Source organism: Salvia miltiorrhiza, chromosome 4 (assembly GCF_028751815.1).
Source record: "Salvia miltiorrhiza cultivar Shanhuang (shh) chromosome 4, IMPLAD_Smil_shh, whole genome shotgun sequence".
In the NCBI taxonomy this organism is placed as follows: domain Eukaryota; kingdom Viridiplantae; phylum Streptophyta; class Magnoliopsida; order Lamiales; family Lamiaceae; genus Salvia; species Salvia miltiorrhiza.
Window position 1 is genome coordinate 41,523,750 of NC_080390.1, and position 141,944 is coordinate 41,665,693.

Below are 141,944 nucleotides of genomic sequence, written 5' to 3' on the forward strand. Positions count from 1 at the left end.
CCACGGATGAAATTCCAATTCGGCACCTATCGAGCATGATGCCCAAATCGACCAGCACAGAATCAATTATGCCATCTGTTGTGAAGCCATCGAAGGTAGACTTGAAAGAGGTAGGGTTTGGGTGTCATTTTGAAGATTCTGAAAAATTTGGGGTCAAATTGGACACTATGCTAAGTGTGGTGAAGTCAACTGCAATTCTGGAAATTGATGGAGGTTTTGACCTACTCTAAATTCCCCCCATCGTTTCCCTCTCAATTACACCTCATCCAAAACTCACTCCAGCCATCTCCACTCGCATATCTCCACCTGAAACACCACTGCCGCCGCAGCCACACACCTCCAGCCTCCATTTCCAACCTGCACTTGCCGCTGCTCTCCAATTCCACAATCCAACACCTCCATGTTCCCGCTATCATATCTTTTCATTTACATTTGGAAATTACCACCGTCAGCCTCCATTACCGCCCTCCATCTCCACTAGCATCTCTCCTCCTGAAACACCGCCGCCGCTGCGACCACCTCCAGAACCGCCGCCCTCCGCCTTCTGTCGGCATCTCCACAAGGCAGCGTGCACGGTGATGTCCTTCCCTTGTGTTTGATTTTTTTTTATCTCTTTGTCTTGTTTTTTGTCTTGAGTTTTTGTTAGTATTTTGTGTGCTTTCCTTTTTTATGCTTTTTTCTTGTTTGCTTGAGGGCAAGCAACGTCTAAGTGTGAGGAGGGGGATGTGTCTTTGCTTTTGTGTATCTATGTTGAGTCGTTGTCTTTCATGTTAGCCAAGTGAGTGTTAGTGTGTTGGTTTTGTGTACGCATGCTGCCAAGTTGTACTTTGTGATGAAGTAGATGACTTGATACTTTTTGGAATTGAAGAATTGTGATTTTTTTTTTATGAATCTTTATTATATGAAAATTGGGATGACGAAAAAAGGCAATAAGTGAGTAAAAATCACACATAAGTGAGATTTGAGCTTAATAGAGTAGAGCACTCTCTACTACATTTCTTTTTTTTGAGTGATTTGATGTTCATGAGGTCGTGATATTAAGTGTGTCATATGTGACAAATGATAGAAGGCACTAGGAAAGCCCATTTGGCCTGCGTTTCATTGCCTACCCATATATTAACCCCTAGTGAGCCATTTTTGAAGCCTTGACCATTTTTGTTCTTATTAGTCATTAAATAATTAGCCAATACCTGTTCAGGACTCTCTCTTTGGCCCAGTGATGCATGTCTAATTTTGAACTTCATTCCATTAATTACTAGAGAAAGTTAAGCTTTGGTTGCATATGCCGTTAGCCCAAACTGTTGTCTTGTGTTAGATGATAAGGGTCTGTGATCCGTTTGGCCAAACAGTGGCAGTGAATTCAGATGGGTTTGGGAGATGATTTGTGGGGATATTTTGTAGATGATGATTGCATGTTGATTGGGGATATAAAAGAAAAAAGAAAAAAGAAGGGTGTTGTTGAAAAAGAAAAAATAAATAAAAAGAAATAAAAAGAAAAATAAAATAAAAAAGATGTTGCACCAGTTTGAGTTGAGCATGTAGTATCATTGTTATTGTTGGAGTTTTTCTCCTAAGTTTAGTTGCTTTCTTTCTTTCTCTATGAACTTGAAATTGTGGATGATTGTTTGGATTAGATATGCACACTTTGATCTTCATTGCTTGAGCCTAGGAATCCTTTTAGATCATTCCAATCTTATGAATGGTCCCTAGCCCCATTACGCCAAATGAACAAAGTCCTTTTTGAGTCACTATTTGACCGCGACATATCATGACTGAGTGGATCTTTTCTTGTATGCGTGAATGTCCTTAATTGCAATTTGAGCGAATGAGTGAAGTCGTGAGTTGTACTTGCTATTGCCTGATTTTGACTAATTTGATGAGAGAGATGCGTTCTTGAGATTCTAATTTTTCATTTTGAAGGTTGAGAGTTATTTATAAATTACTTGGTTCATCTTGGCAGTATAAGTTACAAGCTAGCAGTTGGCATTTACTTGGCTGTTGTGTTTTCGTGTCTCACTTCTTATCTTCCATATTTCTTTTTCCTTTTTCGTGTGTTTGTATGATGAGTCGGGGGGAAGGTCGTGTCTAGATAATTGTTTCCACTATTGAGTCTTTTCTTTACTTCATACTTGAGGGCAAGTATGATTCAAGTGTGAGGAGATTTGATGTGTGTGATTTAGTTATCTATTTTCGTATTGTTTTTCCTTTATTTTGCTATGATATTACCTAAGTAGTTGGTATTTGGCGCAGGAATTAGATGGATTGGAGATGAATGCTAGTAAATGTCGAGAGATGGTGGAAGTCGAATTTTTGGATGAAGTTCGTGTGAATTTTGAAGATGTTTGGAGATTGAGCTTTGAATTAATTATTTAGAATTTATTTAAGCCCTTACACTCTTGTTTATGTTAAATTTGGACTTATTTTTTGGAAAGGGCCGACAAGCCCATTGTTTGGCGTAGGCGGCTGAAAGAGATTGAAGGAATTGATTTCCTTATAAATCTAATAGATGCAGCCGCCACAAAAAACAACACATTAGAATTACTTTAGTAATTATTTTAGCTTTTAGTTTTAAGGTGAAATTTTTGGAGACTTAGTGGATACTAATTTTGAGAATTGCTAAATTGGAGAATTGAAGTTGACTTTCACTTTAATCAAGTGCAGCAGACGTGATTCCTTTTCTTCAAAATTAGAGTTGGTTTGCTTTTTAATTCGATTATTTTCGTGATTACTTGTTATTTATTTTATGTTTGCTTCAATTTGTTTTATTATTTTTAGTTTAATTATGAGTAGCTAAATCTTTAATTCGACGAGAATAATGAAGTATTGATTTAATAATCGGTGAGACCTAATTGAGCCTATAATTGATTCCTGTTGATTTTGATTTATTCTTAGAGTTTAAAGATAATTCTGATTTTATTTAAGTCTGATCAATTTAGATTAAATTGGATTACAGTCAATTAGCACCTCCAATCCGTAATTGTTGGAATATGACTGATTAGTGATAAAGCTACCATGTTCGTAGTAGGAATAAATTGGTGGATTAATTATTACTAGCGTATCTAGGATAATTGGTTTAAATTGGGTTCCTTCATCTTAATGCTATTAGAATATTAAATCTAGGTCTGACGATCTTAATGCTATTAGAATATTAAATCTAGGTCTGGCGTCTCCAGCTAAGTTATATTTTAATAAGGGAATTAGGCAGGTCTGACGTCTCCAGCTGTCTATCGACACAGTAAGTAGGAATTGGGGTACGTCCGTTGCGTTCACGGTATCCTATAACTGGTTGGTTGATAGGGATTAATTTATCTTTGCGTCGATGAACAGAGACATTAAATTAATATGGATTTATTCGAGCTGAGTTACCTTTTCCTTGGTTTATTTTTAGTGTGATTTTCGTTGATTTATTTATTTTCTTAGTAAATTAATTTTTCTATCACTTTAAGGCGTGGTGGCTACACCAAAAATTAGATCTTTAGGAATTTGATTGCAATTATCCGTTCTCTGTGGTTCGACCCTGCTTGTTACTATACTCATTTAATTCTTGGTAAGATTGCAGAAATTATTTGGTGGAATACAACGTCCACCAGATTCATTTTAGAATTTTTTTTAATTTAAAAAAATTCTAAAAAGTTTAATTAATCTTTTTTTCAATATGAATTTGTAGATAAATAATTAGTATATCTTAAAAATAGAATTTCAATATGATTTACATGTATTCCATTTTTAGTATATTAAAAATAGAACTTTAAATATGATTTATATTTATTTTTTATTTTTCAATTTCTTCACTTCCATGTTAAATTTTTATATATAGTTGAAGTAATTATATGATACTCCATTCGTCCCTCCAATTCAGTCTCCTTCCACTTTTCACACATATTAAAAAATATATATTTAATCTTCTTTAAAAAAATTATTTATATATTTTTGTTCTATATATTATACCTTTATTAATTATTCCACACATAAAAATCTCTCTTCTTATTCTATTTCGTAACTCTCATTTTATCCTCAATTTTTGTGCATTTATCAATTTCATTTCTCATCATCTTCCCCTCTCCCTTGCAGTTTTCTCACGTAAACTAATAAATAGTGGAGGAGTAAGAGTAACAAGAGCAATAAATCAATGTCAACATAAAATTTCAATAGCAAGACAAGAAAATTAGAAAATTTTGGAGAAGATTTTTTTTCATTGTTTTTGAAATAGTATGCGAAATGAATTAATCTTTTTGTGGATGTATTTTTTTTTTTTTTTTGAGGAAAGCGAGGATATTTATTGATCACAAATACATGGAACGTGGAGATGACCCACCACAGAAGGAGGAGGTTCATTCCATACATGATTTGAGGACATATCCCTCGCAGCTTTAGCTAAACAGTGAGCTAAAATATTACGATCCCTCTTGACATGACGAAGCTTGAATCCCGGAAGCTCGGCAAGTTGAAGACGACAACAATCCGCAATGACGCCCATCTCAAGAATATTGTTGTTTCCAGAGTTAATGATATCACAAGCTCGCAGACAATCGGACTCCACAAAACCACTAAGCATGCCCAAGTCCTTAAGCCATGATAAGGCTTCTTTTATCCCCAACAATTCCCCTTCTTCAACACGAAAGCTCCCCAAAATTTTCATGGATTGCCCAACAACAAAGTTACCTGCATGATCACGAATACACATGCCAATTCCCATAGTGTGCTGCTCATTGAAGAAAGCGGCGTCGACACTGCAAATAAATGCGCCTTCTGCAATGGTATGCCACCCCACGCACCCCTCAGCAGGCGCAGCCATAGTTCGGGCCTGCGAGGAATGGGCTCGAACTGCCAGCCACTCCTCTCTACTACTCAACGCTCTAGCCAGGGCAGTCGAGGGCGTCGCGAAGACATGCTTCCACACAGCTGCGTTCCTCTCCTTCCAAAGTTGCCACAGCACCATACAAATATTAGCAGCAAGGTCACCATTCGCCAACCCAATAATCTGAAAAATGGCTTGTTGAAGAGACTCGCTGCCCTGGATAATAGGAGTGATAGTCGACCCCATGGTGCTCAGCCCCCAACACTCTTCCGCAAACTTGCATTGGAAGAAGCTGTGCCAGATAGTCTCATACCCTTCATTACAGATGGGACATTCGCCCCCCACCGAGATGCCGCGATGAAGAAGGTTCTCCTTAGTGGGGAGATTGTTTTTCACAGCGCGCCATAAGAAGTGGCGCACTTTAGGAGGAGCATTAACTTTCCAGATCCTGTTCCATTGCCCAACAATACCGTGGGTTTGATCCAAAGTGAGAGAACTCGCGAGCTTGTAGGCAGACTTAACCGAATAAATGCCATTATCCGAGAAATGCCAAACGAGCTTGTCAACTCCCCCATGAGGAGAGCGGGGGATATTCAGAATCTCACGCCTATCCTCCTCTCCAAATAAGACGTCCAGAAGGTCAAGATCCCACCGTCGGGAATCCGGGAGAAACAAGTCAACCACTTTGAGCCCTGAAAGGCCCGGAGGACAAGGAGAACTAACATGAAAAGAGTCATCCTTCCTCATCCAAGGGTCAGAGAAGACGCGAACTTTAGTACCATCTCCGATGCGCCAACGAACACCCCGCCTCACCAAATCTTGAGCCGACATGATACTACGCCACGAGAAGCTTGGGTTGTGGCCCACTTTAGCACTAAGAAAGTCCGAATTCGGAAAGTACTTTGCTTTGATCACCCTGCACACGAGAGCATCGGGCTCATGGATAAGTCTCCATCCCGTCTTCCCAAGTAGCGCCATGTTCATCAGTTGCATACTTCTAAACCCCAGTCCGCCAAGTTTTTTATCGACACACAAGTGGTCCCAACGAGTCCAGTTAATCCCGCGACCAGCCCCTCCCTTGTTTCCCCACCAAAAGGTGTTCATAAGACGTTCCACCTCGTCGGTTAAGCTCGTGGGTAAAGAGAAGACACCCATGCAGAAAGTGGGGATAGATTGGGCGACCCCCTTCAAGAGAATCTATTTGCCTGCTTTCGAGAGTTTCTTCCCATTCCACCCTTGTATCCGACTCCAAATTCTGTCACGGAGGTAACCGAAGATTTCTCGCTTATTCCGCCCCACCAGAGAGGGCAGACCAAGATAACGACCTGTATTAAGCGGAGAAGAGACTCCCAACACAGCAACAATATCATCCCGATCCCTCTCTCTGACGTTAGAGCTGAAGAAAATACCAGATTTGTTGTAATTAATAGCTTGGCCAGAAGCATGTTCGTAGTTTGCCAAGACACCCTTAAGGGTAGCACACTCCGAGGACGTTGATCGACAAAAGAAGATGCAATCGTCGGCGAACATAAGATGTGAGATCGAAGGACCGCCCCTGCCCATTTGAATACCATGGAGAGCTCCCCGATCCGTCTCATGGCGTATCATAGCAGAGAGACCCTCGGCACAGAGGATGAAAAGATAAGGAGATAGAGGATCCCCCTGTCGGAGGCCACGTCCCGGTATAATCGGCCCAACACCACTGCCGTTAATAAGCACGTCGTAAGTTACCGTACGAACGCATAGTTTCATCCAATCCCTCCATTTGTCGCAAAAACCGAGCCTGCACAAGATAACATCCAAGAACAGCCAATCAACCCGGTCATAAGCCTTACTGATATCGATCTTGAGCGCACAAATACCATGCTTTCATCTAGTTTTCTTTTTCATGGAATGTATAGCTTCAAAGGCGATGTGAATGTTATCTTGGATTAACCTCCCCTCGACGAAGGCGGACTGAGCGCGGTCGACCAGATGAGGAAGCACCGCTTTCAAACGATTGCAGAGAACCTTGGCAATGATCTTATAGATAACATTGCAGAGGGCTATGGGGCGGAGATCTCTCATGGTGGCGGGAGAAGAGACCTTCGGGATGAGTGAAATTAACGTGTGGTTGAAGTTAGGCGGAAAAGAGCCGCTGTCCAGCCAGCTCACACAACTGTTAAAGATATCTTTCCCAATAACTCCCCAGAATTTTTGAAAGAACTTTGGGTTGAAGCCGTCGGGGCCGGGAGATTTGTCGGGATGCATTTGGAAAAGAGCAACTTCAAACTCTTTAATATGGAAAGGCTTGATCAAGTCATTGTTCATGGCACCATTAAGATACGGCTGGAGGCGATCCAAGACGTGATGAAAATCGACCAAGGTATTAGAATCATCGAACAACTGGGAGAAATAAGACGCCGCAACATCCCGAACCTCACTCATGTTGGAGGTCCAACTACCATCATCCCGTCTAAGCTTAACCACAGAATTCACCTTTCGACGTGCCGAGGCCATGGAATGAAAGAACTTTGTATTATAATCCCCGTCCTTGAGCCAATGTTGCTTCGCCCGTTGACGCCAGTGAGTTTCTTCCCGGAGAATGGCAGCCGCAAGATCCTTTCTGGCTTGCCTCAGAAGAGAAATCGAATGAGAGTCCCCCTTTCCTTGAAGCATGATGATTTTATTGCGCAGATTGCATTTGAGTTTCTTTTCATCCCGCCTCAAATGTGACGCCCACGTGGATATGGACTCGGCAACAGCTGAAAGGCGATCGGTAATATTAATACCGTGCAAATTTGTCCAGCAATCACGGACAACATTGGGGAGATCCTTCTCCAAACACCATTTATTCTCAAATTTGAAGCGACGCTTTGAGTTGGCCGAGAGCGGTCCAGAGCACTTCACGAACAGAGGTACATGGTCTGACATCGGGGCAGTAAGGGGGTAAAGAGCGGCAGCAGGAAACCTATTCTTCCAGCTATCCGAAGCCATGCCTCGATCAAGCCGTTCTTCAACGAAGTTATTTGCACTTAGGCCTCGCGACCACGTGAATTGATGTCCGACCAGAGGGAGATCGGAGATGCCACAATCAAGCACAGCCGAACGAAAACCCGAGAAGAGCCAATTTGGGTGATCGACACGACCTTTCTTTTCTCCAGGATCCAAGAGGTCATTGAAGTCTCCTATAATGAGCCACGGTAAGGTATTAACACCTGCAAGATGCCTTAACAGGTTCCATGAGTCGCGTCGGCGGCTGCGTTCAGGATGACCATAGAAGCCAGTGAGCCTCCAGTCGCCATTCTCATCGAAAATATGCAAGTCGATGTGATTCCGGGAAAAGCCGATAAGGGTGCAAGAAGAGGAAGATTTCCAATACATGCAGAGACCACCACTCCGCCCTATACAGTCCACCGCTAGGCAGCCTTCAAAACCAAGGCAAACTCGTATCTCCTCCATACGATTACGTTGAGAAAGGGTTTCACATAAAAAGATGAACTCGGGCCTATGAGCTCGAACAAGCTCACATAACGCAGGAACTGCAAGGGGTTGGCCCATCCCCCTACAGTTCCAGCTGATGGTATTCATTGGGCCCGGCCGACTCCGACACCGGAGCCCGCCGATAAAGAGTGTGAGTCATCGCGGCCATCCTCGGTATATCCGGCAGGAAAAGCCTCCGATGAATAATTGGGAATAATTTCTGTTGACGTGGCGCCACGTCTCCTCTTCCGTTCCTCAATATTTGCTAATAAAGAGGCATCAATTTGCATGGAATCACGTCCATAATTATCGGGAGTGATATCTCCCATAACAGATCTGTGAGAATTATGGATAATAATTTCCTTTGAGAGATTCCCGGTGGTAACCGAAAGATTTGGATCCTGATTTTCCTGGAATTTCCTTTTCGGATCAACTGGTAACGGCTCATGCGAAGCCCTAGGAACAGCCGCCATCTCACTAGGGCTTGCGCCGTCACCCGCCCGGAGACATTTGTCACCGGAGAGGTTAACCACACGGCGGTCCGCCGCTTTTAGCCACACTCCCCATTCCCGCTCCGCTTCCTTTTTACCTGGGGTGAAGAGGAGTTCGCAGAAAGACTCCGAGTGACCCAATCTGCCGCAAAGAAAGCAAAAAACATTGAGACATTCATATTTGAAGTTAACAACAAAAGAGGATCCATCCTTCTTCTTTAACTTCTTGAAACGTTTGAGGGGTTCAGTGACACGGATGCCCACTCTCACCCGCATGTATTGACGCCACACTCCTGAGGAATTAGTTGAGTCATACTCCAGGAACGAGCCTAAGAAGTTACCAAGCAAACGTCCCATTCCTTCGGTTAGATAGCCAGCGGGTAGGTCATGGATCTGAACCCAGAAAGGTAGGTGATCCAAAGGAACAGCCAACGGAAATTCACCGAGTTTGAGTCGATGTAGTAAGAGCGGATAGTTTCCGAACGCCCAAGGGCCACCCTCGATGACACGGAGCAGATCGACCTCATGGAAGAACTGGAAGATGTATCTCCCTTGACCAATATCCTTCATGAAAACACCTTTACCTGGGCGCCACACACTTGCTAATCTGCTACGCATGAGGTTGAAGTTGATTGGTTGTTCCGTCAGGAAGCGGCCAACCAGACAGAGCTCCACCGGGATAGTAGAATCTTTGACGACGTCGTCATCGAGTACAAATTCATCATCTTCATTTGAGAGGGTAAGACCCGCCATGTGGTCCTCCATGGGAAGAGACAGGGAAACAGAGAGAGACGGAAGAAAAACAGACGTTCTCAACGAAGGAGAAAGGACGGAGGCTCTCAACGAAGGAGAGAAAAATGGGTATTAGCTAACATATTCATACATAAATAAATGGGTATTCTTTTGTGGATGTATTTAAGAGATGTATTTAATCATCTCACATTACCCTATGTTTGACTGTATTAGTTGAAACGTGAAAAATATAAATTACGAAATTCTATAAAATGAAATATCTTTTTGGAACATCAAAAAATAGAATAATTAGGGATTAATTTTATTGGACAGAGGGAGTACATAGTATATATACAGTATACTAACTATTTTACTAATAGTTATACATATAAAATAGACTATTTAGTAAAATAATATTTTTATATTATCTCAATTAAGAAAATGAACTATCTTTTTGGAACATCAAAAAATAGAATAAAGACTAATTTCGTGGGACAGAGGAAATATATACTAACTACTATTTTACTAATAGTTATATATAAAATAGATTATCTATAGGGATGATGAGTTATACTGAGAATGCTATCTTTCGTGAGAAATGAGAATGATTGCATAAGTCAGTATATAGTGTTGCATAAGTTGCAGTTTAATATTGCACAAAATTTTACATATGTTCGAATCCTGGAGAGAGAGAAAATTTTCTCTAATTAATTGAATTTTGTTATGTAGTCATCACAACAGCTTGTGCAACATATATGCTGACTTATACAATCATTCTCCATTCTCATCACATTTATCCATTCTCATTTGATCTTCTCCCTATATATATACTTGTTTGTAGGGCTGTCGATCGGTTCGAGTTCAGTTACCCGAACCCGAAATATATATGCCATATTTTACTAACCGTTCCCGAATCGTTTTAGGTGTTTGGTTATTTGGGTATCCGATTACCCATTTAAAAAATTAAAACTCACAATAATTTGCTAGTTAGAGGATTTGAATATGGTCTCCAGAAAATACACAGAGCAACTTATTCATTAAACTAAAACTTATTCTTGTACTTTAAATATAACATATTTTATTTTAGCTAAAAATCGATTTTTTTATTAATATATATATAATTAATTAAATAATTTTTGGTTATTCGGTTAACTCGAATCGGTTATCGGGTTAATCGATACCAGAATTTCTTTTAAAAGTGATCATTGAAACTGATTCAATAACCGAAATTTTTAATTATTGGATACTTGAATCCGGAAATTTTGATTCGATTAATGGTTTATCCAAAACCCGATAACCAATTAGATAGCCTTACTTGGCCGCCTCTTTTCTGCCACAAGACATATATATTTGATTCATCTGACTATTTCTTTATCAAGGAAATTCACAACTACCATTCAATGATGTATTATTAGGTCAACATTATTTTGTAAAATATGCACACATCTTCTTGCGAAGAAGATATTTGTGTATCCATCTTTTATAAAACATATAAATATATTCATTTAGGACATTTTTTTCCCTTATGCCGAGCATTATTGTATTTTACATTCATGCTCGACAATTAATGCTCGACTTGTAAACTATAAATGTCGAGCATTAGTGTATTTTTTAAAAGTGCTCGACTACAAATGCTTGATTGCTCGACTCGCAATGGTTGAGCATGTCGAGCATTGGAGTATTTATCACCATTGCTCGACTCGCAGAAGTCGAACATGTCGAGCATTAATATATTTATCACACATACGCAATGCTCAACGTGCTCGACTAATACATGTATGTCGAGCATTAGTGTATTTATCACCGATGCTCAACATGCTCGACGTGCATTAGTCGAGCATGTCGAGCAAAGTTCGCGATTTTAATATTTTTTATGAATTAAGTAATGATAGCTTTGTCCTTTCAAATTCAAAATGGGTAATTTTTATACTTTTCTTTTATAGTAGGTATTTTTTATTTTGTCTTTGAGAATTGGTCTAAAAAGAATCATTAACCCTTTTATTAATGTATAAAGTGCTTAAATTTTTTTGACTTAGAAGCTAACACCTTTAAATCCTCGAACAAATTCAACCATTTCTATCGACAATAATTGAATCTTCCGTTGATAACAGAAACAACAGTAGTTTATGTAGTAGAGTTGATTTATCATATAGAATGGAAAACATTATAGCTGTATGAATTACGTGTTTGGTCCACTATCAAAATTATTGTGTATACAAATATAAGGACATTTGATTAAAGGTGACACAATTGCTTGGTTGTCATTCTTTGGTGACACGGGACTTTAAACAGAATCATTTTTGTAGTGTGTGTTGTATCTTTGCCCAAATTAATACCTTCTGATCTGAGTAAATTAATTATTAAAGAGAGGAATATAATAATATATAATTATATTACAAAATGTGTCATTGCGATGTTAAATTTTAAGGAGGATATAATTGGAAGTGTCGTAATGGGTGTAACGAGAATAAAAATTAAAATTTTATCATATATTATTGAATTGAGAAATAATATATAATCGCCATGTTGAATATTAAGGAGGATATAACTAGAAGTGTCATAATGAGCGTATGAAACCAAATTCTAATGAGAAAAAAAAAATCCTTATCATATATTATTAAAGAGAGGAATATAATACTATATAAGAACAAAAAAGTTGAATTAGAAGTGTCCGAATGGGATCAGACCAAATTGTAACGAGGATATAATGTCGATCTGTTTGGTATGGGTATGGCTTATAAGGCCGCACTTTAGCTTGTTGTGTGTTGAGCAGAGCTCGGCCCATCACAACTATACTGTTCATGTTTAGGAAAGGTTATTGAACACTAATTCCTACTATTTCTTATAATTCCACATTTACCCTCTTTATGATCTTTGAAATTGAAATTGGCATGCAAACACACATCTTGACTCACTATCGAGAACAAGGCAACAAATAACAACTCAAACACCAAAGCAGCGCTGCTTCCGACGACAACGTGTGTTGCTGTTGTTGTTTGCCGGAAACTTCAGAGGTTATGAAGAAGACACAAAGATTGATATTTGGAAGACGCCAAAAATAAGAATTGAATTGATGGAATTTGTAAATGTTGGGCTGTTTTCTGCAAAGAATAAGAATTTGGAAGGATTCATTATATTAGCAAAAATTGATTTTTATTTATTCAGAACTGGAATTTGGAAGGATTGATGGAGTTTGGCGCTGCTGAAAAACAAAAAATGGAAAGAATTGATTTTGGGCTGTGGCTTTTGGTACAAGAATTGGAGTTCGGTGGTGGGGGAGGTCGGTCAGTACATGCAAATTTTCCTTCCTTTTTTTTAAAAAACTAACTAGTAAACTCGTTCGTGTGATGCACGGCGAATATAGCTTTGCATCAAAATTAAACGATGTAATGTGTGTATCGGCTAAGCGATTAGGGTTTAATGTCTAAAATCGAAAGTCGTGGGTTCGAGCCTCCTGTGGCACGACCTTTAAATTTCATTATTTAATCATGTTAATTTATATAAAAAAAATAAATGATGTATTAAATAAATAAAAAAATAAATATTAAATATAGTTAAAATATAAGTAAATGTAAATTATTTTTTCTTAAAAAATAAAATAATCTACATCAATTACTCAGTAAAGATCCTTAATTTTATTTTATAATTTTCAAAAGTATCATTTTTAATTTTCCACCTATTTGATGGAAAACTTTGTTTTCTTCCCTAAAATTATAGAACAAACACATCATTCAAATTAAAAGAGACGAATAAATAACAATAATAAAAAAAAAGTATTCACATCACAATATATATATATTTTTAAAACATGAGCCAATCATGCATAAATTTTTTTTTTTTTAAAGTTAGCTCATTACCTATGTCATCTTATTATCAAAGCTTCAATTGATCAGTAGGAAAATAAATTATATTATTATAATTTTTAGAATACTAATAAAAGAATTGAATAATTATTTGATGCCAAAAAACAAAGCCCAATAAAAATGAAATATATCATTTTGCTTTAGCTTTCTCCTTCAAACATACTTATTGGGTTAAGTACCAAATTTTCACTATCGATGGCGTCCCTATCGCGTACAGGACCCTATAGTCAAGGTAAGCGTTGTTTACTACCTCAACGTGGCAAAATTGAACCAATTTTCGTTAAAACGCCGTTAGAAAAAATATTTTTTGTATTTTTAATCGTAAAGGACCCTATAGTCAAGGCCCCTATCGTTGTGTTTTCCGGCAACAATTCACATTCTGCGGTGAAGAAGGCCGCCGTGCAACCAGCCGTCGCCTCATCTCTCAATTTCGGCGAGCAGCAACGAAGGCTGTAGCCACCTCTCGCCCTGGTCTTCCTCTCCTTTCGTTCGGTTGGACAGTAGCTCCGAGCTACCGCCAACCGCCGTGTCCTAGCGCCTACTTCCCTATCACACACTGCATTCTCTCTCATCTGCGTTCTTGACCCGGCAGTACCGCACCCTCCCTTTCTTTCTCTCTCTCTCTCTCTCTCTCTTTCTCTCTCCTCCCATGTGGCTTCGACGGACAGCAGCAGCTAGGCGCCGTCGTCGCTGCTATGCACTAACCACTGCTTCGAATAGAGAGATAGATGGGACTTTGGGCGGTGGCTGACTCCGCTGGCCACTGCAGTCGCCGGAATGAGAGAGGGAGGCGACGGCGTCTTGCGTCGCCAAGGAAAGAGATATCACAGGGTTCACGCAGCGTCTGGGGAGAAGAGAATGACCGGTAGAAAATGCCCCTCTGCTGGAATTGAGAGAGAGAAGAAGATATGTGGCTCATCTTAATTAAAAATTTTAAAAAATAAATTTTCTAACTGCGTTTTAACACCGTTAAAACGCGGGGGAAAATTGGTTCAATTTTGCCACGTTGAGGTAGTAAACAACGCTTACCCTGATTATAGGGTCCTGTACGGGATAGGGACGCAATCGATAGGGGTGGATTTGGTACTGATCCCTTAAGATGATTTAGGGACTAGGTATCAATGAATTAGCAATTAGACTTCAAGTTAGCTCAATATTAGTCTTGACATTCCTATTTATCTAGATTGATCTCCCAACTAGTTTTAGCCCCTTCCCGGACGACTAAAACGGTAGATTACGGGTCATAGTTGCCGTCCCCCGGTCAACTTCTAACCTATAACTCCCAAAAGCACAAAGGATCGATAAACTCTCACCCAACTCTCAACCTCCCAATTTATTGCGTCGATATGTTTCAAACTCCAAATCTATTGTAATTATCCTCTCCCGATTCAAATCACAAATGAGAAATGTACAAAGAGTGGCCAATAATTCATATAAGGCATAAAACTAGGGCTTGAAAAGATAATAATTAAATGAACAATCAAGACATATATTGAGCAAAACAATCAATCTATTACATCATCCTTCTAGCCTAATCCCCAAATCAAAGGGGGATTTAGCCTATCATACTTACAATCAAAATACCTAAATCAAAGAAATACATAAATGAAAGAGAGAGTAAGAGGTGACAAATCCTATTAATGGACTTTCTTCAATCTTCTTCATTCTCTCCCCTTCAATGCTCTTCAAAATGGGTTGTTGGTGTAGTAATGGATGCTAGGGTTTTAGATGGAGTATTGGGGAAGATGGAATTGGTGAATGATGTGAAAAATGAAGGTTGAAATGGGTTTTAGAAGTGAAAATCCTGTCTAGGCCCACCAAAATCATCAATCAGTGTTTCTCTCACGGTCACGACCGTGACCACGGCGTAGGAATGTGGGGAAGCTATTGGAGAGGCCCGCGGCCATGGCACAGACCGCAGGTGTGTTCGTGCGTTCTAGATGATTTTGGAGCAGAGGCCCGCGGCCCGGGGCCACGGGGGTCCTGAGCTTTATGTGCAGTTCGCTCGTTCGGCTCCGTTATCCCTCATCCGAACTCCGATTTGGTCACCGTTTGCGCTCACGAATTCTTCTCGAAATGTACTTCAACATCATATTTTCACCATTCTTAATTTTATCTTTGATTTTTCCTGAGATCACACCAAAACTACATCCAAGAATCAAATTTTCATAAAACTCAATATTAGGGTACAAACAAGCATTCACAAGCAAAATATGAAGGGAAAGAACAACAAATGATACTAAATGGAGGTACGAAAACCATATTTGTTAGTATTCTGCGTGTGTGAAAGAAAGTGAGATGGAGCGCCAGAGGCAAGAGATGAGGGGTATGCCGGGGTGGTCCAAGGCGGCGCTATCGCTGGAGATGAACGAGAAAGTGGCATCAATCTGTGTGTATGTGTTTCGTCAACATAGAGAATGAGACGAGAAGGGTATAGACGGTGATACTCCCTCCGTTCATTAAAAATAGTCATTGAAGCGGACGTCACGAATTTTAATAAAATAGTTGAATGTATAATAACTGGAGAATGAGTCTTACTTAAAAAGTAGTGTTAATAATGATAATTAATTGTATTATGAGCTATGTTGCACATGTGCGAGGGGGCGGGGGTGGGAGCGATACAATTCGGGTGCGGGGATACGGATTTTCAAAAATTATAGGGTGCGATTCGTGAAGGATACGTCTGTTATATTTATATATATTTTATTATATGTGACCAAAATTGAAAAAAGAAAAGAACATTTATAAATTAAATATTGCATTGCAAATATAAGTCAAAGTAAAAGTTTCAATAATGAAGTTCTTCAAAAATTGCAAAAGAGCTCAAAAATAATGAAAAAAAAAATTGCATTGCAAATATAAGTCAAAGTAAAAATTTCAATGAATTGCATATAAAAGTTTCAAATTGCATGCAAATATAACTCAAAAATTACAAAAGAGCCCAAAAATAATTGAGAAAATTGCAAAAGAGCCCAAAATGCACCCTAAACGCATCCTATTCATTGGTGCGCGCACCCGATTCGCGAATCCTTCTTTTTTTTTTTTTTTTTTTGGAGGATTCGCCACCTGGCGAATCCCACGCGAATCGCACCCGCACCCTGCGCTTATACGATACTGTATTGTGCTATTTTCTGAAGAATCCGTGCATCATAGATTATGAGTGAAGAAAATGGCCACCACGTGATATAAAATTTTTAAAAATAGAAAAGAATTAATTTATGTGAATGTTTTAAAAGGACAAAAATAAACTTTTTATGGACGTGGAAATATCACTTATCAAGCTCTATTTAATTTCAAATGTTGGGCTTGTTTTTATTTAATAGAACTTGGGTTATGTTTTAAATTGGATTTGTGCTAGTATTTTTACTAAGACAGGCTTGTTCGATTTATCTGTTAAGTGGGCCACATATTTCATTTTTAAAATAGGCTCTTATTAATTGATTAAAATTGTTGGTTAAGAATACGCTCTAGAGCATTCCCAACAGATCACCTAAATGCATCACTAACTCTAAATTTAGGCTAAAACAATTGAAAATGGGATAAAAAATGCATCCAGCAGATTCCTACATTGGATGAGGCCCACGAAATTTTTTACATCTACCTAAATTCAATCTTAAATTTACACCCACCCTAAATTTATTTTAAGCTTATAATTAATAGGGTCCGCACATAATTATTGTTTTTATGTAGAAAATAGGAGATCTGGTGTATGCATTTATAAAATCGAGATCCTAAAATTAAATAGGGAAGCTTTAGAGAGGAATATAGGAGCATAATTTTGAGATTTCTGCTGGGAGTGCTCTTACTAGTTTGGCCTTAAGTATTTTTAATTGTCAAATTAATTAATTATACTCTAATTAAGTTTACTTAATTAATTTAGTAAATGATTGCATATTAATATTATTATGTGCATATACTATGCGTTGTTACTTGTTATAAAGCATGAACAAAAATGCATTATATTTATATTGCTAATAAAAGTATTTTAAATAAATTGATTTTCAAATAAATTCTGATGAGGAGTAATATGTGCAGAGCAGAGGAACGGACTTCGCCAGAGGAACGGATGTCATCAGAGGAATGGCTCTTGCCAGAGGAATGGCCCTCGCCAGAGAAGCCACCATATAACAGAAGGGTGATCTACCCGTGCGCCAGAGCAGAGGAATCGTCCGCTTGCGAGTAAATTTACTATTATGCCCTCGATCACGCGGGAAGCATGTTCTTTGAGGCGAAATTACTATTTTGCCCTCAGCATGTAATCTATACATACTCATGCACACGCACTCTGTAATCTACGCTATCTTTACTTTCAATACTATTGCAATCTACTCTCGTGTTCTTAGCAATCCAATTACTCTCTCTTACTTTTCCAATCAAATACTAGGTATAATTCACGATTCAACAACAATTCACCGATTATTTCTATACTTGTTCATTTATAATTCACCAAATTCAATTTTAAAAGAAGGGGCGAGTAAGGATGTTCGTTGGCGTCATCATCTAAAAATTTTGATTTTTAAATTTTATATTTAACTATTGAAAACTTGGATGTATTTTACTTCGACTTGAGGCTAGTATTACGAGAGGTGTCGGAGTCCGTGGAGAGGGCCAAAGAGGCAAAAATGATGCAGTAGCCTATATATATTATGCCCTCTGTTCCCAAAAAGTTTGCCCCAATTTCTTGTTTAAAGTGTCTCCAAAAAATTTGTCTCAATTTCCTTACTTTTTATTTTTAGATATGGCCCCATCATCAACTTTACAACTTTACAATTATAGCATTTTAAACACTGTTTTTGTATATGATCCCACCATTAAATAACTTTTTATCAAATTTTATTAAAATCCGTGTCACTCCCCTTTGAGGCAAATTTTTGAGGGAAGGATGGAGTATTACTTTGTATGCAATCTCTAAATTGCACTCTACATATGGCCTAATATTTAGCAATATAAATAAGTATATGTAGCTTTTTCAAGGACCTAATCATATAAATTTGAAAACACTTATGCATAAGGAAGGTGGTCAATAATATAGATTAAACAAAACAAAAACAAAAATTGCTTCTCTCGATTCCAGAATGTCTTTTTCTCTATTTTATATGGACAACTAAAATTTGATAGGGCAGACGTAAATCCAGTCAAAATTTGTTAAAAGCTTTATTGTCAAAGATGATAAGAAATTATCTGTACATCCTGTAGTGGAAAAACAATCTCTCGCTTCACTAAAATCATGATCATATTCATGCATGAACCTATAAAAAGGAAATAATTAACTAAATGGTACAGAGAAGAATCTAGGAGTATTATATTTCCCCGATTGAAGCAAAATTAATTAAAATAAAAAATTCATGACCTAATAAAGAAAATACTCAAGTCGGGTTCGTTATTTCCGACACCTTCGGGGCTCAACATGTAGAGCGTCTCGGAATCCTTGGATCCCACCACCCTATCGAACTGCCACCGCATGAACGACATCTCTCCGTCGCCCTCTGCCTCCGTCCGCGGCGGCAGCACCCCCGCTCCCATCGACATCCCCTTCAGCAACTCCATCACGTAGAGATCCTCCTCCGTCGCCTCCCTTCTCAGGCCGTAACTGCAGCATCATCAATATGTAAATTTATTTCAACAATGAATGAATTAAATAATTAGATATAGAAGAGATACCCAACCCACCCGTTGTTGATCCCATTGGCGTACATGGTCCAGCGCGGCTCGTGGAGGAGATTGGTCTTCTTTTCCTTGTCCCGCTTCTCGCACTCGAGCGCGATCCGCAGCATGCCTTGGCTCAACTCCTTCTGCAGCGCCTGCGTTTGCATGCCCAGCTCCACCACCAGCATCGGCACCGTCTTCGGGTTCGCCTGCACCGCCAGGCTCACGTGCCCTTTGCGGCACCCGAAGAGCGTGCCCGTCACGCGCGCCCCGCCCCCCGATTTCCCGCCGCCGGGGATCTTCACCACGGGGGTTATGATGGGAAGCGATCGGAACGCGTTGCGCACCGCGCGTATCACTTTCGGCTTGTGTTTCTTCCTCGACGAGGATGCCTGGACAAGGGTCACCGGCGGCGGCGGAGGTGGTGGAGGAGGAATTGAGCCGGCCGAGGGTGTTAGAGGATCCCCCATCACCAATGGAGGGGAATGGCAATCATCACAAGATCCACCAATGCTTTGGGTCCAAGGAGCGAGGTGTAGAGAGAGAGAGATCAGATTCTGTTTGTTGGTTTAATGTAAACAAAATTAGTAATAGAATGTGCATGGGGAGGAGAGTATATATTGGTGGTCGAGTTTCAGCCAAAGATTTCATGCTTATGCTTATGCTTTGTTTTTTACTAACATTCATAATGAAATACAAAATTATTCACAACATTTTTTTGCACATCTCTTATTTTTCTTGGTATGTTCACAATTGAGGCATATTCTGGTGTGTCCATACTTACTAAATTTTAATTATAGTTAATAGACTGAAGAATATCAATCTCAGTGAAATTTAACAAATGCATTATACATGTACACATATAGTATCTTTTATCCGAACAAAAATAGTGCAAACCCTCAATTAACGCGCAACGCCAAAACATAGCACATGGTGACAAAACAAGATAAATAATTATTATCAGTACGTACTAATTTATGCCGTGCTTTCAATATTTATCTGATCCGATTCCTAACATACATCCAATCTTACTTTGATCCTAATTTTTCGAGTATCAATTCGTTTCTTGAAGCTGTGTGATCAAAAGGTCTTTATGGTCTAGAGGTTAAGAATGATTCTCCGATTTCATCTTGGATTTCACATTGTGTGCAGTTGGATAGTTCTCACGTGCACAGACACTAATTTGCACATAAGCATAAACTAATATGGGTATACAAACAAAAACTAATTTTCACACAAACACAAATTAATATATACGTACACAAGCATAAACTAGCTAGTTCTCACACAAACATAAACTAATATACAAACAAACACAAATTAATTTGCACACAAACATAAATTAATTATTTCTTGGATTTCAAAAAATTTACAAAACTAATTCGCACACAAATATAAACTAATATGCATTGTAATAAAAATTTACCAGCATGTCTGATCATAGAATAAAGCGGAAAAAAAAATGCAATAAACGATACATTGTTCGTGCAATAACATCTTTTTTAAGCTTATTACTTGTGTGAAACTTGTAATGTAGTGCTACACCTTTGATACGGATGAGATCCAGCGTACCACAAATTGTGTCCCACTCCATGTCCCACAAGCAAAACTACGTAAGTTTTGATTAGTTTTGATTATAACTAAAGATCATACATATATATCTGTATAAGAAATCTCAGCTCGGCTCATCGGCTTGGAGATCTTCTCCTTTCCTTGATAGATATGCTTCCTCCGTATCTCAAGGAAAGTTTTCGAATTTCTGCCGAAAATCATCTAGCCATGGAAATTAGATATTTTTTCTCCCAGTTCATACATTCTCTAGCTCAAATCCAAAATTCAAACTTGAATCTGGTTCTACTCTTTTCTCTCGCCATCCCAGTTCATAAGTTCTCTAGCCATGAATGGATCTTTCCTCGCTGATGCAGCACAACACAGTAGGTCGGTTGGTTCGAAAAACCTACTGAAATCGATCGGTTTTTACCGGTTCGGTTCAGGTCGATTTCTCCATATAAATCGGTTGGTTCGGTTTGTACATTTCCCCCCTCGGTTCGGTTTTGGTTTGTTAAAATGTGTGTCGGTCGGTTCGGTTATGAACCGATGCACACCCCTATGCGTGGCGCATGCGGTCCTGCCCAAGTTCTATGCCGGGGACGCCCACCCGGAGGCGTGGCGCGTGTTCTCCGCCTGCGGGTGGAGGTGCGTGCTCACCGCAAATCCGAGGGTGATGGTGGAGCCATTTCTCAGGGAGTATTTGGGGGGCGGATTTGGTGATCGGGACCGAGATGGAGGCCGGCCGGCGGCAGAGCTTGAGAAAGAGAGAAAGGCAAAGATAGGCGGCTGTATTTAAAAAAAAAAAAAAAAAAAAAAAAAAAAAAAAAAAAACACTAACGGTGTTAACATTCGTTAAGCGGCGGGGAAAATTTGCTTCGATTTTACCACGTTGAGGTAGTAAACAGCGCCCCCCCCCCCCTAACTTTAGGGTCCTGTACGCGATAGGGACGCCATCGATAGGGGAAAAATGGTACTTAACCCTATTATGTATATTACGTATAGAGTGATTTATTAATGTATTTTTTTTTTTTGTATATGGATCCTTTTGCTTTAGACGACTAAACTTAATTTTGTAATTGTATCAAAGTTTGCATAACATTTCATAATGCAATTTTTTCGGTTAACTTATCTTTTGCATAATATTTTATATGTTTTGGCATTATTTGTGACTTTATCTTTTTAACAATATATCAAAAGAAAATGCATTACTCTTTTATCATATGCTTCAATCTTCATATTCCATCGTCTCTTTCTTTTATCCATTAAGCCGATGAAAGATGATAAAATGGTTGGTGAAAAGTTATTTAGATGATTTTCTTTTTTTTTTCAAATTAAATACTTCATCCGTTCACAAAGAATGTGTGGTGGAATGGAGGACATAAGTTTTTAATAAAATAATTGAAAAATGTGATTTTAGTGTTAAAAGGTAGTATTGGGCCCAGCAAATTGTGAAAGTAAAAGTGGGTATTTTGTAAATATTGAGTGTGAATGAGGTTTACAGTATAAAGAGGATTTCTAAAAAAAAAAAACACGCAATCTTTGTAAATAGACGAAAACAGTAATAAACACACAGTCTTTATGAATGGAGGGAGTATTATTTTAATTTAATACTCCCTCCATCCCAGCTTTTTGTATTCACTTTTAGTAGTATTTACAACTAAAAGTGGATACAAAAAGCTGGGACGGAGGGAGTACTTATTATTTACATATGTCATAGTTATAAGAGCATACATTAATTTAAGTACACATACAATGTAAGCAAGACAAAAATAGCTAGTATTAATAATAATACATATATTTTGCATCCAACCAGGGTCGGCCCTCAAGGCGGGCCAAATGGCCTAGGGCTCCACAAATTTGAGGGCTCAAATTTTCTAATATATCCCACTAATTATAGATTTTTTTGTATATCTTAGATTTATTCATTTTGGGCCCAACATAATTTATTGTCAAATCTATATTATATTGAAAAGTTAAACTTCAATTTGAAATAAATTTTAAATTAATTTGATGGTAATTTTGTCATTATAATAATGAATGATGGTGATTTATATATTTAAAAGTTATGAATTTTTCAACTGTTTATTTCATCTAATTCTAACAAATTTTCCTAAATTCTAGATTTCATCTTTTTTATTATCATTTTTTTCTTTTATTTTTCCTAAAAATTATGCAGTTTGGTTAATAATAATGTAGAGGCCAGATCTACAATTGAGGATGACGTCGGAATGTCTTGATCCATTGGGCACTAGCAACCTATCAACACAAGAACACATAAAAGCCCTAGATTGAGCACCATGAAGGGATGTCGACCGTAGAGCCTCCGACGTTCAAGTTAGTAACAGAATAACGAAGCAGAATGATAAATAAGATGAAATAAGAGAGAAAGACATGTCAGAATGAACGGTTATTCCAAGATGTCAGCTGTGTTCGGATGGTGGAAATGGTGACAGCGGGTTATGATAATGGAAGGTTGGGAGATAGACCAGGTTGGCTATTTCCGACTTGTGAGAGCGATGAGCCAGGTAGCGGAAGTAGAGAGAATTCGAGAGATAGAAAGTTGGGCCAATCTATTTGGCTGATTGGACTTTTAAGATCATGCCAGATTGGTGGGCTAGCTTGACGAGCTCAGGGTGAGTGCGAATTATTCAGCCTGCCTATTAGACAAATTGGACTTGAAGTGAAATATCCAACCTATGTCCGGTCCAGGTTGGTCTTGAAATGAAATATCCAACCTGGGTCGGTCCAGGTTGTTCTTGAAGTAAATCCAATCTGACGTATCGAGCTAGACGAACAAGTTTTCTTAAGTGGTTGGGTCATCCTTGTTGTCAATTCAAGTTGGTCTGAAGCTTCGGACTAGATAGACCAAGTTGCTTGATTCATTGGGCCAACTTAGAATGCTAATTGGGCCCGGGCCAAGTCAACAAATTTTGTTCACTGCAAATAAAATATTCAATATGCATATCAAAGTAAAAATCGTGATAAAAGCTTTATCGGTTAGTAAATTCATATAATCATATTCTTATTTATCAAATATTGGGTTACAATATTAATCACTTATATATAAAATATATCGTGACTTATATTCCAACTCAACTATCTAATATTCAAATTAAACATTCAAATGCAACGATACAAATTAAAAAAAAAAATAGAAAGTTTCAAATGAAACCGATAGATTAGAATTCCAAAATTTCAGAAAACATATTGACATTTTTCAACGAAAACAATTTAACAATGTGACTGACTACTAAGAGAAGCTAACGATTTACCTGAATCGTATTAAAAGTTATGAAAACAGCACAGCTCTGCTAATCTCAACTTTCATCTTCACCGCTTCTCTCTCCTCCACCCCTCTCCGTTTCTCTCTCCTCTTTCTGCCTCCCCCTCTATTAAGTTGACTCTGCAGAATTACACAAAAAGATATTGATTTACAAGCAAGAGATGTCGGGTTTGGGCGACGAATTTATCGTAGAAAGCTTCAAAGTTCCATGGCTGATTTGGATCCAACTTATTGTAATGTTTCTTCTCATCATTCTACTCTTTTTTGGGTTCGGCGTCTTTACCTTAGAACCTTCCAGTTACCTCGCTGCTTCACCATCGACTGCCGCCACGCCACCGCCTCATCGCAGCAATCCCAGTTCATCCCATACGAGAGCTAAGGTGGTTAATCAAATTCTTACTCTTCTTAGACATCTATTTCTTGGTTGCCGATTATAATCTTTAATTTATTTACTGTTGAGAATCGGGTGAATTGAGAGTTACCGCAGAAATATTTTTATCTTTGAGTTGTTTTGATTTAGTTTGTGCAGCGATTGGACTGAAATGAATGGCTGATAAAATTGTGATTCTGCATGAATTAGAAAGGTGGTATTCCTTTTATTGAAATTCCAAAAGTAAATGAAACTTAAAATGTTATCAATTTTCCATTCTTGGAATTTCCTTGAAGTTGATCGACCTTGAGGCAAAATTGATGGCACTTACACTTGTTGCTTTTGATTGAGTGATTTCTTTTTGGCTTTTGTTTAGTACTGTAATTTTTTTCCTCGCATTTGGTCAGTTGTTAATATTAAGCTAAACTTAGATCTATCTATGTTAATCCCTTTTCTTTACCTTAGAAATGCGACTTCAGCATCCAGGGGAATCGAATCAATTTATCTACATTTAAGGGGCGTTTACTTTTGAGGATGCTGATTGGCATAGATAGATAAAAATAGTAAGGCTAATCCTTTGTTTACTAAGATAGTTTGGAACTTTGGGATATCCCAAGGCCCTTGATAATTTATATAATTTGAGATAGTTTTGCTTGACTCATATCCCATTGAAAGGGTGAGATTGAAGAAATCCTTATTTTGAGGATAAAAATACTATATCATGTGTCTTATCAATCATGCAAAGTAAATGCTCCCATAGGGATTTGTAAAGGTCTGGTATCAGAGTGATAAAAAAAATGATGTACCTACTACTACGTTTACAAATTTTCCGGTCAGGGTTTGGGGGGTGGGGTGGTCTGTGTGTTCCAAGTCTAACAAATGTGTCAAATACGAAAGCTAGAGCAAAAAAGTCATGAGTTTATGTCTTTGTGTGTTCTAATACTTACCATGAGGCGCTCTTGTACTCATTTTAGGAATTGGTCATAATGACAGAATTTAAATTTGTGTTTTGTTGCTGATGTGAGCATGCCAGTATTTCTTGTTCTGCAGTTGGTGAAGCCGATATATCTATTTAAGTGAAAAGCCTCATTGATGCTTATTTATGAGAATAAGATGTTTGCCACTATACTGAGATAGTTGGATGTACGTAAAGTGGTAGTCTATGGCTGTAGATCATCTTTTGTGAATGACCATCATTTAGAAGTTGTCATGTGGTGGTCTTTCTTCTTGACCTGGTCTGTTTGGGTTTTATTATCCAGAGTTATTGCCTTGGTGACAAGTTCTAATTAAAGTTTAAACTAATTTAAACCTATATTAGAGTTCACTTAAAATCTGAATATAGATATTGTTGTTCAAAATCTGCAGAATAGGAATATTAGTGATTTCGAGACATTCCCTTTCATGTCTTCATTTGTATGGGTTGAAAATAAGAACACTCTGTCTTGCTCTTAAATTGTTTTTAAAGCCAATATTGTTTGCCCAAGTTCAATCCCAAAACCATAGATAATAGAAAAACCACTAAGAAGGGTTGCAGGTGCCATTTTAAGTTTGTATTTGATTCTGGCCACAAGTTATCAGTTTTGTTATCTGCATACATTGTGTTGCTATATTCATAACCAGATATATAGTAATGGACCTTAGGATATTGTTTCCTGGTCATGATATATGTTTTGTCCATGACAGGCAGAAGTCCAGGGGACTAGGAGGGATAGAGCAAGCAGTGCAGAATTTACCAGAGAAGTCCAGAACGGGGAGGAGTCTTCTTCAAAGGATTCTTCATTTTCCAGAATTCACAACCACCCTTGCAACTATTTTGACATAGCTAAACGAGCAGTTCTCAAGTGTTTAGGCTTGGATTCTAGCTCCGAGCCCTCCAGGAGCGATCAACATGAAAAGCAAGAGTAATGTATGTTTTATACTATCTCTGTTTTACTTTTCAAAAACAAAGATGCATGCACACTAGCCTGTTATATCCATAGGAAGAAAATATAATCCTGGATTCATCAATTAGCATGATTGATAAAATAATCCAACTTAATCAAGTGTTTGGTTTGCGTGATTGGGCCCGTGATGGATAACTCGGCATGCATCTAATCATCCAATTGAGTGAAAGTTGGGTGGATTATTTAATCACCCTTCAATCTTATCTAATACATTGAATACGTGAAAAATCAGTATCCTTTGCCCTTTGTTTGAATATTAAGGGTTGGTTTTGTTATTTTTCAGGCATTCATTTTTAGTGATCATCCATAATGATGATAAGATAAACACACAGTTCAGTAGACCTTCCCCATGAACTTGACTGTTTGAGGGTGATTAGACAAAGACTGTGATTAGACGATGTATATAGACACCAAGCTACGCAGCCTGATTGCATTCAACTGTAACTCGATACGGTAATGCTAATGGGCTCCAATTCTTTCACATAATTGAGCAGCTAAAGTCTTTGATTTTGTTTTCTTGTGCTTTTTGGTGTTCCTTTTGTAGCTATAGATAACTACTCCTTTCTTTTATATCTTCAGCTTTCTTGAATCCCTGCCTCTTCTAAATATGGTGGGGTGGCTGTGTAGGGATGCACGTAGCAGTTACATCACATGCTTGATGCTATATGTAAAGAACCATTTGAACATATTTTGATGTTAGCCTAACAGCTATAAAATGTCATTTCTATGTGATTTTTTCTTTCTGGCCAATACTCTCAATTTTCTTTAAGGTTGTTGAAGCTCTATTTGCCATTTTATTTGGTTTTCTTGACACCTAATTGATACTATAAAATTCCTTGCGTCAAATCATCTATTTTGACTCTTAACATTATAAATTGGCTATCTTTGGTTTTTCTATTTTGGCTTAATAAATTGACAAAAATCTCAGCCACTGACAAAAGATTGGTGTTTTCTAAGCTATTGGGCCTTTTATGTATGGGAAAATCTAGATTTAGGTCAATTATATTTCCATAGGAAAAGGTTATAGAAAATCTCAATTCCTGTTATAGCTCAATTAACAGTTTTGAGCTCGAATGGTGATGGAAAAAAAAAATAAAAAATAAAAAATTCCTGAAAACTACTCCTTCTGTTCTTCAATACTTTACCCATTTGAGAAAGATATGAATTTTTAAATAATATGGTACGAAATGACGTCGTTTTTGTCATTGCATTTTAAAAAAACTAAATATAAATTACATTGTGGCATCCGGCGAGCCACATCACGTTTTTGGTGATATATTTGATAAAAATCTGATAGTTTGAGGGTTTATAGAACATTTTGAAAGTTTCAGGGTATTTTTGATAAAGTGAGTATACTTCAGGGGTTTTTATGATATTTACCCTATTTTTATTATAGTGTTAAAGTAAGTAGAATAAAGGTTCTATTTTTAGGGGTTTGTGTAAATTAATATTATTAAAAAAGTATAAATAGAAAGAAGTAAAATTTTGAGAGACAGGCTAAAATGGCAAAAAGGTAAAAAGAAAAAATGGATAACGGATGGAGTATTACTGTCCGAAGGTCATTTTGAGCAAAATTTAATCAAAGTCCATCCGTTCAACCTGATTCAAAGAAATCTTATAATAGAAGATCACAAAGTCCATTTTTAGAAATCTATATCTATATAATATATAATAGTTATTGCACTATTCCATTTTTAGAAATTAATTTAAGTAAATATTATGATAAATACTCAGTCTTAATTATATTAATTATAGTATGAGTCCATTTGTTTATCTTTAGTTGTACTTTTAATGATATTGCTAATATTTCAATAAGTTAATCTAATTAATTGACATAATTTATTTTTCTATGTTTAGTTATACTTTTAATGGTATGATTAATATTTCCATAAGTTAATCTATTTAATTCACATAATTTATTCAATTGATGTGATTTGGGTTGTTAGCATAATTTTCTTAATTCATTAATGACTATTAAATCGTATTATATACATTATCTATAATGTAATAATGTAATTAATATATATATATATATACACACTATATAAAGTTTCTAGATGTGTTCATATGATCTCAAATATAACATTTTTGATGTTTTATTGGTGTTTTTTATTGGTTGTGTCTGTTTGTTAATGTTCTTTTAAAATTATTTGTCAGTCTGAATCTAAATGATTTTTGTGTGTTTTTTAACCTTTGAATTGTGAGATTATTGGATTAAACAACTATACACATATTATTATTAGTGTTAATGGGCAAAAATGTCTCATCCCTTATGTATTTTTTGAAAAATGCACTCTCTTATCATAGAAAGCATTTTATGCCCTAAATATGTGAAGTGCCTAATTTACCCTTTGATGTTGATGGGTTTGCTTGGTTTTTTGTGAAAGTCTTACACATTTGACCGATTTGACAGCCATCGGTCATAAAAGTCAACGATTTGACAGCTATCAGTCAAGAGTACATATGATCGGTGGGTGGCTAGATCATGTGTCCAGCCGGCCGGACACATGTTTTCACCGGCCGGACACATGATTTTAACGGCCGGACACATGATTTTATCGGTCAGACATGTGTCCGATCGATAAAATCATGTGTCCGGCCGGTGAAAACATGTGTCCGGCCGGGCGGACACATGATTTCACCGGCCGATCATATGTACTCTTGACTGATAGCTGTCAAATCGTTGACTTTTATGATTGATAATTGTCAAATCGGTCAAATGTGTAAGACTTTCACAAAAAACCAAGCAAACCTATCAAATCAAAGGGTACTTAAAGAATAGAGCATAGAATGCTTTGTATAATAAGAGAGGGCATTTTTACAAAAAAAGATAAGGAAGTGGGCATTTTAAATTTTTACTCTTATTATTATATATATATTTTTTAAGCGGAAGACGAGCGTTTATTCATGCATAATTAGAAGTGTTAACAGATACAAGCCAATCCGGAAAAGCAGTAGTCCAACACTTCGGTTGGTCTAAAGTACAACTAAATTGAGCAAGACAATGTCAATGTGCATCTCTATTAGCCAATCTATAAGCATCAAACACACCCATGAGGAAACAATCTCGAACACTCTCGATGATTTCCTTCACGTCATCCAAAAGCAAGACTTCGGCCTCCTCTCTGTTCGCCATAACCCGAATTGCGAGCATGAAATCAGTATAAATCGCCGCTGGCCATAACTGATGCTCAATGCATACCACAATACCATGCATCACCGCCATTACCTCGGTGAGCATGGCGTTTGAAAAGGGCGGTAGAGGCCTCGCAACAGCTGCTCTCGTGCGACTTCTGTCGTCACGGATTATAACCCCCACTCCAAATATATTAGCCGTCAAGTCAAAGAGGACATCAACATTCACCTTGTAGCGCCCTCTTCTCGTATAATGTTGAAATGATTATATATAGTGCAATAAACAAACGTATGACTCAGCAAAAAGTAATGAATGAAATATTATTTATAGACAGCTATACCAAAGTTGAATCGTATCATTCAATTTCACTAGAATTTTTGCTAATTATAGCTTTGTTTATGAATTAGTTTTTTATTCCTCAACTAGTATATGCTCAATCGTGCAATGCACGAAGGACATCGAAATTAAACGACAAATTTTATAAATAAATAAATATAAGCAACACACACACACACACATATATATAATATAAATTATATGTTAAATAAATATTATAAATATTAAATATAATAAAAATATATTGTATCTAAATATCTCGATCAGATTAAATCCACCGATCGAGATATTGAGGCAAAAAATTCAACTAATGAAATTGATCGAAACTTTTGGTGGAACCCAAACCTAACCATGCACCATCAAAATTAACAAAAATAAGTCCAATACAAACCCACGATTTCACGTGCATGAAAGATACACACATGACATGTGGCTCATTTTTATGTCTTTTCAAGCACCAAAATACATCCACTTCAATAATTTAATAATTTATATGGTTCGCATATCAATTTTTAGGGTTACAAAACCTGCGCAATTCTCATCGGAAACGACCATTGATTTATTCGATTTTCTATCAACGTACGAATGCTTCATTCTTGACGGTACGTGACGAACCAAGGATGATTGTTGATAAATTTCATATGGTTTGATTGGAAGATCAACCATGATTTCTGACGGAGAATGCGTTTGATGAATCTTTGGATGAGGAAATCAGGTGAACTTATTATTTACCGACATTGCTTCTGCCTCTCCGCTTTTTCTTAAGCATCACTTCTTCTTCTTCTCATCAAAGAAATATATAGACATAAATTGATTGTTAAGGAGATGAGTATAATTGATAAGGAAATAATGTCAATTAGATTTGTATTTATAAAAGACGATTAAAGGTTACATTTGGAGATTTAACCATCTTTTTCTTCATCTGCAAATGCAACTCATCTTCTTTTTCGGATGTTTTTGCCTTTTTGGTATGGCAAAATTCTTCTTTTTCGAAAGTTCTTGGATTTTTGGATTGGTGAAATTACTGCATCAGATCAGAATTGATTTCTAGAAAAAAAAATCATTTTTTTTATTATCAATAAACAAATCAAGTCCAAATTTGATTGAAAGCAATAAGAATTAAAACTGAATAGAAGAAATTATTGACATGCATATTACAATAATTGAGTGAGAAACAATAATATGAAAGAAATAGTCTAAATCGAAACTTAAAAAGAAAAATAGATGAAACTTCATTTAACATTTCAACAATAACCTTACTTACCATGAATGCGCTTGTCTTATGCTATTTATAAAGCAAAAAAAAAAAGGGTCATTACTTTTTAAAATAACTGATGATCACATAATTATTTATTACGATCATTTAAAAGAAACTATAAAAAATGGCGCAAATAATAATAATAATAATAATAATAATAATAATAATAATAATAATAATAATAATAATAAACTGCTTAAGAATTGAGTGTTCATATAATAAATAGATAAATAAATAAATAAATAAAGTAATGGGCTTAGTGGGCAATAATAATAGTTGGTGCAACTTTTTTATACAAACTATAAATGTTTACGGGTGATAGACTGATAGTGGGTTAATGTTGCGGGTTAGTGGGATTTAGTTAATTACATGTAAGTTAAAATATGGCGTTAAATGTGAGTGTAAACTTACGTTAAATAATTAGTAAGATCTGTTAAAAATTTAATGCCGTTAAACTGCTTCTTTATATAATATATAGATTTAAATGTAATGTGCGTGTGTGTGTTTGTATTTACATGGAGTAAATATATGAACACTCACTATTGTAACAAATGGATCTAAAATATTCTTTTGTGCAAACTTTTTTTTGGCAATATTTCATTTTGTGCGAAAGTTGGTTAATTTTACTTTCCTATTTTGATTGGATTCAGCTAGCTTTAGTTAGAAAAATAGTTCAACTCTTGAACTTTATTAATTTTTTTTTTGGGTGGGGGGTGGGGGTACGATTGGATAAAAAATATTAAAGGATCACGTGACTGTAAATTCGAACCTAAAATCTTTAGTTCCAGACATTAAAGACGGATCGAGCTTGGAGCGCCCCCCTCCCAAAAAAAATAATAATAATATATAGTAATACTATTATTACTACGTCTCAAACTGGCGTTGCCTACCACCTCGGCCGTGCCTAGCCTCCATCTCCAACACTACGTCGTTTTCAAAATCTCTAAAGACTACCGCAAACTCGTCCACGACTTCACCAAAATCGACCTATTCGACAAAACAGCCCCTCATCCATGCCCTCTGCGGCAGCGCCATGGGCTTCCTCTGGATCTAGAGCGGACGACTCAGCCTCAGCCACGACTCTAGCCACTACTAAATCATGCTCATCCCTTACGATAATCGATTCATTCAAATCATCTCCGGCACTGCCTCGCCGGAATCAGCATCACGTGGTGGAAGATAATGAAATTGGGCCGCAGCTGCAAAATTGAGATCGATTTTTGGATAAAGGTTTTGGAGAGAGAGAAAGAGAGTACGGTGTTGTTTAACAATTTCATTTAGGTTATTTCATTTTTTTAATATAATACAACCTACATTCCATATAGATTAATGTATCCACGTATACAAGTCATGTAGGAATTTTAAAAAATGTGTTTTTTGATCAAGAAAACAGATTTGATTAAAAATCAAAATTTAAATATAATTCGTGTATTTATAGGTAATTAACTCTTTTTTTAAAGAAAATTTTGAGCCCGATTAATACAATAAATTAGCCCAAAATCTAAACTTTTAGAATTAAAATTGATAATTTCAAACCTAAATTTTTTGTGAGCCGATTAGTCCATACTCGAATAATGAAACAATCTGATAAAACTAATTCGAAATTATATGAATTGACATCCTTAGACATCATTAATCATGTTAACTGGCCGGCACGTAGGCACGTGCTGCACGATCTAACTACGACGATGGTGGATGCTAGATCACCTAGCTGCGATTAATTTAACGAAAACTATAATATTAGTCATGAGTGACGTTTAAGTTCTCATAGTTTTTTTTAATTAATTATGACCATGTATGATACAAAAAATAGTCAACTTTGAAGAGGCAGCTAGAAAAATTAACCAACATATATACGCAATAAAAATACAAAATCACCTATCTTTCGCCTCAAATCTGATGTCACTAATAACGAAATGGAATGAAGGAAAAAAATAAACTGAAATAATTACTTCAAGAATGAAAAAGGAAATAAAATAAAATGCTAATTTCTAGGGTAACTAAAAAATTTATTTATAATTTGTTTATTAAAAAAATCTTTCTTGAGCTGCAATACTTCTAATTATAAGGATTTTATGTGCAATTTAATTCCAGACTTTTGGAAATATTTATAATTTAGTCTTAATATTTGAAACTTAGCAAGTAATTAAGATTCAACCTTGAGAATTCTCTACCATTTTTTGGCACGAGAATATTGAAACTAAGATTTAAATATTCTTTTAACATTGAAATTCAAAAGTTATTGAAGGTTTTTAAAACACATTGTCTAGATTATCTTCTGGCAGCAACGATCACCTATCCACCGTGGGCAAGCATAATGTACCCACCACTGATGTGACAATCGTAATTAGAGTAAGATAATTTTAATTAGAATAAAATATGTTAATTCTCTTTCCAAATTAAAATTGTCACATCAATAGTGGACACATTATGCTTGCTCACAGTGGATAGATGATCGGTTCTGTATCTTCTGGTAGTGTCAATTTCATTATTAAATGTTCAACGATAGAATAATTTGATCAGAAGTTGGCACAATGAAATTAATGCTTTACAACTCTACAAGCTGTAATTTCGAACTTTAGACAATAATTTATTTATTTTTTTATCAGAGAAAAGAGATTTCATTAAGAAAAAATCAGGTCGAACCACAAGGTACCAGAGGTACCAAGTGTACAAAACCGAACAAGAAAAGACAATGGATTGGGCGAAAGAAAAAAACCCCAACCAGATGAACAACACTAAAGAAACCCAGAAAAAAACGGACTGCCCAATCTCCTAACCACAGCTGAATCAAAAAGCAAAAGAACAAAAGAGGGTCTTGAGCAGGATCGTCATCTGAAACCCAAGCTTTATTAGTCAATACCTCTAGCAGCAGAAAACCAACATCGAAACTCTTGCTCCTGCGTTGTTTGATTCGAATCCGATCGCCAAGCCCACAATCTCGCCTTAATCTCTGCCATCATTCTTTCTTTGTTCCAACTTCCTTGATTGAAGATACAATTGTTTCGAGTCTTCCAAATGCTCCAAATCACACACATCCAAACAGCAAGGAAGAAGTCCACATCCTTATTACTCCCCAAATTCACGAAATCATTGAAATGTGCTTTGGTTTTAAAATGTAAGACTGCTTGCTTACCAGTCCAGCGCAAGATTTCTTTCCAGATTTCATCAGTTTTTTGGCAAATTAAGGAAGAAGAGATGCTCAATGGTTTCTTCTTTCAACTGGCAAAGGGCGCATAAATCAGCCGCCGAGTGTGTCGCCGCTTGTCTCCTCCAAAGGTTGTCCACCATTGCGATTCTTCCTTTAAGGACCTTCCAAACTGTGGCGATGACCTTGGCTGGAACTTGGGCTTTCCAGATCATGGCCATCTCCTTTTGAACTCCCCACAAATTCGACATTCTCCTGTTTTTAAAGAATGTCTCATAGGCTGTCTTGACAGAAAAAACTCCGCAACCGGCTGCCTTCCATCTCCAAGCATCCATTGTACCTGCATTCAGCCGAATCTTGCTAACACAAGACCTTAAAGCTCGAAGCTGCTCCAGTTCTCTCTCCCTCAAGATCCTATCCCACTCGAATTTCCACTCCCAAGTTCCTTCAATCCATTCCCCCCATACAACCAACCACACCCTCTTTGTTGGAGCTGAGACGATAAAGTCTCGGAAACAAATCAGCCAAAGAATTCTCCCCCGCCCATCTGCGTGTCCAAACAGTGGGCTACAAAAAATCTTCTATCAATTTTGATTTTGAAAGGAATTAATGTCTAAATTTCAATTTCATTTTTTTTTTCTTTAATTTTTCTTTTCAAGGTATAGGATGGAGGATGCATATAAGGTCTAAGACTACCCTAAGAATTGTCTTGATGTGATTAATCACTTTCACTTGGATGTTTCTTCATTAGATCCTATATTTAAACATAAATACTCGTAAGAAAATGGGTAAGTCCAATGACAACATTTCCATACTTATATATTGTTAGTATATCAAATCTAAACAATGATCGGGATCGGAATTTTCTCAGCAGCTCTACTTAGTTTTTTTTTTTTTTTTTTTTTATTAAGCGTAGCATATAGAACTATATATCTTTAATAACTGTAGAATAATTATAAGTTAATTAATATATTATCGATTCAGTTAGATCACGCCTGTTTTGGATAAAGATTTTCTCTACATCACCGTTTTTAGAAAGTAAATCAAGACCCACTACGAAAATTATCAATCATATATATACAAAACAAATATTCAATCAGCAATGTTAGTCTAAATTTAACGAGGAATGCCTTATTTTAGTAAATATATAGTATATGAGTAGTTAGTAGATAGGGAAATGAAGTAAAATTGTGCCATTTGGCAGACATCTGTGCAAGGTTTTGAGCTACAAGGTAGACTTTTAATCACATACGTACAGTGGATTTTCATATAGTTGAACTACAATTGCTTCTATTTTATAATTCATTATAGTAGTCAGATACAACATTCAATTAATCCGTTTTAACGTTTGTATTTAGAATATACATTATTTATGCGTTCGGCTGAAAAATATATAAATAAGGTTCCCTCCTCCCCCAACTAAGAAAATTAAGGAAGTCTATAATCTATAATATATTAAAAATATAATTTTCAATTTGAAATCAATTTCAGAATTGTGGTAAATTATCATAAAATTGAAAGTTTATTTGTAAATTACTTTTTTTTTCTTTTTTTTTTCCTTTTTCTTTATCTTCTTATCTTTTGTTTTATTTCTTTCTAAAATTATAAAATTCAACTAATCATAAAACATTTAATATGCATATCAAAATTAAAGATCGCGATAAGATCTTTAATTTATTATATTTTATATAAATATTTGATTTAAAATGTAAAAGTTACATTTATTTAAAGATTAAAATTTTAAAAACATCTCTCCACTCTCTGATTTTTTTTTTTGAATAAATCTATTTTTTAATTCTTTTTTTATTTTTATTTTCATTTTTATAACTTTTTTGTCTTTTCATAAAATCAATTTTTATAATTGTAATTTTTTTTCAATATTCATCACAAATATAGTAAAAATTAAATTTTTTATTATATTTATAAATAATATAATTGAGTTGATATCAGTTTTATATAAATATAAAATTATAAAAATGTTTCTCATGCATTTCACGGGGTGTAAATGCTAGTGATCATGAATTTATTAGCAAAGTCATGAATCCATTATAAATCTTCATGATTTAAGAGATGCAAAATGATTTTATTTTATTCGATAAATACTTGGACTTATTTTATTCAAATTTTGTAGGTGACGATTTAATTTTTTTTACTTCATCATTTTTTACATCGAATTCATTAAAATATATGGACAATATAATATTAAGATGATTATATAGTTTTCATAAATACTCCATCTGCCACAGCTATCTTGAGACACTTTCCTTTTTGAGTGTCCCACCTAGCTAGCTATCTTCAGACATTTCCTTATTTGGCAAAAGTTTTACAATTTATTCACATTTTTATTTTTTTCACCAACACACAAAATATTACTTTCTTAATTCTCGTGTCCAAAAAAAAGTCTCAAGATAGCCGGGACGGAGGAGTATGATAAAAGTTTATTTCAAAAAGCTCTAGATTATCAAAATTCAGTTGATCTAGTATTAGCATGCGAATATTCATGTATGAACTTTTATTCAAGAAATTCTCAAGGGAAAAAAAAAAGGAATTTAAGAAACTTTACATCTTTTTTAATTACTTTAATTTTGAGTTCAAATTTTACGATGAGCCATTAATATGTACGTACAATGTCAATTATAATGAATATGTATCAACCATTTTTCAAAAAAAAATTATATATATATATATATATATATATATATATATAATCTAACAACCCTTTAAAATGCAGAATTCAAACAAAGAGTCGAGCCTCATCAAAACTTCATCTGGGAAAACTGTATGATGAATAGATCTACCACTGATGCATAGTAATGTGTGTGTTGGTCAAATATAACATAGATATATTTATCGAGACAAGATTAGATAAAATCCTCCACTCACGTAAAATTTCTTGTTTATTTTGATGGATTGAAATTCTAATTATGATATCTCAAAATTTTTGATTATTTTTATTATTTAATCTAATTTTGCTTCATTCTTATCCTATTAAAATAATGAGATTGGAGAAATCTTAACTTTAAGGATAAAAATACTCAATAATGCATCTTATCAATCACGTAAAATAAACGCGTCTTATATGTATGATCAATATCTAAATATCAAATACATATATCAAACAATAAAATGTAACATAAAGACGAAGTTATATAATACTTCATTCATCCATGAAAGATTTTTTTTTTTTTTTTGTTTGAGACGTCCACAAAAAAAAATTGTACCTATTTGGATTATCACCCATCACTTATAAATACTTGAGTTATCTTTATTTTTCACTTTTACACCACTTTTAATATTAGTACAATACATTTAATTTTTACCACTCCTAATAGTAATTTATTGTGTCCCATTTGGAGATACAAAAATTCAAGTTGCAGCAAACATTTCCCATTTGTGTCACCATCAAAAACCGCCTTTCCACTAATAATATTAATTTATTGTGTCCCCTCCGATCCCCGATAGCTTAAAAAGCCCAAGAAATTGCGATTCCATTTAGTATTTGCGATGAAAGATCAAGAAAGGGTGGTACCGATCGCGAACGTGAGCCGGATCATGAAGAAATCCCTCCCTCCCAACGCCAAGATCTCAAAGGAAGCGAAAGAAACAGTGCTGGAATGCGTGTCGGAGTTCATAAGCTTCGTGACGGGGGAGGCCTCTGATAAATGCCAGAGGGAGAAGAGGAAGACCATCAATGGCGATGATCTGCTGTGGGCCATGACAACTCTTGGATTCCAGAACTATGTTGAGCCCCTTAAGGATTATCTCACCACTTACAGAGACACTTCTTCTCCTATTGATGATCAGACCAAGATTGCTACTGCAAACCCTAGTTTTTTGCAGGGTTTTAGCAGTGATGGTGGAGGAGTCGTTATCGAATTCGCCACTTCATCATGGTGTTGAGTGGTAAGAAATTAACACTATATTAATTCAGATGAACAAAAAGAAATTACCTCTTCACTGTGTTTTAATTGATGTTCAGTTCAGTGATTTGATTTAAGTACCAAGTAAACAATTCAATATGTACGTATTCCATCTCATGTCCCATAATTATTTACTTATAAATATCGTTGCTTCTTTTTTATCTGAAATGTTACTCATATCATTATATAATACGACTCCATATTACATATAATATTATTGAATCAGAATACCTAATATGATCAAGATAATAATTGTTCTATATAAATAAGATGATAGAGGCATTACTCCAAGTCATTATTCACGCTTTACAGGGACTGAAAATTACAAGAGATTTTTCTGAAACTTATTGTCTATGCAACATCAAAAATTTAATATGGGATCGCACAAAATATCGAAATAATTATCATTTGTGACAATTTTTATTAATGTATAATCTAATTAATTAACGGCCATCGTTTGAACATACTAATATAACGAAATACTATGAAAGTTTTTATATTTGTACAATGGAAACTTAATGAATCCAACAGCCTCTATTAGGAAAACAAACAGAGCTTTTCATTATGTTTTGTGTCATGACTCGTGAATGTTACTTCACTTGAAAAATACGACTGTTTTCGATTTAGGAACAATACTGATAAATGATTTTACATTCACATTTTGATATTATTGATAAATCCTACGTCTTATATATCAATAACATGAAAAATAATTACACAAAATAAATGCACAAAATAATTCAAACTCTACAATATATTTTTAATTAAATGCGATTTATTAAAAAAAAAGATAAAGGAAAACTAAAAAAACCCTTGAAAGTAGAATGCTGAACGTTCTACAATATATAGAGCCACAAAATAATCATTTCCAATAATTTTTAATCATTTCCTACAAAAATCAGCAACCAATTGCTCAAAAAATATTCCTCGTGCAACAAGGATAAATATTTTTTTTAGAGGGACAAGGATAAATAGTTAAGAAGCTTAATTATTAAAGAACCAAAATAGTTCGCTTGATAAATGCTCATATAATGATACATAATTGTTATTTTTGGAAATCAACTAGTATGCCCGTCCGTGCGATGCACGGCGAACATCGAAATTAGACAATATATTTAAACAAATAAATGTAAATGTTAAAGAGAACCAAAATATAAACAAATACTAAATATATTTCAAAAATAAAATAAAATAATCAACATTAATTAATCAAATAACTTAAATATGAAATATTAAATTTTTAATTTTATATAAAGTGTAATGATAATTATATATTAAATAACTAATTAAAATTATTTGATAAAATTAGCATTAATTACCATAATTTATTCATTTTAATTTTATTTATGATTTTTAAATTTTAAAAAGTCTAAAATTTTATATAAAATCGTAGAAAAAATACAAATATATCTATGAAATTATACTTAAACATGCTATGCACAAAAAAAAGAAGAGGATAAAACCGAAAAACAAAAGAAAATGAAAAATAAAATAATATCTAAATGAGAAAGAAATAAGTTAAGGATCTAACGGAAACAAAATATAATAAATCAAATGAAAATAGATCATTAAAGAAAAAGAAGTAACATAAGAGAGAAGAGAGAGAAAATAATTTAATTTGAAACTTTAAATTTCAATATTTTTATTATCTTAAATCTATCTTATATTTATTGTATATCAAATTAAAGCTAATTTTATGTTCTTTAATTTGATATGCATATTGAATATTTTATTTATTACTCATATTATATGATTTTCAAAAAGAAAGAAAGAAAAAAGTAAAAGATAAAAGAAAATAAAGGAAAGAAGAAAAAAGCTTTGAATTGGAAAAAAAGAAAGAAAACTGCCGAATACCTATATATATATTTGATAAAACTGTCGAATATCTATTAACAGCAAGTGAAAACATACTTTAATAACTGAAATTTGAAAATTAACTATAATTTTAAATTTTAAATTATGGCGGGAAAAAATAGCCGTTAAAGTGCTCTTTTATATTAATATAGATTAACACGAAATCTTATTAATTTATCAAAATAAATAAATAAATAAATGCGCTCAAAATAGAATCTTTAACGTCTCAAAATTCAAATACGGATAAAACATGGGCCACAAATAACGGTATGAAGAAGTCTAGGGCCTGAAACGAAAATTTCGCACTTTATAAATATTGCAAAATGATTCAAACTTGTCAAATGTAGTATTTATTTTTATTAGACCGAATTTCAAATCAGAAACCCCCCAATAGTTTCCAATGGATGCCCCTCTCCACCGCCACGCCACATCACCGGACAGCTGTGCCGCCGAAGATCCGGCGGTCATGATGTCAACCAGCCACACAATCGACGCCCCGCAACCAACATCGAGAAGAAAGATTAATAAGAAGAAACAGACAGTAGTTTCGGACAATGCATCATTAGAGTCTTCGAGTAATTGTAGCTCTGCGGCCTCGTATTCGAAAAAGGGTATCAAGATTCCTAGAAATCCTAAAAGAATTCGCGTCGGGCCGCTGACAGCGGGCCCGAGAAATGTCGGGCTGAGTGATGTTGACGCCCTCGGCCTTCCTCTCGGAATGTCGATTGCCGCTGTAGTCGCTCAGGTATTTATTTATTTTTTTTTTTTTTAATGACTAACAAGTTTTGTTCTTTATTTGTCTTGTTGGTTTAAAGTTGAGTTTTTTTTTTTTTTTTTGTATTGATTTTAAAATGCTTATTGAAATGATTTCTCTTTATGGGAATTTATATGTTACTTGGATGAGAGGTGACTTCAGTTAGTTAAAGTATCTACTTATGCATTTCTTTATCTTGAACATTACGGCAACATTTGGTTTGGTGGATAAGATTAATATGATTGGAGTCATCCAATTGGATTATTAGAGTGATTAGAGTGTGGCCCGAGTTATTTATCATGGGTAGAATCATACAAACTAAATATTTGATTAAGTTGGATTATTTTAGCAATCATACCTTATCACTCAACCAAACGCATATAAATTTTCTGTTAAAGAGTACCTTTTGACTTTTACGAGTGAAATTTTCTATTTATTGACATGTTTTCAAGATTGGGGGTGATTTCTTTTGTGTGCATTGATGATTTTGTGGAAGAGTTCTGGTCATTTGAGAGCGCAGCTGAATAGTTAAATGAATTTTACATGTGCAGTGGTTAGGTTATGGGGTGTTGAAGCAATCCTTTTCTGTCCCACATCGACTTGGTAATGATCTCGTCTCCAATATATAAGTTTGGAGTACCTTCTCCCCTTTATAAGGTCTTTTTAGGGGATGATGGGCTCAATTCTAATATGGTAGCAGAGCGGGCCCAAGTTCGATGAGGCCTTTTGTTTGTCCACGTTGTAGTTGCCGATGAGTCATACCGTGGATAAAGTTTTCTTCTTTAAGTAAGAAGTCAAATCTTTGTTATGGAGAAGTTATGAGTTTACTTGTTGACAGTTCATTTCTGTAATTTTTCAGTTACTTGGGGGTGTTTTTATTTTTCTCGTACCATATATTAGGCATCATAAATATGTGACAAGTATCCTTCTCCATATAAATTTATTCTTAAAAAGCTATGAATTTCTATGATACCATTAATAGCTTAACATTGGTAACCGATGTTGTAGCTGTTGTTTGCTATCATGTTGTCTTTTCTTTATAGTAATTCGATTCCCTTATCCCGTTTTTCTTGTTTTATTATTATTATTTTTTTTTTGCTTATGTGGAGATGGTGGGATGGTAGTGTCCACTTTGTTTTAAGCAATATTGTGGTCTGGATTTATGTTATGGAGGTCTTTTCCATCACAAGTATAAATCAAATGATAACATTTTTTCTTTACTTGTTCAATTGGTCATGTACCTTTGAAAATCACATAGTTAAGAAGAGTATTTGTTTATATTATATATCGAATTATGCATGATTGTGGATGTATCAAATGATCTTTTTATGTATGTTTATATATATTAATCAATTAAAACTAACCAACCCAATCTTTACTGTGGTATTTGTTGCATATTATTTTTAGGTTTTGGAGAAGAAAAATGCAGCTGGCAAAAAGATTTCGGTGGATTATCTGTCTGCGGTACAATCTTTACCCTTATTAATGATGATATGTTAGATGCTTAATTTATGAGTCTGTTCTTATAATAAAAGATATTTCTCATTTGTGAAGGACTAAAGTTATCTGAAACTTGCATTCTCTTATAATTTAGTGACTGAATGCCTACTGAGGTATATGGTGAAACAATTCATATTATTTGACGAGTTAAAGTATCTAACAGTTTTTGTTGTCTTTACGTATCTTAGTCTTTTATCTGTTCTGAGTATGCAAATCTGATAAAGTTGCTCACTGTGTGTTGCTTGCAGATTTGTGGTCTGGCCGTGAGGGAATCTATAGGAAACGTAAGTCTTGTCTTAACCTTGCATTCATTATCTTGTACTTTGTTTTCCAAACCCTTGTAACCTATGTAAGTAATTATTCTTTTTCAATCTGTTGTTTGTCTGGAGCAGGTTTTTGGGGATAAATTTAATAATTTGGTGACGAACTTTGAGACATCATTTCGGAGTACACTGACGACTTTGCAGTTAATCAGTTGTTCATCTCAAAATGATGGTGAAAAACTCCAAGGAGCAAGATTTGTAGGGTGTTCTTGCTCAGTGACAAGCAATATGACGTGTGGTGACACATATAAGGATTCTGCTTGTCCTCCTGAGGCTACGGAGAAAGAATCATGTGTGCATGCAAATATCACCAAACGACAGCAAGTATCTGGATATCAGGATAGTACTTCTGAATCTAGCAACCTCTCGTCTCATTTTAGAATAGGAGATATGGCATGCCTTTCCAGTAATGGAGATGGCCCGGTGGCATATGCCCACAGAACTAGCGCTGATGGGCAATGCCATACTCTCTCAGAAATGGAGGAGAAGATGAATATGACAAGTCAACAGCTTATTCTGCATGATAAACGAACTGAGCAGCAGTTAGCTTGTGCTTCTCCAAACCAATTTTCTATGCTAAGCACGATCGAAAAATCAGTCATGGAGCAGACTCGCTCTAATGAGCTAAAGACATTTGAAATTGGTCTTACCATGAAAAAGTTGCAGCTTAAAGAAAGACAATTAGAGCTGAATTCTAATGCCAATATTCTCGAGAGATGGAAATTATCAATGGGTATCTCAAAGGCTTCTTTCAAAGCTGAAAAGTTCAAAACTGAGATACAAGACACGAGACAAGTGGAGCTACTCAAGAAGTGCTTAGATTTTCTAGTAGGTGGTCTAATCATCATGTTGTTTGCACTTGGATATGGAACATACGTCTACTCACACCAAAGAATTGTTGAAGCTATTGAAGCTTGCTCTCCCTACATGGTACAAACTATTCTTACTCAAAGCATATATCTCATTGTGATAGCCCCCCCCCCCCCCCCTCTCCAAACAAAAACGAAAAACATCAAGAAATGTTGAAATTTAAATATTTGGTTTTACATCTATGTTGTCATCAAAGCTTGCCACCTTGTTTTTATTGGGTTATGTTTATCCCTTTTCATCTTATGTTTCTCCTTTATTACAATTAGATTTCACGAATGAGTTCTAGCACTAACAGAAACAAGTAGTCTATGTCTTATACAGGTCTTGTAGATGGAAATTAAGAGCTTGTTTGGTAACCTATGTCAGATATGCTTTGTGTGTTTGAAGAACATTTGTCGAAATTGTGTTTCATGGTGATTTTGAATTGACTTTAAACTTTAATTGTAAGTGACTTCCCGAAATTCCATTCTACACTGGTGCAAATTTATGGTATTTGGAATCCACTACTAGTGCATGGGCATAAGATTTTACCAACTACCTTAATGTATTTATACATGCATCTTATAGATTCAACTTCAAAGAGTCATTTTTAAGTAATGGACTGTATGTCAAAGGTGCTAGTAGATATGCATTAAATTTCTCTACACGATGTCATATGGTTTCTTTTTTCTTTTTTTTCCTTTTTCTTTTTTTTCCTTTTTTCTTTCTATGGTGGCAGGGTCACGGTTATTACACTTGTGTTGGTTCATCAGCTTTTTGACCCTGTTAATTTGTCCTATTCGTTTCCTCTATTTTTCTTGCCTCCACCATTGTGCAGTTCCTTTGTTCTTACATATTTTATTATCCTGGTTGATTATTGGGCTTCGATGTGGGCTTATGTCGACTGGACCACCTTCTCGCATTTGGGGATGAGTTCTGCCCAAAGATTATATAACATCTTTGCATGTGATACTGGGCATAACATTACTAGTACTTGTAGTCGATATTTAAAGTTACTCAGTTTTTACTATACTTGCTTGAGGTGTGAAACATGTTGATCTCTGTTAATCATGATCGCTATCTTCAAGTGACATTACTTGATCCATTATTTTGAATGGCCTCTGTTTCAGCAGTGTATTTTTACTCAACATCTTTTTTTTTTCTTCTTCAGGAATCTAAATCTTGGTGGATGCCAAATGCAGTGTCAAGTTTCAACTCAGGCCTGCAGCTATTGAGATGTCAAATTCAAGTATTCAGTCGCATGTTGTTTGGTGTGATAATGATTGCGGCAATTGCCTTCTTACTCATTCAGAGATCATCGTCTTCTCATCAGACAATGCCTGTGACTGTCATACTGTTGCTCTTAGGGGTGGGATGTGGTTATGCTGGGAAGTTCTGCATTGACACGTTAGGGGGCAGCGGAAATCATTGGTTAGTCTATTGGGAAGCCCTATGCTTGCTGCATTTCTTCTCCAACATCTTCCATTCTACTTTGTATACTGTTCTCAATGGACCTATCCTAGTTGCTGAAAGGGTCGACCACAATTATGTGTTTCCGTACTGGATGAGAAAGTCGCTGTTCTATGCTACGCTGCTATTTCTCCCGTTGTTGTGTGGTTTCATGCCCTTTGCGAGCCCTTTGGAGTGGTTTAAGCATTTTTCGTCGCAGGGGACAGATTTCTTGACATTTTGAAGATGATTCATACTTTGCTCCAAGAGTAGCATAAAGCCTTTCGTTGTAGATTAGCCCTACTATATTCATCTCACTACCATCATTGTATCATATAGTTTGTGATTATTTAAGTAACTCAGGGAATGTAGATTTGGTATTTAATTGTATACAAGATTTCCACCTGCGTTGTGGAATTTTCTTGGCTTCCTGTACGTACTGTTTCATCCCTTATGCTAATTTTATTTAGTCTAATTTCGTTATGTTACTTTTACATTTCTAATTAAATGGAGAAAAAACATTTTTTGCAATACACACAAGTTCCCTTGTCAAAAATCATGCTTAACCAACTTGGACTTGAGGTCAACCTATTCTCGATTTTTTTTAGAAAGTTGAAATTACTTACAAATCTTAGATTCATTAAAAACATGCTTAGGCCATTGGGCATGCCACTTAGACTTTCTAATATGCTCATGTATGCAACAATTAAGTTACCACACAATAATCAACTACGGTTCATGCATAGACACACGTACAAGCTTCAAAAATTTATACTCCCTCCGTCCACGATTACATCTCACATGCTCGAATTGATCCATGTTTGGAACTGTCAACGGCATTTTGCCATATTTGTTCGTCCACCTTCTTGTTGCATTCTTTCTTGTGATAGAAATCACATTAGAGCTATATATTCAGAATGAAAAACTCATCCTCTACTTCCTTCCTCTCTCTAAACATCTTTCTCTTATCCCTTCATTTCCTATTCCCCATTATTGGCTAAGTTTATTACAATTTGTTTGTCATGTTTTATGCTTTGTACTGGAGTCCATAGCATCAAATTTGACATGTTTGCAAGCTTCGACTTGATCCAGTTTTTATAGAGTTCTGTTGGTCTATTTCTGTTTTAGCTTGGTATGCTTTTCAAGTCATTAGCTTCTTGTCTGCAAATACTCAGAGGCAACACACTCATACTTAAGGACCATTTCCATGGTAGATTTTATCATAATGAAGAAGTTCATACAATTGTTAGTGATTTTTCCTTACTGTTTCAGTATTATAAATATATTCCTAATTTCCTCTTTGCTTTAAGAAGTTATAGGAAGGAACCGAGTTCCTCGTGAAGCTTTTGGTCATCAGCGTGGCTATGCACTATTGTTAGAGGAAGAACTTGAAATTCGACATGTTGAGCTGAAAAACCCAAAGACTGGTTGAGGATCAATTGCTTTGGAACGATAATTATTTTGTGAGGAAAGAGTTTCGTCGCATGAATACTCGCATATATATGCATTTAGAAACTTTTTTATATTTTGAAGTTGTTAGGTACATGTTTGAAACTTATTTAATGACATTCTAGATTATTGTAAGGGGTTCAAGATTTTAAATACCATATTTTAAAAATGATATGTTTTTTAGCCCCTCTTTAAAAACAACTCTTTTGTATACCAAAATGAATTAAAAGACTAAAATACCCTTTACGATCCTAACCACTTTAATTTTCGCGCAACATGGCACGTGCCCACAATCGTGGACACGATGGGCACGATCATGTCCACCATCGTGGGCACGATGAGCATGATCGTGTCCACCATCGTGGACACGATGAACACCATCGTGATCATGATCGTGGGCACGATCGTGTCCATCATCATAATCGTGGGCACGATCGTGATCGTGATCATGATCGTGGCACGATCGTGTCCACCATCGTGATCATGATCGTGGGCACGTGTAATGTTGCGCGAAAATTAAAGTGGTGGGGATAGTAAAGAGTATTTTAGTCTTTTAATTCATTTTGGTATACAAAAGAGTTATTTTTAAAGAGGGGCTAAAAAACATATCACTTTTAAAAGGTGGTATTTTTTATAAGTTTCCTAATCAATGTTGATTATGATAATGCATATTTTCGACATACGTTGTGTATTATTTATGTTATTAATTAAATTTTATTTTATTAAAAAATTATTGTTGTAGGGACTCAAAATAGCAATAAAAACTTATGTCAATTGTACCTATAAGATTGGTTAAAAATCGGTTTTGTAGGTACCTACAACACCGCATTTAAAACAATATATGCCTACGATACTAGTTAAAATTGGTTTTATAGTAATATATACGACACCAGTTTTTAATCGGTGTCTATTAGCGCATTTTTCAAGCGGTGTTGTAGATACCTACGGCACCAATTAAAAAAGGCGCTAATAGACACCGGTTAAAAATTGGTGTCGTACATATCTATGAAATCGATTTTTAACCAATATCTATTAATATCTTTTTTGATACCTTTATAGCACTACAAGTTACGACACCATCGATTAAAAATCGGTGTTTACAACACCATTTATTTTTTGTAGTGTAAGTGTGAATGAGAGAGCATGAGTTTTGAAAAAATATTGAAAGATGTGCATAAATTGAAGAAAGAGATCCACCAAGTTAATTTATTAAGTAATTAATAAATAGTTTGTGACAAAATATTCAGTTATGAATTGTGTTTTTATTTAAGAGGGAAGAGAATGTTATGTAATTGATAATTTATATTCATCTCATGCATATATAAATATCTTAACGCGATATAAATTAAGGGGAAATTTTGAACATGAATTTCAAGTTCCAAACTGGGGGTTTTACACTATAATCAAAACACCATAGAGACAAGTTATCTCATCAAGAGGACTTCCAAAATTAGAGAGGTCTTTTATCAAATTTGCCTTCCAAGAAGGCTTTTCAAAATAAGGAAAAAGTGTAGTTAAGCTGAAAATAGCAATCAGGTTTGGCTATTCATTTCATCCTCTGTTGCATCCCTCGATCACCCGCCGCTACGTTGATTCATCTCGCATTGAATTTTTCTATAGAGACCAAAACCAAACATGGAAGGAAGCAACAGAAACTATAACTCTTCAAGGAATGTCAATTTCAACTACACCTCTTTCTCGTTACACTACAACAACCCATCACTCAACTCAATTTACTACACAGGAATACCAAAAATTACATTGGCTGCCAACTGTGTCAAAAATTACGCAAGGGGTTTTACAACTTTCATAATCAATTAACTTGCAGGTAAATTGATGTCTCGTCTCGTATCGATACAGAAATAGGTGTGCCGCGAAGATCAAGTTGGCTGTTTGATCCGCATTTTCCCTAGTCTTTTTCACTTATACAAGTTACACTTTTTTAAGGACAAAATTCTGAACCCCGCCCTCAATGAATAGTCAAGGCATTGGAAAATTCTAAAAATTTCTGAGCTTACTTCCATCGAGCACACTGACAACGAGCATCAACCAAGTGTTGCTCCCTTCCGTAGAAAAATAATCAGCTGCATGTCATATAACCTTGTGAGCCTTCCCGTAGTATCTATTAATGAACGGAGACTGCAGAGGAAGAAAAAAGCAAGCAAATGGTCAGTTCCTAGCTCATACACTGAAAGAAACATAATGATGTAACTAAAACATGTTAACAATTGGTCTTTATAGGGGGGAGGATGAGCCTTGATACATAAAAATAGTAAGGCTAATCCATTGTTTACTAAGATGGATTGAAACTTTGGGATACCCTAAGGCACTTAATAATTTTAACTAATTTTTGCTTGATTCATATCCCATTGAAAGGATGGGATTGGAGATATCCTAGTAATGAAAATATAAAAACTCAACTGTGCATCGTATCAATTGTGAAAAGTAAACGCCCCCTTAAAGTATATTGGGTTCTGTATTTGCATAATTGAGCTTATAAAAATTAAAGAAAAAGATTGGCAATAATAGCATTGCAATCCTGCCAGGGGAAGCATTCCTAAGCAGGGATAACTATACAATAGAAATTAGTTATGATACAACTTACATTTGAGGTTGAACAAATATTTAAAAAACACTCACACGAAAAATTAAGTTAGACCGGAACTCAATTTTCCTATAAATACTACCTTTATCCATATAGTTACTAAAATTTCCCATGCGATATGCTTTTGTCCAAAGTTTTGTACTAACAAATACTTCACACAATGGTCATTTAGTTTAACCATCACCATAAAAAGGTCTACAGTGTACATATAGGGAAAGTATGCAATAATAATAATGCTAATTATCAGAAATGCTCCTCCAAGAGTTCAGCAGCATGATTAACACTTTACAGTTCATCTTTCAAATATAGAAGAAAGGTGAAAATGTTGAGGTTCAGGAGGCAATATACACAGGAAATTGTGCAGAACATTATCTTTTGACTTTTCTCTTAGCCAAGGAAATAATATTGGAAAAACAAGGGCATAAAGGCCAAATTAAAACTTCCCATAAGGCTTCTGCAAATATATTAAGAATGAGGATATACTCACCTTTACACTGGATACATCTGGAGTGTCGGGTGTAGGTACTGGATAAAATTTGTAGAATTTCATATTCTCAAACGCAGCCCTTGATTGTTGGCTCATTTCCTCCCGTGCCTTTCTACGGGCTTCCCTTGCCTACAGAGAAAAAGTGCAGTCAACAGGCATGAATCACACAAAAAAATGATAAGAAACTTATTACACTGGACTTGTTTAGAAAGTACCTCACGATTAGCTTTTTTTGCTTCACGGACTTTCTCCTTCACATAGTCCTGAGGTAGAAAAAATGGGTTAAGTAGACACTAGAAGATAGGAAAAAGAATAATAAAGGATTGGTGATGTAAGCAACATGCACAATCATCAGCGATAACCCACCTTGAAGGGCTCTTTTTGATCAGCAGGTAACTCCTCTTCCTCAATCAGCTTATCAGTGAATTCCTGATAATTTATTACATAACTTCATTAGTAGTATTTCATAGATAGATATGCTAGACAAAGCTATGCATGCAAGTTAAAAATTCATAGTATCAATTATGTAACATTAAATATTAACTCATTAACATAATTTGCAAGAGTACCTCTAGCTCATCAAGTTCCCAATCAAACTCGCAGAAAACCTGGAGGTGCAGTAGAAGTAAGGTTTGCATTCACGTGACCCAAATGTTTTCTAAATTCAGTACAAACAGGTAAAACCCTTGGCCCAATCTCAAGAGCGGCTTTTTGTATAAGTAGGATAAAATAACAGGTACAGCCTTACCGGCTTGGGATCAATAGGAAATAAAAGGTCAACCACTGTGCTCTGCTCTAGTTCATCTTCCTGAAGGGGATCATAAAAGTCTGTGAAAAGATGAGGGGATATGTCAGAACCCTATCTGGGCAATCAGGAAAATATTCAAAGATATTCATAAAACATTAAGAAGTTAATAAACCCAGTGTTCACAAGTTATGCTCAAGTAATGTATGAAACTGGCTCAACTGCGCCTAATGTGGATGGAACATAGGTGGAAGATAATTGATCAGCACACGCAATGAATAAACTATTCTTAAAGACCCAACAATATAATAATAAAAAAGGTTCATGGAATAGGACCCCATAACATACTCCATTAAGCAAGAAAGGAGAGTATAAGCCAAGTAGAGCAACGCATATAAATATAATCAAATACCAGATTTACAGAAGAACAGGGCTAGTAGCTAAGGTACAATATCAGAGATCTTTTCTCTCACGACATACACAATATTCATCACACAATAACTTTAGCAGCATTTCATAATAGCAGGAAACCGTAAAATATTGATTGCCAAATGGAGTCCAAAAAGGACAAATCATTATTACAATTTTCATCTTCTTAGCTAGACGTGCTCAACATATGGGAAACAGGGTAAAACTGTCAACCAAACCTTTGACCAACCGTAACTAGCGCTTAGCAGTTGGTCGTAACTGAAACTGTAAATTTTCAGTTCAGATACAATTGGACTTTTATAATCGGCTAACCAGCAGCAAGTTAAACCACAGGTGTTTTGGTTTTGTATTTTTCTTATATTTTAATTTTTTTATGGTTTTCCAAGTCATAAATGTGTAATTATAAGTTACTTTTTGAAAGATTGTAAGCAATTTTGAACTATATATATCAAATTTGAATGATACACATTATTTTTCCCGAATTCTTACTTTTTTTCACTCCTTTTAGTTCAAAATCATCAAATAAATTAATAGCATAATACTATCTATAAAACTTGAAAATCTACAAGCAAATTTTTAAGTGAACTGCCAGAAACCAGGAGTTCAACAGTAACGGTAACCTTCTCGGGCAAGTTAGGCTACAACCCTAGTGCTGTTAAGACAGTCAGGTAATATGTCATAACCATTAGCCCCTCCTGAATTTCATAACCGTCAGGTAATATTTGGTGAATATATCTCCTATCAGACCAGTAATGCTAAACAATATCATATAGCACTAACTCATTTGTATCATCAAAACCAATCATTTAACTATTAAAGTGTTATCTATCAAATTAAAATTCACATAGATAACCAGAATCCACAGATTCCCATTACTGCGATCATGATAATACCTCTAAGCTCTGATGGGCTCTGACAGGGATTTCAGATAAAGTGGTACACAAAAAGGCTTGAAAAATGCATACATTTCACAAGAATGAACTAGCACTATACTGAAAATCAATCATATAAAAATTCCTTTAGACCCAGAAATTGCAAGAATTGGAAGGACAATAATGAATGAATCAATAGAAATCCTTCAGGAAATATAGCATTTTCACTCACAAGGTAGGCAGTACTCGAACTTCTTTACACGCTCTATCTTCAGATGTCTTAGACCAGCCCTGCAAGAAGAAGCAACTCGTGGACATAAGTGTTATAAGATCAATGAGGCCTCGATCCTCCCCAACCATGCATTGCATCCTCATCAACTTCAGAAAAATAAATCACCTTACCCATTTGTATATAAAAATCCACTACACTGAAAGGAAGTCAAAACAAGAGCAATACCAAGTAGCTAATTCTTCATTCTTTTTCTGGGGGTATTAAACAGTTAAACATAAGGAGAATTATATATAAACAAGTAAAACTTGCAAGTTGTCTTTTTAGACACTTAAATCCAAGTACAAGTGGTGAAAAGGTAATTAAAACATATCAATAACTATTGAAGAAACAATTGGTGCTTTGAAGAGAAAATATCTAAGTTGAGTCAAGATTTTCCCCTGTTATGGTGTCCATGTTCATTCATGGAAGTTTAATGAGTATAAATTATATTGCAAAAAATTATTACACTAGTTAGAATTACTAAACATGGTAGATGATGTAGATAAGTAAAAATCTGATATTCAAATCATTGAATAAACCTAGATGTCCATATAAGAAAAGAAAAAATGATTATACAGCAAACGATGCAGGCAGAGATGATCTTAAACTGCTGAGACATAAAAAAATTTAACTATTGAGACAAACACATAGCAAACCACAAAAATAAATACACAAATCCCTCACCATAAAAAATTATAGTTAGGCAAAAGTTCATGAAATCCAAAAAAAAAAACAGGAGAAAAGGCAAAGGTTACCTCCTTTGATTACAGCTCAAGATGAAAATTTGAGAGTTTTTAAGTCTTTCAACTTGAGATTCCCTATGAGTAAATGAAAAGGAAAAGTTGTCAACAATATGACAGACAAAATCAGCAGGAGAAAATTTAAAAGGAAAATCTGATACCTTTTCTCAAGAGGTATATAAGGGACCCAATCCATTTTCATCCGCTTCATAGGCACAATTTCTTCAGTCTCCCTCTGAACTGATTTGATACCAATTTTGTCAGATGGAGGGAAAGGTGATACCACCTATTCATTTGAACATATCCATGAATCAGTAAAAATTTCAATAGTAATTAGAACCACGAATGGGTATAATTGTGTATAATTTGCAATAGGGCTAGGAATGTATCAACAAAGCCTAATATTCCATCATGTATGAAGGGAGATGGAACAAAGATCATCAAATTGAGCCAATGAAGAAGAACCATTTTCTAGTAGCATTGAGATCGTTCGCATAAAAATATTAGAAATTTCACAAACTTAGAATTAGAGAATTTATGATAACCATAAACACATAAAGCTACAAGTTTAAGATATAGTTAGTGGAGTGAACAAAGATATCTGCGATGACCAATATCACATGAAACACCACAAGTCCCTCTCATTAGAAGCCGAAATCAAAGAAAAGGCATATCAGGAAAACTATAATATAGAGAATAGATGTACAATTATTGGTGAATTTTAAACAATATATTAAGGTTGTATTATTGCAGAGAAGAGTGCAAAAGCAGAAATAATCTACCATTACATAGTTTGTCTAGGAAGTAGATCATTTTCAAGAATATAATTGATTCACTAATGTCCAATTTCAATGGGTGTCATCAGTAAAACAGTACAATCAACTGAGAAAAAATGAAAAACACATAAAATTAAAATGTCAAAGGTGCAGAGAAAAGTATTGGGGCTTACAGCAACCACAACAGGTATCATTGTAACTTTTGATTGATCTTTGTAAGGAACCAATTGAGCTGCAGAGATAAATAGTCAGGATAGCATGGAGAAATCCTAGCAAGAGAATTATGAGACCCCCAAATACTAAGAAACCATAGAGAGAATTAATTAGTATCATCATGTAAACCTCCATATTCTCCAGGAAGCACAAGCTTTATTTGTGGCCAACAAAAAATTGGAAGATTTATGTTCTTGCACTACTTACGCTCTGTACAGCCGAATAGATAGACCTTCTTATTATGTAACTCTCCCCCTTCTTCAAGAGCTTCCTGCCACATCAACACAAGTAATACCAAACTTACAATTCCATAACTTGCTTAGCTCGAGTCATAATATTTGCTCTCAGTGCATTAAAATTTTGTCACCAGAGAAAGATCTCATAAGGACCAAATCAACAAAAACCTTCACATGTTAAAGAGTTAGACTGTAAAAGTTATTGGATACTCACTTCCAAATTAGAGAAGTTCCACTTGTACTCATACACCGTGTCCAACTGATCCCACTGTCAATTAAAAAATTACGTAAAAGAAAGGAAATCAAATTCATTATCATCAAAATAATATGAGAGAGAGAAATGATAGCTAAAACTAGAGAGAATCATATTCGTACCTCTGTGCCCACCGGAAAAACCTGCAGCCAGAGATCCTCCTGCACAACACATGGTAGCACATAAAAACATTAACCAATGTAAAGACTTGTATAAATATCTTCAAACTACATAATGACAGAGGAGAACGCATCTCAGCTTATTGAGACAAACCAAGTCACATTAAAAGAAGCAACAATGTAGACATTATATCTTGATTCTTGATAGAAAACTAGCTGAACGATCCGTTACCAGAAGCACAGTTTCAAGCGAAAATTTCATGTTAACACAACATACGCAAGAAAAGATTAGCAAGAAGCAATTCAAAATCCTATGCCGAAACTGAAAACGTACCAAATTGCGCTTCTCGGGGAAATACTCAGTCGCGGTTTCCGGCTTTTCAACCTTAGCTCGCTTCCGTCTGTCCTTTCCAGCTGCTCCTTTGGTCGGCTCTGGCTCAGCATTGCGGCTGGGCTCCTCCGAGTTGGTCTCTTGAGCTGGCGATTGGCTAGGCTCGTTTTTCTGATCCTCTGCAGGCTTGGTCTTAGGCTCCTTGTGCGTTGCCTTACGCTTGGTTCCCTTCCTCATCGCCTCTGTAGGTAGCCTGGAATGTAGAGAGAGAAAGAGAGAGCGGGAGAGGGATGGAGAGCTCTAGGGTTTTCAAAGAGGACACCCGAAATTTGAATTTGAGAGATGCAAAATGAGATGGCGGAAACAGGTGGATTGAAATAAAATCAGTACAGCATTTATATGTGAGCGTGTCAGCGTACAAAGCACGCGCGTGGATGTTACGCGACTTCTCCTGCTGTACCAACACGCCAATTATAACTGCTGGGTACCACTTTGGCTTTCAGACGTACTAATCGACTATTGTAACTTTCTAGTATTTGATTTATAAATTACTCGCCTCAAACCGTCCAAATTCGACATAAAATTAATTTATATTATTATATAAAATAAGTTATGTATAAATACTCCCTCCGTCCTACTCCCTCCGTCCCATTAAAGTCGTCTACATTCTTTTCGGCACGGAAATTAAGAAAGAGATAGTTAGTGGAGATTAAATGTGGTCCAACAAAATTAAAGAGATAGTTAAGTCTTTCTTTAATCTAAACTGTATCTTCTTCCCCATTTTCCGGCCGACGGGGTCGCCGGCGCCGTCGCCGCCGACGACAACCGCCCCAAATTTTCTGGCTATGCGAATTCGTTTGTCACCAAAAAAATCAAAAACCAAAACCAAATCAGACCCCAATTTCCTCAAAACCAAATCAAACCCCAATCAAAACCAAACGGCGCCGGCGGTCGTCCCACCGCCGCTAACCCTCCCTGACTTCGATGTTCAACGGCCCCATGTCTCGATTTTCCGCCGCTCACTCCAACTGGAGCCCTAGGCCCCCAAATCGCGGCCAGGCTTAGATTTCCAGCCCTGTTTCTCGCCCCAAAACCAGACGCCGCCGCCGCCGCGTACTCCTTTCTGAACCGCCGCCACCCTCAGAGAGGGGAAAGGGTCGGCGGTGGTCGCGGCGCAGACCAGAGAGGCGGCGGCCATGGGGTCGCGGTGCAGACAGAGGGACGACGGCCATGGGGTCGCGCCACCTCAGATCTGGGCGAACCACCCCTAAATCGCGCGAATCGGAACTCTTGCTCACCGGAGACGACGAGAGAGAGAGAGAGAGGGGGAGAGCAGAGGCAAGAGAGGTTGGGGGCGGGGGCGGCGGCCATGGGGGTTGCGTCCGCCGAAGAAGAACAGAGGGGGAGAGAGGGAGAGGCGGCGGCGGAGAATAAGAGAGAGAGGCGAGAGGGAGGTGCGGTGTGAGAGAGAGAAATATGAGTGAGGATAGGTTAGGTTAATAGGTGTAGATTAGTTGACTTAATTATAGAGTTTAATTTGGTGTAATTTTTACCCAAAAAGGAAAGTAGCCAACTTTAGTGGGACGCCCAAAAAGGAAATGTGGCCAACTTTAATGGGACGAAGGGAGTATTAAAATTGGCCATCTTTCCTTTTTAGTCTGTCCCACTAAAAGTGGCCACTTTCCAAATAAGGAAATATTTGGGCTTAACTAAGCCCATTAAACTTCAGTTTTAATCATTCTTTAATCTAACCTATGAGCATTATTAAGTTAAGACAATCATTTCGTCTCTTTCTCTCTCTACTTCAACGTTGCAGCGAACTCCCCTTCCCCTTCTCTCTTCTTCTCCGGCGAAAAGTGGACGACACCAACACCGGCGTCGATCGCCGCCCCCGACCTCCCTCTCCCTGGCCTCTGCTCTCTCTCCCTCTCGCCCCACCCCTGAACTCCATGTCCCTCGCCTCTACTCTCTCCCTCTCGCCACCCCCATGGTCGTTGCCGCCGCCTAGATCTGAGGTGGCGTGGTTTACGGCGGCGAGGCGTAGATCGGAAATAGGAAGAGAGAATGAAGGATCTAGGGCTCGTCCTCTTCCTCCTCAGAACACACACCACCGCCGCTCGTTTCCCCAGCCACGGCGCCGCTGCCTCCAAATCTGAAAATCCGGCCTTCAGATCCGCCGCCGCCTTAAGACCTCTGGACTCTGGACTCTGGCCTCTCTCGGCGGCGTCAACGGCTAGATCTGAGGATGGTCGGCGGGGGTTTGGGGCTAGGGCTTTCAGGCGGCTATTTGGGGGTTTAATGGCGGCGTCGATTCACGGTGGCGCCGACTCGCCCTTTCTTGACGGCTGCATCGCCGATTTTGACGAGAGAGAAGGTTGGTTTGAGAGAGAGAGAGAGATCGAGGAAGGTGAAAATTGGATTGAATGCTATCCAGATTTTGGTGTTCTTTCACAGGGAGCAGTTTCTGCAACATGATTTTTGGTTTTTGATTTTTGGTCTGAATTTGCGATTTGATAGAGGGGCGAGGGACGATCGCCGGCGTTGCCATCGCCGGCGCCGGCAGTCAAAAAATGGCTCAAATGCAGTGAGAAGAAGACTGTGGACTACAGTACACTTCATTAATTTTTTAATTTTGGTGGACCACACTTAATTAAAACATAACACTCATTTTCTTAATCTCCGTGCCGAAAAGAACGTGGCCGCTTTTAACGGGACGGAGGGAGTATTTTTTTAATTAATTTGATTTAATCAAATTAAATTGATGATATAATATTTGAAATGGTATTAATGCCAATCACTTTTACTTTCGCTTTAAGCGAGCATTAAGAGAAGCACAAATGAGTGGATAACTTACTATGTACTGTTTGAGCTCTCGTTGATTGTACATGTCTTTAGTGGTTATTTTTTAATTTTTTATGATATATGTCAACAGTTGAGTTGGAGCTCATTGCAAGCCCAATTATTTTTGTTATATATATTGATATATTTAGTTTAATATCTACATAACCCAACTCATAACTCAACCCAGCCTCCAAAAAAAAAAATCTTCAACATAATAATACAAATTAGTTTATTTTTCTAGATTATGGTTTTTTTTTTAATGCATAGATGTAGCTCTTTATATGCTTTTAATGTACCTACTATAGAATCAATATAAAGAGTACAACTATTTATTATGTTAAGCCACATTTGGATATGTCAATGGTGAATCTATCATGAGCACCCTTTCAAGGGCGTTAAAGCAAGCAGGATTCAATCGAAGAAGAAAGCTTCAATAGATCATATTATATTATGTGACTGATTTTTACTAAGTCCATTAAAAGTAAGTATGCAATTAGTTTTACATGGTTCAGAAAACTCTCATACGTCTATGGTCCTGATTTACAGGAGAATCCACTAACTTCGGATTTCTTTTTTTAAAGTTGTGATTCCGTCAGGTAGCGGCGGCGGCGGCAGAATTGATGGAGGGAGGAGAAGAAAGTGAATGAGCTGGGGAGGTTGCGGTATGATAAGAATCTAGTGTGTGTGTGAGAGAGAGAGAAAGCTTGTAACAAAACACAATGTTTTGCTCGTCGGCCGGAAAATACTAAGGCTTGTGTTGGCAGGCCACGTTAATGACATGTAGGATCGAATTTGAAGAAAACAAAAAATCAGCGCTAAAATTGAACATAGAGTAAAATTACATATTTAAATTAAAAAAATTTAAGTTTGTGCTATATTTAAATTTCGATCAAAGTTTGTGATATACATGCATTTAACTCTTTTATTTACAATTGTCCTTACTTTAGTAAATACTTATTTAAAAAGAAAAATGATAAAAACTTCACCTCGTGCGTACGGCGGTACGGGGTAAAAGTTAAAAAAAAAGCATTTTTTTTATATATCTCACGATCTTAAGAAACTGGACCACTACATTATTTCAGTTTCTGAATTATGTTTGGTCGACGTCCTCATGGGTTAAGAGATTGTAGGCTTTGCGTGAAATTTTAAATTTGACTCTCTATTTATAATTGAGAAAATAAATTATAATTTGATTAAATAATAAATCTTTTTAGCAAATTATATCATTTATATATTCCATCCGTCCATCAAACATCTTTTAGCGCAGGACGACACGAGTTTTAATAAAAATTAATTGTGTATTTGATGATTAGAATTGAGTCCCACAAAAAAAATTGTAAGAGTAAGAATGAGTGCAGTTATTTTTAAAAGTATATTAGAAAAAAAACTGGGGACAGATCAAAATAAAAAGATAGGAAGATATTTGAGAGAACGGAAGGAGTATAATATAATAAAAAGTTTAATGTTAATTTTTTACCATTAAATTTTCTCTCTTATAGTATTCTTTATTTTACCCACTATTTTCTCTCCAATTAACCAGTGGGCATGTTTGATAGCCCTAGATAAAGCAAAATAGATAAATAATCATGTCTTATCTAAGCGTTTGATAGCAATATTGATTAACAAGAAGACCCGCATTAAGCGAGAGGCCCGCTCTTATATCACTGTTCCACTTAGAAATTTAATATCTCATCCCCCCAGTATTATTTATCACCCTTTATCTCAATTTTATATCAAACACTAAGGTTGTGTTTGATATAAAATTGAGATAAAGGGTGATAAATAAAACTTAGATAAATAATACCTAGATAAATAATATCAGGAGGAGGAGATATTAAATTTCTTAGTGGAACAATGATATTAGAGCGGGCCTCTCGCTTAATGCGGGCCTTCTTGTTAATCAATATTGCTATCAAACGCTTAGATAAGACATGATTATTTATCTATTTTGCTTTATCTAGGGCTATCGAACACGTCCCTAGTGTTTTGAATTGACGTGATTATATCTCTACCTTTCTCTATTTTTTAATTACTTCTTTCCTTGCTATTTTTAAATTATTTTTTCTCTTTCTTTAAAATTCTTTCCTTTTTAGAATTTTTGATTTTTCTAGAAATTTGTACAGTTTGGTAACTAAAAAAATATTCATTATGCTTATTAAATTAAATATCCTTATAAGAGTAAAGATTATATATAAAAAAATATATTAATTTGGCCAATATCGATTAATTTCTTCAAAATCGATTCACCACTTTATGTTTGGCCAATATACACACATAGAAACATAGTATTATAATTTTATGTTGGGTAAATATCACTTTATGTCCCATCGTTTGGCTGAATTATCGATTATGTCCCAACTTTTCGATAATATTTAATTGGGACTCAACCTATCGACATTTTTTAAATTGTATCCTGTAAAAAAATTTCGGCGCTCGGGAATTGACGTGGAATGCCGGAGTTTGATTACGTGTACTTATTAATCCACTTGGAATTGCCAGGTTTATTATGTTTTAATAAAAAGAACTTAACATAATCCACGCCATCCCCTTCCTTCTCTCTTCCTACCCCTCCATTAGGGTTTCTAATATTCCTACCTCTACGTCAGAATGGGCCAACTCATCCCCTTCTTCCGCTTCGCCGCTAACCTCCACTCCCGCGGCGCTATCACCACCATCATCACCGTCGAGCCTACCGTTAGTGCGGCAGAATCCGACTGCCTCTCTAACTTCGTCGCCACATTTCCACACATCAAATGCCTCCAACTCCATCTCCTCCCTCACAAGAAATCCCAACTCACCAACGACGATCCTTTCTTCATCCAATGGAGCGCATCGCCAACTCAATCCATCTCTTATGCTTTCTTCCCTCTCGCCGCCTCTCTCCGCCGTTGTCGTCGATCACCCTGTCCTCATCCGAGTCCTCCACCTCGCCTCCCTCCCCATTTACACACCCATCACCACCTCCCCCAGATTATTCTCCATCATGGTCGTCACAACAACGACCGCCTCAAAGTCCCCCACAACAACGACCGCCTCAAAATCCCTAATTTAGGCTCCATCCCTGTCTCGAGCATTCCTCCGCCGTTGCTCGACCTCAACCACTACTTCGCCGTCCCGATCACAACAAACACGGCGGCGCTCGAGAGGCGTTCTATCGCCACCTTTGTTGTTGAGCCCTAGATCCCTACCTCAGTTGTGCCCTCTATCAATTTCGACCAATTTTAACGGCTTCGACCAATCCCTGCATTACACACTTACCCTCAATCGTGAGCCACCTTGATTTCAAACTTGAATTCACCGTTGCTTCTCTCATATGAGAATGCAGCCATCGTCGATTATCTTCTCTGAGGATTGCGGCCTCTGCATATCCGATGGGCTCAGCGCCGGTGGAGATTTAGGGATCGACTTTGGTTGGGAAAAATAGAGGGTCTGCGGGGGTGAGGGAAGGAGAAGGGTCTGACGGAGGTGGGGGCGGAAAAGGGGAGGGGTTCGACAGAGGTGGGGATAGGGGAAAGGTCGACGGAAAAGGGTCTGCGACGAGGGTGGGAAGGGGGAGGAAATGTGACGTGTGTGGGGGAGGGGGTGACATGTGAGGTTTTTCAATTTCTAAGTTTGTTTATTAAAATATACAGACCTGGCAATTCCAAGTGGATTAATAAGTCCACGTAATCAAACTCCAGCGTTCCACGTCAATTACCGAACACCGGAAAATTTGTACGGGGCACAATTAAAAAAATGTTGATAGATTGGGTACCAATTAGATATTATCAAAAAGTTGGGACATAATTGATAATTCGATCAAACGATGGGACATAAAGTGATATTTACCCACAAAATTACGGGCAATTCTATTCATAGCCCCCGTTTTACTCTGTATAGCCCCTAATTTAAAATAAAATAATTAATAATTATGAATTTACTGTTTAACCCTGTGGCCATAGCCCCCAAACTAAATATCATAGCCCCAAATTAATTTTTATTGTTCTGTAGTTTTCACACTTCAATTCGTAAATGTTGAACAACCTCGAAACCTCTCCCAAAAGAATCGTGCATTCCTTGAATTCCATGGAAACAGAGGACGTTGGAATTCAAAGAATATATAATTTAATAGGGAGGAACTATTGATTTGAGTTCAACCATCTTTATGAAATATAGTAGAACCGTGTGTGTAATTTGATTTGTGTTTTCATATTTGTATGTTCAGAATTTGTGTAATTTGATTCGTGCTTGAGAGTCTGATTTGTGCTTGTACATCTATTTCATGAGGATTGAAGTAGTTTATTGTACAAAGGGATTGAAAATAGAAAAGTCGATGAAGATGAGGGGTGACCGGAATCGTGGGCAACGGCCTGGCGGAGATCCTTGCCCCGCCCCTCATGGAACGAGGATCATCCCATCCAAACCGTTGAACTAATAGATCCACCGAGAAAGAGAATTATGAAGCTAATGGTAAAATGTTAAAAAATGTGGTGAATGTAGTGATCCCAATTTGAAGCATATCTGTGTGTTGACAAGTATGAAGTATTATGTTGGTTCATTTGAGTCTTAATGAAAGATTCAAACTCAATTGCAATGCCTGAATTTCTGTCATGCCTTAAACGACATTCTATTTGTGCATAGGTTGGGAGTTATTAGGGCTGTAAATGAGCCGAGTCGAGCCGAATACTAGCAGGCTCGAGCTCGGCTCGTTTAAATATTCGGGTGTTCGAGCTCGGCTCGAGCTCGATTCGAGCTTTTATCTTGATGATCGAGCTCGGCTCGTCATCCACTTACTAAGCTCGGGCTCAATTCGAGTTCGGCTCGGGTGATGCTCGATAATATCGAATTCGAGCTTGAGCTCGAGCTCGGCTCGTTAGATGTTCGTATATATGGTGTTCAAGCTCGAATTTGTTATAAATTTAAGAAAATCTTCTTAATTAATATGTTACACGAGTTCGAGTTCAAGTTCGAGTTCGACTCGTTTAAGGCTCGTGTACTAACTCGATTGAAGGCTCGACTGAAGGTTCGTGAACAGGCTCGCGAACATGTTCGCGAACAATCGAATTCGAACATGTTCGCGAGCTCAACGAGCCGAGCACTGTCAGGCTCGAGCTCGGCTCGATAAAAATTTCGAGCTCGAAATTGGGCTCGAGCTCGGCTCGTTTATTATCGAATCGAGCTTTGAACGAGCTTTTTTCGAGCCGAATCTCGAATAGCTTGCGAGTAGCTCTGTTCATTTACAGCCCTAGGAGTTATATAGCATCATGATCAATTCGCTTGTGTACATCCAGCTTTCTGTAGCCCTTTGTTTTGAGGATAGATAATTGTGATACATGCCCATATCAGGTAGGTAGCCCTTCGTTTTTGATAATGTGTGTTCGTTTCTTCTTATGATTAAGAACAACAACGCTGTGCTCTGTAAATGTTTCTTTTGGGAGAGGATGTGCGAAATAGTTTAACGTCGATAAATTTGGAGTGTGAAAATTGTGAAAGAATACAATTTATTATATTAAGATAGTATTTAATTTTAGGCCATAAGTCATAGGGTTAAATAGTAAATTTATAATTATTTGTTATTATTATTTTTAATTGGAGGCTATGTATAGAATCACCCTAAAATTACCCATAATATTATATATAGGCCCAAAATAAATACTATAATTCAGCCCACAAGAAGTCCCAAATCACAATTCACAAGCCCAAATATATGTGTAACACAATTAGCAATTACACAAACCCTAAGGTCCCTCACCTCTGAAAATTTGAAATCACACGTTGTCGCACATCCACCGGACCACCCCAATCTCTCTCTGTCGTTTGAGTTTCCGGCGAGCCTAACAGCAGCAGCAGTGCAGCACGGAGCCGCCGCCTTTAGCTCTCCTTTTCCCAGCCCGGCGCGACAGCAACAACATCTACCACCACGGTCCACCGACTGCCCTTTTCCCAGCTCGGCGCGACTGCTCTCCTTCCTCGGCGGCCGGCGCGACTGCTCTCCTTTTCCCAGCTCAGCGCAACTGCTCTCCTTCCCCGGCGCGACTGGTAATTTCCAGTAAAGAATTTTTATAACTGTATGTCACACCCCAATTCTTAAAACAATAACTATAACTGGGGTACGACTAATCATCTAAATGAACAAGGGAAAATCCTTGTTAAATCCGAATAAAAGGGATAACAATCGGGCTTAGCCCCTTTGGATGAAGAAAGACAGGTATTCAAGTGATACGAATCAATCAACAAACATAATAACTCCAGGATCACAAGTTTAGTGTCATGCTTCAGATAACCAACATTCACTGATCGAAATACTTGAGAGTCAATAGTCTAGGCTCAACAAAAGATATTGTTTAGAATCACAACATAATAGGTCTTAAGTTAAGGAACAAAAGACAGATACTGGCTAGTTTTGCAGCGGAAATCAAAATAAAAGAGTTGAACTCTAGCCTCAGCTCCGCCCCGTCATCACCCGCCATTAACCTGAAAACATTTGAAAATATTTTTGGGCTAAGTACTAATGTACTTAGTGGGCTGTAACTTTAAAACATTTCACAATCTATAAGAGCAGTTTATCCAATCTTACTGACATGACATAGAAGGTTTTAAAGAGAAATAACTTCTATGCATGTTAAAACATTTCATATATATATATATATATAGGGTCGCATTCAATGGAGACCATTTCTTATATAGAGAATGAAGACCAAATCAAGGCCATTCATCTCAATCCAATCAATGATCCAGATTATTTCATGATTTGATTTTTCATGTAATTAAATAATGATTAATTACATTTATTTAATCCAGAAAGGGCAAAAACGTCCACTCAAATCTACTGAAATATGGGATCCCATTGAACAAATCCCGAAAATTCATCTTTTTCCATTTTGGGACCTAATCCGTCAATGAACATAATAGATGAACATTAGTATGTTCATTGTTTTCCTACGAACATTTCGACGAACATCAATATGTTCATTGGTTTTTCTACGAACATATCGACGAATATCAGTATGTTCATTAGTTTTTCTACGAATATATCGACGAACATCAGTATGTTCATTGGTTTTCTACGAACATATATATTAACGAACATCAGAATGTTCATTGATATTTTCTACGAACACTTCATTGACGATATACAGATCTGCAAATCCGGCGACGGCGCGGCACGGCGGTCGCCACCACGAGCATTCTACCATTGTCGTCTTCATCGGCTTCACCCTGACGACGCCGGGGCAGCACAGCCTCGAGAATCCTCCGCCTGCGACGCCGACGGAGCAGCAGAAGGAGGAGGAGATGGAGGCGATAGGGGAGGAAGGCGGTGGAAGGGAGAATGGAGGGGATGGCAGCGGAGCAGAAGCGGCGGAGCAGCAGAGATGGGGAGGCGGCGGAGCAACAGGGGATTGGGGGAGGCGGCGGGAGGGGGGGGAGAGTGATTGAGAGAGAGAGATAGAGAGAGAGCGTGAATGAGAGAGAGTGAGTGAGATTAGGGTTAAATAGAAAATGACATGCTTAACCTTTTGATTATAAAATAAATTAAAATTAATAAATTTAATCAATTAAATTACCACCATTAGATTAAGTTAGATCAAGGAACCAGATTTGGTCTTCATTCTCTATATAGGGGAGTGGTCTCCATTGAACTCTCCCCTATATATATATATATATATATATATATATATATATATATATATATATATATATATCTTTGATTGCGCGCAGTTGTCACACTCTATTCTGTTACTCGCTGTGATCCCGGACCTTTTAGCCACCAACGGATCTCTGTCTCCCGCTGGCTTGGACTGAGGGCGTAACCCAGCCAAGTTTACTTTGACCTCGGGATGCTACCCAGGCAGGCCTCATGTTTCTCATGCTCCGGAACACATCCAGCCGAGCACCCTTATAACGCCTCTGGTTAGAGCCCGATGGAGATCAACCCACCGAGTCAACTAACAAGTGTACACAATTCTCAAACAACGTATTAGGTCATAAGAGAACCTCAATTGATTAACTGCGCGAGCCTTAAACATGGTAGAGTGCACAAAAATATTTATTGGATAAACAGTTTGTATTTCATGAAACATTTAAGCTCATTAGCTCAATCATACATTTGGAAAATAAGCCCACCTGATTAGGCAATGCCTGTCGTTTATATCTTATCTCTGAATCGGAATAGCAGTGCTAATCCTCCTGATGCTTAAAGCCTACAAGAAATCTATTCTTAATAGGTCTCTTAAATCTAAACTCAAGTCACGGTGAAGTGCTTAATATTCTATGATTCACTTAGCCGGGTTTTCAAAATTTAATGAATAAATAATTGAAAACAATTATCTTGAGTTAAGAACACCAACAATATTCTTACTCGTCTTTCTTTAATAATTGGAATTATAAATAAAACCAATTAAATCATAAATATTCTTATTGCAAAATAAATGCAATTTCATGTCATGCTTAGCATATAATAAGTAATCACTTATAATATGCACATAATAATAATTTAATATTATCATGCAAATTAAAATAATTAATCAAACTTAATAAGTCTAATTAATTAAAATAGTGCAGCTCCTTTAAATAAAATCTGCACCAATCCAATTAAATAAATACTTAGGCAGCCCATGATTTAAAATAATCAGAGGCCCAGCTGATAAAAGAAAAATCGGCCCACTGACTCGGCCCAAAACTCAAACCCAACTCTCAAGCCCAACACCCCCCCATCAGCCACGCCTTCTTCAGTCTCTCCCCTTCCCTCACGACTGCTCGCCTCTCTTTCTCAACTGTTCGCCCCTCTCCCTCTCAACTGCTCGACTCTCTCTCCCATTCTCACCAAAATCGCCTTCACCATCAAAATTCCGACCGCCGCGGTGCTCACCGGAGCGAGCGGCGACAGGCTCCACCTCCCTCTCTATCGGTCTCCGACGAACGCGCCTCCAGTCGATGAAGGACGCCGCCTTCATTTCTACCCAAACCCGGCTCAGAGCGGCGACAAAGCCCTTGCCTCGCCGCCTCTCCCTCAGATCTCCGGCCGACAGCAGCAGGTGAAGCAAGCTGCCGTCGATTCTCCCTCGGCTCTCTCTCAAAATCGACACCCACAACTCACTCCGTCCGTGGCCGGACGACAGCGGCAGGGCCGCCGCGCCCTGGCCTCCCTCTGTGAAGACTCAACCACCGCCACCACCACCACCACTCTCTCTCGCTCAACTCTCTCTCATTGAATCAGACCGGCGAGCAACCATGAAGGCCGCCGCCGTTCCCCAGACCCGCCTTCAACAAAACTCATCCCGTCTCTCTCTCTGGAACTTCCGGCGAGCAGCCTTGATAGGCGCCACCGCCGTCGACTCTCTCTCTGCCCTCCCCGACTCAAACGTTCCAAACACTCAGATCGACAGCAACAATCAAAACTCAAGAGTCCATCTTTTATCCTTTCTTCTTTTAAAACAACAGTCATGTTCTGAATGTAAATATATACACAAATATATATATGCATATGAATAAAGTCGTGTATCATCACAATTCTTGCGAAAATTTATGCAAATGAGTTAAAGGTATAACCTTTAACAGGATCTCATGGGTTTTATGTTGCTGAAAATTTGGAAGGGCTTGCTGTCGAAAATCTGAAATGATTTGGGTGCTGCGAAGGGTAAGCACATACTTTGATGGTAATAACAATACAAGAGGTTTAAAAATGAAACCTTAAGGATTGGATTGGCTGTGTTGCTGGTTCTGCTTGACTTGGCTGATTACTCTAGTGTTCAATGGGTCAGAATCGTTCCAGCAAGAATGAGGATGAGTTTTACTTGGGATATTTCTTTAAGTTAGAGTGGAGTGTTGGGAGACAAGACAGCCTGCCTTTAGGTATGGCCTAAAACTGAAATTGGGGCTGGTAGGGTGGCTGCAGCAAGGTAGGGTGGCTGATGGGAGAGATGAGTGTAAGTGAGTTGAGTGAGGATTTGACATATAAAATCCCTCAGGATAAAATTGTCGAAACTGTAGAAATTCTTCAGGGTTTGCTAATTAAAAGGTCGTGAAAATGCTTGAATGCTAAATTAAATAAATATGCAATGCATATAAATTTAATAACTAAATTTACAAATATTTTTGTAAATCATTTTTGTTGGAATTAAAATAAATTCTTTTTCTTTATCCGGCGTGAATCATCTTAAATCTAAGTTCAAAATTATTCTAAACTTAGCTCGAGGAAACAGGGTATTACACTGTAATTTCTTGGAAATTGCCTATAGTTTGAACTTTGAATGAGGTCAGCTATTCATTTAGTCTTTTTTCTGTCGATTTGTTTCATGATATTTCGTGACAATATATCTTGAATTTGCATTGTATTATTTGACATCCACCTCATATTTTGTAAACTTACAACTGATAATTATGATCTTGTTTCATGATAATTTATGTCGATTTGTTTCATTGTAAACTGTGTTAGAAGTTATAAGATACTCCATCCGTCCTTGAAATAAGTTCCTCTTTTTCTTTTTTGGGACGTCCCCCAAATAAGTTCCTATTTCTTTCTTTCCATTTTTGGACAACTACCCCACCACTAATAATACTTTATTTATTCTTACTTTTCACTTTTTCACCACTCCCAATACTAATTATAACACTTTTTCACATTTTCACCACTCTCAATACTAATTATAACATATTTTTCTCCATTATTAATATATTTTACCACTTTTCCTTAAAACCCGTGCCGTCCCTAAAGAGGAACTTATTTTGGGGACGTAGGGAGTATTATCTTTAGGACTCGAATTTGCGTTGATTTGTAATGTTATTCAATTTGTTAAAAAATGTATGAGGCGAGCTTAAACGAGCTCGAGCTAACCGAGTTTAAACGAGTTCGAGCTCAACGAGCTTAAACTAGCTCGAGCTCGAGCTCAAACTCGAGTAGGAATCCACAATCAAGCTTAACCGAGTCGAGCTCAAGCTCACGATTATGACATCGAGTCGAGCCCGAGCTCAAAAAATTCAAGCTCGACCGAGTCGAGCTCGAGCTTCATGAAAATAGCCGAGTTCGAGTTTGAGCATAGCAATACTCGACTCGACTCGGCTCATTTACACCCCTATTTGTTGTTATCGAAAAAAAGTAGTAAGAACACAAATGTCCACTCCAAAAAACGGTGAGAATAATAGGGTTTTGATTCTTTTGTGGTCATCGACATCCCGCCGCTAGAATCCTTAATGTAAATCTCTAGTTAAATCACCGATCCCCTCGACGAAACCAATTTTTCCGTTTAGTTCCCTCATCGTTCCCTTTTCGTTCGGTCAACAAACAATAACATTATTTACGTTTTTCCGATAGTCTAATCCGAATCTCTAAAATGTACGATTGGGTTTTTTCGGAAAGCAGGCCATTTCTCTAAGTTAATGCAGACTTATGGTAAGAATCTCTAGTTTATTCGATTTTTTCGTATTATATAAAACCTAAAGTAAGAAATTGATCATCGACATTTATGAAGTAGAAGGTATTATCTATGTTTTAAGGGTAAAGCCTAATGCAGAAACAAATATTATAAAGTTAATAACCATAGATATTTTTGTGATCATGTGTAGTAAAGAATAGCTATGAATCTAAGATTTAGAAACACACATTTTTATTATTTTAAGTTTTTAGTATGCAAAATTTGAGAAGTTTTTAAAAAGTTCTAAGAACTTACCCTCGCTTGATTGAAACTTTCTGCACTGCTTTCCAAGAGTAGTAGACTTGGTTATCTTCCTCATCTTGATGGTGTTTGCAATAGTTTCTACAGAATCCTCATCTTAGTGGTGTTTGCAATAGTTTCTAAATTTAATGCTTTTGTGTCTTTATTATCTATTTTTGTCATCGTCTCAAATTAATATTTGATTCATTACACTAAGTGCAGACACTGAAATGTGTTGATTATTTCCAAGCTGAGGATGGCCCTGGAGAGTTTGGTCACATTTCCTGTTTTTCTATAGATAGATTGACATTAATGGTTTGTTCTATTTGGCAGTAGATGAAATTAGTGGAAAACTCAGCTGACGACGTAGATAAACTTGGAGCTGAGTAGCCATAAATTCCAAATTTTATATGAAATATGGGAGCTTTCATTGAGATATAATATTAGGATATCAGAATACTTATAGGTATGATCAGCTCTTGATATTATCTTAAGTTTGTTTCTACTCTTTATATATTTTTTACTAAAATACATGTTGTCTTGTTTCAGGAACTTGACATTCTTGATTTTGTTAAAGATCTTAAAGAAGTTTGACAAAGTAAATATACTAATTAATATGAAGTTCGGTAAGTATTTATGTATTCTCATATTCTGAATTTTGATTTGATACTATTATACAGTTAATTTATCATCTAAAAAGCCAATAATTGAAAAAACCTACAAAAATCTGACTTTAGGAAGGAGTACATAATAGAACTTAGGAAATTTGTCCCAATCTCCAAATAAGTTATAGTCCAAGACAAAAAATAAATCACCAAATCTTGCAACACCTATTCCTTCTCCTGCTTGATAAAAACTTTGGCTCTTTTTGTTGGCTTGGTGCAAGAAAATTGGTCTATTAGACTTCTTTTAATGGATCCATCATCAATCCACTCAATCTCATCTTCAAGCTTTGATTGCGTAGCAATAGGAGTCTCTTCTCCAACTCTATCCATAACCTCATTCGAACTCTCCAATATAGGAAATGAATCAGATTGTTAGCTGTCCGAGAAGTTGGTAGAGTGCGTAGCAATAATTTTAGGATCCGTTGCTAGAGATGAGACACTATATGCCTTATTAAATGCCCAACCTTCCCCAAAAGGAACCTTAATCTTCAACATAAATTTTTGTTGAAGTAGGACATGTTGAATCTCTTTTGGAACAGCAAACTCTTTTAAGATAAAAAAGAAAATGCACACATTAATACATCTTAACATGTGTTTACGTAGAATATTACTTGTATTGGTTTGTGAAGTAAAAATAAAATAAAAAATGTACCTCTGTTCCGTCAACATTAACTTCTGCGGCTGATTTTCCTAAGTTCCTATCACTTGCTTACTCTCCCTATCCCATAATACAAAAGGTGAACTACTAGAGTCGTGTGCAACATTTATTATCAACTTATACTTCATTTCTCCAGGCTCGCTAAAGTTGCTGCAATACTTGCAATAAAATTGCTTCTCTACTTTCTCAAGTTTTCTAAAGCACTTTTTGCAAGATATATAAAACCAACCCCTTTATTCGTCAATGTTAACTACAATACCACCTATCCAGAAGCTTCCACCCTGTGCATATAACACATATAAAATATTCAATTTTGAGATATTGTATGTCTTTAATTGTACCTCTGAATTCTCACAAAGGTCTTTTATGCTTGTCAAGGTGACTCCAGCTGCAAGCTCATCAATAACAGTCGAACTTATTGCTTGTGAAGTACTTGAAATAACCGTAGTGGTTAAGCCGGAGTGAATAAGCCTTGAAATCAAACTTAGTCAACAATCCGAATATATATATATATATATATATATATATATATATATATAAAAACGTTTATATTTATATTTTAAGAAATGTTTTTACCGTAGCCCTCCCCTATATATATATATACATTAAAAGATGAATATGTCTTCAAACAATAAATTATTTGACATCAAAGGACGCTACGTGATTTAATTTGTAAAGATGTCCACAAGTTCCACCACTTTATGTTTGGCCAATATACACACATAGAAACATAGTATTACTATAATTTTATATTTACACACACATAGAAACATAATATTATAATTTTATATTTAAGGAGAAGTAATACTCCCTCCGTCCCAAACGAAATGTCCTATTTCTTTTCGGCACGGAGATTAAGAAATGTGTATAAAGCAGATAAAGTGGGTTGGTGGAAATTATTTAAATATTAAGTATAGAGAGAGAGTGTATTGCCAAAAAAGGAAACATGACATTTCGTTTGGGACAATCCAAAAAGGAAAACAGGACATTGAGGGAATATAATTTTATAGTATTTTGTAATTATTATACAAATTAGATAAGATATATAAAATGTGATTCATGCCTTAAATTATAAATTTATACCTTATTATATTATGCCTCTATTTATAGAGTAGTAAAAAACAAACAAATGCCATGTAAATTCCTAATCAAATTAGAGTTTAGAGAAAAGAAAAAAGAAGTTACTAGTATATATGTAATGTAAACCCTAGGCATTCATAACATACACCTCAGCGCGATCCAATCAAACGTGCGCTTAATCTCCGCCGCTAACATACACTGCCAATGTAAGGTTTAATCGCTCACTCGTCGCCGACATTATCGAAAGCTTAATTTCTTGATTCATTCACGCTTTCATCTTTTATTTGTGCGTGAGATTGTGCTGCAAAATCTATATCGAAATCCACAAACTTCTTTTTAGAGAATTTATGTGTTTTTGAGGTGCAAGAGAGGTGTTTGGAGCTCGATTTATATATGGCGGAAACGGCGACGACGATGATCAGTTCGAATGGGGTGGGCAGGACTGAACCGGAGTTCGATTCGGTGGCGTTGTTCCATAGGAGGATTGAGTTCCATCAAGCTCAGAAGCATTTCAATGGTTTTGTAAACGAGAGCAGCAATGGGTTTAAGCTGGTGAAGCTGAACTCGGTCAAGGCTTCCGGTTTCGCCCCTAAAAACGAAAAATCATTGGAGCATTCTGATGTCGGGATGGATCCTGAGCTCAGCTTCGAGATTACATTTCGCAGAATTGTGAGTGCTCGGAATATTTACACTCATATGGTTGAATTTACTTGTTGTTCCTCTAGACGGGGTTTATTTTATTGTTTTTTACTGTTATTTTCTAGATTTATTTGAATGTTAATGATGGAAGATTGTTTGTTACTTGTTAGATTTTCTCTCTGTTTTTTTGGATTATATATTTTGATATTTTTAGAACAATTGTTTTCCAGTAATTTGGTGTTATCGGATGAGATAGAAGAAATGCACTAGAACTTGCTTAGTAAAGTAGCAGACTAGCAGTCATGCATAGTAATGCTCCTACTGGCTTCAATTTGTTGGGAAGTAGGAGAATGTCGTCCCTTGAAATGCACCTATGTCATGGGCTCCCGTTTTCTTGTTTTATTTTACGATAAGTTTCGTATCATTCCGTGCTTCATCTACCCACTTTCACTTGTATACTTGGGGAGTGATCCCTTTGATGGAAAAGGGTGGAAAACATATATATTCCGTCCAATTCATGATAACATATCATGGTGTATTGATGTGATATTATTTTCCCTTGTTTTTTCACCATAGTGAACATGGGATATAAAAGGTAGGGTCCATTAAAATGTGATAAAATATTTCCATCTTTTTTTATCCCTCATTTTATTATGATAAATGCTCAACCAAAGAGAACGCGCCTTGGTGGTTCCATTTCCCCTTCTTGGCAGGTTCAATTTGAATTTCCATCCAATGACATCTATGGATGAGCCAACTGTTATGTTTGGAGTATTGTTTTTCACAAATATTTGAAATGATATTTTATTGTGTGAGTCTACGGTTTTGAATTATGTTTTGAGGAGTCACATAGCATGTACAAAGGCTCAAACTTGTATTTCAGGGTGCAGGTTTGCGTAACCTTGGAAACACTTGTTTCCTTAATTCGGTACTGCAATGCCTGACATATACTGCACCATTAGCTGCCTATCTTCAAAGTGGAAAGCATCAAAATTCTTGTGAGTTTTCCTCATTTTATCAGTTTATCTATCTCATTGGTTTCTTATCTAATTTTAAGAAAGGATTGGGCAGATATTTCGTGACATACATTTTTCAGCATGTGTTTACTCTGACGACCTATAATTTATGAAGGTCGTACTGCCGGGTTTTGTGCATTATGTGCCATCCAGAAACATGTCAGTCGAGCTCTGCAGTCAAGCGGGAGGATTCTAGAGCCTAAGGATCTTGTGTCGAACTTGAGATGTATCCTATGATAATGAAAGAGATGTGCTTTTGCATTTGTGCTCAGTTCTCGAAGTATTTCACGTGTAGGTAGTCATTAAAAGTCTCTTAGCGTCATGTAATCATACACATCGTTGGTCTCTTACTCTTTACGTTGGAGTCCTTAATAAAAATATTAGGCATATCTCGGAGCTTTCGCAATGCCAGGCAAGAAGATGCTCATGAGTTTATGGTGAATCTGCTCGAATCAATGCATAAGTGCTGCTTACCATGTGGAGTGCCAAGTGAATCTCCTAGTGCTTACGAGAAAAGCTTGGTCCACAAGATATTTGGTGGTCGATTGCGAAGTCAGGTGCTTTTGTTATTGAATTTGAGGCTGTTAGTGTTTCTGTTTTCTCTTTGTTGTGCTAATTATATTTTGTCGTTCCCTAGGTGAAATGCATGCAGTGCTCGTACTGCTCTAACAAATTTGATCCATTCTTGGATCTAAGTCTAGAAATACAGAAAGCAGACTCATTGTACAAGGCACTTGCTCATTTCACCGCCAAAGAGCAGTTAGATGGAGGTGCCAGGGAATATCAGTGTGATCAATGTAAACAGAAAGTAAAGGCTTCGAAGCAGCTAACAGTACACAAGGCACCTCAAGTACTCGCTGTTCACCTGAAGCGTTTCAGTTCGCATTCTCCTGGCCAAAAAGTTGATAAAAGAGTTGCTTTTGAACCTACCTTGGACTTGAAACCTTTTGTCACTGGCCCCTATGTAAGTTCTACTCTTGTTTTTTTCTCACGTTCGTGGCCAATTTGAGATATCTCACCTTTTATTCTTCTAGAGCTCCTACTTGTATTCTTCTTTTGCTCCTTTTGCTCATCCTCTTGTTTGGGCGTGTCCTTGTCCTCATTGTGCTTGTTCTCTTGTAAATTGTTTCAATGTTTTTATTTTCATCATATTTTTTGTCACAAGCTTTGTATACAAGGACCAGCAAACTCTTTTTTTTAAAAAATAGTTCTTTGGATACCTGCATTCTTACTTGTTCAAAGTTATTATCACTATTATCTTGTATATGATATTTCTCTTTTTTAGGATGGGGATCTGAAATACACTCTCTATGGAGTTCTTGTTCATTATGGTTGGAGCACTCATTCCGGCCATTATTACTGTTTTGTTCGCACATCGAGTGGCATGTGGTATTCCCTTGATGACAATCAGGTATGAGAAAATAACTGTTATCTTGATGTGCTTTTGTCTGCTGTAATATGGTTCAAATACAAACCTCTTTCATTTCTATTTTCAATTTATTTCACGGTTACCGTCATTTTGGCATTTAATAGGTTGTCCAAGTTAATGAGAGGAAAGTTCTGGAACAGAAGGCCTATATGTTGTTCTATGTTCGTGATAGAAAAAACGTTGGCTCGAAGAATCATGTTAATGCCCTTCAGAAAGATAACATGGTGATGAATGCCATCGGAAATGCTGCATATTCAAAATTGAACTTGGAATTGAAAGAGAAAATCCAAAACGGTTCAGATAAGAGAAAGTTAAATGGCGCTGCAGCTTTATCCGGGAGGGCTGCACCGGTGACTGCTCTACCAAATGAGGCTCCTTCGGAAAATATGTCCTCAAACATTAATGGCAAATTGACAGCTGAGAATTTGGACCTTGGAAGAAATGCCAAGTGTGAATCGATGGTGCCACCGACAAAGGCTCCACTGAAGGAATATTCTTCGATGGAATTAAATTCAAGCGTTAATGGCTCTGGCGGTGCTTCAAATGGAGGTCATGTCGCAACAGATACCTGCCACAACACGTCGGGTGTTGTAGAAGAGCAGAGTACAAACACAGTTTTATTGTCCGACAGTAGGCCTCAAGTTTCAATGTATAAGAAAGAAACAAGTAGCTCTATTGCCATGCCATCGGGCTGCAAGGATAGTGATGAGGACAAACCTTGTGAATCAGCTGAGAAGGCTCCTGACATTGCTGTGCTCAGCAGATTATCTCCAGACCAATGCAAAATGGTTGGCCCCATTTCTGAAATGGTATTTTACTATATTAATATAATCTGTTAGGCTAATGGCATTATTGTTACATTGTTCCTTTTTGTGTTTTTGCTTTCTCTCATTCTTTTGGTATAAAGGTGGATAATACTTATCATTGTTTCTTTTCATCCATTCAGAATGCTAGCGGAAGCAGAATGCCAACGGGAGCAATTGGTGAACTAGGGAAAAGCATTCGAGACGAGCAGGCACCAAAGAAGGCTGTCGGTCCAAATACTGAGGTAACTGTTGAAAATGGGCGAAGAATCAATGTGCAGTCGAAAGAGCCTCTCAGACTTGGGATAACTAAGAAGAAAAGGCAAGACCTTAAAGTAAAAAGGAAGCTCTTGAAGTATCAGGCAGTCACCACATCACTCAGCTCTAACCTTATATTAGGTGGGGGCCTCTGCTTACGAAAGAAAAAGCACAAGCAGAAACTGATGAGAAAGCAAAGTTCTATGCTTAAGAAGTCTCCCGATACGAAGGATATGTTAAGTGAGAATGGGTTACCATCAAAGCTAGGACAATCGGCATCTAAAGAATCATTTCCTCAAGCTGTTGTTGACGAATCTACTTGCTCTCGGGAAAAGAAAGCCAAATTTGTTTCAGATGGTGATAGTAGTAGCATATCAGGTGATGCTATTGATAAGGACTTTAGAAAGAGGATTCTTCTCGATGGCTCCACAGTTTCTGCTGAAAAGCAACCTGACATAAGGCAATCGACTGCTCAAGGAGCGGGGATGTCTGCAGAGCACCAAAGAGAGTTGAGGCAAAATGATGTCATGAACATGCTTACCAGGGGCTTAGAAGAGACAACCGGTAAAGAACACGGTGTTTGTGATGTTTACCAACTAATAATAATTCCTACTTATTTTCGTTTCTTTTCTTAAATCTACGCGTCTGATTGCAGTTGGTCGTTGGGATGACATTGGTGTTTCACTATCTACTAAATATAAGACAAGAGCATCAGGAGCTGCTGCCCAAATCGGTTATATTGGGGATGAGTGGTAAGTCATCTCATAATTACTTGAAATAGTTTTTGTGAATGAAAGAACAATCTTCAGATCATTTTGAAATACAATACTTTTCCTTATAGATAGGACAAACATATGTAATGGTTGTGACATCTCTTGCTGACAGGGATGAGGAGTACGACAGAGGAAAGAGGAAGAAGGTAAGGGTCCCTGTTGTTAGCTTCGATGGACCAAACTTATTCCAAGAAATTGCAAACAAAAGATCGAAAACAAAGAGAGCAAAGCTCGACAGATCCAGAGATGGGAACCAGCCATTTAGGATATGATGATGATTATGGTGGTGGTGGAGCATTTGGGGGGTGTCTAAACATTCCATGGGAGAGAAGCTTACATTTTCTGTCTACTCGTAACGCGGTTACTGCAATTTTGGCTGTTGAGATGGTGTCACAAGGCTTTGGAAGACCAGAATTCTGTAATTTTTCCTTGTGTTTCTGTTCATAATTATGGATTTACTGTGGGTGGTGTATTTATTTCCTGCTTTCAGCTTCATTTTGAGAAGAAGCTGAAAGAGGGTATAGGGTGAGAGCGAAATTGTATTAGCTTAATAACATGTTTAAGTGACATCTTCAAGCTGTCCATTTACTTATACAAAGTTACAATTGCATAAATTTTAATGACTTCTAAATTTTGTAGATTGCAAAAGAAAACACAGTTGTAGCTAAAGAGAAATCCATCTTGGATTTAGTTTGGAACATGAAAACTGTGAAAATTGTAAATTGCAATTTTTACCTAATTAAATTTAGGGGTTTCGACAAATAAAATCACGAATTAGTTCAAATTTATAATTTTAACGTCACTTTTGAAGTGTGGCGAATTAAATTGTTATCTTTTCAATTTTTACAATTATGTCCCTCCAAATTATAAAGGGATTGTATCCTGTATTAGCACCATAATTTTCAATATTCAACAATTTTATAGAATACGATGTCGTAACATGAATATTAATGACGAACTGATTCAAGTAAAATCCAACTCAACAATTCGACGATCGACGATCGGAAAAAATTAGAAGACTTATGGAATAGATGATGATTTAATTTGCTACATTTCAAAAATCACGTTAAAATTACAAATTCGAAATAGTTTGTAATTTTAATTGTCAAAACCCCAATCCACTATCATCCTGACCCGAATTAGAAAATGAGATTCTGAGAAGCTGAAGCACCTCACCTGCATAAATAAATAGGATTAAAAGTCTAAACAAGAAATCAATCCATGGCAACACCAACAGCTGAGATAATTTCATTTCACGCAAATTTAAAAATTTTCTTACCATTTTCCCTTTCCTTTTCCGCTTTTATTAATTGAAAAATCCAAAAACCGTTGCGTAACGGTGCCTGTCATTCCATTATAAAACCATTGCATTTATTTGGCAGAGTTGCCCTTTAGCTTTATTTGCTTTTGCAGACTCCACGCAACAACATTCGGTTGGGGTGCAGCCCACACCTTTAGCTCGTCTCTCGCCTTCATCTCCTGCAAAATAAATTAGGTGCCCATTTTGTCAATTCGTTTTTTTTTTTTTTTTTTTTTTATGAGTTAATCTTGATGAAGTAGAGGCTAATTGTTAGTTGTTATGATTTGTTTTTTCTTTTTCTTTTTTGTTAATTTCATTGTTTATACAGTTCTTTATGAGTTCTTGGATTAAAGGGCTTATGGGTCGGGAAATGATGGTTTCTTGATTTTCTCTTTTTGAATCGTTTTCAGTTTTTCCGGTTAAAATTTACTAAATTTAGCATGTATCAATCTCAGAGGCAAAAGTTTGTTGTTCGCAACTTTATGTTGTCAGTTTCTTGTCTTTCTTTTTCAAGGGTCATTTGTTAAAAATCTGAAATTTGAATGAGGATTGATTTCGAGCTTTTTTCGTTTCAGGCTTTAAAATGGAAGGTATCGTTGTTAGGAGAGTTATCGCTTCTGATAACAGTTGCCTCTTCAATGCAGTAGGGTAAGCTTTGAGTCCTAATGTGTATGACTTGCGTAGAAAAGAACAGCAATGAACTTTTATGTGATGGCATGATTTGGTTTGGTTTTATGGTGAGCACATGCTTTTATATCACTTTTATGTGATGGCATGATTTGGTTTGGTTTTATGGTAAGCACATGCTTTTATATCGAATAACTGAGTTTTGGAATTCGTATTGCAGTTATGTCATGGATCATGACAGAAACAAGGCTTCCGAGCTGAGACAGGTTGCGAATCAGATTACATTATGTCACTTTTTTTGTTTCTTAGAAAGGGAAATTTGGATACTGAAAACTGTGACCTGATTTATTCGTTTTGTTCCCCTTTGTATGTTGCGTAGATCCATAGTCGAATGCCCAAGTTTTAGTTGCCTTTGAACAAGTGAGATGGAATTTTAGGGGAAATCAAATTATATCGCGACTTTCACATGGCTGGATACTTTTGGAAAGATCACATTATGATATTCATGCTCCTAAATCCTCTTTATTACAAGCTTTTTTTTAGAATCACGATCTTTAAATCTTGAGTGTATAATGAACACTATCATCGTTGACTTGTAGACTTTACATTGCATCACGACATATGTATGGAACATTGAGTATGAACAATGATTATTTGGTTTATTTCTTTCTTTCTTCACGACAATTGTGACTTCGAAATGGTGAAGGTTATAGCAGCGACAGTTGCCAGTGATCCAGAGAAGTATTCCGAAGCATTCCTTGGAAAGACTAATGAAGAGTACTGTGCATGGATTCTAAACCCAGAAAAGTGGGGAGGTTAGTTTTGGTGCTTTAAGGATTCTTTAGTTGGGTCCCCGTATCACATCTGAATCGCATATTATTGTAGTACTTTGAATTGGAAGTATGTGATGTTTTCTAGTATTATGTATGTTGCCTCTCATATATAGGGTTCCTGTTGTCTTGTATTGTCATCACACACTTTCACAGCCTATGTTGCTGTTAGTTATTGATGGCAGCCTCACTGCGTATGACATGCACCACATTTTCGTTTTAAGTTGAACTGGACTTGTGTGCTATTAGCTGCGAGTCATACAATTTGTTTTTTTGTTATGAGATAAATGTGCAGTTAATCCATGATTTCCTTGTCTCCCCACAAGGCAATATAGCCATATAAGTCAAGAACTGATCCCTACAAAATTACTAAAAGGCATTGAATGAGTTTGGGCCATCTTTTAAAACATTGATTCTATGATCATTAAAACTAGGAATAATGAATTCTGACAATTCTATGAAGTTGTGGTTGGCCAAAAGATGCCATTTTGTAGTTTAGCTACTTGAATTTTGGATAGGAAAGAGTCATTCAGAAGTATACCTCTGTGAATCTCCCAATGGAGAACTGAGCTTGACTTTGAGAGCCAGACCACTATTGCAGAATTCCCTATAACCTATAAAAAGCAGATGTCTTTCGTTGGTTTTCGTTTTGTTGACGTCATATCATTGTCTTATAAATATATAAGTCCTGCATATGGTAAATTTTAATACTTCTAAGAAGCTTTTATGGAATAGCTATATTGGGGTTAGTGGGGTCTCGAGACATAGCTGAGACTGCTTGTTTTATCTCTTTAGTTGTGATATAGCTCCTGACGAAACCTCTCTAGGCCCCCCTTTTGCTCATTTCATGGAGGTTGAAATTGGAATTGTTACGTTTATATTTCACACAGTACGGATTTCTGCCTTTATGCTTATTTATGTATGTATAACAACCTTATCTATTGCTAATCAGGCTGTATTGCTGACTCTTTGTTCCTTAATCAGTCAAGAGTCAGGACACTTCTTCATTTAAATTGTTGCTCGAAGCCTATTGTATGTAGAAAATTTTCTTTCCCCTGTCTGGATATACGTTCTTTATATAAAATATTGATGTGTGTTTAGACACACACAAATGCCTTGTAGCTTAGTGATAAGATGAGTGACCAGTGATCGGTATTCCTCGCACACTAAAAGAAAGACTTAAAATGTAGTGGAGTTTTGTCATTAAGGTCTGATCTTTTTCTTGGTTTAATAGGTGCTATTGAGCTTGCAATATTGGCTGATTATTATGGACGAGAGATTGCTGCTTATGATATACAAACCACAAGATGTGATTTGTATGGGCAGGTAAGTGCTGGCAGCTCAATGTCTGATCCAGGTTCATTCTTTTGGAATATGGCATGGGTGGGATTCTTGACTATTCATTCCTTTGAATCGTTACAGGAAAAGAAATTTGCAGAAAGAGCAATGCTTATATACGATGGCCTCCATTACGATGCTCTGGCCGTATGCTTTTTATCTCTCTACCCCTTTCCTAAATAAATATGTGCATTTATGATATGCTTTTAGGTCCTTCAAGGTGACTTATTTTGAGTTATATTTGATTTTTTTTTGGGGGGGGAGGAGGGGCTTCGTTGTCTATGTATACGCGTCGTGCTGCTCAGTAGGAGCTTTCTCGAATGAGTTATTTGGTCTAAGTTAATGTCTTGACTTAATTTTACACAATAATTAGAAAGCAATTAATGCCAAAAGGCGATACATCTTGCGTTGCTGAGATTTGTCTTGAGAATCTGGTTTTCATCGAATATTTATGTAATATAAACTTTTAATTGCTTGAGCACTATATAAGTATATAAACATCTATATTTCAACAGATGTCGCCCTCTGAAGGAGCTCCTGAGGAATTTGATCAGACAATATTCACAGTGCAGATGGACCGAACCGTGGGGCCAGTCGAGAGACTCGCCCTTAATCTTGTAAGAGACCAGCAGAGGTAAAATATTCAACACAGCAACAGCATTTCGCTCGTTTAGTTTTCTCCTCTTTCAATGGCCTTCTCTCTACTCTACTGCCTTCATGTTGCTGTTGTTTACACGAGTGTGACATATCACTTCTTATGTTAGGTTCAAAGTGTTTTTTTCCACACGAGATGAGTTGATTTGGACAATTTACTATGATGTTTATTTCTTCTTCTTTTTTGCCTAATATACTATTTCTCTTTCTTTCTTCATTTTTGGGGGTAAAATTTAGGAAGAGGAGCTATACAGATACTGCAAACTTCACTCTGCGATGTGGTGTGTGTCAAATTGGAGTTGTGGGGCAGAAGGTATGAACATGATCTTGGTTGTGCTCAGTTTCTCGAATTTGAGACAACACGATGCTCGACTTTCGATTTTGCAGGAGGCCGTAGAGCACGCGCAGGCGACGGGGCACGTCAACTTCCAGGAATTCAAATGAGGCCACACTTAGCAGCAGATCAAATCTCTGCATTTGCTTTGCTTGTTTAGTGCTGTTGTTGTACAACTCCAAAATATGCAGTTGTTGTATCATTTTCGAATTCATTTGGTATAGAATAAGAATAAACAAATAAGTCCCATGATGTTAAATTTGAATATTAAAGAAATTTGTTGTATTTGACATTTTTAATTCCAGTGATTTTTTTTTATGTAGTGTTGATGAAATTTGAGAAGAAATAGTAGGACAGGTGAATGTAAGGTTGGGTGCGCTTATTAATTAATGGCTTTAGATGTAAGTATTTGGTTGGTTTAAGTTAATGATGATTTCATCAAGTTTAAGTTTAATCATTTCATCTTTTTGTGGTGTCACCTCTCAACACTTAAACATCCAACTTATTTCTTAATTATGTGTCGGAAACTTAATTACAATAATGCATGCAGTAGATATGTAAGTGGATCATTAACAATTATGGTGATTATTTTCATAATTGAATATTGGGTAATTAAATTTGACATAGAAAGGCTTCTTAAGGTTGGAGATGTGATGTGCTATCAGAAAAAGAATGATGACTGCATGTTTAAGAATTGAGAGGCTTATTACACACTTAATAATAAAATTGTGACTCCTCATTAAAATTATTTTTTCTTTAAAGAAAAAGAATGAGACTTTTCAGTTTCCATATTATAATGATTTATTTTGAGACTTGCTATGTCAATTTATCCATAAATTAGAACTATGCCAAATTAGCCCAACAAAAATGTGTCACACGTTAATGCGCACACGATTTTACTTACATAATTTATTTATTTTTGAGCTCTAGAAAACTTAAAAGACAATATACACATATATCAAAAATCTCAAAAATACGCAATAAAATTTGGAAATGATACGTCAAACACCCAATCCCAGTCAACTAAAATCCTTAACTTCAAATATATTTCGATTCATAATTTATAAACTTAATATAAATATTAAAAAAGATTCAGAAAATGTATTACAAACTGAATCATAAAACTTCTATGATCAAAATATAATATTAAATCACGATAAAAACACAAATTTTCCTAAAACCCTTTTTTTTTTTTTTTTTGAATTACCTAAAACCCAATTTCAGTGTTTAAATGACTTAAATGTAACTGAATTGAGCTGATTTGATTGACTTAACCATCCAATTTCCAAAATACCCTTGCATCTGCATCGTTGATTTTGACTATGAGATAAATTTCTGGCAAAAAATAGGCTGAGTTGGCAGCCTGAAATCCAGCATGGCTTAATCGGCGATGACACAAAAATGACGTCGTTATTTTTAAAATACAAAACGGCGTCATTTAACTTAAAGACAAGCATGAAGCAATATATAGGATGATGTTATTGATTCTATCGAATGCCAAAATAATTTAGAAATAAATAGAGCTATTATAATAATAGGATGAAAGATAATAGGATGAAAGATAAGAAAGCAATTAGAAGAAATGACCGAAATGATTCTTACTAATGACCTAAGCAATTGCCCAAGGATTCCACCGAATAGTTGAGGATTTATCACTTGAATGCTACGTCCAACTCTGAGGAGATTTTGGGGGAAATGACTAAAGAAAATAGATTTTGAGAATTAGGGCATTTAATTAAAATATTTTGGGGGAAATTACTAAAGGTTATTGATTAAAATGTCACATAAGCCGCCATAAATTTATCTCGTAGTCAAAATCAGAAAGATTTCAAAGTTTGTGGTTTTAAAGGCAGAATCTTTTGTTAGAGGTTAAAATCAGAATTCGCTCAAAGTTCGTGGTTTTACATGCCATTAACCCTTTTTTATATATATATATAAAGCTATAAAAGGACTTTGGTTGTAAACGAATCTTTATTTTTTATATTTTTTTGAAGGAAAAGAGAGATTTTATTAACCACACGTACATGGAGTATGGAGATGACCCTCCACAAACATTGGGGGTTCATTCCAAACATGCAACTTAGAAACATCTCTCGCAGCTTTAGCTAAGCAATGTGCAATAGCGTTTTGAGTACGACGAACATTACAAATTCGGATACCAGGCATGGAAGATAACTCTCTATAGCACAACTAGAACGCCTCTCTCCTTTATAAACTCCATCTTCTTCAATATGACGTCACATGCAATCTTACTATCACACATAGCCATGCAAATAGCCAAGACTCTTCAACCATGAAAGTCCCTCCTTCACGCCCATGAGCTCCCCTTCTACAACATCACGACGACCTGGAAATTTCATAGCCTTTCCAGCCAAAAACTTCCCGACATTGTTCCTCACCACCATACCAATCCTGTTGGGTATCTTCGCCTAGCCAGGGTTACACCACTTGGTTCCCGAACCTCCTGTCTTCCCCACACGTACTCAAGTACTTGAATCTCCGTCTTCTTCTTCTCTGTCACTTCGACTTCGCTGCTCTGCCGAGAATCTTCGACTTCTCTGCTAAGGCGAATCTTGACTTCGCTGCTCTGCCGAGAATCTTTGACTCCGCTGCTCTGGAGAGCCTCGATCTCTCTGCTCTGAAGCTTCGATCCCTCTGCTCTGAAGTGTAGACTTCTCTGCTCTGGCAGAGTTGACTTCTCTGCTCTGGTCCTCACTTTGCTGCTCTGCAAATCACAAAGGGAAAAAACAGCAAGTAAAGAGAACAACAGAAAACTTACAGAAAGAAAGAAAGATAGAAATCAGAGGAAACTCGATGTGGGAAAAATGTGTCCTCGGGACACTTTGGCTCAGATTTTTCCCACAGTAGGCAGGGCCCTTCCGGCAGCTCAATGATCACGGCTCAAGGGGAACAGGAGAAACAGATTAGCACCCCAATCTCGATTGCACAGCCACCAGCAGCAGGAATCCGATGGACAGGATTCCGATAGCTTGCACACTCACAAAGTATCACCAAACCAGGAAACCGATGGACAGGAATCCGGTGATACAAGCACTCAATCGAAGCGAAGTTCACACCCACAGTCACCAATCAGGAAACCACGAACAGGAATCCGGCGACACTTCAAGAAGGAATAGCAGAGCCTTCTGAGTCAAACAGTGTGTGTAACTTCCTTACAATTGAAAGACTTGCAGCAGGGATAAAAAGGAGTGGAGGTCATTGGGAAGAAGGGTGGGGCATTGAAGTCGGAGGTGGGGATCGAGGAGACGGGCGGCGGAAAAAGATGAAGCGACGCAGGTAAGTGAGGATGAGGGGAGTAAATCTGAAGGGCAGTGGGCTTAGGATTTGGGAATGGGCCGGGTAGCAGATTTGGGCTAGGGAAGAGTATTGGGCCAGAGGAGTTAATGATAATTGGGCCAACTCTCCACAAATCCCCATGGTATTATCATGCTCAAAGAAAGCCGCATCCACACCACATCTCACCCAGCCAGCTTGTATGCCATGCCATCCCATGCACGACTCAGAACTCACAGGAGAGGTCGTCTCCACAGCAGGCGCCGATGAGGTGTCCTGAGCTAACACCCACTCCTCCCGACATAGATTGGCCAGAACCACCGTACAGCTCGGACTAGGAATAACATCCTCCCAAACCGCCTTATTCATATCCTTCCAAATGTGCCAAAGTAACATCCCAATCTTAGCCGCCAAACCCCTATCACCAGTCATCAACGCCGAGATAGCCTCCTTGAAAGACTCACAGTGTGCTCGAATTGAGGTTAACTGCAGCGAGAAACCTCCAACCTCCCAACATTGCTTCGCGAAAGGACAAGCAATGAAAATGTGCCACAAATTCTCATAACCAATTTTGCAAATCCCACATTCGCTGCCCACCTGAATACCACGCGACAGAAGCTTCGCTTTGGAGGGAAGATTGTCTTTTGTCACCAGCTATAAAAAAGATTTCACTTTCGGGGGAACGTCAAGCTTCCAAATATGAGACCAAGGTCCCTCCTCACCAACCTGAGTAGAAAACGAGCTGACATGTCTCAGTTACTACAGCCAGTGAAGTACCTTAACCCTTTGCCTTGAGTATTTAAAGAAAAAATCTCCAATACTCAATCTTATCACACCGCTACTCCCATTATTTTCCTTGTCTTTCTTGCCATTTGGACCCTTCTTCTTCCCGTCTTCCGACGAAGAAGATGGCTCTCTTTTGGCAATAACAAGTGCTTGCACATCTCTTTCCCACAACTTTCTTAGCCGTAACTAGAGCATTCAACAACTCGAAAAAAGTATTATCCTTCTTGCTCATAACAGCGTTGAGGCGAAAGTTCGTAATTAAAAGACTCGGGAAGATGGTTCAGGAAAATATCGACTTTTGCATCACCGTCGATACTCCCACTAAGCAAGTCAAGTCCATCAAACAAGTTTGCCAAGCGCATGACATGCTCGTGCACTGAGCTATGCTCGCTCATAAAAATAATAAGATTACTCACATCAAATTTAAACGAGCAGCTCGGTTCGACTCTCTGAACGCTTTCTTGAGATTCAGCATGATGCTAAGAGCATCGTCCATGCCCTGATGATGTTAGAGTTGCAAGATTTGTGACATTATTATCATAATATAGCATATAACTACATTATTCGTCTTATGTCACCTTTTATGCAATTCATTTTTCCATCAATTAACTCATCGTTCGGATAAATAGGATGTGGAGTAGTAGGAAACACAAAAAAAATTGTGCTAGTTCGTGATGAAGATAAACTCCAAAATTGCGCTTCCATGTATATATGGACCGGTTAAAGACTTTGTGCAAAAATAATAAACAATAGGAGATATAGACATATCTGAAAAAGCGAACATAAAAGCTCATAATTCGTAACAACAATATTGAAACATTTTGATAAAACAATATTGATGAAATCTCCAACTGCCCAAGGAATCTCTTGTGTAAGCCACTCAGTGTGGTCGTTTAGACATGAACCCCTCAATCAGACTATTCACCTAGTCGTTTAATTTCAATCCCTATCAATTTAACCTTTTGACAAATGAAATTAATGGTTGGACCTTTAACTAGACCATATCATACTTAAGAAGGGACTCCGCGGGGAGTTGTACTTAATATGATATCTAAGCAATAACCACAATCTAACCTTGAACGTTAAATTCTCAAAATTGACATACTCACTAGGACCATGCCGCTTTCAATTCAATTTCTCGGTTATCTTATTTAATCTCATCCTCTAAAGTACTTGTGAAAAATTACACGAGTAAGCCACGCAGTGTGGATGTTTATTGCATAACTCCCACTACTTAAATGGATTAAATATTTTATTTAGAAGTCTCAGTCTGACAAACTGGTGAAAAACATATGTGAAGTAAGCCACGCTGTGTGGACGTTTACTCACATTGTCGATCACTTTGTCTAAAAACCGTTTGTGGAGGTCTACATTAAAATGCGGTTTTATATAAAAGGAAAAAGGATCTCATGAAAGCACAAAGACGCAGACTATGAGATTGAGACTCAAAAAGAGATCAAGGAAAAACAACGAAAAAAGAACTCCCAAGCCTGAAAGGCTTCAGCACCCTAAGCACCTAACTAACTAATAAAAAGGAAAAGCCATATTTGTGTGCTGCTCTTGCAACTCCATTTCATCTGCCCATCTACCGTTGGCAATATTATTCATAACCTGCATACTAGCACTTCTGCCATGATCAATGACAAAGTCTCTCGGCTTATAGCCCATTTCCACTGCGTTCCTGAGGCGATTTTTTATATTATCTTCTGAACTCTGTGGAACACGTGGACGTTCCATCCCCTTCGGAGGACGACCCCGTCTCTTAGGTGTCACATTGTCAGCGAGCATTTGCATGCCCTGGTTAACTTGCTCCTCTAACCTACCTAGGCGACTAGCAAAATCATCCGTCATAGTAGTGGCCGAATCCTTGCCATGGTGAGAGATTCCCGCTGCCGCAATTGCATCCTCACTCCCGCTGCTTTTGTCATGAACCGAAGCCTTAATGGCCGAAATTGAGGAAGTAAGGTCAGTCCCCAAAGCAACCTCAGCCGCGCTTCCATCCGACATCTCGACCTGAATCTCCTCGTCCACCTCCACATCGCTCCCAGCTTGCTGAATCTCATCCCCCTTGTCCTCCGGAGCCATCGCCGCAGCTGACGGATCAGGACTAAGAGGCCGCAGCTCCTGAACCGCCGAAACCACCTGGAGTTGTTGCTGCTCTTGCTGTAATTCTTGCTCTTCCGTCGATAGAAGAGCAAATGAGTTCCCCGGAGAACGTTGTTGCGCCCCGGCGGCCCGATCCGTGGAATCAACGTGCTTCTTTCCCCTCTCAACAACCTGCCACTCTTTGTCAGGCAGTGTCATCGGATCTGATAGTTCAGGCACGCCTGCATCAGTCGAAGAATCGATCTTAGCTACACGTCGTTTCTTCCGACAAGTATCCTGGGCATGACCAGTTATTTTGCAACTATCACAGTAGAGCGGCAAATTTTCGAAGACAAATTCAACATAAAAAGAAATATCCCTGCGGTCAATCAGAAGAAAAGACGGGGGATTGTGAGACATATCCATTTCAACTAGTATGCGTGCAAATTGCCCAAAGTCGCGCCCCACCGTCGCTCTATCAATCTTCAACGGATGACCCAAAAACCGTCCAATCCCGGAGATCACCTGTGGATTCCAATACTCAATTGGCAGATAGTGAATGCGAACCCAAACATTCACCAAAGGGGAGTTCTCTTTAAAAGGATCAAAATTCCGGGTCCATTTACGGAGTCGGAGATGCCCCTTAGAGAGCTCCCAAACCACCTTCTCCTTTGCAATCGAAAAGTCCGCTGCCGAAGTAAATCGGAGCGTAAAATAACCCTTTCCCAACGGAATGAGTTGCCAATAAGATGTCAAACTCCATAATTGCTGAAGTTCCAGCTTAAGTTCCATAGTTGATCGAGGCTTATCACCTTTCCAAAGCAGCAAGCGCCCTGTCAAAGCAAATTCGAATTCCTGACTTCCTTAAGATACAGATCCATCGGTATTTTGAGGGAGAACTGATCACCCTCTTTCGTGGGCTTAAGATCATGGAAGTTATGCGCTGCCAGATCCGATTTCTTCTTGCCTGTGGCAAGCGCATAAGAAGCCCTAGCTTCATGCACGTTGGGGTTGTTGGAGGTGTTGTTGTCGGCTACAGTAGTAGGAACGATAGAACCGATCGGAGCCTTAGCAGCAGCGGGCGCGGCCGACCTGCAACTACTCCGGCAGAAGATCTCGGCCCCATGATCAGAGATCGCTGAAAGGAGAGAGGGATGAGTAAGTAGATTGAGATCGAGGTGCTTCAAAATTGGCTGAAACCGAAGGGAGATTGAGTCTCCCCTTATCCGGACCGACGATTGTGGAATCCATCTTCCGGAAGGACGGACGGCGGCGGCGGTTAAGGAAGGCTTGAGGCTAGGGTTTCTCGCATCGGCGGCGCTTTCATAATTTTAAGAATAAAAATTATTAAGTAATAACCACAATCTAACTTTGAAATTAAATTCGCGAATTTGACATATTCACTAGGACCATGCCGCATTCAATTTAATTTCTTAGTTATCTTATTTAATTCAATCCTCTAAAGTACTCGTGAAAAATTATACGAGTAAGCCACGCAGTGTGGATGTTTACCGCATAACTCCCACTACTTAAATGGATTAAATATTTGTTTAGAAGTCTCAACTTGACAAACTCGTGAAAAAACAAATGTGAAGTAAGCTATGCAGTGTGAACGTTTACTCACATTGTAAAACACTTTGTCTTGAGACCGTTTGTGGAAAACTAAATAATTTTTAATCATCTATAAAATTATTAATACAACTTAGTCTTTTTCTTTCAAAAGGTTTTGATCATGCAAAAAACACATAATCCTAAACATGATTTTCTAGAACTCAACATGTAAAACATGCTCGCAGAAATTCTAAAACATGCTTAATAAATGCGATAAAACTTAGCATGCTCGTCTAAGCGTTGTTAATAAACAAATATTAACAAACTGGATATGCTATAAAAGCAATATCCGAAGCACTTAAAAATACACTACATGCTCTTGCATAATACTTATAAAACATCCACGACATACGAAGAAAAAAAAACAAAATAAAATAAATAATTCTTCGTGGCTCATTCGTGGAAACCCATTCTAATCTATTAAAAAAATAGAAAAGAATTAAAAAAAAAACTTGGGCTGAGGATTACCCAATAAGAACGAATTGGGCTAAAAAAACGCCCCAAAACAAAGCAAAGACAGCCCCCTTGGGCCTAAGGCCGAGCCCAGACCGCCCAGGCCCAAAAACAAAAACCGCAGCCCATAGCTGTCAGACCCGGTCAGCTGCTGAAAAAATCGGTCCGCGCCCAGACTCGGTCCAAAAAAGGCTCGTTGACCCGTCAGCCTCTTTACAGCCAGGGTTTGCGAAACCCTAGCCGCCGCCGTGCTTCACCTGTTCCGCCGCCACAGGTTTTCCCAGCCGCCGGTAGCTTCGCCGCCTGGACTACCCCTGCCTCCGACGCCTTACGAACCGAAGCCGGCCGCGAAAACACACTGTCCCACCGCCTACCTTCTTATCCGACGACTCTCTGCAAACAAAGACACGGCTTTGCCTGGCCAGCTGTGAAAACACAGCTGCCATCCCTGAGCTCCGGTCGCAAACGCCACCGTGCTAAGACTCGACTGCAGACTCGATTTCACGCCGTCGACCTCTCGCTGCCTTCCGTCAACAGCTTAACACGTAGCGCTGTGAGCTTCAGCCTCTGCCGGCACAACACCAGCTGCTCTACCGTGCACCTGCTCCGGTAAGCTTTGCTGCTGTCCCTACATGGCAGTTAAGCAAGCAGGAGTCGTCGGAGCGACTCCAACCCTTAACGCCAAAAGGGCAGTTCAGCCTCCATGCAGTAAGTGCGTACCGGAATCCTGTGCCGGGCGACCAGCGGGAGCCCGGAAGGTGTCGAACACAGCAATTCATCCTCGTTCTTCGTTTGATGCGTCCGTTTCACTTCTCATTTTCCAGATTACAGATTACAACAAAAAAACGAATACAATCCGAAAATTTAATCTAACCACAAATTTTCTCGTGCTAGAAAAACGATTGCAACGTCAAAACAACATATCCCACGAATCAACGAGCCACGAAGAACGAACACAGATAAATAAATTAAAACACACACATATTAATCGAACGTGAATTATCAGACAGAGCCAAAAAAACTAATCCAGGCTCTACCAATTGTAGGAATATTAAACTTAATTAATACTCGATTTGCCCGATGATCGTCTGGATTATCTTAATTCAAGATACATCGATTAAACCTAACATGCTCCTATTAATTTAAATATTGCGCCAAGGAGTTCAGAAATACCTGAATAATTCCTAAGAATTCATCAATTCGTCACTGAACATGTCAGTCAACTTCAACCCTTCGTTTGAAGCCTCAAACGTCATCCAATAGTATTTTTTCCAGAAATACGACTTCTTTGTCTTCGAGAGAGCTTTCCGTGGACGCATGTTTCACCTCAATCGGAGTTATGTAGAAAAAGTTATGTCCTTTCTTCGGAGATTGTCAGAACTTGATTTCCTGCGAAAATCTGACTCCAGCTTTGATCTTCTGGACCGTATCCCGCTCAATCCCCTACGTCGCCATCCGACGATCTTCGAGGATTCGTCGGAGAAAATATCCACTCAACAGGTGCCGCTCAACTCTCACAGTAAACCTAATTTTGTAATCTGAAATTACATATTACGTCTGGTCTGGTCTGTTCAGAGAGCTGAACTGTATTTATAATTATAAATACAGGATATGGGCCAAACTTATGAGTTAGGTTATTTTCTCCTACTGGGCTCAGGAGTCTTTGGGACAGCCCAGGATCAAATACAAGGAATAAAGATGGGCCTCAAATGAATTAATTCTTATGATCAGCCCAGATCACAATTAAATCATAAATATTAATTCATTCCACTAGAAAATCAATATTGACTTACCCATTTATTGTCGATGATGAGTCGAGACTTGTATTTAGACTTATCGAACCCCCGTATTTAAGATATCCAACATCCATTAATTAATTAAAGCTTCTGACAACTTATATTAATTAATTTCTTAGTAATCCTTAAGTAGTACCACTCAACCTTATTATTGCACCTGAACTTAATCAACCTGCAGGGTTTAGTGCAATAAACCTTTTGTGCTCCTTAAGGGGATGTTATCATTCTATACCGGGATACGGCCACCTAATACAGATTACCAAATGTTATATATAAATTGCTATCACCAAAGATACAGAGTACTCAAGTTAATATGTAACTCTCACCCATAGTAAGTTAAAGTGCTACACAAATTCATATATACACCTGAAATCTTATTAGGATTTAGGTATCATTAAGTCACCGAGATCTTGATTCTTCACTTAGGTCAGACAGAAAAATACATCTCACTGTGATCCTATCAATACGTTTACACGCACCAGTATAGACAAGTAGTCAAGACAAACTACTTCCATCTATACTGCAGCCTAAAACAATAACTCGTCCTAGAGTCGTCTCGGCTGTGATCAATTTTATATCTCATAAGGTTATTCCAATTATATGGTCTTCTGTGATCTACAACACACCATATAATCTACTTATATAGAGATAATGGGACATTCATATGCAATTATGGATAATTCAGATCGGAGATAAGATAGTGAACTTAGAAATCATTGTATACAAGTATAAAAGTTCTTGCTTTCAGTATATAAATCCAACAATATGAAGACGACCTGTTAAGAAATTGCTCGACACTAATACTAACACGACACGATCCAAACAAACACGGTACAGATACGACACGAAAAGGATAACGATACGATTTGAATCATGTTGACACGACATGATTTAGTACAAACCCTGATTAAACACGACTCGATAGCAATACAAAAAGTAAAAAATTATAATGAATAAGGAAGAGCATGAATTTTATGTTGCTTGGCGGCAGAACAAATGATGTAATTAGAGAAAAAAAGTCACCAAAATGTAAAATACCTTAACTCTAAAATAATAATTAAAAGAGGTAATTGCCTGTAAATCCCTAACGTTTACACGGAATTGGTTTTTGCACCTATTTTTATTTTTCTTCTTTTAAATACCTAACCTTTAGTTTTTGTCTCAAATTTGTCCGGTGACCGGTTTTTTCTAACACCGGAGCCGGAAATGCCACGGTGGCAGCCGGAATCGACAAGGTGGCAGCCGGAATTGACACATAGACATTTTCTTTTACATGTGGCATAAAAAAAAACAAAAACAAATAAAAGAAAACAAAAATCGAAACCAGTGCCCTTTTCCCTTCCCCCACCCCTAACTTCCCCTCCCCCCACCCGCTGCCGCCGCTGCCACCAGTCCGGCACTCGCCACCCCCTCCCCCTCCCCACCCTCGGCGCCGCCCCCTCCCCCTTCTCAGAGCCCGTCAGCCCTCCACCCCAAATCTTTGCGCCGCCTCCCTTTGAATTTCTGCGTCTTCTTAGATTTTAGATCTGTGCGATTGTGTAGGGGTTAGCCGGAGAAGATGTCGGCTGGGGTTGGGGTTGCGTGGCCGAATTTGCAGAGATCGACGGGGCTGGGGTTACGTTGGGATTTTACAGAGATTTGCGTGGCCGAATATGCTGAATTTGCGTGGCCGAATTTGCAGAGATTTGCAGAGATCGGCAAGGCGCACTACCACAGCCTGGGAGGGAAGGGCTGACGGGTCTGGGGAGGAGGAGGGGGCGGCGGGCGCCGGCGTGTGGTTGTGGCAGGCTGCGGCGGGATCTGGGGTTGGGGAGGGAGGCACCGGGATCTGGGGATGGGGGAGGGGCTGAAGGGATTTTGGGGGAGAGGAGGGGTAGACGGGGTCTGGGGAGGGGGAGGCCGACGGGTTTAGGGAGGGGGAAGGTGCTGCCGGCGCCGGCGTGTGGTGGCGGCAGGCGGCGCCGGCGGGCGGGGGGGGGGGGGGAGTTAGGGTTTGGGAGGTGGGAGAATGGAGAAGATGATGATGTGGATGTTTTCTTTATCATTTTTTTATTTTTTTTCCACATGTCCTAAATTTGCTTAGGTGTCACTTTCCGGCTGCTACTGCATCGATTCCGGCTACCACCTTGTAATTTCCGGCGCCGGCGTAAGAAAAATCCGATCACCGGATAAATTTGAGACAAAAACTAAAGGTTAGGTATTTAAAAGAAGAAAAATAAAAATAGGTGCAAAAACCAATTCCGTGTAAACGTTAGGGATTTACAGGCAATTACTCCTAATTAAAATAAAAATAATAATATTAATTCTAACAAGTTACTCGAACCCGACACGAAATTATCGTATCCTTATCAAATCGGCACGATAAGGATACGAACCCGATAAGACTTGACATTAATTCATTAATTTTGTGCAATTTCATAGGGTGTCTAAAATTACCAGCCCCACCTCTCATTAATTTACTAGCCCCACACTATAAACACCTCCTTGAACAATTTCTAAAAGAGCAGTTGGATCATTTAAGAACCTTAGCCTCTATTGTCCTTCCTCAACACACCATCTATCTTCTTCTTTTTAATTTGTACTACTATTTTTTCTTTCTTTCATTTCTCTCCAAATAAAACATTAACTGACCCTCAAAAAAGGAATAAAACATTAACTAAGAGAAGAAGGAGACTTGAAAATAAGTTCATCGAGACCACATAATTGAAGATCAAGATTTTTATTTTTAAATTTTTTTCTCTTTGATAATATTTCCTTATGACTTAAGATTTGTTTTGATTATTAATATGCTTGGTTAAAAGTTGTTATCTTAGTGATTAAATTAGATGAATATACTAAACACATTTTTTATACGATACAATTAACCACTTGTTCCACACTCTGTTTATTTTAACACAATAATTTATTTCGTTCATACATGCCTAAGGTACATAAAATATTTTACCAATAAACTAAAATAACATTCGATGCGAATTAAAAAAAAAAAAAGCCTAAGTCAAATGTGTAGTCGATAAGTAGGAACCGCCATGAGACGCTTAGCTCTAGCAGTAACCAAACCAAAGTGCTCAGACATATCTATGTCGTGAGGCTTCATACCATTTGGAAGCTCCCAATGAAAGCAATGCACCAATTGCGCCACCAGCAGTTTGACCAGCGCCGAGCCTAGTTGCATCCCGGGGCATCCTCGCCTGCCCGAGCTAAATGGTATAAGCTCGAAATGCCGGCCCCTCATGTCTATATCGCTACCAACGAACCTCTCCGGCGTAAAAGAGTCGGGGTTAGCCCAAACATCGGGATCCCTCCCGATAGCCCACACGTTCACCATCACTCTTGATTTTTTGGGTATGTGGAAACCTTGCAGCTCACAGTCTTCCATGGATTCGTGAGGGATTAAGAGGGGCGCCACGGGATGGAGGCGCATCGTTTCCTTCACCACACACTCCAAGTATTCGAGTTTGTCCAGATGCGATTCTTCAACCATGGATTCCAATCCCACCATTGATTCCAATTCTTCCTGGAGTTTCTTCATTACGGTGGGATGCCGCAATAGTTCTGACATTGTCCACTCCGTTGCAGTTGCAGAGGTATCCATTCCTGCTATCAGTAAATCCTACACCAATTTTTCATTTCTTTGATATTATTGATCCCCCCAAAAAATTGAGAAAGAAAAATGAAGATACGAACCAGGAGCACGGCCTTGATGTGGGTACGGTCGAATTCGAATCCAGCTTCCCCGGAGTCCATGATCGCCATCATGGTATCAACAAAGTCGTGGCTCTGCTGCTTCTTCTGAAGGTGATCTTCCATGATCTTCTCCAAGAATCCATCAAACACGTTGCTCAACCGCTTCATTCTGCGATTCAGGCCATGGAGATCAAGTCCCCCAATGTAGGGGAAATAGTCTGCGAGATTGAACTGCGCGGTGATCTCGAGCGCCTCGCTGAACAGAGCTTTGAACCCATCCTGCTCGTCGAGATCGCTGTCGGAATACTTCCTCCCGAGAATCATCAAGCAATTCATATCACCGTTGACGGCGGAGATTCTGGCTCTGAGATCCACGGTGTCCCTGCTCTGCTTGAGCGACGCAACCAGCAGCCCGACCTCGGCCTTTCTCATGGGCTCGAATTGCTTCATCTTGGAAGCGCTGAGCAGCTGCAAGGTGCAGAGTTTACGCATGTTGCGCCAGTACGGGCCGTAGGGCGCGAAAGCCAGATTCCTCTGGTCGTAGCTCATCCGGCAGGACGCATCGCTGCGAGGCCTGCTGGCGAAGACGAGGTCGTGGGTCTTGAGAACGAGCTCGGCGGCTGCGGGAGACGACACCACCACTGCGCGCACGAAGCCCAAGCGAAGGCCCATGATGGGGCCATGTTTTCGGGCTAGACGGCACAGATCTACGTGAGGATTCTTGCCCACCAGGTGGAAATGGCCTAGTATGGGAAGCCCTATCGGGCCGGGAGGCAGTCTGTTCGGGCCGAGTAGTTGTTGGAGGAGATAAACAAGTAGGATCGCTGATAAAACCGCCCATATCCAAGCCATCATTCTAGGCTAGAACAAAAAGTTGCTCTCACTTCTTCGCGGATTTGTAATGTAATGTACCTATCAACGGCTAGTTTTATCAATGGCCAACAAAAACCGGTCATAGCTAAAGACAAACAAAAAAATAATAATAAAATATTAAAATCAAAAGAAATGCACAACCGGCTGTCAATTTGGATTGCAGATCGACAAAAACAACCTTCACCCTTGGTTTGACATGTGGTATTTTATATTAAAAAATATAACAAATAATAAAAAAATAAAAATATTTAAGTTGTAGTAGGTTATTGATAAAACATAAGGTTGTTAAATTATAGGTTGTATATGTGGAAGACAGATAAATAAATTTTTTATTAAAAAGTTGGGTTCTTGTACGTTGTTGATAAACATATAAGTAATCTACTCGACTTTCTCGGCGTGTTCAAACTTTCAACTAATTTTACCAACCAAGTCAAATTGAATACAGTGATTCATAAATTTAATACTTAAAGTCAGCCTGACTACTCAATTATAGTCGTAAGTGGTTAATATTCAAAGCCTGAGGTTTTGAATTCAAATTGATTGTGCAATTTTTATTTTTTTTATTTGTCTATATTATTTATCAAAAAAAAAAAAATTTGATCACAAATCGATACTGAAGAAGGAAGTTGTCAAATGTTTTAAATAATTGAATTTACAAGTTACAATTTTTTTTAAGTTATAACGAAAATTGTGAGTGAGTGTGAGAGAAAATTCAAATTATAGTATTAAATTAAAATTATGATTGAAATAACAAAGTATAATAAAATTATATTTGTAAAAATTGATTGATATTTATAAAATTATGACAAAATAATTGGGATTGAAGAAACTTATTTTTTAAATATAAATAGTTGAAACTTATTTTTATAACTTATAAATTATTTAATAAATCACTTTATCAAATACTTCTTAAAATTTAAATTATAAACTCATAAATAATTTATAAATTATTTTTAAAAATTTATAAACTCAGTCAAACGCCTCTTTTTTAGTTCTTAGTGCGTAGAACTTATCCATAAAGTATGGCACTCAAATCTTATTAATATCATCTATATTTATCAATAATCTTCACCAACTCAATTTTTTAATAAAAAAAATATTTTTCTTTTTTTCACGTACACAATCTATAATTCAATTTAATTTATACTTTATCAATAACCCACACCAACTTAAACATATCTCTTCTTCTATTATTTATTTATTATACTATTTTTTAATTAAAAAGTACCAAGTAGCGGATCACCATATAATAAAATAAGTTATTCAATAAGTTGGTCTTCATTTTTTTACAGTCGGTTATAATTAAAAAAAACATTTAATTGCATTTTTTAATATTTAATGCTTTGTCTTATTAGTTGACAGGTTGTGAGATCATGAGTAAAGGTAAAGGTATTCTAAGATCGTGACCATGTGATATTGGTTGGCCTTCGTACAAGAAGTATTAGTATTTGATTTGATTTGAATCCGATTCTAGAAATGTTATTTTATTTTATTTGATTCTGATTTTCTAGTTATACTAGCTTTTTCCGTAGCTCAGTTCTCAATGTTTAATTCACTTTTCTCCTTTTCTTATTTCCAAATAAATAATCGTTTTTATGTATTTGAATACTAGTCCATCCATCCCATTGATCTTGTCCCGTATTCTTTTTTTGTTTGTCTCACGATCTTGTCTCATTTCTTTAAATGATAACAATTAACTAAACAATAAATTTTTTTAATTATCTTCACTCTCATACTTTATCACTTTTTCACATTCTTTTTCCTATTTTATCATCTTCTCTCTCCTACTTTATCACTTTATTACATTATATCTCTTACTTTATCATCTTTCATCTCCTACTTTATCAATTTTATATTTTTATTACCTACCCACTTAAAACACTAATAATATTCTCCTTAATAACCGTGCCGAAACCAAATGGGACAAGCCCAATGGGACGGAGGGAGTATTTGATATTGCTATTCAATGGCAAGTATGACTCAATTCATTCTTATATTTTTCTTATGGCAAATAGCGTCGAATTTATAAATGTGACGCAATTTTTATTTTTTCCTTAACCTAAAAATCTTGCTTTAAAATTTATGACTTTGATGTTGATTTATAATTTTCCCATAAAATTAATTTCACTACAAACTTATGCTAACATGGTTATTGGAAATTCACGCAGGCTTAATTTTTCGGCAAATCGAACGATTGTGTTTAAGTGACCACATTAAACGTTGTCGTTTTATACTTTGTTTGGGGATTAAATGAAATCAAACCGAAATCCCTCTTAAAATTAGGGCTATTCACTAAAAAAAAATCTCCAAACCACTGTCAGCCATTGATGACGAAAAATTGTCATGTCTTTCTCATCATCATCATCGCGCGGAAATTGTCACCCAAGCTCGAGTAGTATGTGGCCATGGGCTCACAACTTCAATGCATATTTCGCACACTGAGAAGAATCCAGAACATCAATTTTATACATGCCCTCGTGCTTTGGTAATTTTTCGATTTTCATTAATGTTTATAATGTTCGTATGTATTTTTGTAACACTTGTCTTGAAATGTTCATGTAGTGGAATGATTGTGGATTGTAGACTTGGATTGACCCTGGGCTATCTCCATACTATAAGCTGAAAGTTCTGTTGCTCTCGCAAATACAGAATTGTTGAGTAGAATGTTTAAACAATATACACAACAATCTATAGAAAAGTAGTAAGAAGCGGAAATGTAAAGTACGTATAATAGAATGATTTTATACTGCATTATTAATTAATTGCAGTTGTATATTCACTATAAAAATTCCTTTTACAATGCAAATACGTGGAACCACTCAAAAATCCTTTCTAATCCTATCAATAATGCTAGCAACAACTAGACTTTAATGAAGCTATTCTATGAAAAACCAAACATACAAACCTATCAACTAGCCCTAACAAACGAGTCTCCCCTCAAGGAATGTTAGGCACACGAGTCTCCCACTCAAGGTATGTTTTGAATTAGATGTCCGGTAAGGTGTTGGAACAATAGCTTATGAGCTTCTGCACTTGTATATGTTCTTGTATGGACTGGTGCCGAATGCAATGAGCTTTTCCCCTATTTATAGATCCAATATATGCTTGATGGGCAAGAAAATTGTGGATTATGGATGTGGCTGTTGGAGCTTTCTTTAAGCTAAAGTTTGTGTGTTGGTTAAGCAAATTAACCAACATTCCTACTTTGACAAAGTGTGACGCCCCAAAATTTATTTAAATAAAAATGAGCATTATTATTACAAATCTTGATACAAAAGTTGTCTCGAAAGAAATAACAGTGGAAAATATAATAAATGTCTACATAAATATGACTTAATAAAATCATGTTCTAGCAACTTAAATTAAGCTTTTATTTTCTAATTCCATAACCATTGACCATCATCTCGCTACCCCGCCGCCATCGTCCGAGCTTTAACCTGAGAAGATGCAATAGATTTGGGGTGAGTACTAATAACTCAGTGGGGGTACATTTATCCGAATTATAAGAATCACAACAAATATAAGTGCGATAAAAACTGTCTGCTTTTTTGTGTTGCCTGAAGGCTATAAATTTCTGCCTCTTAGCCCAAAGGCTTTAACTTTTTGTCTCTTAGCCCGAAGGCTATATAACTTTATGTATCTTAGTCCGAAGGCTTTAACTTTCTGTCTCATATAGCCCGTAGGCTATAAGTTAACTTTCCGTCTCATATAGCCCGTAGGCTCTGCCTGCATCTCACACATATAATTTGAGTAAAACGTATAATAAGGATAAATGTTAAATGCAACATTATAACCCCACCTTAATCTTTCTTGAATAAAACTCGCAATTAAATAATTAAGTCTTATGCGCCGTTCCTAAAATGAATTATGAAATCATAATTAAAATATGCTTGACCAAATGAATGCACATGAACATGAATATATATATATATATATATATATATATATATATATATATATATATATATATATAGGGAAGGGATCAAAAAAGAAGGCTAAATGTAGAGAGAATGAAGAAAGGATCTAGGCCGTTGATTTGAAGCAATCCAATGGATCTGCATTTTCCAGATTTATTTAATTAATTATGTCTGAAAAGGTTAATTATGTCAATGTACTTCTAGTAGTAACCGAAAATATTTTTAATATGCATGGTAAGATTTTGTGTATCCCATAATTTGTAACCGATTTTTTTATGGAATAAAGATACACATAATCTTTGCATATTTGGTAAGATTTGAAATCATCCTCTTTTTCTTTTTTTTTTTCCGTCGATTTTTATGTCCATTTTATATATCAAATTTTCTTCTCCTTTATTATGTTTGAACATTGTAATTAATTCCAAAAAATATCACACCATCCCTATTCCTGTTCCCATCTCCAGTATATTTGACGTTATTTATGGTTTTTTTTTCACAATTATTTTATATACTCGAATTCATGAGCTCATCCACATTTTTTATTTGTTCAAATAATTTTAATGTGTATTCACAAATTAATATTATGCAAATAAATAATAGAATCTTCACCTAATTTATATTTTTATTAATCCAGTAATTAATTATGCATAACTTAATTAACTCTTAATCGCTTAAATAAAATTAGTAATTCATGTAGCATTTTATTTTTTTCATTATTTCAAAACCTGTACATATTAATTTGGTTCTTTGTGTGATAATAAATAATTATATTGTATTTGAATATTGTTCAAAACGTATCCAAATAAGAATTATATTTTTGCGAATAGGGATAATAATTTGCAGAAAAACGTAACTGTTACTCATAAATTGTGAGTAAGGAAAATATTTTGTTGAATAAAGTAACGTTATTCATGAATATATCGTATTCGAATATTGTTCATGACGTACTGAATAAAAATCATATTTATGCGAATAAGGATAATAGTTTTCTGAATAATTTATATGATACTCATAAATTGTGAATAAGGAAACTATTTTGTTGAATAAAGTAGCATTTTTCATGAATAAATCGTATCTGAATATTGTTCAAAATTTACCGAATAAACATCATATTTATGTGAATAAGGAATCAATCGCCTACAAATGTGTAAATATGGACGAAAACATCACATAAGCTAAGTGCATAATTCACTAAAATTATAGTGAATAATATTGAAAATTCATCGAATACCACTTTGTTATAAACCGAATAAGTAAAACAAGAAACTGAATAAATTAACTAATACTCAATGAATACAGTATAGTGAATATGTCACTATAAGATTTCAAATAAAAATACAAATTCAACCCATGAGAACTTCAAAAAATGCAATTTAGTAGATGAAATCACCTCCTCAGCAAGATCCCTCTTCGGCATTTTCTTCACTATTTCAGGTAGATAACCGGTGAAGGTGTTAAATCTGCAAAGTACAAAATTTGTGAAATCATGTTCCTACTCTAAATTGAGGAAAAATTTAACAAATATCTAAAGGGAGGCAGCGGCGGCGGTGAAGAGAAAATCTCCAATTGCACCGGCGGTGAAGATCTTTTCAAAGGACAGAGGAGGTGGCGGGGTCGGTGGCCGTGGCTTCGCCTTTGGCGGCAGAGGGAGGCGGAAGCGCCTCGCCGCGCTGAAAGTGACGAGAAAGAGAGAGACGGAGGGGTGGCTAGTGCACGACAGTGGCTCCGCCAGTGCTGTTCAATCGATTACCGGGGAGGTCGCGGGGCGGTGGCCGTGGCTTCGCTTGGGGTGGCAAAGGGAGGCGGGAGCACCTCGCCGCACCGGAATCTACGAGAAAGAAAGACATGCTGGCGGAGAAAAAGAGAGAGAGGTGGGCAGAGAAAGAGTGAACGAAATTGGTATGGAATGTGGAGAAAAATTAGGGATATGGAAGATAATTGATGAACAAATATACATATTTACCCTTTTCAAATTTATAATCATTAAATTAATGAATATTCAGAATTAAAATAAAATTAAAAATCTGCTAATTGACCATAGGATCTTATGAAATGAATGGACTAGATTAATTCTTTATTCTTTAAACTAAAGGGATTCTTCATAGATCCCAACCCTATATATATATATATATATATATATAGGGGAGAGTTCAACAAGAACATAAATATTTGCAAAGTCTAGAGTCATAATCTCGTTCGTTAGATCGATATTAATCAAGGGCTGAGATTAAAAGCTAATATAATTAATATAATAATTTTTGAAAATAAAATTGGTAAGATCCCTTAAATTACTCACTTCCCTCTCTCCTCTCTCATCTCTCTCTCTTCCGTCACTTTTTCCCACTTTCTTCTCTTCTCTCTCCTCTCTCATCTCTCTCTCTCGTCCCTTTTTCCCTATCTCTCTCGTCTCTCACACAGAACACACACACACACACACACACATAGAACACACACAAAAGGTGGCGCTGCCTCCTTCCTCGGCGCCGCCCAAGTTCAGCCCACAAGTTCAGAGCCACCGCCGCCTTCGAACGCCTTCAAGTTCAGCCACCACCGCCGCCTTCGAATGCCCCAAGTTCAGCCCACAAGTTCAGAGCCACCGCCGCCCTCAAGTTCAGAGCCACCGCCGCCTTCAAACCCCATCAAGTTCAGCCACTGCCGCCCAAGTTCAGCCACCAAGTTCAGCCACCGCCGCATTCGAACGCCCTCAAGTTCAGCCACCACCACCGCCTTCGAACGCCCCAAGTTCAGCCACCACCGCCGCCTTCTGAACTCCGCCCGCCGCCCCCTTCTCCGTGCATTGAACATTCGCCGGAGAAGAGGAAGGGGGCGGCAGATTTTGTAAATAATTTTATTGAACTTATACGTATAATTCTGTGAACTTTTGAATTTGTGGTATTGAACTTCTGAACTTGTGTTGAACTTGTCTTGAATGGTGTTGAAGTTTTCTGGTGTTTAATGGGGGAAAATCGTGAGAGAGAAAGAGGTAGATGGAAGAGTAGGATTGAACTTGCAGATATAGTTTTATGAACTTGCAAATACAGTTTTACGAACTTTCAGATATAGTTTTATGAACTTAATTATGTATTTTGATTTTAAGAGAGAGAGAGAGAGAGAGAGGAGAGAGGAGAGAGGGGATGAGAGAGAGAGAAGAGAGAGGTAAGGGGTGACGGGAGATAGAGAGAGGATAGAGGAGAGAGAAAGGAGTAAATTAAGGGATATTATAAATCTCACCAATTAATTTTAATTATATTAACTTCTAATCCCAGCCTTTGATCAAGATTGATCTGACGAACCAAATTGCGACTCCATTCTCCATCTAATATTGTGTTTCCGTAGAATGCAACCCTATATGTATATATATATATATATATCCTAATGAAATCATACTCTTTCAATAAACATATATGTAACAGCCCGGGTTCAGACTTGACGGCTGTCCCCACAGACCAATACGAATCTTTTCTAGCGTGTTTTGTCCTCACTCGCACGCTCCCCAAGAAACTTCCCAGGGGGTCACCATCCTGAAATTGCTCCAAGCCAAGCACACTTAACCTTGGAGTTTCTTTCACGTGGGCACCAGAAAAGAAGACGCATCTTATTGATATGAGTAGCCCAATCAAATTCTTTAAGCTCTCCTCGAATATGCAGTCTCATACCTGCATATTTTCGGAATCCCTCTCGTTCGGGTGTGTTCCGGTTCATCCCTACGCCCCTCCGCTTGGAAGTTTTAACTGGAGCCGCTCCTTGTCCGTGCCTCTTTGCACCGGCGATCACTCCGTACTTTGTACCCGGGCGTCACAGGCCCACCAGCTTCCGCTTGGTTCGTCCCCGAACCACACCGTACTAGGAGAGGTTCGGCTCTGATACCACTTGTAACAACCCGGCTTCAGACTTGACGGCTGTCCTCACAGACCAATACGAGTCTTTTATAATGTGTTTTGTCCTCACTCCCACGCTTCCTAAGAAACTTCACAGGGGGTCATTGCGGATGCTCTTATATATAGGACGGATGTATTTTATTACTATTACAAATCCATGCCACTAAATACAATATTTGGACACACCAAAGGATTTTAGCGCCTAGTCCTACCGCGACCGCGAGTGTAGATTCTTACATAGATTCTAACGAAACAGTAGAAACATGGAGTAGTAGAACAAACAGCCAAATACAGCCCCACTATTCTCAGCCAATAACAGCCCTCCATTTTCCACAACCTCTGCTCCCGCGTCGTGGCACTTGTTCATCCTCAGCCTCACGTTCTGTAAAATGTCTGTTTCCCTAAAAAAATAAACAAAAAATGAAAATAAGAAAATACCAACTTCAATTCTCCACCACCATTCTCCCTCTCTATTTTGCAGATTCTGCAATCTAATAAAGAATGGACCTTTTTGAGTTTTATTGAGGTTCAAGAATTCAAAATATGGCTTCTTTATCAACAAGTGTCACAGTTTTGCGCGAGCCCGTCTTTCTTTCTCCTCAAAACCCCTCTAAAATTCTCAAGGTTTCTCCTTCTAGAATCCATAGCTTTGAACCTCGATGCAGTATCAAAATTTCAGGAACTAGAATTAGGGCTGTTAGGAGAGAGGAAAGTACTGTCCTTGATGAGAGAGACAGAGAATTGAAGAGTAGGCTAAATGGTAATGTGAATGGGAATGGTAGTGGGAACTATGCCTACAGTAATGGTTCAGTTGGGAGTTATGCTAATGGAAGTGCGAAAATTCAGCAAGAAAATGGGAATTTGGTGAAGTATGTAAATGGAAATTCAAATGGGAATGCGGCTACTAAAAGAGGTGTGGAAGCAGTGAAAGCGGATGAGGTGATTAGTGAAAAGAAGAAGAAGACTGTTGAACAGATTGGGCAAGAGGATGCTTGGTTTAAGCAAAAAGGACAAGACCGAGTTGAGGTATATCGTTAATGTTGTGATATTCCACCTTGAAATGCTTTTGTTCATATGCTCAAATGTGATGTGATGCTGAAACTTGGTGGCATAAAACTAATAAAACTGTATGTGGGAGTTTGTTATTTAAGTGATTTGAGTTTTATGTTCTTCTCCTATGAAGTTGGATGCATATGTAGTAGGAATGCGAAAATCTGGCTGTATGTGCCAATTTTATTTGTACATGATTTTTTTACAGGTCTCTGTTGCCCCTGGTGGCCGATGGAACAGATTTAAAACTTACTCGACAATTCAAAGGACTTTGGAAATATGGGGATTTGTTGTTAGTTTTATATTCAAGGCTTGGTTAAGCAATCAAAAGTTCTCATACAGAGGTTAGCTTCTTCAGCTAATGTCATTTTGATCACAAATTTTAATAGAGTAATAATATATACTTGTGTTGTATGAGAGTATTAGGCTTACTTGGAAGCTGAAGAGACTTGATCGCGGAAAATGTAGTTTCCTGATCATTATATCTGGTGCCAGCTCTATTGAGCAGTACCCATTTTCTTAGAGAAATACATCTCTTTAGCAAAATTGTCACATTATTGCAATGTGTCAACTGTGCTTATGCTTTTTTCTCCCTCTTTTGTCTAATCATAATTCTTCTAGTAAACCCTGTCATCTCGAGACATTTCTCAGTATGAGGAGTCTTGTTTCTATTCTTTACCAACTTACTGTTTCACCAACATAACGCATGTTTGTTTTACTTTATGTAAATAATTCGAAAATAGACTTTTTTGACAAGCTTTCTCAATATGCCGCTATAAGCAACATTTCACGGACTTACATGCTTTTACTACTATTTTCTATTCCTTAAGCACCACTGTCTCAAATTAGGATGCTTCTTCCTTTTGATTTGCGGGATGAACGTCTTTTGTCTTTTTATGTGATTCTCTGATAATTAATTCACCTACAATTTGGTCGCGATAACACCCCCCCACCCCAACTCGTCTTATATGTTACATAAGGGATGCCCCATCCATGTGCAGGAGGAATGACGGAGGAAAAGAAATCTCAGAGGCGGAAGGTACTGGCCAAGTGGTTAAAGGAAAATATTTTGAGACTGGGTCCTACTTTCATCAAAATTGGTCAGCAGTTCTCTACAAGAGTAGACATACTTCCTCAAGAATATGTTGATCAATTGTCAGAGCTCCAGGTAAAACTCATATATCTGAAAATTAAGTCCAACTTCTTGGTTTTCTACCCCTTGAATAATTAGTGCTTTCTTATTACAGAAATTAAACTGAGAACTTGTACATTCCTATCCTGCTTGTCATGATCATCTACCCGATTGAAGTCTGTTGGTTGGAGCTACTATTTAAACATATTTCAAACAGATTTGCTATAGTAATACGATAAGAGATAACTTTTGTGTAACTTCATGCTTGCCAAAGAAATTTCTCATATTCTTTTTAGTTAAAATACTATTTTCACTGCAAAGATAGTCAAGGCAAATAGCATCATTCCTTTTAGTTGCATCGGCCATGTTTGCATACTCTTTTTGGCTCTATCCGACTTCTTCCTTCACAACTACCTGCATTAATGTTTCAAGAAAATATTTTTTGAGAAGTAGTTTACCTATTATAAAATGAGGCCGATGATGAAAGTAATCTACTTAGCCACTTCATGCAGGATCAAGTTCCTCCTTTTCCATCAAAAACTGCTGTATCCATAGTGGAGGAAGAGCTTGGATCTCCAGTGGATAATATATTTGACAGATTTGACCGAGAGCCAATTGCTGCAGCAAGTCTTGGTATTTCTTATTCACCCTTGACACAATGTGATAGGCGAATACATATTCTATTACTTAAAGAAGGTTTTATTTATCAGACTAATAATTCCAATTTGTAGGTCAGGTCCACCGAGCAAAATTGAAGGGACAGGAAGTTGTTATTAAAGTACAAAGACCTGGGTTGAAGGATCTTTTTGACATAGACCTTAAGAATTTGAGGGTTAGTTTGATTTTGATTGTTCCTTGCGCTCAGTTCCTTATGCTCATTCTTCTGAAACAAGAACAAAGAAGTTGGAACTACTCTGATTTTCTTACCTCCTCAGGTGATAGCCGAATATCTCCAGAAGATAGATCCAAAATCAGATGGTGCAAAAAGGGACTGGGTCGCCATTTATGATGAATGCGCAAGTGTCTTATACCAGGTAAGAAGTTTCCAACGATGCTAGAGTTATGATGTTCATGCATTAGAATGTTTAAGCATGTACTTTATGTGGCACTGGCATCACATCTACTTATGCATGCACAAAATATTTTTTGAATCCAACATTCTGTAGTGATTTTCTCGATCTATTAATAGAATTTGTATCTAAAATAGTTATGATGCAACAATGTTCAGGAGATTGACTACACTAAAGAAGCTGCTAATGCAGAGAAGTTTGCAGATAATTTTAAAAACATGGATTATGTGAAAGTTCCATCTATATATTGGGAGTACACAACCCCACAGGTTTGAACTTCTAGAAACTGTCAAAGTTGAAATTTTTTTAAGTCTATCTTATGTTAATTTGACTAGTTCCATGTCTGATAGGTTCTAGTTATGGAGTATGTTCCGGGGATCAAAATAAACCGGATACAAGCTCTCGATCAGTTGGGTGTTGACCGCAAGAGGTATCAGTCTAAGTTTACCAACTTTATTTCAAATTGTCTTTTCAACTTGCACGTATCTGGAACACTTATAGTTATTGGTCTTGTTAATTCACATTAGATTAAGTCGATATACTGTCGAGTCTTACCTGGAGCAGATATTATCTCATGGCTTCTTCCATGCTGACCCAGTGAGTAATCCTCAGTGCTTGTTGTTCTGGAACTATTTGCTCATTGACTTACATGCATACTTTAATTTCTTGTACAGCATCCCGGAAATATTGCTGTGGATGATGTTAATGGTGGAAGATTGATCTTCTATGACTTTGGGATGATGGGAAGGTGTATTTTCTATCTGCAGTCCTGTAGAAAATACCTGTGTTCTTGCTTATGGTTTATTTTAAGTCTTGATTATCTTTATTACAACATAACATTCGGCTGTAAAATTTTGCAGTATAAGTCCTAACATCAGAGAAGGGTTGCTAGAAGTATTTTATGGAGTTTACGAGAAAGATGCTGATAAGGTCATTTTCTATAAATTTGGTTATCTTATGCTTATGAGCAGGCCTTATACGTTTGATTTTCAATTCAATATGTTATGTTTCACTGAAGAAAACACTTAATTTCAATGCAGGTTCTTCAAGCAATGTTTCAAATGGGTGTTCTGGTACCAACTGGAGATTTGACTGCTGTCAGACGAACTGCAAAGTTCTTCCTTAACAGGTTTTCGTTTCTCACTAGTTAATGCTTTCTTTGGCCAGACTATCATAAATAAGATATAGGCTTCAATTTGCTTGTGCCTCCCAACTTAAGCACTAAGGTAAAATTGAAACACTGTAGCTTTGAAGAGCGCCTCGCAGCACAAAGAAGAGAGAGAGAAGCGACAACAGTGGAGCTTGGATTCAAGAAGCCATTGACTAAGGAGGAAAAGATCGAGAAAAAGAAACAACGTCTTGCTGCAATTGGTAAATTGCTATTGCGGATTAATTTTTTAAACAACTAGTGTGCTTGTTGTCATAGCTAAACTAATCTCTTAATGTTTGGTATGTTATGTCATGTCAAAGATCGGGTTGGTTGTATTAGAAAGCCACTTCTAATTGCCTAGAGAAATCAGTTGAACTGAAATGTATTATACAAATATAATTCTACTATATTAATGAGTTAGGTTAATTATTCTATGCCAACTTAGCTACTTTTGCTGATTAGGAAATTGAAATCTGATGGTTTGTGCTCTTAACAGGTGAAGATTTGTTGGCCATTGCAGCAGATCAACCCTTCCGCTTTCCGGCCACTTTTACTTTTGTTGTTAGATCCTTTTCGGGTAATTTACGATAGTTCTAAGTACTTCTTAGCACATTACTGACATATTCTAGTGCTAGTAGATACTAAAGTTCATTTATCTTCATAGTGTTGGATGGTATTGGGAAGGGACTCGATCCTCGATTTGACATCACTGAGATTGCTAAACCGTAAGCATTTTGAGATTTCTGAAGTTAACAATAGTATTAAATATCATAGGCCTAGATTATCTTTGTTTAAGCTAACTTATATTTCATGTACAACCACAGCTATGCTCTGGAATTGTTAAGGTTCCGTGAAGCTGGCATTGAAGTTATTATAAAGGCAAGTTTTTACAGTCTCTTTTGGTGTTATATAAATCTCAAAGAAGGGTTAAAAGGACTGAAAAACGAAAAATTTGCTGAAATTGGATCTTTCCTGTTTCCAGGACTTGAGGAAAAGATGGGATAGACAAGCTCGTGCATTTTACAATCTATTTAGGCAGGCTGATAGAGTTGAAAAGCTGGCCGAAGTTATACAACGATTGGTAGGCATCCTTGATCTGTAGGTTTAACAAAGCATAAATTATTTTCCTGATCATTTTCTATCTCTTGTTTATTAGGAGCAAGGCGATTTAAAGCTACGCGTACGAGCTTTGGAATCTGAGAGAGCCTTCCAACGTGTTGCAACTGTTCAAGACACAATTGGGAGTGTAAGTCCTTAATTTAATTGAAACGTGGATGACTGATAAATTACAAAAATATGAAACATTTTTTTTACCTCATATTCCTTATTTTCTCTAAATATTATGAGTGGACCGACAGGTTGTTGCTGCTGGAAGTCTGATCAATTTGGCTACAATTTTATATGTGAACTCCATCCATGTGAGTCTTCAAATTTACGTATTAAGGGAAGATTTGACACAGCGTGGGGCAATATCTGTTACTGTTATTTGAATTGAATAACATCGCCATACATGTTCTTTTATGATTTAAAATATGGCGATATCATTCAAATCAAATAAAAGTAACGCAGTCGATATTGTTCAACACCTGCAACAGATCTTCGAGTTTTAAGTTGTACATTCAAGCACATCTGTTAATAACACAAAATTTTGGCGTCCAGATGCCTGCTACAATTGCATATGTCCTTTGTGCATTCTTCGGGTTGAAGGTTTTAATCGGCATTGTGAAGGTTAAGAAATTTGACCAAAGAGAGAGGCTAATCACTGGTACTGCTTAAGTAAATGGTAAGTGATTTTTGCCTTGTCAAATATTGAAGGAATAATGAAGAAATCGTTTATTTGAATTGCACAGCCTATGCATTGCATCAGTCAAAGAGTTGCTTAATTATTAAATGCTTATTGGTTTGCAGGTTCAGCAGAATGAAGATTACGAATATTTGTAAAGTGATTCATTATTGCTTATGGAGCCCTCAGATTTTTTGTGCAGCTACCTAATCCTTAATTTCCCTGCTCAATGTATATGAAAATGGTTTAGTTTGATGAAATGTTGTATTATCATTATGGGGAGAAGCAAAGCAAGGAAATGAAATCAAAGTGAATAGTCCAATAAATTTATTGTATATGCTCATTCAATTGGAGCTTATTCGACTTTGTTGTTATTATTTGGACTTATATAAATATATATAACACTAGCATTGAATTGTGTAGTATTCTGTTATATTTTCAACAAATGAATGAATGAATAAATCAATTTTTTAGGCTATTAGTTTTTCCACAATAGTTTTTCCAATAGCGCCCTGCAAAATTCCATTGTCGTCTCTCGGTGCCTTTCCCTTCATTTCCTGCAAATCTGCTTTCCTCTCTCCTATTTTTTTCTGCTGCAAATCTGTGACTTCCACTTAAAGATCCAGTTATTAATTTTTGGCAACTTGTTTTTAATTTTTTATCATTCCAAAGTCTCTCTCCTAAAACCCACCCAAAACCCTTCTCCAGTTGCCTTCTCAATATCAAAATGCCTCCTAAAAGAAACCAAAATCCCACAACAAGAACAAGGAAGCTGCGGAGATCAACGCCATGGCGAGTGCAAGTTACCTCGGGACATTAAATTCCAAAGCTCGTACGCAAAGCTTTAAAACGCGTTGCTCTTAATAAAAAAGAGATAAAAAAATGATCAAGAAAATAATTTATGCTTTGTTAACCTACAGATCATCGATGCCTACAAATCGTTGTATAACTCTATCAGCCTGCCTAAATAGATTGTATAATGCACATGCTTGCCTATCCCATTTTTCCTCAAGTCCTGGAAACAAGAAAGATCTAATTTTAGCAACTTTTTTGTTTTAGATTTCGTTTGAGATTTATATAACGCGAAAAGAGCCTGAAAAAACTTGCCTTTATAATAATTTGAATGCCAGCTTCACGGAACCTTATCAATTCCAGAGCATAGCTGTTGTTGATCATGAGATATACGTTAGTCAAAACAAAGATAATATAGGCCTAATGGCGTATGATATTTAAAACTATTGTTTCAACTTCAGAAATCTCAAAATGCTTACAGTTTATCAATCTCAGTGATGTCAAATCGAGTATACATTCCCTTCCCCATACCATCCAACACTAAGCAGATAAATGAACTTTAGTATCTACCAGCACTAAAATATTTCAGTAATGTACTAAGAACTATTACCCGAAAAGGATCTAACAACAGAAGTAAAAGTGGCCGGAAAGCGGAGTGGTTGATCTGCTGCAATGGCCAACAATTAACAAATCTTCACCTGTTAAAAGCACAAGCCATCAGATTTCAATTTCCTAATCAGCAAGTATCTAAGTTGGCATAGAATAGTTTACCCGACTCATTAATATAGTAGAATTACATTTGTATAATATATTTCAGTTCAACTGATTTTTTTAGGCAATAAGAAGTGGTTTTCCAATACAACCAACCCGATCTTTGAAATGACATAGCATATCAAGCATAAATATGAAAAACTGATAGTTGAATATGACAACATCTGTATCAAATACAAAAATGTGAATATATATATATTTTTTAATGTCATATTCCTTATTTTATGAGTGAACTGACAGGTTGTTGCTGCTGGAAGTTTGATCAAATTGGCTACAATTTTTACATTTCCGTCTACAGAAGCCTGCTACGATTGCATACGTCCTCAGACATCTGTGCATTTTCAGCTTGAAGGTCTTGATTGGCACTGTGAAGGTTAAGAAATTTGACCAAATAGTGAGAGACTAATCACTGTACTGCTTAACTAAATGGCAAGTGATTTTTGCCTTGTCTTATTCTGGAAGTTTTTCCTTCACAATATCTGAATGGCACGTTATATGGCCGTACCAAGAAATAGAACTTTGTTGATACGAAAATATTCAAGAAATCTCCAGAACATGTTACGATACTCAAGAAAATGTTACTTGCCAAGAAAGATTGTTGCTTCTGCACAAAGAGTTTGTTCTCGATTCTACTGCTGTGAATTAGGCAAGCTTCTCACATTGCTTCAGTCCAAGAATTCTCCGTTCTTGATTTATTTAGAATGATTCAGTTTCACGTGCTTAATTATTATACACTGTGGTTTTGCAGGTTCAGCGGAATTGAGAACACGACTGGTAAAGTGATTCATTATTGCCAGTCCAACTCTTATGGAGTTACTGCAAGACTCGTGCATTCTGTAATGCCCTTAAAATTTCTTGGCAGCCATGATAAATCGTAGGCGCGGAGACTTGGTTCCAAGAAAGTAAGAATCTTAAATTTGCGAATGTATATTTAGTAGGTCAAAGTGGAAATCTGCCTAGTTTGGGCGGAGGATTGATTTTTGTTCAGCTAGCCAATCCTTAACTTTACTTGTTCAAGTTGTAAGAATGTATATGAAAACGATTCTCCTTTTGCCCTTAAAGAAGTGGAGGGGTTTGAAATTGGCTCTGGCTACTTTGTGTACTTTGTAGTTTTGCCATAATCAAACTTACTCTAAATTGGTTTTGCACATTATTGGGATAAACTGCTTGTGCTGAACATAGTTGGAGAAGAATGCATATATGGTTGAAATGCATGATTTCACATTTAAGCTCAACAATAGGATATACTGCACTTATTAAACTTGACCTTAAAATAATTTTGATAGCTCATGGCCTTGTGATACATGCACCTGGCTATGAGTACATATTTAGACCGTCTTATTTTTCTTTTGCATAGATTATTTTGAGGAAGCAAATTCTTACTAAGCTAGTTCTGCAACCGAAAGGAAGGGATTGCCATGAGAGGATTGGCCCTTGTAACAACAAGGCTAAAGTCCTCATCCATGTTCAGCTCCTTTGGCGGCATATCATTTGGCAGCTGCCAATCGAAGCAGTGAACTAATTGTGATACGATGAGTCGAACTTGGATGAGCCCCAGTTGGATTCCGGGGCAACCTCTCCTCCCGGAGCCAAAAGGGAGGAGCTGGAAATGTTGTCCCCTAACATCAATGTCACTGCCAACGAACCTCTCCGGAAGGAACTTCTCCGGATCAGTCCATGCATTTGGATCGCGCCCAATTGCATATGTGTTGACGATTATTCTTGATTCTTTTGGTATGTTGTAGCCATCAACGGTGCTTTCTTCCCTAGCATAGTGAGGAATCAACAATGGAGCCACTGGATGCAGCCTGTAGGTTTCCTTCACAACCATGTTGAGATATTCGAGTCGGTCCAGGTCAGACTCCTCAACCATCCTCTTCAGTCCCACTACTTGTTCCAACTCTTTCTTTACTTTCTCCATAACTGCTGGATTTCTCAACAGTTCTGAGAGTATCCAATCAACTGATGCTGCTGCTGTGTCCATTGAAGCTGCGAGCATATCCTGCGCATGTAATTCTTCTTTAACTCACTATTAAATGCCTATCAAACAAGAAATTTGAGTTATTCAGCCTACCAGCATAATGGCCTTGACGTGACGGCGATCGAACTGAAATTCACACTCTCCACTTTGCATTATGGACATCATGGTATCAACAATGTCTTTTGTCTCCCCATGATCCCCTGCTCCAACATGGTCTTCTATAACTTTCTCAAAAAAATCATCAAAAACTTTTGCGAGTGCCTTCATCTTCCTTGTGAGCCCTTGGAGATCCAAGACTCCAAGGAAAGGAAAGTAATCACCCAAATTAGGAACTGCTGCTAGTTTCATCCCTTCCTGGATCACTTTCTTGAAGCCTCTCTCATCTATGTCTTGGTCATCATATTTCTTACCAAACACCATTCTGCAGCTCATCTCTGCGGTGAGGGATGCGACCTTGTCACTAAGATCGACAGCAACACGTTCCCTAGCTGCTCCCTTGAGGGATTCAACAAAAAGGCCAAGCTCTTCCCTTCTCATAGGCTGGAAAGAATTGATCTTGAGGGTGCTGAGCAGCTCCAAGGTGCATAACTTGCGCATGTTCCGCCAGTATGGACCGTACGCCCCAAAGGAGAGGTTCCTCTGGTCCCATGAGATGTACTTGGCAGCCTGATGAGGTGGTCTGCTGGCAAATACAAGGTCATGCGTCTTCAGGAATAGCTCAGCTGCCTCAGGAGATGAAACGACGATGTTTGGAACGAACCCGAATTGCATGTACATAATCGGGCCGTGATCTTTGGCGATCCTGTGCAGATCTTGGTGAGGATTCTTCCCCAGCATGTGCAGATGACCCAGAATAGGGACCCCTTTTGGACCTGGAGGCAGTCTCTTCATCTTCTTCCTCCTTGCCAAAGAAACCAATGAGCCAGCTACTACCACCATTACTGTAAGCCAAAACCAACCGAGTTCCATTTCTCTTGCTTAATTTCTCTTATAGATATCTGTGTTATTTATATTGCATAGCAACACCTGATGTCTACTTTAGTTTGTGAAAAGATAATATTTGTGTAAATTTCAAAGGATGAAACGGACAAATGTGAAGTGGTGGAGAGCTCGAGGATTCTTAGTGGTGCTTACAATCAGCTTGTTTGTTTGGATGTGAATCTTCCACAGCTCAACTCTCCTTGTGTATGCAGCTTTTGTCTGCATTTAATGTGTACTAATCCATCAACTTCTACGCATTGTTACCTACCATTATGCCAACCAGCATTTTGATGTTTAACACAAACAACTCATTACAAGTGGAATATACAGTATACGATTTAGTATTTTTTTCTTTGACTTTTTTTTTTTGGAAGTCCTCGACTAATTATTTATTGGAAACATTGGTTCTGTACTTCTGTTTATTGTTGTTCAACTTATAATTTGATTTTATGAATTTGTTTGCTTGTTAGCTTATATACGTGGCTAGTTTATTCTTTTTCCTAGTAATCTCTCAAAAAAGGGAACAAACGATTACATAGATTTATTCTGTGCTGACGACACTATTGAATTTAATATCTTTAACAAAATTGAGTTAGAAATTATCTATTAATATATGAAAACACAGTTTTCTAGGATTTCTTTTTCCGACAAAATTAGCGGTTACTCTATTTCCTACTTTTCTGCCATATACCCATTTCCTCAATTTTAGGAAATGGACATAAACCAAAAATTGTGGGCAAAAGATTGAGATATTAGGAAATAGACGTAATTAAAAAGGGGGAAATGTGAAAATAAATAAAACAAAAAAAATAAAAACCAAAAATTGTGGGCAAAAGATTGAGATATTTGGAAAGGGTAAATAAATAGACGTAATTAGAAAGGGGGAAATGTGAAAATAGATAAAAACAAAGAAAACAAAAACCAAAAATGATAAATGTAAAAATAGATAAAACAAAGAAAACAAAAACAAAAAAAAATTGAACTCGACGTGAATCGAACACGCAACCTTCTGATCTGGAGTCAGACGCGCTACCATTGCGCCACGAATCCATATATTAATATATGTTCTGTAAAGTAATATTTATATTATATGTAATATGAATCATTAGACGATATGCTTCGTTGCTTTTCTTGTCCTGTCAAAATTATGTAGTGATTGTTGATTGGTTGCAGTTACGTTACGGAAGTAAGTAATTATAATTATAATTATAATTATAATTATAGTTGGGGTTTAAATAATAAGTTAGTGTTGATCTGAACCTGATAGGATTGACTCGAAAATAGCTCGAAACCCTATAAGATTGATCTGAAAATAATGTGTTCACCTGATTATATGAAAATTTTCACATTATTTGATTTCCAAATTCATTACTTTGCTTCTAAAAATTAATATGATATGATATTTCTTCAAAAATTTATGAAATATATTTTAATTCTCACTTATTTGTATTTTAATTCAATACTTAACATAATACTATCTAGATGTAACAATTAAGAATTGATAATTATTTAACAAAAATGCTGCATCTTTATATCTCTACGAGTTGCATATTGATTATCATGTAAGTCGATGTTGAAATGTCACTTATTCATGCATGTATTCATTTATTATAAATATTTTTTCAGTCCATAAAAAATAGTCCTAATAAGGGACGACACAAGTTTTAATAAAAATAGTTATTGTATTGTAAATAGAGAAACGGTCTTATTTTAAAAGTAATATATATATAATGATAATTAATTGTATTGTTAGTGGAGAATAAATATCAATCATGTGATTGATAGTAGTTTCTAAAAATAAAAAAGACTAATTTTTGTAAATATTTTAAAATAACAAAAAAAATACTCTACTTTATTTTTTTATAGATGAAGAGAGTATAATATTATCAAAAAAAATTTATTTATTTTTAAATAAAATTTCAAGCCGATTAAATCTATGGGCAAACCCCAGTTGGGAGTGTGGAAGGAATCTTTATTGGTTGAGCTGACTGTAATCCACCTCCCTAATCTCCACCTCAGCCTCCCTCATCATTTCCCCAATCCCTATAATTAATTCTTAAACTCTGTCATTCTCAAAAGAACAAAAAAATTCTTACCACTGTGTGTGAATATCATCTTTGATGGGGATGGAAAGGAAGCTTTTTAGTGGGGCACGGCGGTGGCTTTGCACCTCTAATGTGGGACTGCAGCGCAGCTCCTCCGCCGCCTCTCCGCCGCTTCTGCCGCCTTTCGACTACGATCCGAAGCCGTATGACGGCCCTCGGGCTGATGAGGTTATGGAGAAGCGCAAGAGATATTTGGGCCCCTCACTTTTTCACTACTATCACAACCCCGTAAGCCCATTATTCACTCTCATGTTTATTTAGCTGCAGATGACATGAAGCTGTCGAATATTCGATTTTTTTAGCTAGGATTGGAATAAGGATTTTGAGCATTGAAATTGCTATCTGTTTCCTTTCTCTCTTTTTGTTTGTGGCAGCGAAATTGAGATTTCTTGATTGTACCAATATCGATATGGATAGGTTGCGGTTTAGAAGTGGATGTTATTTTTGTGCTGGATTATGAATTTTGACTTCATTTCCCTTTCTCTAGTTTGGCCTAAAGATTTTAAGCATCATCTAGTTCTTTTTGTGTTCTCTGAAATGATATCCTTTGTAAGATTGTTTGTGTAAGTGCAAGATTTGTTGTAGTGATGGGTGGTGTTGTATCTTCAGCTGAATATAGTTGAAGGGAAAATGCAGTACTTGTACGATGAAAATGGAAGGCGCTATCTTGATGCATTTGCAGGAATCGTGACCGTCTCTTGTGGCCATTGCCATCCCGACATCCTCAATGCAATCGTGGAACAGAGCAAACTTCTTCAACACACCACCACTATATACCTACACCATGCCATAGCTGATTTCGCGGAGGCTCTAGCATCCAAAATGCCCGGAAATCTGAAGGTAATCCCATCATCTAGGTTTTGCGTTGCACTGCAGAACCACACTCACTTTATACTTGTCGTGGTACAAAGGTGTCTAAATCACTATAGGAGAGGGAATAGCTTTCTCCCTCAATTCTACCACTCTTGTGTGATATGTATCAGTTATCTGTGTTATCCTTGCCATGCTCACTTGTGCCATGAACATGTTTATTAGTTGAATTCTTCTTCGTATTGCAGGTTGTGTATTTTGTAAATTCAGGGACTGAAGCCAACGAGCTTGCTATGTTGATGGCTCGACTGTACAGCAGAAACCTTGGCATGATTGCTTTGAGGAATGCATATCATGGTGGAAGTTCTAATACAATAGGATTGACAGCTCTCAACACATGGAAGTACCCCATTCCTCAGGTTTGTCCTCCATTCCAGCTAACTCTCTATTGTCACTGCGCCCGTTATACATCTTAATACTTTTCCTATGTTTCATTACAAATTAGGCCCTTTATTGGCTAATAGGCTATCTATCCATCAATGCAGTTAACTGATGTCTAGTTGTGTAATCGAATTCTATTAAATATGCTATGCTTGTAAAATCCAATCTGTATTTCATAACTTAAGCAGTTATGCACCTTGAGGACTTTTTGGCTGTTCAAAAGCCAGTGCTGGAAAAGTGCTCATATATGCATCCTTCTTTGCCTCTCTATCATAATACATTATAGTACATTACATTAGTTGTCTGGATTAATGAAATTCATTGTTTTGACAAACTTGATAGGGTGAGATTCATCATGTTCTGAACCCAAATCCATATCGCGGAATTTTTGGCCCTGATGCCAAGCGCTATGCTGAAGATGTACAGGACCACATTGATCACGGAACATCAGGAAAAGTCGCTGGGTTCATTGCAGAGACAATTCAGGTTTGTTACTTAGCATCAACCCTGCTTTAGAGCCTCGATTCTAACTAGTTAGTTGCTGATAACAGGGAGTTGGTGGAGCAGTCGAGTTAGCCCCTGGATACTTGAAATTGGTTTATGACATTGTTCGTAAAGCTGGTGGCGTATGCATTGCGGATGAGGTGCAAACTGGCTTTGGTCGGACAGGAAGCCATTATTGGGGTTTTGAGACGCAGGGAGTCGTTCCTGATATAGTTACAATGGCTAAGGTCTCTGTAACTCGAAACAACCTCATCTCTAGTTTCATTGTAGCTCCTTTTTATTCGACTGACTATTGCAATTTGAAAAAAAATAAAAAATGCAGGGTATAGGCAATGGTTTGCCACTTGGAGCAGTGGTAACAACACCCGAAATAGCCAGTGTATTGTCTCAGAAAATACAGTTTAATACATTTGGGGGCAACCCGGTCTGCTCGGCTGGTGGACTTGCAGTGCTTCGAGTTCTTGAAAAGGAGAAACGGCAGCAGCATTGCGCGGAGGTTGGGTCTCACATGATTGGGCGCCTTAGAGATCTTCAAAAAAAGCATGACAGTAAGTTTCCTTGAGCACTCTTTGGTAAGATTTCCCATGTGCTAGCATGCCATATCAGTGATGCTGTTTTTGTAGTAATTGGGGACGTGAGAGGGAGCGGCTTAATGGTAGGGATAGAACTCGTGACTGACCGGAAACAGAAGACACCCGCCAAGGCAGAGACTGCAGTTCTATTTGAAAGCCTCAGAGGTTGGTAACACTAAAGTTGATAGATATGAAGCCATGAGTTATAGGTTATTCGTGGAAATGAAACGAGTTTTTTTGGTGGTTGTAGAACTCGGCGTGTTGGTCGGGAAAGGCGGGCTTCATGGGAATGTTTTCAGAATAAAACCACCAATGTGTTTTGGCAAAGATGATGCAGGTTGGCTACACTTCCTCTCTTTATTTATCCTCTCTCTCTCTCTCTCTCTCTATTTGAGTTGCTCGACTACTTGATGCAGATTTTCTGGTTGATGCACTGGACTATGCCATGTCCAAGCTCTGAAACTACCATCTCACTTTTCTGAAAAATATGCTTCTTGGGCATCAAGTGCATATAGATATTAGTTGTTTGTGATTGGTTGAAGCTGTTTGAATTTTTTATCAGATAAGATATGTACGAATGTTGTCTTTTAGTAATTCATTCAACTTATGCTCAACTTTCTATAATCACAAAAACAAAAACAAACAGATACAGTTTTGAATCTTTTGATTCAACTTCATCTTAACTTTATTTTGTAGAGTCTATATCATTTAAACTAAGGTTCAGCAAATAAGATAAGACCGAACACCAACAAATAGTATCAAAAATTTAAAATCATCTAGTTAACCAAAATGATTGGTTTAATTTTCTAATACTAAAAAACTCAAGGTTTTGGTTAAGTTTTTTGTTATGAATAAAAATTGGCGGTTAATTGATGTTACCAATGCTTATAAAAAATTATATACTACTGTATTTACTAGGTTCATTTCACTGGTGTTATGCATCAAAGTATTATCCTTTTCACTTAAGAGTATCTCCAATGGGGCTCTATAAGGTGATCTGCATCTTAGAGTCCTCCTTTTTAGTGCATTAGCTCTATAAGGAGCTCTATAATCCTTATTTCTATTTTATCTCATATATATTTTTTAATTTTAAAATTCAATATTTCATTAAAATAAAATTTAAACATTACATTGATTAAAATAAAAATTACAATAATTTAAATAATTAAAGGGTTAAGGTGCAGATAGGCCCCTCAAGTGGAGGCCCTTAGAGCGTTTTAGTCCTCTTACTAACTGTGTGTGCAGATTGGCCCTCGAACTCAAAAAAATGGTGCAGATCGCCCCCTCTGACTTAACACCGCTATGGGCCGTTAGTCAGAGGGGGCGATCTGCACCGTTTTTTTGGAGTTCAGGGGCTAATCTGCACCTTTTCCCTTTTTGGAGTTCGGGGGCTAATCTGCACACCGTTCATTAAAAAAAAATCACATCTCATCTTCTCCGACCAACTTTTCCGGCGTCAATCGCCATCAGATGAGGAAAATCACGAAATCAAGTTCCCAAGCCCCAAATCGGGAATTCCAAATCGGCGTCATTGCTCTCGAAAATCACATAATCGAAATGGAAACTCGAATTCTCCCTCGAACGTCACCGCCCCCAATTGCAGAATCACCCCCAACGAATCGAACTTCGCCTCGCCGTAGGCGGTGATCGTGACCCCAATCGAGATCGAGATCATGTTGGCCATGGTCTCTGATTTGAAGGTGTCCTTCTTCAACAGCACGCCGATAGTGTAGATGGCGACGGGCATCGTCGGCCTTTATCACCGGATTTCGCCAGATTTGAGAGAAAGAGGCGACTCCTTATCGAGAAAAGCTAGGCGACTCCTCATCGAGAAAAGCCAGGCGGCGGGTTCACCGGATATTGCGGCGGTGATTTCCGACGGAATGGGAGAATTAGGGCTCGTCCTTGACGCTAAGCGTGTGCAGTCGAGCGAGCTCCGAGGTTTAGGGCCCAAGAGAGAAAGAAAGAGGCGGCGCCCTCCGCCGGCCTCGCCGGAGCTTGAATCAGCGACAACGACGATCAAATTTTGAGCAAGAGAGATGAATTAATTAAAAAGTTAAAAGGTGCAAATTAGCCCCTGAACTCCGAAAAGATGGTGCAGATCGCCCCCTTGACTAACGGCCCATAACGGTGTTAAGTCAGAGGGGCCGATCTGCACCGTTTTTTTGAGTTCGGGGGCCAATTTGCACACACAGTTAGTAAGGGGACTGAAACGCTCTAAGGGCCTCCACTTGAGGGGCCTATCTGCACCTTAACCATAATTAAAATTCGAGGTTACATTAATAAAAAAATACAATAATTTAAATTTAGACTACATGCTCTTTTGCAATGTCAAATGTGTTGCTGACATATTCGAAGTGTCCGTATGGAGGATTTTGTAACCAAGTGCTTCCCTTTTCACATCGGCAGATTAAATTTTTGCTTCGACGAGAGAATTGGTTTAAGTGCTAAATACCTCGATTTTTTTGGCGACGCGTTCTATTGCTTTGTAGTATTGAACATTATCTGTTGACGACTCAACTTTCTTCCCCTTGCCCTTGTCGCGTTTTGCCACTTTCTGGCCTTGGGGTCTCGTTGTGATACTTGGCTCAGAAGATGTTGTCGTGGCCCGCCCTTCCGAGCCCTTCTACTTCTTTGACGAGTGCACATCTTCCCTTGGGATGCGAATCGCTGATATTCGCGCAAAATCATCGAAGTTTTGAAATGCTTAAATCTCATTGAATTGTTGGCCTCGTAGATCTCCTGCACATGTTCAGTGATTTGCTCATCACTCATTCCACTAGCCCAATTGGCTTTACATTTCTCGTAGATTGCCTCCCACACCTAGACGTCCTTTTGAACGTGTTGAAAGTGAAATTTGATCTGCTTGTTGTCACGAGCAGGAGTCCCCCTCTGATCATCGTTGTATCTCCGGGTGTTATATCCCCAATATTGGGTTGCATTTTGGTCCGTTCTCGTAATTGGGTTGTGGATAGCCTCCGCCCACAACATAAAAATGAGCTCCTTCTTCGCCGAGGTGTACCCGTTGCAAGGTTTCGACGTCTTTAGCTTCAGCACTTTGACGATGTCGTCTTCAACGGCACGAGTTGGGATCGTCGTGGTTGGAAGAGAGCCCGGGGAGAAGATATTCGAGGCTTGCGTGAAAGACGCGAACTTCATCATCGGGGGTAGAACTAGGAAACCCCGTGGAAGGAGGAACACCCGAGCCTTGAGCTATATTTTTCATTTAGTCGTTGAATTGGCCTTCTATTTTTTGTAGTAAATTTGAGAGAACAAGAGAGAATTGTTGTGTTGAATGTAAAAAATGAATTAGAGAAATGATATTTATAGAGGATGAAAGGAATAAAAATAATTTAAATAAAAGAACTGTTTGCTCAAACGGTCGAAATTTAAAAAAAATAAGAAAGATGCATCAAACAGTCAAGATTTCGAATTTTCAATTTTCTTTCTTTTAAGTGGACATGTGTAAAACAAGCACCACACCCTCCCCAAAGCACCGGCACACCCCATCGTCCCGCGTCGAGCCACGGGGTGCGCCAGCGTGCCGCATCAGCGCGGCTCCGCTTCCCCCATGCTTCTCTAAATTGTATGCTTTGTATTTATATCTTAAGATATGAAATTTTTCGTGCTTAAACTTACAAAAAAATTGGTAACTTTTTCTAATTTGGCCATTCGAATTTTAGGTTGATAACTAACTTTTAATTGTACTTAATTTTTAGCGGTTAATTTAACCTACTAATCGGTTTTTTTGTATGACAAATGGCCACTTAATCGAAACTGTGGTCTCTAATGTATTTTCAGCAGGAGAAATAGTGTAGTCACATTCTGTTGAGCATCAAAAAGTAAGAATTTACAAACAGCAACGAAAATGGAAAGAAAAAGAAAATGCAAAATGAAGCTGTTTTATTTTACACACTAAAGACGTTGAAAATATAAGGAGACAGCCATACATGCCTGAAAATTTACATTACTGAATCTAGACATAAATATAGCTTATAATGATAAGAAAAGAAAAGAAAAGAAAATGTATCCACACATGCACTTCCTCCTGATAAATCAGCTAATTATATTTACAAATCTTCAATCACAGGAAGCAGATCAAAAATGTGCAAACAGACATTATGGTAGCTAACTAAGGCGATGAAGAAAGACGAGAGAGGAGAGCTAGGAGGATTGACGAGGCCGTGACGACCAAAGGGAACTCAATGCTCGGAGACGTTGAAAGTACTCACCCAAAGCAAGAAGCCCTCGAGCTGCCTGCCGGGTGGTGAGGATCCGCGAAATCTGCTGCAGAGTTTCTTGCCTCAGATGGTCTGCCTGTTTCCATCATCAACAACTCAAATATGAATCTTTCATCAAGCTAGGTTTGAAATCGACAAGGAGTCAGTCCTACACATTACCTGACCGACGAACCTCACCAGATCATCCAACTTCTCAATGGCAGCACCAACCTGTGGGAGATAGTTCCCTTCACCGAGTTGTTTGGCTATGGCTTCCCCGAGAATTTGGTGGAGTCTCTCCATCCCCTGTGATAACGCGTCTTCTGCTTGCTGACACGATTGCGTGAGATTGCCAAGATCCAAACGTTGTTGTTCTGACAATGGCTCCAGATGTGGTAAGAGAACCTGTTGCAGTTGCATGCTAAACGTATTGTACCTCAAAAACGGAATATCATACAAATGAAATCTCTCGAATTTGGATTACCTTTAGAAGTTCTGAAGGCCGAAAACCGCCAATCCAGAAGAAAAAACGCTCAGCCGAAGTTTTCCACATGCCAGACATCAGAAAGAATACATCTGTCTTTGCAGCTATAGCTTTCATTGTGAAAAGATCAAAATAATGTGCAAGTCCACCATCAACGAATATTCGCAGTTCCACATCTCCCGTTTCTGATGAATGCAAAGCATTCCTCAGATCAGATAATTGTCTATCTTGTTCTTCCACCCAGTGTCCGTACTCCAGTTCAAATGTAGCAATACCTGTGATGAAGCTTATTATTAACACAAAAATCAAAACAAAATAAAAGCAAAGAACTTATAACAGGCAAATATTTGTGGCAATCAGTCTTCAAATCGTGTCTTTTTGTTCATTTAGTGTAATGGATTGATCAAGCATAAATTGATTATGATCTCTATAGTAAGATTGAAACAAGCAAATTGTTTAAGCAAACTGGTAATTTACATCACAGTAACTGCACTATAAGTGGTGCAAGTTTGTTATCTAACTTTGCACCTCGGTCTTATATTGAAGATAATTCGGAAAATAAGAACTGCACAATCTTAATAAGTTTTCTATAATGAGTAGATGTTTGAAAGATCGATCAATCGCATATGACTATACGAACCTGGGTTCATACTCCCAGCATAACCTAGTGGACTAGCATCTAAAGCGCTTCCAGAGTACAAACCCTGCAGCAGTAAGTACCTTCTATTATGAGTTTGTTTGGAAAATTATGAAGTAAATAATGGTACTGATTTTCTGTTTACCTGTTGCCGAGCACGGCCGAGCTCTTGCTCTAACTGAATAAGCCTTAGTTTACTGCTTTCTAATTGCTGAACATAGGCCTGCAACAAAAGTTTAGGTTAGCTCCAAAATCAAGATATAACAATGCACAGACACGACTTTTAGATATATTAACAGTTTTTCTAGATGTGATATAAGAGTAATATGTTCCATAGACTCATCATACCTTTTTCCTTAGACGACTTTTACGAGCAGCCTCACGGTTCTGTGCTAGACGCCTTAAAACCTACAATGTACGCTCCAGTTTGTCATCACCATATAGAACATTTAACGGTTCCAATATTAGCTGAAAGAAATGAGGAATAGAGATATCGAGATTCTGGAACGGGAGATGCACAAGAAAACTGTCATTTATCAAAGACATGTATAATATCCACATTGACAAATTAACATCGACAATTTCGTTCATTTGCAATCCACTATAGCCATGAGCTACTACAGACCATCATAAAAATCTTCTTGCACGACTGTACAGTACATCAATGTGATACACACTAACGGAGCAACATAAGATATCATATACGACAATCAATGCCAGCAACACATCTAAGTTCTTTTGTTGATCAATACATTTGTGTAGAGTTGAAGACATTGTTAACCAAACGAACGAGGCCAACAGAAATTTACCTTATCAGGTGGTTTACTTGCTTCTTGGTCGTATTTATTTGAAGGTCCAACAGTTCCATGTGAAGTATCCTCTGACTAGAGGCATACAAAAACAAGTCAACAATAAGATGGACGGAAATAACTCCAGAAAACGAGTTTATAGACACGATTTACAATATCTGATAATTTTACCTGATTATCTAGTTTAGGGTCAACCTCCAGAATCATCGGTGGAGATGCATCCAGACAATTGTTACCTTTGAAATCTCCCCACATGCCCATCTGATGGATCGGCTCATATATGCCCATCCGTCTTGAGGGAACAAATTGTGTGGATGTGGAATTCATCATTGTTGGCTGTTTAATGGAACCAAGAAACAGAACAGAATCAACCACTCAAGTCGAATATTAGATGTCTGTTTCGTTTGATTAGTCCATGAACTATTATGATTCATGCAGGAAGCTATCAAAGACTTCTCAAACAGAATTGAGAGATTAAATAATGAATTGAACAGCACAAAAGAATGGAACTTTCTCATCAGCACAAAACATGTAGTCAAGCATTCACATTCAGTACATTATGAGGGCAGAAATCCTTGGCTTCACAAGAACACCGATGAAGATTACTCCATAATTGAGTGTTAGAATAAATTTACATAGTCAGGGTGGTAAAATCATACCCTAAGTTCAAGTAAAGAGGTTAATCTACAGTGGAATAGCACATGTAATCATCAAAATGTACAAGGTAGAAATTAAACTCAGATATCAAATATCTAATCTATTCCAAGTCAAATGATCTCAACAATCTCATTCACAAAATCACAAACAGCATCTGATCCAGACTTTTTATAGAACTCGATAATTTAAATTCAACTTCTGCTGGTTAAATTCAGCATCTAAATTTCCAGCCAATGCTAAAGATACCCTCAAAATTGATGGCTAAGAATCCATGTCCAAATTAAATCAAACATCAAGGCAAGAAGAGCAGTAGAATTTTCTATAACTACAAAGCTCAATATATAAAAACCAGATAACAAACACAAAACATGCATAAACCAAACAAGCAAAACACACACAGAAGCTCATACTTGTATTAGAGTCTGTGTGCAGGTCAAAACGAGCTATTCAACATCAAATTTCGTCAACGATAGGAGAAATTCTCGATCTTGATTAAAACCATAGCTTAAAATCCTCTCTATCGTGAGAAAAAAAGAATCAAATAAATCAAGAATAGAAAGGATCTTATCAGAGAATGTAAACTTGAAAAAGGAGAACAAATATCAAGAATCTGGTATTGAAAGCTGCAAGCAATACGATAAACTAATAACAGGTTCCAGACTATATTCCTCCCAGCCCATTTATCAAATTTTATATTCTTGAAAATGCAAGAAATTAATAAATAAAAAAAGACTGACCTTTTATTGGAGAGGAGAAAGAGCCCCACTATTAGAATAAGCTTCTGCTCAACAAGCAGCAGTTGAGCTCTCTTCAAGAACTAAAGCAAGTAAAACTAAATCAAGACTCCATTTTTTTCCATGCTGAAGGAGGAGCAGAAAAAGAAAGAAAGAAGCGAATATGAATATGATTGTGAACGCAATACCTTCTCTTTTTTTTTTTCAAATTATATTTATATTTAAATGGGAAATAAACTATTCTATTAGAAGAAAAAGACTTATGACAATACTGGCATATAGAGTATATTATTATATGTCCAAGTGTGAGTGTGGGGGAGACAATGTGAAAGGATATTATACTAATTTGTAGTTAGTGTGTGTTGTGTGTATGTGTGTTTATCGTGAGCTACAGTGAGATGAATGAAAGGAGAGTTGGAGAATGAAAATTTAATTGGTGTGATTTCCACTAAGAATGAAACAAGCAAGCAAGCAAGCAACAGTGTGTGTATTTGTAGTGTTATGCTTACACTTTGAATATGCGCACCAGGTCACCCTCACTAGCCTATGCTTACTCGCCCCTTGACCTCATCCCTACCCCACCACCTACAACAAATTATTAATTAATTTTATTTAAAATAACTGAATACTCCCGGGATTTTTGTTGAGTTTTGGAGTTATTTCAAGCTAAGGCCTATCTTGTCTTTTTCTATCATAAAAGAAAAGTTTTCAAGGTATTGAATTTATTTACTAGTTAAGATGAAATATTCGATTATAAAGAGAATAGTTCAATTTTATTTTTCTTTTTCGCCATTGGACGGTTAATAATAAATAATGGAAACTATGATATTGTTAAGTAGATATGTAATTAAATATTCATGCAACGTTTTATCGAAATGAAGCATAATTTATAAGAATTAATGTTTTCATACTAAAATAAGAAATTCAATTTTAAATAATAAAAGCAAGTCAGCTAAAGTGATCAAGTAGATAGAAGCAAATATAAGCATCAGAAAATTAATAAACAATAATAATGATATTTTGGCATTTCTTGAAAATCTAATGGTTTAGTAAGAAAAAGGATATGTTGTGAAGGAGAGTGCATAGCACCGCCCGCAGAAGAGCGTGTACCAATTCTTGATTTTTAAATGATTGGTGTCCTTTTAGCGCGAAGTGAAGTGACGGAAGCAAATTGTTGCCGGGGCGTGTCGTCACGCTCCTTCTTACATCAAAAATACATGAAAACCCTAATTTCGCTCTTCGCTTTATACTAAATTTAATTGATTCACTCTCTCAGAAAATAATAATAATAATTGATTCATTATTCACAACTCTATTTTTTATAATTAAATATCCACTAATAAATAATTCAGTCAACTTGCAATAAATTGAGCATAATTTTAATTTTTTTTAAGTTGGTTTAACTTATAACATGTTCATAAAAGAGTTTATGTAAGTTCCGTAGAAGAATGATCTCGGAAAAAGCTCATCTACATTAAAAAGCACATTCTATCCAATATATTAGCCTTTATAATTATTTTCCAGAGAAACGAATTTATTATTTAGTATGGCAATAATGAATGAGGTTTCTTTGAAGTTTGGCAACATCTTTAATTCCCAGCCTAACCTCAACTTTTGACCTAATGACCCTTCAAATCCTTTAGAGACATTAGTAAACTCAAGTCTATCTTGTTGCCACCACGTCTTCGCTTTATTTTTTATCATATAATACTGCAATATTGGTTCCTTATCCTATTCACTTCACAAATCATTCTGAAGTTATTGTTTAATTTAATTTATCGTACAATTATATTTCAACATTTTCCAATCAATGGTGAAAATGTATCTCTCCGCTCAATCTTGATAACTAAAATCAACTACCTAATGTAAGCCATAATTAATCTACCATACATCTAACTTTTCTTCGTTCAAATTCTAACCAATTACATAATTATAAGTGTAAAGAATTTATGTATAGAACAATAAAAATGTCGATTTCTTCAATTCATGCACCCTTGCTATTGGTAAATTGGTAATACATTTATAATACATACTATGACTTGAATACACATCTCGTGCACTCGTAGTTCATACTTAGTTAATTGGGTTTAATTATATATATAGAGTTCGAAATAGGATTTAGTACTTCACATTTAGGATTAGTAAATTACAATTAGATTTTAGTGATCCATAATTATCAAATAATTAGAGTGGTGACACCATGCGGCCGTATGAACAAGGGTGCGGCTTATTTAGACGGTGTTTGGCTGAGCTTATAAGCTCTTTAAAACAACTTATAAGTTGTTTAGGAGCTTATAAACTCATTCAAAGTGTTTTATAAAATAAGTTCCTAAAGAGCTTATAAGCTGTAAAATTAAGATCTAAGAGTTTATAAGCTCCCCAAAAAATAAGTTCCTATACTCCAACTTATTTTCTCATTTTCTTACAAGCAACAACTATTTTACAAAAATAATGATTTTTTATTTTCATTATATATCATTCTAATTTCATTTATTTTCAATTTTCTCTCTCAAACAAAAATTCTCTTTGTAGCTTATAAGATATCCAAACACTTTGACAACTTATAAGGTCTTAAGAAAGTACATCTTATAAGTTATTGAAATATCTTATAAGCTCCAATAGATTGAGCTTAGCCAAACACCCTCTTAGAAATACTAACCAACTTCACGTCGGAAACAATATATAATTTCTTGGTTTCTCTTTACTATTTTAATAGGAATCACATCGATCAAGCCACATGCTAAACATATATAGAATCTTAATTGAAGATATATTGTGAATGATCTTGATTAGAGTATGATTAGTTAGAGAACTTAGAGTGACATAAACCTCAGACAAATGAGGATAGAATTGGTAGCTAACTAACTAATTAATAATGCGGGCGATAAGGTAAACTTTGTGCACATACGCACATGCCAAACAATGTGATGGAACAAATGCTTTTTCTAGGTAAAAAAGTCATTTATATATATATACCTCAAAAAGCGAATTTGGGTATTTTAAGTCAACCTCATATGTATAGGTGTCGGTCTACTACTGCACTCAATGATGTTTTTGCTTTCATACCTTGCATGGAAAATAATTAAATCAGAGATACCAAGTCAAAAGTGGAAAGCTTTCCGAGGACTCACAAATTTGTCTTCACTGTTAATTTACTGTTTACCATGCATACGACTACGAGTACTTCATATAGGAGTGCTTTTTACACACACGTGGTAAATTATCCAACTTGGTATTTCAAAAATTACAAAAACGAACTTTGAGATTTTGGCAATATGAAATTTCAGATAAGTTGGCGGTAAATATTTTAAATTAATTTTTATCTAACTTTTGAAACATTATAATGTCAGTACTTGCAATTTCTGTGTAAAATTTGTGGATTATTGAAATACATCAGATATATATAAGAAAATATTGTGAAGGGTCTTTGAGGTATATATATATATATATATATATATATATATATATATATATAGGAAATGGCTACCGTGAGAGCACCACCCCTTAAAATAAAAAAATAAGATTTAGGAAAAATGTATGAATTTTATGTAGAACACGTATGAATTCGCTGTATAAATGTATGAATTGCGAAAAATAAATTTTTGCTACCTTTGGGATTCGAACTCATCAGGACCATGAATTCATCCAACATGATGATGAATCAACTGTAGATCTTGATGATTCAAAGGCTGAAAATGGTTCTTATTTTATATCTTAAGAATTAAGTATACTTATTTTAGCCCTCCCATATATATATATAGGGTGTGGTTCTAGAGAGAACTACATTATTTGTGAGAACGTGAGAACCATCAAATCTAATGCATTCACTTTAAAAATTAATGCATTCGCTGTTAAAATTAATGCACTCAAAAAAATAAAAAAAATTGCTCTCTTCAGAATTCGAACCCAGGATCTGCATTCATCCAACAAGATGATGCATCCACCGTAGGTCTTGATGATCAAATGGTTGAAAATGGTTCTCATTCAAACCAAAAAACAAGATACTCCACTTTAAGTAATAAACTTATACCTCGTTATATTATCCCTCCATTTAGAGGGATAAAAAGCAAACACACTCTTATATTAATTTGTATATTGCTTTTAAACTACATCACTACTGTGGTTTTTCGAACTTTCTAATCTTTAGTTCCGACAATTATTTATTACACTATTTAGAGCATCCACAACAGATCTCTCAAAATTTTACTCTTAAAAATACTCCTATAGTCTTCTCTAAATTATTTTTAACCCCTATTTTACAATTGCACACAGCAGCTCTCCTATTTTTCATTATCTATTTTATAAATTTAGGATTAGATTTAAGGGGGTGTAAATTCAGGATTAGATTTGAGGGGGTGTAAATTTTTTTGTGGGCCCAACTTAATATAGGTGATCTGTTGGATGATCATTTTATCTCACTTTTTATTATTTTAGCTCAAATTTAAAGTTGAAATCACTTTTGAGAGATCTATTATGAATGCTCTTATATACTACTTATATACATTACATATATAGGTTAGAATTTCTTAGAACTACTTTTGAATCTACAAGATTCATTTAATTTTATTTATTTTCAGAGATTTTACGAGATCCCTAATCTCCTTTAATTTACCACAACATTCCAATCGGCGACCAACAACATGCATGCATGTTGCAACGAGTTTGTAATTTGTAAATTAGCCCACTAGTATACATTATTTTCAAGCAGATAAATTACTATATTACTATTATAGATTTGAAAATTTAACATTACAGATTCATTCTCATTTGAAAATGACATATTTAACTGTAATTTTCAAATATTAGCCATATAAGATTTGAAAATTTAACCTTACAGATTCATTCTCCATTTTCATCATATTTGTCCATTGTCATTTGATCTTCTCCCTATATATATATATATATATATATATATATATATATATATATATATATTGATGAATAGAGTTAGGTTACAAATTTATTTTAAAATATATATAAACTACGAATTATAAATACGTGATGAACCCTCTGTGAAACATGTCGCTGTAAAAAATAATGAATTCAAAAGAAATAAAATTCTCGCCCCCTTCCCCGGAGATTCGAACCCAGGCCATAAACTCAATCAACAAATGATGATTTGATAGTAGATATCTGTGTTGTGGTAAGTGAGTAATCTATTGTTGGTTGGAAGGACTTATGCGTGGGCGTGGAAGCTTCAGAGATTTGAGACCTTAGACGTTGTCAAAGCAATGGCGATTTATGTTGAGTTCCTCAAAAGAGAGATGTTTGGAGTTGGGATCCTACCTAGCTTCAATCATTCTCCATTACTCAGTCTCAAGAAGCTTAGAGCAAAAGCTTTGCTGGATTCAAGAGGAACCAACACTGCGCTGCTTACCATTTTAGGCTCATATTATGAAATAGACTCATTTGGAAGAATTTTATTCCACCCAAGTTTTTTTCTTTTTTTTTTAATTATTGCATGGCTTTTTTATAGGGACAAACTTTCTATTAAAGACAACTGATTTTTCTATTTGCCTATTCACCACGTTTGCGTCCTTTGTCCATAATTAGCCCGAGCAATTAAGTTTTATAATTGATAATTAAGATACACGATTGCGTAAATGATAAAAACTATCAAGAGTATTGAGGTATCTCAAAATTTCAATCCATCTTATAAATACGGATTAAACTTACTATTTTTAGCTATTTAAGTTAATTCTTAAGGGTGTGTTTACTTTGATAGAAAAAGTTTGAAAAAATATATTTTCCATCATTTTCACATGTTTCCTATGATGGATAATGTTCTCCGATCAGGCTGAAAATTTTATTCGGGGAGCCCCTTTTCACTCCTTTTCTCACAAATGTTGGATAATATTATCCTATTGGGAGGGTATGAAAATATTTTCCAACATTTCAGTTTTTTTATCCATCTATTTCTAACAAAGTAAACACATGATAAAAAAGGAGAAAAAGATAATATTATCTTACATTTTCTTATCCATTTTTTTCAAATGAAAATTTTACTATCAAAGTAAACGCACCATAAAAGTAAATGCAGCTTAAAGTGGTGCAACAAGCACACACTGTTTTGGTTGGGTAGGAACGAGAAGCTATTTGACAACACGCCTTTATACTAATCTACCATCCAATTGAAGTTGTGCAGTGTTTTGTTCCTTAATTGGGGGAAGTGTCTCTTGTGATTTTTGAGCTACTTTGCATTTTCAATTTGACTAATGTTATGTTAAATATTTATCTATTTTTTTGCATACATCTTTATTATTTAAATTCATTACTTATATATGTGTCGCATGTGCCATCCTGCTAGTGACTATATTGGTAGTGTTCTTATCCAAATCAGCCCCTCTAATTTTTTTCCCGATTAAAATGATAATTATATATAAAACTATTTGGTTGTAAAATCGTATATTTCTTCATCGTTGTGTAAAGCAAATTTAATCGAGTCCGACCTTGGTTTTGCTAGACTAGCTTCTTTTTCAGTTTATTAGTATAAAAAGAAATGGGATATATCAAATTAAAGAAAAAAAAAATCTGATTAAGTTTAATGAGTGGAGAGGATTCTTTTATGGTGTTTAAATGTCCACCAATTCATCCAAAGTGCTCAACATTTTCAAGCAAGTTGCCCTTTTTTGCTTTTACACTTTCTCTCGCACGTACGCACACACACGCACTTGTGCACTAGGTAAAAAGAGGATACCAAAGAATAGAAACTTCTTGTAGACTTACAACATTCTTTTTATTTGCTTTTTGGGATACTTGAATGACATCCACAAGATCTTATTGCATATTTGCCCCAAATGGAATGTACATTAGTAGTGTTTGTCACTGTTTTTTAACACTGTTTTGTTTCGATTTAAAATGATGGATATTAGGCTCAAAATCTTTTTGGGAGAACAAATATTATTTGATTGACCCCCAAAAGTATTGTTGTTATTAGGTCTATCTTTTTTGTTAAGTGGAGATCAATCAATGAGGTCACTATGTTTCCTAGCTAAATCATTCTAAACAATCTATATAGTAATATACACTCCCTAGAGTTAAGTATTAATTATTTGATTTACTCCTCAGGAATTTCACCCAAAAAGTTAAGATTAAGCTCATCGTACAAAATATTTCTATATGTATTGTGATTTTAGTTGTTCTGACAGAGCTTTTAAACAAAAGCAAAATTTATCAAGATTGCGTCAAATATTTAGCAGCCACAATTTTTCTTGTCAAACGAACAAAAAATAATAATATTGCCGTATCTTCTTTCCTTTTATCAATTTATGGCTTATATGTAGTACTGCTCAGTAAAGTAAATTAAATACACACTCTTACTAACAATTATGCACACTCTTAAAGGATGGAGGAAGTAATAATTAAAATAAAATTATAATAAATAAAAATTTTATCAATTTCATCTTCAATGTTTGCAAATTTCCGCAACTATTGCTTTGTGCATAGCCAATTCTTCTGGGCCTATTTTTAATTTGTCCATTCCGATGATTTGAGTGTAGGTTAGTTCGCGTTGCGTTTGGCTGAAATGTTAGATAGAATTTGCAACTTGATGGGACAAAAATATGCAGCCCTTATTTCTCGGGATTTGGCCTTATCTCGAAAGCTATCAAATAAAGAGAAGATCAACACAAAGAAGAACAAGATAAATATGAAGAATTAGAGTCTTGTTATAAGTCTAGATACAGTCATTTTCTAAGTAGGTTTCATAGTATTTTGCCTATAAATAAGGCATGTATTTTCATTATTTAGGGCATCCGATCGGTCCCAAACGATCTCTCTCTGTACAATGTAATCTCTCCCCAAAACATAGTGAAAAACCCCCCAAAAACCCGTGGACGTAGATCTTACGATCGAACCACATAAATCTCTGTGTTCTTATTGCTTTCCATTATACGTGATTTTTTTGGACACAACACAACTCTATCCATGGCTTTGAAGTATTCTTCTCACTTTTCTCCTTGCACTGACGATTTGACCCTTTTGTCTTTCCCCTTCCAGCGCTTCATTGCCTTTTGGCCTGTAGGCCTAGTCGTGATGATCAAACAGAAGGACGTCATCGTGTACCCCCTCTGAATTCTTCGAGCGCTTCGAAGAATGGATGTCGTCGCTGATGGAGGCAAATCGTTGAGATTGGCAGAGAATACGCTAAGCCCCAGGTGTTTGAATTGAGCCTTGTTATAGGGTTGATAAAGAGCTTGACCTTGTTGAGTGATTTGGTCATCACTCATGCTGCTTCCCCAATTTGCTCAACATTTCTTGTAGATGGCCTCTCAAATCTTGATGTCATTTTGGACACGTTGAAAGTGCGACTTTATGTGTTTGTTGTCGCGTGGAATAGTGTCAAAATCAACTTATTTCTTGGGGATTTCTCCCCAATGCACGATTGCGTTTTGGTTGGCTCCCTTGACCACATTGAGCGTCGCCTCAACCTAAAGTGAGCAAACTCGGTCTCTGGGGAGATGTAGCAGACGCGTAGCTTCGTCGTTTTCGGAAGGAAAGGAATCTTGGTCACTTCATCATCTTGAACGAACTAAGTTTCGTTCAAGTTGATGCTCTCAAAATTCGCCGCGTTGAAGGTGTTGGATCCTTGAGAAAACGGCGAAAATTCCATGAGAGAAGTTGGGATCTCTTGCGAATATGCTTGTTTGTTGAACCAATTGTTCCATTCACGATCTATTTTTTAGAAGATGAAAAAGAGATGAAGAAATTATAAAAAAATGAAGAAGAGGAACAAATGAAGAGAAAAATGTCAAATGAGTGAATTATAGTGTAAAATGATTGAGGATAAACTAGCTAGGAAAAAAATAGGAAATAAAGAAGAGAAAGAAAAAGGAAGAGGACTATTGGTTGAACCGGCTCTTAATTAAAAAAGTGGAAAAATTCAAAAATAACCGTTGATCTTAACTTAAGATCAGATTCTATATATAAATATATTTTCTTTTTCTTTTTTATTAAGGGCGTGCTATACGACTCACTAGAGCCCGGCTCGTGCCTGGTGGAATTGCTCTAACTAGCTATACAATTTCCCTGAATAAAATATTAGTATTTTATTAGCTCGGAGTGGATGCATTACTTGCTATCTGCTAATGACTTAATTTCTCGAATCTTCCTCACGCCTTCAATTCTTTTTGTTTCTTCCTTCAAATCAAATAAATAACTTAAACGGTTATGATTTCATACGTAAGAACTCACGTATGCATGCATGCATACAAACATGGCTGCATATAAAACACACATTAATTAATCTGCACCTAAGTCTTGTGCACATTCGTTCAAGAAATGCCAAGAATCAAAGTTTAATAAGTAAATATTACATTAATGGTTGTCTACTGTAGAAAAAGATAAGTTGATAAGATAATGAGAATAGTTTAATAATCTCATGGTGCTCAAGGAATTTTGTGTGAAAGATACCAAGGTCCAATCAGGGACGGAGGGAAGGGAGTGCAGGGCCCCTCCTGAAATTCTACAAAAAAATAAATAAATTTAAGGAAATTATATTTAAAAATTATGATTATTTTTTAGATTAATATTAAAATAATTATTTTACTTAAGGAAGATTAATTATAGTCACAAAAATAATAATACACTCCCTACATCTCTAAAAAAACATGCCGCATTGTGGGTGGGATGGATTTAAAAAAATGTTAGATGGTGTACTATGAGTGGCCAATGAGTCCTACTTTATATAGTACTTACTATGTTACTTTAACAAAAAATAATGGTGGGTCATGATAATTTTTTTGTAAATAAATATGGGAAGTAGGGATAAAAAATAAAGGGATTGTGGTAAGGCAATGCTCAAAAATGAAAAGTGCATGCTTTTAAAAGACAACTGAAAATGGTAAGGCAATAAAATATCGCAACTAACACGGTGCTATTATAGCATAAATAGTAAATTGAGTATCGTATTCACATGAACTTATATGACGAAAATACAATTAATAATCCAACACAAACATTCACTCAATATTCAAGAAAATAAATAAAGGATAATGAATAATCTAAAACTAGACACATGACAAAGTAAATAAAATCATAGATATAAAATATAATGATGAAATACTGACTCATGGGAATGTAATTACATTAATTAAACCTATATTTAACCTATTGATTCAAATACCAATTTAATCCAACTCTGATGAAGATCACATAACTATTCATAATATTTTCTAACGAATCAAGTAAGAAAGTGGATCAATAAATTCTCTATCACATTCAAGACTTAAGAGTCAAGAGAATAAATTAATTTCAAAGTCACATAAAGAATAGCTTCCTATAACCGACATAATGCATTCAAGACTCAACATAAAATTATATGATGCATTCCTGAATCGGCTAAACAATGATCACATTCAAGACATAAACTGAACAACTAAACATGCAAACTATTGGTCAAATAATTCACAAAAAAAATAAGCACCATGAATCATAAGCATGGAAGGCAAACTGGTATCCATGAATCAAACACACAAATTCAATCAATTATACAAATTCTAGAATCAGAAAAGAAAACTAGTCATACATAATTAAATAAACAAAAAAAGATTAAAAGAAAAGTAATTGAATTAAATAAAATAATAAAACCGAAAAAGGATTCAAGATGAACAGGTCTTGAATCTTCAATCATTGCATAAAATAAATCTACGCTATCAAAAGTGAGAAAACAATAAATTCTAAAACTAGAGAATGAAAAAGGTGTCTATATACAAAGGGACCTATATATAGGTACAAGGAAAAAATATAGTACAAAACTCGAAAATACAGAGAAAAATGGTCTGGAATAAAACACGGCTCAACTCAGAGTCCAACCCCACAGGTCGCCGAGTTACTATTTTTTCTTGAACTCGGAGACCACTATTTACTATTGCGCGTGTTTTTCTTGTTTCAGCCATATCTTCCTCGTTTAAAATTCGATATACGATCCATTTGCGCCCACGAATTTGTATTGAGATGATATAACTTTCATTCAAACTATTTTTCCTAATTCAACTTCAATATTTATGTAAATTCACCTAAGTAGAAGCAAATATCACATTTCATAATATAAAATAATTTAAGCACAAAATAACTATCATACACTCGATTCCCTATAAAATTGACATTATAAGACCATTAAAAATCATAGAAAAATGAGTGTTATCAGGAATCTGTTGTTGCAGCTTCTCTTCTCTCAGAGCTTGAAGAGCTCGTTCGCTTCGGGCTAACGAGTGCGTCGACAATGACATGCCTAAAGATTTTGAACATGTGGGTTGTGGTAGAGATAATACATGAAAATCAAGTAACTATGATATGTTAGAGATAATGTGACTTATGATATTATTGTGAATGTGTTGAAAAGCAAGGAACAATACTTAAGGCATAATGTTTGGAGGGAATATGAGACGAGGGTTATGCGTGAAGGAGATAAAAACCAATATAGGTCTCAAAAGTATGTGATGAAGCCGTCGTCGCACAAATAAAGCCTTGTGCTGACAACTATACTAGCTAGCAGTAAGTCCATGGTCGAATCCACAGAGAACTTGAGTGTAATCTCTTCTGCAAAAGATGTCACTAAAAGAGTTTGATTTTCTGGTTATCTTGGTCTCGACAGTCTTGTGGGCAAAACATGTAAACAAACTGCACTGAGATAAAAGAGTAACTTGATCAAATAACAAAACGATTTTAACTTGGATTTGACTCACTAAACATGAACGTTTCACTCGGTCCTCGGTTCAAATATATTTACTACACACATACATCAATCGGTTATAGGTACAAGACAGCTACGCCCTCAACTGTCACGCGTCAGGCACACAATAGCCCTATGCCCAATCTATCCCTTTAGTTTATAACCCCCATAAATTATCAGTTAATGAGATTAACTATTCTGGTCATAAGCACTCCCTACGTTGGCCTCTCGCTTGAGAGTATTATGCCCAAGTTTAGAAAGACACAATTTCACCCTTACGTGAAATTAATCCACTAGTCACGACTTCAACACCAGCTGTACTCTTCGGAGGTTGAAATTTCTTTCGCCTTGCGGTCAAGACGCCTTAATCGATTAGTGATCAGTTAATTAATCAAGTCGCACAAACCTTTTGAATCAAACCTAGTGTATCGGGAACATACTCATGTAGTTATTATGACCATTTAGACCTCTCGAGTTTTAAGTATTTATGTCATTTTATCTTGCCCAAATCAAAATATAAACTTAGATAGACATAAATGAAATAAACAAAGCAAAAGACATAAAGGAAAATTGAATTGAAATGACTTAAAGTAAATAAGTACTCACGGTCAAAAGTGCCGCACAAAACATAAGCTAAAACTAGAGTATTTACGCCCACAACCTGGGCAAAGAAGCAATTTCTTCCTTCACATAATAAAACTAAGACGCAGCAGTCGATCTTTGAATGGATTACCCTCCAGGCGTGAGACCCTTCGAGTATTAATAGAGGCGATTAGGACTACAGAAGGCCCAGCCCATGGTGTGGAGGCTGGATCTTAAACATGTGGAGATGCACCCAAATCTTTAGACCTAATCTCTTGAAGATTTCTTTCCTTTTCTGGACAAGGTATTGGTTTAACCTTGTCGGTCTTTTCTTGGGTACTGCCACTTTCTGCCCATATCAAGCGTCTACACTGTGATCCTACTATGTTCGTCTGTTGCGCCGCTTCCTGTCCTCGTCCTCCTTCTGATGCATACTGGATCTCGCACGGTACTTATGGGCAAATGATCGATTTTCCCAACCGCCTTCTTCTCGAACTTTTGGTCTTCAAATCAGGTTGTTGTGTGCCCCGGACACCTCCGCATCATTTATGTGCCTCTTTCGCAGAATGCAGCAACATTATGCCTCACGTGCACCTTATGCCGAAAGAACATGCTCTTCCCAAAACTATGCCCTCCCAGACACAAGACTCTAACAAAAACAGAGAAAAATGACTCGATCTAGACCTAGACAGACAAGAAAAACGAGCACAAATATGGGCTCATCATATGCTAGTAACCAAGAAAATGACAAGAAGAAAAAGGAAAAAAAATCCTCATAAGTCGGGGGCCAAGAGTGTTATATATAATTATGGTAAACCTAATCATTTTGCTAAGGGTTAATTGTCTATAAAAACATGAACTATACCCAAATTTTGGTTTTTAACTAAATTTATTTTTTGATGAAAAAATATGTATAAACTTTTATCTTTTTGGAATTCGATCTGAGCCCTTGATTGTCTGAATTCCGATAGGCAATACGAATGTATCGTTGGAATGCTCTTGACATTATATTTCTAATGATACTTATATTGTTGTGTTTTAATAACCGAAAGTGGTAAAAAAAAGTGACATGGAAATTGATGTCATGAAACTCTATATTTTTTTCGACCACTTTCGGTGACCAAAATCCAACAATATAGGTATCATTAGAGAGTTATTATCAAGATGTTTCCAACGGTATCTTTGAATTACCCATTAGCTTTCAGACAATCAAGTTATTGGGCAATAAACCTTTGGAGTCAAGTCATATTCCAAAAAATTAAAAGTTTATGTATTTTTTGACCAAAAAATAGATTTGGTTAAACATCAAAATTTGGTTATAGTTTGTGTATTTATAGGTGATTAACCCTTTTGCTAAATATTATACTTGCTCTAGTTCTAGTTCCAATTCTAGTTCAGATTGTGGTCTGATGGTGATAAGAAAAATGGGCATGCTAACTTGGTTTCTTATAGTGATAATATGTGTGATTTATTTACAGTGACTGGAGCATGTGATAACCACATGTTGAAACTTGTACATTATAATTGTCTGTGTTAAAGTGAATGACATGTAAATTCTGGTTGCTCCATTTATGTCATTGTTTAAGATTTAGTTTTCAAACTTTAAGAATATTAGTAATGGTTGTGTGTCTATGGCTAATAGAGAAAATTGTCGTGTTGTTGGTCTTAGTGATGTGCGTCTTAAGTTTTATTTGGGATATGTTTTCACCTTGAAACGTGTTAGATATGTGCCTGATTTGTGTTATAGCATGTTGCCTTGTTTCTCTTTGGATTGTGATAGCTAGCAGATGGGATCCTCTATTCCACATTGTCCTACCGTGTTCCACTATTAATTTCTCTATTTTATAATTATTTGATAGAAAAATTTAAAATATTATTATATAATAAACTCTAATTAATATCTATCACTAAAAAAGAATTTTTTTTATAAAAAAAATATACCATAATTTTGAATTAATTAACCGAAATAACTCATTATTAATTCAAATAAATAATTATAAACCTTAGTTGGATGAGTGTTCCTTGTTAGTTATCTTAAAATCATATTAAAATATAATAAATTAATATTGAAGGTAATTAAAATTTACAACAAATTGAGAGTGAGACACAATGAGACACAGTAAATTATGGGACAGGGGATCTCATTTGAAAGCTTGAAGGTAAGTGGGGAAACGGTTTGATGCAGATTGTGAAATGATCCTTGGTTATTTTCAAAGCTGAAGAAGAAGGGTGCATCCGACTGGTAGGGGTAATTTTTTTTTTTTTATGTTTTAGTTTTCTAATTTTTCATTTGTATTTTTATTATTAGAGTTAGGTTCTAGTGACATTGCTATATTTCGTGAGATGTGAGATTAATGAATAAGTCAGTATATAGTGATAAATATCAATCATAAGATATATTAAATCAACACCTACAAAACAATCTAAGATCTCATCATATATGAGGGATCCCTTTGGAACCATTCCCTTTATTATTATTTCTTTAAATATAAACTAGTCTATCTATATAAAAAGTAGTTAGAATTAATACATTTTTATAGCTACTATTAATTTTTTCTTGAGCAAAATTGTTCTTTAGAGCTATTAACACATAGTATTTGGGAATAAGTATAGTTTATGTTTCAAATTTTGGAGCTATGCTGAGAAAAAAATCTAAACATTTTGTTTACTCTTTAAAAACCTCAAACTCTAGAGAAAGTCTTAATTTTGTTCTTTCAATCCATTGTTTTTTTTTTTTTTGGAATTAATATAAATTAACGATTTAGGGAGTGCCTTATTGTTCGCAGATGGTAAAAAATATTCCCTCATTTCTTACATATTTACATATTTCATGTGGAAATCGGATGAGTCGATGTAGGTTGGGCCATGACCATTAAAACAAAAAAATATGATTCCTTTACTGAGCCAATTGGCTCTTCACGGAAGTGCTCTTTTTTTTTAAATACTCTCTCTGTCCCTTAAACATCTTCCTAAGGGAGGGTAGCACGGATTTTAATAAAAGTTAATTGTGTATTTGATGAGTGGAGAATGTGTTCCACAAAAAGTGAAGATTGTAAGAGTAATAGTGAATGCAATTATTTCCAAATGTAGGTTAGGAAGATGTTTTGGGGACGGTCCAAAATAGAAAGAGAGAAAGATGTTTGAGGGACGGAGGGAGTATCATAGTATGGGTCCTCCTGATGTCACATGTAATCTCTATGTATATAAATCATACATGTGTTTGACGAGCCTAATTTTTGTTCTTTTTTGTGTCGTGTCTAGGTCTAGACCAAGTCATTTTTCTTTCTTTTGTGTTGTTTTGTGTCTGGGAGAACACACTGATGAGGCAGGACTCGAACAGGCTTGAATGGGCACAATGAAGCACTTATTTGGGATCTGGGAATGAGCTGGTGTATGTCCATGTTAATTGGAGTATCGCGGTGTGGATAAACTTCAATGTAAAGACATACATATGCCAACCTCTTGACCAGATGTTATAAATCAGAACAGACAGTACCGCTCAAAGCAGTAGCTTTGTTGGTGTTGGGCAAGATGGAGCTAATTTCTGGGAGACTCTCGCAGCTT

The 141,944-nt window shown here is 36.8% G+C and overlaps 13 protein-coding genes and 1 non-coding gene across 21 annotated transcripts; 8 read left to right on the plus strand and 6 right to left on the minus strand.

The window, feature by feature from the left end:
• Positions 1 to 18,472: 18,472 nt before the first annotated feature.
• On the minus strand, positions 18,473 to 19,462 carry LOC131021726 (protein MIZU-KUSSEI 1-like). The gene is made up of 2 exons (XM_057951004.1): positions 19,017 to 19,462; positions 18,473 to 18,936 (listed from the first exon to the last, which is right to left on the minus strand). The coding sequence occupies exons 1-2, from the start codon at positions 19,460 to 19,462 to the stop codon at positions 18,690 to 18,692; spliced, it is 693 nt and encodes a 230-aa protein (XP_057806987.1). The 3' UTR covers positions 18,473 to 18,689.
• Positions 19,463 to 23,749: 4,287 nt separating this feature from the next.
• On the plus strand, positions 23,750 to 26,874 carry LOC131021727 (uncharacterized). Of its 4 annotated transcripts, XR_009101049.1 has the most exons (4): positions 23,803 to 24,206; positions 25,880 to 26,102; positions 26,423 to 26,592; positions 26,719 to 26,874. XR_009101049.1 is itself a non-coding variant. In XM_057951005.1 (2 exons), exons 1-2 carry the CDS (start codon positions 23,988 to 23,990, stop codon positions 26,099 to 26,101), a joined length of 441 nt encoding a protein of 146 aa, XP_057806988.1. In that variant the 5' UTR covers positions 23,811 to 23,987; the 3' UTR covers positions 26,102 to 26,238. The 4 variants fall into 4 exon arrangements, 1 of the variants encoding a protein (XP_057806988.1); XR_009101051.1 differs by having other exon boundaries at positions 23,750 to 24,206; positions 26,423 to 26,874; XR_009101050.1 differs by having other exon boundaries at positions 23,807 to 24,410; positions 26,423 to 26,874.
• Positions 26,875 to 37,373: 10,499 nt separating this feature from the next.
• On the plus strand, positions 37,374 to 38,096 carry LOC131021728 (nuclear transcription factor Y subunit B-3-like). Its single transcript, XM_057951006.1, has one exon. The coding sequence runs from the start codon at positions 37,522 to 37,524 to the stop codon at positions 37,915 to 37,917; it is 396 nt and encodes a 131-aa protein (XP_057806989.1). The 5' UTR covers positions 37,374 to 37,521; the 3' UTR covers positions 37,918 to 38,096.
• A 2,049-nt stretch (positions 38,097 to 40,145) lies between these two features.
• Positions 40,146 to 45,149, plus strand: LOC131021730 (protein CPR-5-like). The gene is made up of 5 exons (XM_057951007.1): positions 40,146 to 40,536; positions 41,953 to 42,009; positions 42,294 to 42,329; positions 42,438 to 43,298; positions 44,389 to 45,149. The coding sequence occupies exons 1-5, from the start codon at positions 40,192 to 40,194 to the stop codon at positions 44,908 to 44,910; spliced, it is 1,821 nt and encodes a 606-aa protein (XP_057806990.1). The 5' UTR covers positions 40,146 to 40,191; the 3' UTR covers positions 44,911 to 45,149.
• Positions 45,150 to 47,751: 2,602 nt separating this feature from the next.
• LOC131021731 (protein HEAT INTOLERANT 4-like) lies at positions 47,752 to 54,572 on the minus strand. Its single transcript, XM_057951008.1, has 14 exons — positions 54,196 to 54,572; positions 53,865 to 53,903; positions 53,704 to 53,757; positions 53,461 to 53,524; positions 53,214 to 53,272; positions 52,426 to 52,550; positions 52,280 to 52,342; positions 51,486 to 51,544; positions 49,956 to 50,035; positions 49,777 to 49,815; positions 49,574 to 49,636; positions 49,423 to 49,470; positions 49,208 to 49,336; positions 47,752 to 48,254 (listed from the first exon to the last, which is right to left on the minus strand). Exons 1-14 carry the CDS (start codon positions 54,427 to 54,429, stop codon positions 48,207 to 48,209), a joined length of 1,104 nt encoding a protein of 367 aa, XP_057806991.1. The 5' UTR covers positions 54,430 to 54,572; the 3' UTR covers positions 47,752 to 48,206.
• A 5,068-nt stretch (positions 54,573 to 59,640) lies between these two features.
• On the plus strand, positions 59,641 to 60,213 carry LOC131023448 (UDP-glycosyltransferase 13-like). The gene has a single exon (XM_057952989.1). The coding sequence runs from the start codon at positions 59,641 to 59,643 to the stop codon at positions 60,211 to 60,213; it is 573 nt and encodes a 190-aa protein (XP_057808972.1).
• Positions 60,214 to 71,205: 10,992 nt separating this feature from the next.
• LOC131021732 (ubiquitin carboxyl-terminal hydrolase 23-like) lies at positions 71,206 to 76,598 on the plus strand. Of its 4 annotated transcripts, none has more exons than XM_057951009.1 (10): positions 71,206 to 71,735; positions 72,589 to 72,703; positions 72,837 to 72,947; positions 73,106 to 73,278; positions 73,359 to 73,685; positions 74,007 to 74,132; positions 74,255 to 74,959; positions 75,097 to 75,787; positions 75,867 to 75,963; positions 76,097 to 76,598. In XM_057951009.1, exons 1-10 carry the CDS (start codon positions 71,460 to 71,462, stop codon positions 76,254 to 76,256), a joined length of 2,781 nt encoding a protein of 926 aa, XP_057806992.1. In that variant the 5' UTR covers positions 71,206 to 71,459; the 3' UTR covers positions 76,257 to 76,598. The 4 variants fall into 4 exon arrangements, with proteins under 4 accessions (XP_057806992.1, XP_057806994.1, XP_057806995.1 ...); XM_057951011.1 differs by having other exon boundaries at positions 75,097 to 75,775; XM_057951012.1 differs by having other exon boundaries at positions 74,255 to 74,938.
• Positions 76,599 to 77,179: 581 nt separating this feature from the next.
• Positions 77,180 to 81,350, plus strand: LOC131021734 (OVARIAN TUMOR DOMAIN-containing deubiquitinating enzyme 2-like). Its single transcript, XM_057951014.1, has 9 exons — positions 77,180 to 77,479; positions 77,860 to 77,932; positions 78,132 to 78,177; positions 78,618 to 78,726; positions 79,976 to 80,067; positions 80,164 to 80,226; positions 80,595 to 80,713; positions 80,971 to 81,046; positions 81,121 to 81,350. The coding sequence occupies exons 2-9, from the start codon at positions 77,868 to 77,870 to the stop codon at positions 81,175 to 81,177; spliced, it is 627 nt and encodes a 208-aa protein (XP_057806997.1). The 5' UTR covers positions 77,180 to 77,479; positions 77,860 to 77,867; the 3' UTR covers positions 81,178 to 81,350.
• Positions 81,351 to 93,975: 12,625 nt separating this feature from the next.
• On the minus strand, positions 93,976 to 95,810 carry LOC131021735 (cytochrome P450 71AU50-like). Its single transcript, XM_057951015.1, has 2 exons — positions 94,777 to 95,810; positions 93,976 to 94,702 (listed from the first exon to the last, which is right to left on the minus strand). The coding sequence occupies exons 1-2, from the start codon at positions 95,629 to 95,631 to the stop codon at positions 94,088 to 94,090; spliced, it is 1,470 nt and encodes a 489-aa protein (XP_057806998.1). The 5' UTR covers positions 95,632 to 95,810; the 3' UTR covers positions 93,976 to 94,087.
• A 7,909-nt stretch (positions 95,811 to 103,719) lies between these two features.
• LOC131021736 (protein ACTIVITY OF BC1 COMPLEX KINASE 8, chloroplastic-like) lies at positions 103,720 to 110,054 on the plus strand. The gene is made up of 21 exons (XM_057951016.1): positions 103,720 to 104,470; positions 104,703 to 104,838; positions 105,496 to 105,662; positions 106,139 to 106,259; positions 106,358 to 106,458; positions 106,562 to 106,660; positions 106,855 to 106,965; positions 107,047 to 107,126; positions 107,224 to 107,293; positions 107,371 to 107,444; positions 107,557 to 107,626; positions 107,737 to 107,825; positions 107,943 to 108,067; positions 108,343 to 108,423; positions 108,511 to 108,571; positions 108,671 to 108,725; positions 108,829 to 108,927; positions 109,003 to 109,092; positions 109,205 to 109,264; positions 109,506 to 109,629; positions 109,755 to 110,054. The coding sequence occupies exons 1-20, from the start codon at positions 103,988 to 103,990 to the stop codon at positions 109,620 to 109,622; spliced, it is 2,289 nt and encodes a 762-aa protein (XP_057806999.1). The 5' UTR covers positions 103,720 to 103,987; the 3' UTR covers positions 109,623 to 109,629; positions 109,755 to 110,054.
• A 2,341-nt stretch (positions 110,055 to 112,395) lies between these two features.
• Positions 112,396 to 114,408, minus strand: LOC131021737 (cytochrome P450 71AU50-like). The gene is made up of 2 exons (XM_057951017.1): positions 113,267 to 114,408; positions 112,396 to 113,194 (listed from the first exon to the last, which is right to left on the minus strand). The coding sequence occupies exons 1-2, from the start codon at positions 114,140 to 114,142 to the stop codon at positions 112,580 to 112,582; spliced, it is 1,491 nt and encodes a 496-aa protein (XP_057807000.1). The 5' UTR covers positions 114,143 to 114,408; the 3' UTR covers positions 112,396 to 112,579.
• A 724-nt stretch (positions 114,409 to 115,132) lies between these two features.
• Positions 115,133 to 115,204, minus strand: TRNAW-CCA (transfer RNA tryptophan (anticodon CCA)). The gene has a single exon. It is a non-coding gene; the product is annotated as a tRNA-Trp (tRNA).
• An 888-nt stretch (positions 115,205 to 116,092) lies between these two features.
• LOC131021738 (alanine--glyoxylate aminotransferase 2 homolog 1, mitochondrial-like) lies at positions 116,093 to 119,200 on the plus strand. Of its 2 annotated transcripts, XM_057951019.1 has the most exons (9): positions 116,093 to 116,487; positions 116,869 to 117,099; positions 117,318 to 117,488; positions 117,853 to 117,996; positions 118,062 to 118,241; positions 118,337 to 118,562; positions 118,638 to 118,751; positions 118,837 to 118,923; positions 119,003 to 119,200. In XM_057951019.1, the coding sequence occupies exons 1-9, from the start codon at positions 116,275 to 116,277 to the stop codon at positions 119,044 to 119,046; spliced, it is 1,410 nt and encodes a 469-aa protein (XP_057807002.1). In that variant the 5' UTR covers positions 116,093 to 116,274; the 3' UTR covers positions 119,047 to 119,200. The 2 variants fall into 2 exon arrangements, with proteins under 2 accessions (XP_057807002.1, XP_057807001.1); XM_057951018.1 differs by having other exon boundaries at positions 116,111 to 116,487; positions 118,837 to 119,200.
• A 3,272-nt stretch (positions 119,201 to 122,472) lies between these two features.
• Positions 122,473 to 126,605, minus strand: LOC131021740 (TGACG-sequence-specific DNA-binding protein TGA-1A-like). Its single transcript, XM_057951020.1, has 9 exons — positions 126,131 to 126,605; positions 124,908 to 125,072; positions 124,737 to 124,811; positions 124,276 to 124,335; positions 124,073 to 124,150; positions 123,931 to 123,994; positions 123,291 to 123,565; positions 122,987 to 123,211; positions 122,473 to 122,903 (listed from the first exon to the last, which is right to left on the minus strand). Exons 2-9 carry the CDS (start codon positions 125,064 to 125,066, stop codon positions 122,751 to 122,753), a joined length of 1,089 nt encoding a protein of 362 aa, XP_057807003.1. The 5' UTR covers positions 125,067 to 125,072; positions 126,131 to 126,605; the 3' UTR covers positions 122,473 to 122,750.
• Between the last annotated feature and the right edge of the window lie 15,339 nt (positions 126,606 to 141,944).

What these genes read in the sequence shown, in the direction of transcription:
- LOC131021737 (XM_057951017.1), bottom strand. Translation starts at nt 114,142, where the DNA reads ATGGAACTCGGTTGGTTTTGGCTTACAGTAATGGTGGTAGTAGCTGGC. An exon ending in ACGTCAAGGCCATTATGCTG is followed by an intron (nt 113,195 to 113,266) that starts GTAGGCTGAATA and finishes TTACATGCGCAG; the next exon opens with GATATGCTCGCAGCTTCAAT.
- LOC131021730 (XM_057951007.1), top strand. Translation starts at nt 40,192, where the DNA reads ATGGATGCCCCTCTCCACCGCCACGCCACATCACCGGACAGCTGTGCC. An exon ending in CGGTGGATTATCTGTCTGCG is followed by an intron (nt 42,010 to 42,293) that starts GTACAATCTTTA and finishes TGTTGCTTGCAG; the next exon opens with ATTTGTGGTCTGGCCGTGAG. An exon ending in AAGCTTGCTCTCCCTACATG is followed by an intron (nt 43,299 to 44,388) that starts GTACAAACTATT and finishes TTTCTTCTTCAG; the next exon opens with GAATCTAAATCTTGGTGGAT.
- LOC131021735 (XM_057951015.1), bottom strand. Translation starts at nt 95,631, where the DNA reads ATGATGGCTTGGATATGGGCGGTTTTATCAGCGATCCTACTTGTTTAT. An exon ending in ACATCAAGGCCGTGCTCCTG is followed by an intron (nt 94,703 to 94,776) that starts GTTCGTATCTTC and finishes AAATTGGTGTAG; the next exon opens with GATTTACTGATAGCAGGAAT.
- LOC131021734 (XM_057951014.1), top strand. Translation starts at nt 77,868, where the DNA reads ATGGAAGGTATCGTTGTTAGGAGAGTTATCGCTTCTGATAACAGTTGC. An exon ending in AAACCCAGAAAAGTGGGGAG is followed by an intron (nt 78,727 to 79,975) that starts GTTAGTTTTGGT and finishes TTGGTTTAATAG; the next exon opens with GTGCTATTGAGCTTGCAATA. An exon ending in GATGTGATTTGTATGGGCAG is followed by an intron (nt 80,068 to 80,163) that starts GTAAGTGCTGGC and finishes GAATCGTTACAG; the next exon opens with GAAAAGAAATTTGCAGAAAG.
- LOC131021727 (XM_057951005.1), top strand. Translation starts at nt 23,988, where the DNA reads ATGTCGGGTTTGGGCGACGAATTTATCGTAGAAAGCTTCAAAGTTCCA. An exon ending in CATCCCATACGAGAGCTAAG is followed by an intron (nt 24,207 to 25,879) that starts GTGGTTAATCAA and finishes TGTCCATGACAG; the next exon opens with GCAGAAGTCCAGGGGACTAG.
- LOC131021728 (XM_057951006.1), top strand. Translation starts at nt 37,522, where the DNA reads ATGAAAGATCAAGAAAGGGTGGTACCGATCGCGAACGTGAGCCGGATC.
- LOC131021738 (XM_057951018.1), top strand. Translation starts at nt 116,275, where the DNA reads ATGGGGATGGAAAGGAAGCTTTTTAGTGGGGCACGGCGGTGGCTTTGC. An exon ending in GGAAGTACCCCATTCCTCAG is followed by an intron (nt 117,489 to 117,852) that starts GTTTGTCCTCCA and finishes CAAACTTGATAG; the next exon opens with GGTGAGATTCATCATGTTCT. An exon ending in TCATTGCAGAGACAATTCAG is followed by an intron (nt 117,997 to 118,061) that starts GTTTGTTACTTA and finishes TGCTGATAACAG; the next exon opens with GGAGTTGGTGGAGCAGTCGA.
- LOC131023448 (XM_057952989.1), top strand. Translation starts at nt 59,641, where the DNA reads ATGGGCCAACTCATCCCCTTCTTCCGCTTCGCCGCTAACCTCCACTCC.
- LOC131021731 (XM_057951008.1), bottom strand. Translation starts at nt 54,429, where the DNA reads ATGAGGAAGGGAACCAAGCGTAAGGCAACGCACAAGGAGCCTAAGACC. An exon ending in TTTTTCCGGTGGGCACAGAG is followed by an intron (nt 53,758 to 53,864) that starts GTACGAATATGA and finishes TTTAATTGACAG; the next exon opens with TGGGATCAGTTGGACACGGT. An exon ending in TGATACCTGTTGTGGTTGCT is followed by an intron (nt 52,551 to 53,213) that starts GTAAGCCCCAAT and finishes TCAAATGAATAG; the next exon opens with GTGGTATCACCTTTCCCTCC.
- LOC131021736 (XM_057951016.1), top strand. Translation starts at nt 103,988, where the DNA reads ATGGCTTCTTTATCAACAAGTGTCACAGTTTTGCGCGAGCCCGTCTTT. An exon ending in ACGAGAAAGATGCTGATAAG is followed by an intron (nt 107,627 to 107,736) that starts GTCATTTTCTAT and finishes ATTTCAATGCAG; the next exon opens with GTTCTTCAAGCAATGTTTCA. An exon ending in GCAAAGTTCTTCCTTAACAG is followed by an intron (nt 107,826 to 107,942) that starts GTTTTCGTTTCT and finishes GAAACACTGTAG; the next exon opens with CTTTGAAGAGCGCCTCGCAG.
- LOC131021726 (XM_057951004.1), bottom strand. Translation starts at nt 19,462, where the DNA reads ATGGGGGATCCTCTAACACCCTCGGCCGGCTCAATTCCTCCTCCACCA. An exon ending in GCCAATGGGATCAACAACGG is followed by an intron (nt 18,937 to 19,016) that starts GTGGGTTGGGTA and finishes ATGATGCTGCAG; the next exon opens with TTACGGCCTGAGAAGGGAGG.
- LOC131021732 (XM_057951009.1), top strand. Translation starts at nt 71,460, where the DNA reads ATGGCGGAAACGGCGACGACGATGATCAGTTCGAATGGGGTGGGCAGG. An exon ending in AGATTACATTTCGCAGAATT is followed by an intron (nt 71,736 to 72,588) that starts GTGAGTGCTCGG and finishes CTTGTATTTCAG; the next exon opens with GGTGCAGGTTTGCGTAACCT. An exon ending in GGTTATATTGGGGATGAGTG is followed by an intron (nt 75,964 to 76,096) that starts GTAAGTCATCTC and finishes TCTTGCTGACAG; the next exon opens with GGATGAGGAGTACGACAGAG.
- LOC131021740 (XM_057951020.1), bottom strand. Translation starts at nt 125,066, where the DNA reads ATGATGAATTCCACATCCACACAATTTGTTCCCTCAAGACGGATGGGC. An exon ending in CAAGTAAACCACCTGATAAG is followed by an intron (nt 124,336 to 124,736) that starts GTAAATTTCTGT and finishes CGTACATTGTAG; the next exon opens with GTTTTAAGGCGTCTAGCACA. An exon ending in AAAGTCGTCTAAGGAAAAAG is followed by an intron (nt 124,151 to 124,275) that starts GTATGATGAGTC and finishes CTTTTGTTGCAG; the next exon opens with GCCTATGTTCAGCAATTAGA.